At 48.0% G+C, this 137484-nt stretch overlaps 11 protein-coding genes across 13 annotated transcripts in view; 8 read left to right on the top strand and 3 right to left on the bottom strand.

The window, feature by feature from the left end:
• Positions 1 to 14143, top strand: part of TMED10 (transmembrane p24 trafficking protein 10) — a 15818-nt gene extending 1675 nt beyond the window's left edge. Inside the window, exons 2-5 of the mRNA XM_036383965.2 lie at positions 2572 to 2692; positions 7034 to 7107; positions 11326 to 11452; positions 11895 to 14143. Coding sequence (XP_036239858.1) covers positions 2572 to 2692; positions 7034 to 7107; positions 11326 to 11452; positions 11895 to 12016 — 444 coding nt within the window. The 3' untranslated portion in view covers positions 12017 to 14143. The remainder of the gene's footprint in view (positions 1 to 2571; positions 2693 to 7033; positions 7108 to 11325; positions 11453 to 11894) is intronic.
• A 4348-nt stretch (positions 14144 to 18491) lies between these two features.
• Positions 18492 to 45584, top strand: NEK9 (NIMA related kinase 9). 2 transcript variants are annotated; one of them, XM_036384168.1, is made up of 23 exons: positions 18492 to 18738; positions 19153 to 19182; positions 19978 to 20155; positions 23000 to 23055; positions 23926 to 23996; positions 27750 to 27855; positions 30824 to 30955; positions 31932 to 32042; positions 32605 to 32669; positions 33652 to 33702; positions 34357 to 34549; positions 35778 to 35922; positions 36905 to 37105; positions 37527 to 37573; positions 38441 to 38596; positions 39024 to 39132; positions 39662 to 39823; positions 40198 to 40368; positions 40581 to 40640; positions 41203 to 41393; positions 41619 to 41783; positions 42457 to 42669; positions 43069 to 45584. In XM_036384168.1, exons 1-23 carry the CDS (start codon positions 18550 to 18552, stop codon positions 43189 to 43191), a joined length of 2925 nt encoding a protein of 974 aa, XP_036240061.1. In that variant the 5' UTR covers positions 18492 to 18549; the 3' UTR covers positions 43192 to 45584. The 2 variants fall into 2 exon arrangements, with proteins under 2 accessions (XP_036240061.1, XP_036240063.1); XM_036384170.1 differs by lacking the exon at positions 19153 to 19182.
• Positions 45585 to 46396: 812 nt separating this feature from the next.
• ZC2HC1C (zinc finger C2HC-type containing 1C) lies at positions 46397 to 50505 on the bottom strand. The gene is made up of 3 exons (XM_036384171.2): positions 50434 to 50505; positions 48740 to 49979; positions 46397 to 48086 (listed from the first exon to the last, which is right to left on the bottom strand). The coding sequence occupies exons 2-3, from the start codon at positions 49970 to 49972 to the stop codon at positions 47820 to 47822; spliced, it is 1500 nt and encodes a 499-aa protein (XP_036240064.1). The 5' UTR covers positions 49973 to 49979; positions 50434 to 50505; the 3' UTR covers positions 46397 to 47819.
• Positions 50506 to 50868: 363 nt separating this feature from the next.
• On the top strand, positions 50869 to 52134 carry ACYP1 (acylphosphatase 1). Its single transcript, XM_036383191.2, has 2 exons — positions 50869 to 51141; positions 51486 to 52134. The coding sequence occupies exons 1-2, from the start codon at positions 50884 to 50886 to the stop codon at positions 51699 to 51701; spliced, it is 474 nt and encodes a 157-aa protein (XP_036239084.1). The 5' UTR covers positions 50869 to 50883; the 3' UTR covers positions 51702 to 52134.
• A 243-nt stretch (positions 52135 to 52377) lies between these two features.
• On the top strand, positions 52378 to 62100 carry MLH3 (mutL homolog 3). The gene is made up of 5 exons (XM_036383188.2): positions 52378 to 52451; positions 53232 to 56561; positions 60058 to 60156; positions 60816 to 60886; positions 61864 to 62100. The coding sequence occupies exons 2-5, from the start codon at positions 53291 to 53293 to the stop codon at positions 62098 to 62100; spliced, it is 3678 nt and encodes a 1225-aa protein (XP_036239081.1). The 5' UTR covers positions 52378 to 52451; positions 53232 to 53290.
• A 1837-nt stretch (positions 62101 to 63937) lies between these two features.
• Positions 63938 to 72308, top strand: LOC118686804 (DNA mismatch repair protein Mlh3-like). Its single transcript, XM_036383190.2, is given in 9 exon segments — positions 63938 to 64042; positions 64686 to 64757; positions 65728 to 65836; positions 68940 to 69013; positions 69016 to 69098; positions 69743 to 69766; positions 69964 to 70045; positions 71329 to 71480; positions 72207 to 72308. Coding segments are annotated over 9 exon segments (795 nt in total). The 5' UTR covers positions 63938 to 63945.
• A 734-nt stretch (positions 72309 to 73042) lies between these two features.
• Positions 73043 to 78955, bottom strand: EIF2B2 (eukaryotic translation initiation factor 2B subunit beta). Its single transcript, XM_036383189.2, has 8 exons — positions 78782 to 78955; positions 78041 to 78161; positions 77363 to 77511; positions 76486 to 76649; positions 76119 to 76214; positions 75122 to 75259; positions 74412 to 74478; positions 73043 to 73525 (listed from the first exon to the last, which is right to left on the bottom strand). The coding sequence occupies exons 1-8, from the start codon at positions 78942 to 78944 to the stop codon at positions 73368 to 73370; spliced, it is 1056 nt and encodes a 351-aa protein (XP_036239082.1). The 5' UTR covers positions 78945 to 78955; the 3' UTR covers positions 73043 to 73367.
• Positions 78956 to 88627: 9672 nt separating this feature from the next.
• PGF (placental growth factor) lies at positions 88628 to 95459 on the top strand. The gene is made up of 7 exons (XM_036383205.1): positions 88628 to 88693; positions 88845 to 88884; positions 89528 to 89724; positions 91168 to 91244; positions 92878 to 92907; positions 92998 to 93060; positions 93764 to 95459. The coding sequence occupies exons 1-7, from the start codon at positions 88628 to 88630 to the stop codon at positions 93783 to 93785; spliced, it is 495 nt and encodes a 164-aa protein (XP_036239098.1). The 3' UTR covers positions 93786 to 95459.
• Positions 95460 to 99144: 3685 nt separating this feature from the next.
• RPS6KL1 (ribosomal protein S6 kinase like 1) lies at positions 99145 to 107194 on the top strand. 2 transcript variants are annotated; one of them, XM_036383601.2, is made up of 11 exons: positions 99577 to 99648; positions 99844 to 99968; positions 100093 to 100231; positions 100812 to 100904; positions 101694 to 101741; positions 102477 to 102609; positions 103968 to 104864; positions 105688 to 105777; positions 105931 to 106013; positions 106298 to 106393; positions 106519 to 107194. In XM_036383601.2, the coding sequence occupies exons 3-11, from the start codon at positions 100106 to 100108 to the stop codon at positions 106627 to 106629; spliced, it is 1677 nt and encodes a 558-aa protein (XP_036239494.1). In that variant the 5' UTR covers positions 99577 to 99648; positions 99844 to 99968; positions 100093 to 100105; the 3' UTR covers positions 106630 to 107194. The 2 variants fall into 2 exon arrangements, with proteins under 2 accessions (XP_036239493.1, XP_036239494.1); XM_036383600.2 differs by lacking the exons at positions 99577 to 99648; positions 100093 to 100231 and adding an exon at positions 99145 to 99555.
• A 2099-nt stretch (positions 107195 to 109293) lies between these two features.
• Positions 109294 to 125582, bottom strand: DLST (dihydrolipoamide S-succinyltransferase). The gene is made up of 15 exons (XM_036383602.2): positions 125479 to 125582; positions 120960 to 120993; positions 119747 to 119795; positions 118632 to 118687; positions 118220 to 118294; positions 117779 to 117834; positions 116972 to 117083; positions 116331 to 116486; positions 115964 to 116049; positions 115200 to 115297; positions 113208 to 113338; positions 112570 to 112643; positions 111630 to 111713; positions 110940 to 111107; positions 109294 to 110481 (listed from the first exon to the last, which is right to left on the bottom strand). Exons 1-15 carry the CDS (start codon positions 125545 to 125547, stop codon positions 110347 to 110349), a joined length of 1383 nt encoding a protein of 460 aa, XP_036239495.1. The 5' UTR covers positions 125548 to 125582; the 3' UTR covers positions 109294 to 110346.
• Positions 125583 to 126106: 524 nt separating this feature from the next.
• On the top strand, positions 126107 to 133815 carry PROX2 (prospero homeobox 2). Its single transcript, XM_054515225.1, is given in 7 exon segments — positions 126107 to 126246; positions 130468 to 130627; positions 130629 to 130707; positions 130710 to 132253; positions 132782 to 132889; positions 133336 to 133530; positions 133630 to 133815. Coding segments are annotated over 7 exon segments (2412 nt in total).
• The last annotated feature ends 3669 nt before the right edge of the window (positions 133816 to 137484 follow it).

Raw genomic sequence — 137484 nt, 5'->3', positions numbered from 1 at the left:
GGTGGTACTGCTTATAGATGTTCTTTTTTGTTCAAACCATAAAATGAAATAGTTTGAAAAGCTGCAAAGGAGAAAAAATAATGAATGCAGTTCTTGCTTTCCTTCTTATTGTTCAGGTATGCTGTGTCCTCCCAATATGCTGGGCTTGTTCTAAGTGCTGAAACCTCTCTGATGGTGCCTGCTTTCTCTGTGGTTTGTGCGGGAAGGGTCAGTTCAGGGCATGATGCCTGCAGGTACTCTCTGTTCTGCACTGGATGGTCTGCTGTGGCCCCTTGGATTGGGCCAGCGGACAGAGGAGGGAGGAGGGTGGTAGGTAGCTGTGTCCCGGCTCAGTTGGGATCTGTGTGTGTGCTAGCTCAGCGCTGACAGCGGCACCCTCTGTTCTGGGGGAGCCCGCGGGCGCTGCCTGCTGCGGGGGGCGTGGGGCGCCCGAGCGCTGCCTGGCAGCCGCGTGCCTCTGCCCCATTGTGGAGCCCGACCCTATCGGGCTGTTTGTCAAGGGCAAACAATGCCCTGTCTGTAGGGGATTGCCTTACCGTAAATAACGTTAGAATAGCATGAAAAATTCCTTTCAGGTCGGCTCCCCCACAAGCGTTCTGGCTGGGCTATTAGCAGCTTCTCCCGCCCTCGCACCCCCGGCTGAATGGGCAGTGTATGTGGCTGATTTGGGTAATGCTATTCAGTTTTGATGAAAGCGGATAGCAGTGCTTTTACTGTCCAGAATGCTGTTCACGAGCTGCAAAGGGCAAAAGTGGACCAAGCTGCATAAAGATTAGCTCTGGTGCTTACAAAGGCATACGAAAATAGCGCTCAAAATAATAGGGGCATCTGAGAGCTAAGTTGTTCTAACTAGTTTTTGTGATGGAGAACCTGGTGTACAGAATGTGTGATGTCATGCTGATGAGGCTTCTTGGTTGATTATGACCCCTCCACTAAAACAGCACATGCCATGTCGTGAAACATACACAGTCCTTTACTGCAGAACGGCCTGCTCACTTGGGCCCAGTGCTTCCCAGTGCCTGGTGAATTCCAGACAGGAGGTAGCTGGTGGCTTGTGGCAAGGAGATGGCAGCACAGCTGCCTGCACCTGGCTGTGCAGGTGTGCTTTCATCTGCTTGCCACTGGAAAACAGGTACAGCTCTGAGCTGCTGTATGGGGAACAGTGCTCCTCATTGTTCTCAGACACTTGACAGCATATGGTGCAGGGGCAGCTACAACAAATCTCTTAACAGGCCATTGTGGGATAATGTGTATATAGAGGAAGCTTGTTCCTAAAGTCTTGCCTGCTATGGTTTAGACCATAAAGTGTGAGAGTTTGTGTAGTTGATTGTTTTTCCTGCCTAGTGCAGCAGCTCTCATCCATGGGTAAGTCCACACTTGTTTCAAATCCAGTGCCAGAGAGTTAATTAAGTGCTCTAATAAGAATAAAGAGTGTTTCTGTAGAATAGTTCTGGGTATATAGCCCTTTTGCATGGCCTTTGTACAGGGAAAAGGCTGGAATAAAAGAGAATGTCTGGCTTACCTTTTCCATGCCACAAATTATTTTGTGTACTTTGGTCTTATTATTAAAATTATTCCCAAGCTTTTTACTTTATTTATCTCTTAAGAGTTTCAAAGACCCCTAGTAACTTTAGTGTCCATGCTGTTTCAGACATACCTGTTAGAAATTAGCATTGAGGGAAAAAGGAAAGCACTCCAGTGGATTGCACACTGTTCGTTTTCATGCAGTGTTGTAACACCTTTGGTTTTTTTCACCCCTCTCCCCAGTCAGTGTTTCAGCTGGATGGAACTTTTAATTGAGCACAATTATTCTCAAGTTTGCGTCATGAAATTCATGTCCTTTCTTTTTATACTCTTTGTTGAAGCATTTTTGTAGACCTTCCACAGTTTTTGCCTATTCTTAGTAGTTTTATAGACTTAGTGCAAAGCAGTCATTATTCTGTCTGTGTAGTCTGAATTGTCCTCTGAAGTGGCCACTTTTATGGATCTTGGCACCCAAACCTTGTGTAATTCAGGGCCACACTCATGGTTCGTTTCTAGAGCAACAGATGTACCCTTCTCTATTTCATCTTCTGAGGAATGTGACTCTTGTCCCATAAGTCTTCTCCCTATCTCTGTTGCTATGGGAATTCATGAATTTTGCTTGCAAAATAAAGGCAATGAATGACAGTTTCGTTCAGCTCCAATTCTTACTTGTAGTATATATTTGGGATTCATAGGAGGAAGAGAAATTAGTGGGGTTCAGTTTGGGATTTTTTTGATTCTTTGGGCAATAGATTTTTGGTGGGTTTTTTTGTTGTTTTTTTTTTTGGGGGGGGGAGTGTTGTTTTTTGGTTGATTGGTGGTTTTTGGATCTAAGAGTCAATAATTACTTCTTAGTCACTCTTTGTCAGCTCCTGGTGTGTGGATAAGGAGGGGAGGAATTGATGTAGTCACAAAGAAGGAGGGAAACTGTTGAAAGGACAAAGCAGCAGATCCAAAGGGGAGGCTAGGATTACTCTTGCTGCACAGGCAGCATGAGCTCACAGCAGCAAAGTACTGTGTTTCTTACCTTCATTGTTCCTCTTACAGATAACTGACTCAGCTGGGCACATCCTGTATGCCAAGGAGGATGCCAGCAAGGGCAAGTTTGCCTTCACCACTGAAGACTATGATATGTTTGAGGCCTGCTTTGAGAGCAAGCTTCCTGTGGGTAAGTGAAATGAAATGCTGGCTGTTTCTAGCTTCTGATCAAGTTTGTGTAGCTGTGTGGATTAGGAATATGAGTAAAGTGGTCCACAGAACACTTTTTGACTTAAAGCTGATTTTCAGGAGGTTGTGGCCAGTCTCACTGCAGAACATCTGCTCTGTGTGTTGCATTTGAAGTAATCATCTATGGTTGTTGTGTAGAGCAGTTGGGTTTCCTCTGAAAGGGGAATTGGGCAATTCTCCTGCAGAGGTCACCACAGTTGCAATGAGTGGCAGTACCAGTGAGCAAACCACACTTCTTTTGCCAGTTCATGCTTCTCCCTGTCTTGCAGTTGAGACAGGGCAGAGCTGGGTGCTATCATCTCCAGGACCTCTCTTTCACCCCACTAGGCCATTTCTTCCCCATTTGTTGGAATGTGATCTATGCACAATGTGTTCTTGGTAACCAGGTTGACAACTGTTGAATGAGGTTGAATTTGTGTGTATAGGGAATGTGTCCTTGATTTGCACCCACAACTGCTCTTTAAGTGGTCAGTAAAGGGAAGGGGAAATGAACAGGGACGTCAGCTTTGCATTTGTGCTACAAGGATGGTTGCCTAACGAGGGCTGAGGCTTGTTTCCTGTGAGTGTGACGCATGTATTGCCTGAGCTCAGCTTCAGGGCAAACGTGCTGAAAGTGGCCAATGTGTGGGCAAAAGTCTCATCAATGGTGCTGTGAGTGCATGCAAGTTTGGAGGTGCTCCATATTTTCATGATTACTGTCAGAGTTCTGCTCCTTGGGCCTGGTTTTTCTTAGGTCTTACCCTAAAAGATCCCAGAATGTTTCACAGAGCTTTCACTAGCAGCATTCCTCAAATCAGTTGAAAGGCAGCTGCTGTTTTGCTATTTCTGCTCCATATATAAGATGTAAATAGTTTGCAAGTTGAAGGGAACTTTACAGAAAGAGAAGGCTGTATTCTTTGCTGGGATTGGGAGGGATCTGGCTTGTAACACTTCTTCTATGGTATTTTACAGATAAAATAGTGATTCGAAATGCTCAGGATTATGTTTTTATTTTACTCCAAAGGTAGGACTTCCAAATGTTCCCTAACACATTGAGACATGCAGGCACTAGTGACTCATCTGGGAGTCACTCACGCTATTTACTTTCCAACACCTGGGTATTTGAGAAGTCTCCAGACAGTCCTGCAGACCTTTTCATAGCTTCCATGTGATCACACACTGAAGTGGGAAAGGTTTCTTTCTTTAGTTGTGTCTAGACTCTTAGTTCAGTGCTTTTGAGTAGAGGTTTCTTGCCTAGACCAAGCCCCTTACAACTGTTTTGATTGTAGCAAATGTTTGATCCCTGACTCCCTTGTTGCAAGTTTGTTTTAAAGCTTTCAATATGGTTGAGGAGTAAGTATTTCTAAATGCAGTTACTACCTTGATAACCTGTGGGGCACTGAGCTGCCAAAATATAGAGCTCATCAACTGAGCAACTGGATCCTCTTCTCGAGGCTTTCTTTTTGGACCCAGGTGCCCCAAATTCCACCTGGAGTATTTCCAGACCTCCCATGTCTGTGCTGGAAGTCAAGGAAGTATTAAAGTAAGGGACATGACACTGTGAGGCTTGATCATCTGCAGGACTTGGTTAAGGTACTTGGAAAGAAGTGACCACGTCACAAGGAAGTACCTTGTTTCCTCTCTAAGGTCAGCATGGGAGTGGGGGAACGTACCAAGTCTCTTTAATTCCCATGTTTCTCTTTAAAGATTAGGGTCTTTTTCCCAGTCTCATCGAGTAAGTAATCAGGACTTAGGGCAGCAGCCAAGGAGGATGTTTGTGGAGTATTGAAAGAGACAAACTGTTGGTAGAGGAAACCTAGAGCAGTTGGATCTTAAGGGTCCAAGCAACTGGGATTTCTCAATCCCTAACCACAGAAATGAGGAAGAGGAAGTGAGAGAGAGATCCTATATCGAGGGTTCACCTTATCAGAGTGGAGGAGTTCTTAGGGTGCTTTTTGGAGCTGTGGGTATTTGCATGATGGGCTTTTTACCCTCTTCCAGGCAGTATAGTCCTGTCTTCCTGACCAGTGCTCTGCTCCCAGGCACATTTACTCTCCCATCTCAGGTGAACAGCCTGGCCTCACTGCGTTCTCCCTTTAGGGCTCTTCTGTGTACTAATCTTTAACTGCATCCTCCTTCTGTAATCCTTCTCTTCCCAAACTTTTAAGAGTGTTAGGACTCATTTCTTCTGGAATTCCTGTGGGAAAACTTTTTGATGTTCAGTTCAACCATCCTGCTTTTCCACTGACTGCAAATTAAGAGCTCCCCTAATTTCCCAGGAAACAGTTCAGTGCTCTTGTGAGATGACCTCTTGAAGACCTGAGGAGTGTAGGTATCAGGAATATAGGCATCAGTTTAGTTCATGATCTCTGAATCTCGACTGTTTTTCTTTTTGCTGCTGATCCAGCTTGCTCTGGTGAGCCTTAGCTGCCACAGAAGCAAGGGGTTTCTGAGGATTTGATGTCTGTGAAGGGAGCTGCCTTGAGTTTAGTGAACTTACAGGAGGGCAGCTTGAGTTTTTCCATGCCAGTTCCTGACAATGTTAACCTCTTGCAAAATGTCTGCTCTCCATCCCTTTGCACCTGGCAGCTTTAAGGTTTCTGGTTTCTTACTGCCTTTTGGCAGCTGTCCCTTCCAATCTAGCAAATTAATTCTTCTAGCTCTGTTCTTCTGTTCACTGGTCTTTTCATCTTTCACATGACTTCCTGCAAACTTCAGCTCTGAAATCAAGTTGCTATAATTTGAGCACCATTAAAAAAACCCTCTCATTGAACTGTGCTGTGAATTTTTTTCTACAGCTACAGTTGTCTGTCCTACCTGCCTGTCTCCATGCGTGCCAGTAACGTGTGTGGCATAAGCAGTCAGAACTTTTGGCTGGGGAAAGGAGTACTGGGGGTTGTATACAGCCTGTCTGTTAAAGAACAGTGCTGGGACTTCAGGGGTTTCTTACAGTAACCAGTCTTCTATAAGGAAACAACAAAATCCCATCCTAATAATAATTTATTTTTGGGCTCTTATTAGTGCATTTCCATAAAGAAACTTAGGAAGCGGTTTAGTAGTTGATAATCCATTTTATCAGTGGATTATTCATTGTCCTGCTAGCAGTAAGAGGTGATTCTACTCTGGTGTTGAAGAGCTGTTCAGTGAGTGGGTAGAAGAAAAATTGGGGATGTCGTATCAAAGGTCTGGAATATCTTCCTAGCTCCAACTGGAGTGACCCAGCATAACCTGTACATTGAATTTGTTTGTGGACTGAGGGAATGCCCACCTGGCAGCCTTCTTAGACAAAATGTGAGTATTGGACATGCTTCTGGATAGAGACTCTGAAATTCATAGTTTAAGTAAATTCAGATGTTGTGTTTTGCTGGCAGCCAGTTGAGGACAGCTGTATGTCCTAACATGCTGGGATTTGGAAATGTGTTACATACAGACGTATTTTCTTGGTGGGTGGTAGAGAATGATACTCAGATAAGCTGATGTGCTGCATTTTTGAGAGTATCTGATATGGCTATCTTATAATTTTTTTCCCCTCTTGTGAATGTTCTTAGATGTGACAGTTTGTAGCAGTTGAAAGAAGCTATAAGCCACAGGTTTCCCTAGCCTGGGGGTACCAGCCTTGAAAGATACCTGCTCTGCTGGTGACTGCAGCCTTATTGGCTGTTAATGTGGCTCCAGCTGGCAGCTCTCTGGGGCAGTGTTTTCCCAGCTTCAGAAGCCTCTTGCTCTCTCAGGGTTTGCATTAGCAGTGTGGTTCTTGGCTATCTGAGATGGTTGGTGAAGGGATTGCCTTGGCTTCTGCAGATACTCCAGTATGTAAGGCCTCATAGGCCATGTTCCTCAGTTGGAGCAGTTTATCATTTGCTCCTTTGAATGCCATTTACAGCCATTTAAAGCCATTTACAGCCCCAGTAACCTTGACAAGTTGCTTGTTCACTTCCTGTGAACGTGGGCCTCCCAGTTGAATATTTGTCCCTCCGGTGACTTGTCTTTCACTAGGCTGTCTCATAGCAGCTGGTGCTCATGTTCTAATCCTCTGCAGTTTTTACAGTGATTTGCATCTTGTCGACGCTCAGTGCTTTTGGTTACAGCTTGTTCTCATTATATTTGGGAGGCTCTCCTTCAGCCAGGATTTATTGTGGAGTCTCTGTATTTTTAGGCTGGACTGTGCTGCCTCCGCAGTTAGCTGCAGACATGGAGGGAGGGGAGGGGAGGGATTTGAGTTCTTCCTCACTGGTGGGAAGAGCTGGTGATTTCCTGGCAGGCTGACTGTTTCACACAAGGAATCCTTTCATTATGCTTCCAGGAACAGGGAGGATGCCGGACCAGCTCGTGACTCTGGATATGAAGCATGGCGTTGAAGCAAAGAACTACGAGGAGGTATGTCCCCTGGCTGCCTGCACTGCAGGCTTCCCTTTCCCAGCACTCACGTGATGCTTTTGTAGATCTGGGCTCGTGGTGGGAAGCTGTTTTCCCAGTGGTGATGAAAGCCTGTCTGCAAACTACAATTGCAGTGAAGCTTTGTGTGTTACAGGAGAAAAAAATAAAAAGACAAACATCAACTAGAATTGATTCTGTACTCTGGGAACTGGAGCCTAATGTCTGAATTTCTTCACTAGGACAGCATGAGCCAGCTTCTGGGCATAGGTATTTAGAGGCAACAAGACAGTGAGAGGTGAAGTTTCCCCAGCCCCTGAAGCAGAGGTCATCTGAATTTAATATCAGACCCTCTCTTAAAGGTCAAGTTTCTATGTTACTATTCTTACCTTCCTGCCTGTAAGATGTACTGGCTCAGCAGGCCTGAAATGGCTCTTGTGTGTTTCTAAGAACTGGCAGTGTATCAGTGTAGAGGTGTTTGGCAGAGTAGTAGCTGCTGTGAAATGGGTATTTGGTTTGAAGGCGTGACATTGGAAATAGGCATAAAAGCCTCAACATTTCCATCTTAGGAGGACATGGCTTGCTTAGGCCCAAGAGCTGGCTGTAGAGTAGCAGTTATTTTGTGGCTGAGACAGTCCTGACTGGTTTGGATGCTGAATTTTTATGGCAGCTATCATGCTTTTGGCTCACTAGAATTTGGGATCAATCATCCCCCAGTACAGAGCCTGTGCCTGAGAAAATGAGAATTATTGGTGGAGAAAGAGTCCCACAGATGATTGTTGTGTCCACTGTGCATAAGGGCATGGGAGATGCCATAGAGGGGAGAGTGGGTAGCAGAGGAGGCTGTGCATGGTTCCAGATAGAAAATTGACAAAAATCTGAGATGGTAATGCTGGTGTTTTCACCTTCCTTTCAAACTTTGGGCTGTCTGGTCTTGTGTGGTTTAAGTTGGCTGGGAGCACTTCCTATGTGGACTGTAAGGAGGTGCTTGGGGTCAGGGAAGAGCAGAGCAATCATAGCTTAAGTCAGTTGGGAGCACATCCTACATGGAGAGTAAAAAATGTGCTGGGGGTCAGGGAAGAATGGAGCACTCATAGGGCCAGCTGCTTGTCAACCTGCTACTGAGGGATTGCAAGATGTTGAAGTTTTATGGGGTGAATCCCTGAGAGCATAGCTGGGAGGATTATGTTTGCTATATTTACAAAATCCCTTTAAATACCACCCCACAGCATACTCTAGAGTTAATTTACTGTAGTGCTACCCAGAAGCACCATTGCTGTGCAGAAAGGTTCTCTTATGCCTGTGTATCTACATACTCACTGGCTGTACTGATAAAACTGTCTGGGAATAAATGCATCTCTTATGCTCATTGAGGGAAAAGGTCCATGGACAAATACAAGAAAAGAAGAATTTAGACTTGCAGTCCCACTTGATACCAAATGCAGATCTTGGCAGCCCTGGCAATCATCCTTGACTTGTGAGGACCTCTCAAAGTTGTAGACTGTATTGAGCCTTGTTGAACAGATGTCTACAAAGGACTCAAACTGACTTATTATTTGTACAGCTGCTATAGATGTTTAACCACACTGCTTTGCAATGTGGGCTTTTTTTTTTTCACCATCTCTCTTCTCAGTTTGCTGTAGTAGTTGTGAGTTTTGACTTGACAGGTTGCTGTAGGGTCTCAGAGGGCAGGAATGTTGCTTGGGTTTCTCTTGTGGAATTGCAGTCTTTTTGAGCCTTTTGCTTGTGATGTTCATGTGTTGTTGGGTAACAGTGACCTGTTGTACAGCCCTAGTCCTTCTTGTTGAATTGCTGCAAGGAGACTTGATTAAGGGAGTTTAATGAGGGTCACTGATACTGTCCAAGTCTGGCTTCATAAACTTTCATAGATCCAGACATTCTTGGAGCAAAGCAGCTGGAATAGTGAGCCAGATCAGAGAATCTAACTGCAATGTCATATCTTAATTATCTGAGTTTGGGAGGAATAATTTTATCCATTCAAGAAGTAGAAATGAAGATTTATAAAAGAATATATTTCTGGTGGCACTAAGCATGCTTGATGATCTAGGTTTTTTTCCACATTGACTACTTCTTACCAATTCTTGGCTATAGTGTATCTCTTTCTATGCTAGAAGAGAGTTAGGCTTTGACAAATCTTTTAAGTGACCACTGGGAAGCTCATTGGACTTGTTATCCTGGTGCTGGTACTCCAGATGTTCTTTCTAAGATGATGATGTTCCACTATCACTGATGCCTGGTGGGCTTTTTTACAAAATCTCTTGGAGCAGCTGTGCATATTGGGTTCATTAGGGGTAAAAGGTTCCAGGACTGCCCAGGAAGGCTGTGGTTAAGGAAAGACTGGACTTGGTACTTGGTGCCATGGCCTAGTTGTCATGGGGTGTTAGGTCTTAGGTTGGACTCGATCTAAGATGTCTTTTCCACTCTAATTGATTCCATGATGCAGGATACACATCTTAGAATAATGCAGGACTAAAAGTAGCTATTAGATTCTAGCTACACCTATTAAGAGCAGCTGAAGGGATGCAGATGGAGCTTGATTTTTCCCAGTGGAACCCTTGTAGCCTTATGTGAATGAGGAAATGAGGCCTCAAGGAAGATAATGGAGCTGGTCAGTGCAAGGCTCGCTTGTCAGTACAGCTGCCCAGGACCCTGTGTGTGTTACAGACCTGCTGCTCTAGCAGTGTCGGCAGAGTCTGGGCTGCAGGCATGCAAACTCTGGTGCTAGCTTTTCAGAAAAGGTCTCTGCTGGCAGATACGTGGCCAGGCCACAGGGTTTTTTCGTTACAATCTATTGGCTAGAAAGCAGGAGGGGGTTAACCTACTCCTTCCTACCCCTCCTCTCAAACACTCCAAACTAACACTGCTGTGCTGGCAGAGCTATAATATACAGCTTGCCTCAGCATAAAACCCTCAGATGATTGTTTGATGGCTTGCTGCTTGCCAGGATATGTGTCATGTGGAGACCCTTCAGTGGAAGGGCTGATTAGCTGGCACTGGCTTGGTCATGAGCATCTCTTCAGCTCTGGCTCTGATCCCCAGGCAGCTGCATCTGGAAGTGGCAGTTTGGGGATACCTTCGTGCTGGGTGCCCTCTTGCCTGCCTGTCAGCATGGAGCACTGAGAGATGGCCATCATGCAGCTTATATCTGAATAATCCTGTGAGGCTGAGACTGGTGGTGAGCTGCAGGTGCTTTGTGTGTTTTCTCTAACTCATTTTTCCTCTGCTGCATTACTTGGGGCACAGCATCCAGCCTTCATGGCAGGGGCCTGTCACTTCTTGGAAATAGTGACAAATTCTATTCAAGAACCGCAGTAACCCAAACCCTGGAGAAGTGTCAGGAATTGCATTTAGCTTCCTTTGAGTGTCCTTGTGTCGCACGTTTTATGTAACACGTGTGTAAGGTTATAGCCACAGCTGGGGCAGAGACACATGTCTGCACATTCAACTTGAACAGTTGCTGTTGTGTGCTGTCCTTTGTAATTGAATTTGCAGCGGATTTTTGTTTTTGGATGCCGAGCACGTGAGCCGCGAGCCGGGCGCTGTGCACAGCAGCGATGTCCCGCCTGGCCCAGCGCTCCGGGGGAGGAAGCGCGTTGTTCCCGACGAGAGCCGGGCCCCGCAGCGGCCCCGCAGCGCCACCCGGCGGCTCGGGGTCCCTGCCAGGAGCTGGAGGTTCTGTCTGAGGGATAAAAGCCCCGAGCTCTTGTGGGATAATGAAGCCGCTGCTGCTGGGAACAGGGCTGCCTGGGCTCTCTGGGGCACTAGCGAAGGGAGTCTCAGTGCTAATGGGCTGTGTGCCTACGGAACTGTATCGAATACATACGTAAGTTAGTCACCTGTATCTCAGTCTGTGACTTACACTCACTGGAGGTTTTGTCATGTGGCAAGAGCTTCTACCCACTCCTCAGAAGCCAACTGTGAATTAGCTAACATGAAGCCGAATAAGGAAGAAGTGTGCTTGCATGCATGCTGTGCTCCTCCATCGTGTAGGAGGAGTAGTAGGAAAGTGTGTTTCAGAAAACAGGTGGGAGAAGTGATAGTGTTTTATGCAATGGTAGTTTCTGGCTCATAGAGGTATTTCCCGAGGGGAAGGATGCCCCAGATCTGTAGCGCGTGGGGAGGAGTGGTTCAAACTGGCAGTAAAAACCCATGTGGGAGCTTTTGGTTTTGGTTCAGTGATTTGACTCTCCTGTTTTCTAGATTGCTAAAGTGGAGAAGTTGAAACCCCTGGAAGTAGAATTGAGACGTTTGGAAGATCTTTCAGAGTCCATCGTTAATGACTTTGCCTATATGAAGAAACGAGAAGAGGAGATGAGGGACACAAATGGTGAGAGACTGTGTGCCCCTTCAGAGGGATGGAACTCTAAAAACCCTCATTTCTGTTAAAGGTGTTATTAGGGCAGCATTTGGAGATCAAGCAATTGTGGTGGTCTCTGCCTGTTCTGTTCCTAGTAAGGGAAATCTGGGGCAGTCACTGAGTCTTGTTGTTCTGTCTCTAGAAATCATTTCTTTCTGTCTCCATTCCTAATGGGAATTACTCTGTTCCATTCAATGCTGCCCATTAACCACAACTTCACCTTGTTCCCTCTTATTATCCTTCTTGTTGTTCCCTCTGCTTTTATTCTCAAGTGCTGCTGGTTCTCAGGTGCCCTTGCCTTCATGCTATCTTGCTTTTGCATGGGGGAGGAGAAGAAATCCTGGGAATTTTGCCATCTTGGGTGCATCCTGTGATGCCAGACTCAGGTGCAATGGTTTGTTGTCTGTTTCAGAGTCGACAAACACACGGGTTCTGTACTTCAGCATCTTCTCCATGTGCTGTCTCATCGGCCTGGCCACCTGGCAAGTTTTCTACCTGCGTCGCTTCTTCAAGGCCAAGAAGCTGATTGAGTAAAGGAGCAAATCTTCTTCCTCCTCCTCTCAGACCCAGCTGGACACCGCTGGGACCTAGCCATGGCCTCCTGGAGCGATCTCACAGAGGATACCCACTGACTGGAGCTTTTCTGGAGGAACTTGGACCTTAAAGGGGGAGGGGAGCCTGAACATCGGAGGCAATGGGGGACTTGTGAAATCCTGTTGGATCTTGAGGGTGGGGGAGGTCATGCTGGGTTTGGGTATTCCTGGGGCAGCGATTAAATAAAAAAAGATGTTTCCATGACAGCTGCAGCAAGTTTTCTGCGCTGTCTATTCTCCTTCTATAATCATGGCTTGATGATGTCTCCCATCTGTCTATGACTGCAGTGTTACTCAGAACCACCTGACCCTGCTGCACTCTTTAGGTGGCATGCAGGTCACACTGGGGCAGAGCAGGGCAATTCCCTGTCCTCACCAGCTGGGATCTAAGCCTCGAGCAAATGGAGATGAGTGCAAAGCAATAGGATTCATCATTCCAGCAGGGCCTGAGAATAGAGGGTCTTCCAAGGTTTGGTCGCTGTCGTGGACCTCTGTGTTTCTCCCTGTGGGAGCTGGTGTCTTTGTGCTGACAGGTCAGGGCACTTGAGCATATGGTGATTCAGCCTGGAGGAAGGGGAACCTTCTAAGGCAGGCTTGGAAGTGTATTTGAGCTTGGAAAGAAGCCTGCTTTGCTCAAATAAGCTATCCAGCCTTGGTCCCACCCTTCCCCCACATGTTTGTCTTGGATTTGCCTCTCTTGTTTTGAAATGGTGCAGCAGCTTTCCTGAAAACCTTGGTCAGGAACAGCCTTTTGTGCAGGAGGCCTCGGTCAGATACAGTCACAGAGCAGATGGGAGCAGGTCATGCTAGGAAATTTGCTCTTACATTAAGCAGGAGACTTCTCATCTATCCAGGCAGCTGGCTGAATGTCATTTCATGAGACCTCAAAGCAGGGTGAGCTGATGCCAACATGAGGTATGAGGGCCTGTACCCTGCATTGAGGTCTGAGGGTATACAGTAGTTCTGTGCAGGGTACCAGAGGAGTTGGAAGAATGTGGATGAACTGAAAAAAGGCAGTACAGGGTGGGAATAGGGTAATTCGACATCTGAGGGGGCAGTCTATACTGTGCCCTCAACAGACCTGTTGTTTTCCTGTGCAGTACTAAATAGTAAGAGCCAGCAGCTTCTCACCATTTCTCAGCTGTCCATGTGGCACTATGTTAAAAAAGCCAGGCTGGGAAAAAGCAGGCAGGTTAACTTCCTAGACTTGTTGCAGTTTTTAGGCTGTGATTACAATTCTGTCATCGTCTCTACATTCCTTCAGAGCAGTGGTTCAGCAGCACAGCATTCTGGTGTCCTGTGTCTGGATACTTCTGGGTAGGGATGGGGTTGTCATGGCCCTGGACCCAGCCTAGCAGTTTCAAAAAAAGCATAGTTTTATAATTTCTCACCTGAGTCTGATCTATTGCTAGGAAGGAAACAGTTGTCCAGGGTGAGGCAGTGGAAAAGAGGATGTAAAGATGATCTCCTGTCATCTAAATACATTAGTTCTTTGCCATTTCCCAGTACCTGGAGTTGTTAATTCCATTGCAAATACTTTGATTGCTTTTAATTTGTTTGGTTTTTGATAAGGCCATATTAGGATCCTAAGTCTGCTCCTTTGCCCTTGTATCCATTTTATCCTTGTATGTTCTTGAAAGCTGTTACAGTGCAGAAACAGCAGCAGTGCAGTGCCACAGGACTGAATTACAGAAGTCATTTGAAGGTAGTTTTAGGTCCTACAGTTTGAAGCCTGTAGATCTGTTAAGGTTTTGCTTTTGTTTTTATATAACTTGAAAAGATAGTACAAGAAAGGGTCTTTTCCGGTCTTGTCTGTTTTGATATCCTCTCCCCATCCTTATCTGAGTACAAAGTTATCTTAAAAATGATGGTGAGGCCTTAAGTTCCCCAGGTGACTGTTACACTCTCATTGTTCTGGTGTTATGTTTTGATCTTCACTGTAGTGGAGTAGTTACTGGGGAGCAGGTGCGGGGGACTGGTGTGGATTTACCTGTAATGATTGGTTGGGAGACTTTTGTCAGCTTTCTCAAATAAAAATTTTTTGGGGAAAAACAACCCACCTCACCTTGTTGCTGTGAGTCTTGTCCTCTTTGTGCATGTTCCTACAGGCTGCTGTTCCCTGAAAGTTGACCTGTTGCAGGAAGTAGCAAGTAAACAGAGTCTCCACAAGCCTTAGGCTTCTCTAGTAACAATTAATTCTAGACTTGGGAATGGTGCACAGGCTTCTCTGTGAAGTGGGACTAACACAGCAAGTGAGGTGTCCCAATACAGGTTACCATTTTTTGCCTTTCTCCCTCCCCCCTTCCTAATTATATTGCTCTATGGGGCGGAATTTTGAGGCTGGTAGTGAAACAAGGCTGGTGCTCTGGGGTACAAGATCCAATTTTTCACCAGCAGCTCTCACATAAAATTTTGTTCATTAAGACAAACAGAAGTACTTTCAGTTTTGTACTTTAGAGGAGATTGAAAACTATTGCAAAGATGAGTTGGTATTATGTGAGTGGCAGATACTGAAGAGGGTGGTTAGGTATTTACTGAAATTCTTCAGATCTCTGCTGACCCTGCAAGCCTTTTGCTATGCAGTAGCCAAGTGAAATATGCCACATAACAAGACTGGGGACATAAAAATGCTGGATAACTAGTTAGTACTATCAGGGAGGATTTCAGGAAGGGAAATTCCCAGATCCCTCGATAAGGATTAGCCTCTGCAAGTTCTTTCCCCGGATGAATATTTTCAGTATGTGAAATCATACAGCTGCTTGCATGCGGTAGGTTGGTAGTGGGTCTTGGTGGTTTTACAGCACTGGGGGTGCAGGGCTGGTGTCTTCGTTCCATTTCACTTCTGGGAAAGCCTAAAGTTGAGCTGCTGCAGATGCTTGGGTCTGAGCCCATCTTTGTGTGTGACAGATGCATCAGTGGTAAATCCATGATTGCCTGTAGCAAACTGCATCAGACGTTTGCAGCCTCTTCCACCCACTTGTCAATGTGACTAACGATTTAATTATCACAGTACTTAACTCAGCACGTGAGCATTCCCAAGTAAGGTTTATCTTTGTGTGCTCTGCCAGCGTGGGCTGCACCCCGTAGCGGGTGCCCACTGCAGCTGCTGTTTGCCTACATGTGGGAGGGGATGAGCATTTTACACACTTGCTCATTTTCAAGAAGCTGCTCAGGTATGTGAGAAGTAACCCAAGTGTACAACATCTGTGTTATCTTCTGACTGGCAGCTGAGAGACATTTGACTCACACTGGTTTGGCAACTGGTTGTCAAGATCATGAGGGGATTCCTGCCCATACATTTTGGCGGGTCCTGAGGCAGAAGTTTGAGAAAGTAGCTTGGCCTCTCTTTACCTCTGTCAATTCATGTGGTATATTTTTGTCTCCCATATTTTTAGTTGTGTCCTTTTGCTGTACTTGTCTTTCAGGTGCCTGAAATAGCCATAATTTTAGTGAAGAAAGTCTTTGGGAAATAAACTCTTTAAGTTGAAGGTGTCTTATTGGAAAGAGAGACCACAAACCTGAAATGGATAAATCTTTCAGAGAAGAAAAAAAAAAGGTTGGGTCTGTTGAAGACTACAGGAGTTTAGTGTTGACAGGTTTTTTTCTGCTGCCCCTTATCCACCTGGAAAATTTGTCAGACTTGTGCTTGTTTTTTCTTCCCCCAAATCACTGCATGTGATGGTGTGGTAGCTCGGCAGACCAGAGCCAGGTAACCTTTCTCTGAGGAGGCTGGAAAGAGCAGAGGGTTTAGAAAAACTGTGAGTTGGCTTTTCTTGCACCTTTTTGATAACCTGAAACAACTGACCCCAAGCCTTTGCCATTGCACTAAAACATTTGTATTTGCTCAGTAATGTTTGTAGAAATCCTATTTTGCTTTGCACTAGAAGGATTGTCAGGAGCTAGAAATTCCTCTGTTCAGCTGAAGTGCCTTAAACTTTCTGCAAAACTGTAGTAACAGATTCCTGTTCTGTTCTTCTATTGCCAGAGGTCCATCACCTCAAACTCAATGCATTAGCATCTGTATTTCAGCTCGATGACACTGCCTGCCAGAGGAGCAGTGATCTCTTGGTGTCCATCCCAGTGATCTTTGCTGTGAGGATCATTGATTTAGCTCATGGTTGGAGAAAGCTGCTATCTCCTAAAGGACTAATTTGTCTAGCACTTCAGTTTCTGCAATAAAATGAACATGTTGAATAACTTCCTTTGGGGGCACATAACCCCCAAAAAAGCAATGACATGACCATGCTCACATTGCTTTCTCTCACTTCCATGGTTTCCTGTCACTTAAATTCCTTTCACAACTGGTATTTCTGAGGTAGCTTTCCCCTGAGTTTTTAAATTGATTGCATTATGTGATCTTTGCATAAACTGCACCAAGATGTTCTGTTGGAACTGTAATGGTAAGAACTTATTTTTCCTTGGTTGTTTGCTGGGTGCTGTTCCTACAGCTGCCAATAGATGAGGCAAGCAGAGGAGACAAGGTGCTTGTGTTTTCCTGCTATATCCCATGGCAGCTCTGGTCTGACCTGCTGTAGAGTTTTACCCTCTAGCATTTTCTCACCCATACCAGGCTGCTTGGGCTTTTCTTTCCCCCAGTGTACTTTGTTTGGATAATCTTCCTTCACACATAAAGTATTTGCTATAGATATGCAACAGGATTTTCATGGTGTTGTCTCCTTAACTATAATTAACTATGTAGATGCCCTATCACTTCTTTCTCAGCATGGGCTGATTTTCCTTTAATATGTGAACTGTTGTTTCCTTAGTAATATAACCAATGTACTGCCTTGACTCTGAAAACCATGAATGAGATCTTTGAAGTAAGGCAGATGCTTGCTATGATTTGGTTTAAATGACAGTTTTTCTGCCTTACCCAAATTCATCCTTCAATACTCATTTTGCAAGAGAGAAAATGACACATTGCCCCTTGATGGGGCTTGATGGTCTGATTTCTTTAAATGCTTGAGTGAAAAATACAGTGTAAAGTCAGGTAGGCATTCTTCAGTCATATTCCAATAAACCTAAGTGCACAGTGACTGCTACTTACCTTGGGGGCATTTTGCTGTGAGAATTATTGCCTGCTTCTTAAAGGGCAGTAAAGGCAATGCTGTGGGGTGGCTAAACCTGATTGTAGCTACTACTTGTAAGCATTTTGTGGAAGAATTTGTAAGATACTGTAGATAATAATGGTCAAGATGGCTCTACTTTTCAAATAGGAAAAATGAAGACTGACTTTTTCAATTAGTCTTCTGATTTTCTACAACTGTTCCAAATCCCTTAATCCCATTTTCATGAGATTTTTGTCATGTAGATTTAAAAAATACTATTACTATTTGCCAGGTGACATTTTCCCAAGTACTCTCCTTCCAATGGAGGGAGCAAATGATCTTTAGCAAGACACATCCAAGCTTTTTCATCCATTACTGCAAGCTTCTTTATCCTAAAACTGACATGCTGTCTTTGCTGCTCCTAAGGACATCATCTTTGTATGGAAATAGTTTCAATGCACAACAAATAGATGTTGATGTATAACTTACAAATAGGTGTATATAATGCCAAACAGCTCTTTAACCTTCAGCACCTTGCAAGGAGCATTGCTCATTCCTTCAAGCATCTTCCCAAGGTAGTGAAATAAGAGCTGACTGGGCTCTGTTGTGCTTGGATTTAGGGCTTTGTGCTTCATCTCCTGAGGTCTCTTGTAAGCATTGGATCACCTGTCCTGAAGTGAACGTTCTCCATCATTCAACTCCACTTTCTCACCTGTAGTTGTGACTGCAGAACCTTGAAAATAAAACATTGAAATGATGATGGTGTGCATCATTTGTGAAGAAAATGAATCTCAAAGCTAAGAGTAGGATTGCAAATACTTCATGACAGAGAAGCCATTGCAGCTTCAGGTCTACGATTTATAAGCTTTTAGTTTATTTTTTTCAGCAGAGAGAGAATCCATGAACTGTGAGTGGCACAGAAAGGGAGATGGCTATGCTTTATTAACAGTGTGAAATGTGTATCCACTGCAAGTGCTCTCACTACCCCAGCACATCTCTGTGCTTGGGGTACAGTCATAGTGTTTATCCATGTGTGTGTTCTCCCTTGTGTCAATTATTTTTCAATAATGTATATTATGCGTAGCACGGCTAAGCAAAAAGAAACATTACCAACTGTACAATAAAAAATAGCAATTACTTTTTTATATAAATCAGTTACTTCAGACAGTTTTTTATTTCTAAAAGCTTCCTAGGAAACTAACGCTGGACGCTTTTCTCCTCGGGCAGTGAACCGGCGCACAGCGGCGGCTCCGTGCGCCCCGAGCCCGGCGGCGGGCGGGGCGGGGGCCGGGCCCGGCGGGGCGGGAGCGCGGAGGTCGCGGCGGCGGCAGCGGCGGGAAGCGGTTCCGGGTCGCCGTCGGGAGCCGACATGGAGCCCGCGGGGCCGCGCTGAGGGAGCGCCGGGCCGAGCGGGGCCGCCGTCGCCATGTCGCTGGGCGAGTACGAGCGGCACTGCGACTCCATCAGCTCCGACTTCGGCAACGAGTCCTCGGGCAGGGGCGGCTCCCGCGGCGGCGGCGGCGTGCCCGGCGAGCAGGAGGAGCTGCACTACATCCCCATCCGCACCCTGGGCCGCGGCGCCTTCGGCGAGGCCACCCTGTACCGCCGCACCGAGGTAGGTGGGCGGCCCCGGCGGCGGCGGAAGGGCTCCGTGCCGCCGCCCCCGTCCAGGGGCCCCGGCGCCGCTCCGAGAGGGGCGGGGGCCGCTGCCAGGGCCGGAGGGGCGGTCGGCAGGGGCCGGTCCTCGAAGGCGCTGATGCCCGACGAGCCTCAGCTGGGCTCGGCCCCTGGGGTGACCGACAGCCCCCAGGATGGCGCTGACAGCCCCCAGGGTGACATCCCCCGGCACCGCTCTGGGAACAGCCCGGATACGAAGTGACAGCTTCAGCCCTCAGTGTCTGGGAGTGCAGGGTCTGGGCTTTGTAGCGTTTGGGCACTGCCAGTCTCTGGGTCCCCTGAAGTTTGGCAGAGAGATGTGGAGGTTCTTCCCACGCTAGTAGACTACTCATTTTTCTGTGTTTTGTTCCAGTTACAGAGGACATGGGGTCATCTCATACAGGTAACTGTCTCACATGCTCAGCATTTCAGTGTAATCAGGCGAGACTGGATGAGAAGTTGCTCCCAACTCGTTCAATACCATCCAGTTCAATTGTAGTTGTGGTTTTAGTGGCTGTCAAGGAAAAATGCTTGATTTAGTTCAAAGGACAGTTCTTCAGTTTTTTTCTGGCCACCTTGAGGTGCCATGGCTTGCACAGGTATAAGTGAACACTGTTCACTTGAGAGATCACTCATAGCATGCCTGATAACGTGTGTGGGCCTAACAAGGGCAAACTAAATCTAAATTCATTCTGGTTTCCTTATTGGCTTGTTTTGGAGAGGTGTTTTTTTTTTTTTTTTGGTTGTTGTTTTTGTTTTTGTTTTTTTGTTTTTGTTTTGTTTTGTTTTGTTTTTCTTTAGGCTTTTTCCTTTGAATATTTGTAACAGCTTATGCTCTTGTACAATATCCTACAGTTACAGCACTAAAAATACAGTGTTCTCCCTTTACTCGAGTAAGTTTAGTCTTTATTGAAATAAGACAAACCGTGTGTCTTTCCCTTGGTTTGGTGTTTGGTTTTAGTTTTTTTTTTCCCCAGAGTGAGTGTTGGCCAGCTAGCAAGATGGCTTTAGGCCATGACTATTTCTAATGACAAACTGCAAACCTCAAAACTTAAGTTGTGAGGAATATTTTTCTGAAATATGTAAGAGACAGGAAAGTCTTTTAATTTTCCTAGTATTTTAATTCCCTGGTATAAAGGCACATACTGTTCTCTTCATAAGAGTGTGTTTTTAATTGAAAGATGTTTTTGTGTTTCAGGATGACTCGCTTGTAGTGTGGAAAGAGGTGGACCTGACCCGGCTGTCAGAAAAGGAGCGTCGTGATGCTCTGAACGAAATCGTTATCCTGGCCCTGTTGCAGCATGAGAACATCATTGCATACTACAATCACTTCATGGATAACACCACGCTCCTGATTGAGCTGGAATACTGTAATGGTGAGATCCCTACTCCCATCTGTGAACAGGCAGCTGCCATGTGTCTGGGTCACTCTCCTGCAGAACCAGCAGCAAGTGTTTCTGGGCTCTGGAGAGCAAAGGAGTGGTGGTGAATTCTGCTGCATAGCTCCTGAAGAGGAGACTGAGAACCCTTCTGATTTGTGTCTCAGATGCTAAAAAAAGAAGCCCAGTAGTTAGTGGAGGCAGTCTATGCAGTTGATGATTTCTTGAGTTTTCTGAATGGCTGGTGTGCTGAAAGGAGTGGATTATTGGTGATAAACACTTCCAGTGCATCTTGCTGTGTTCTTTTAGGAGGGCAGTGGGAATAGACTGGGAGACTCTCTGGGCATCTCTAGCAGTGTAGAGTGGGGCTGTTTTTTCAGTACTGTTACTTAAAAAGGTTTATAATTTGGCATTTATAAATCAGAGCTTAAAAATGTCGTGGTACGCTGCAGTCAGGTCTTTTTCCTGATTTCTGCTTTCAGCTTTTACATTTGCTATTAAAAAACCCCAAACAATGAACCTGGTCCTTCTGGTGGTGGAGAAAGTTTTGAAATTCTGTCCAAGAGTAGCTCAGATGATGGTGTTTAGAGTTGGTAGGGAAGGCAATCCTAGCTCAGATGGAGCGAGAGCAGGATTTGCAATGAGGCTGTGACCAGCTGTTGCTCTTAGATGGCAGGAAGAGGAGCCCATAGACAGTTTACACTGCTGGAACAGGATACATGCCTAGAACTGCAGTGTGGCTTCTGTTTGGGTGAGTGGGACAGCTCCCCAGGCAGAGTATCTGGTGTTTGTATAGGGCTTGCATTAAGCCTTGGCTCATTGCTAGAAACATTTTTTGCTGGAAAAGGGTATAGTCGTGTTGTGATTACCTTATACAGCAGATTGCTTTCACTGGAACAGGTTGGAGATCACCACAGAGTTGTGCAAGGTCCTTTAGAAGGGTGTCAGATACCATGGTAGGCAGCTTGGCCAAAGCTGGTTTTTCTTCTCTGCTTTTTGTTCTTATGAAGGACGGAGTCCAGTGCAAGCATAGGGGAATGTTAGCTCTTTGAGGCGCCTTTTATTTTAGGCGTTCTCTCTCTGTGTCAATTGCTTACTTGCCGTGGAAAGACTGCATGCTTGAGGCCATGATAAATTTGTTGGAGGGCATAGAGAAAAGCTGTGTAGTCTTGATGTCTGTGCACATTTGTAAATGCCTCTGTTGGCTTTGGGATAATAACCAAGAGATGAGTGTATAGCTGGTGTTGCCTGAATGTGTCTGAATGGCAGAGAACAAGGGACATGAGAAAGAGGAAATCTTCTTTCGACTTCCACGTAGTGGTTGTGCCAATGCATAAATAGTTGTTTCTTTGGCTTTTTTTTCAGTGTACAAGCCCAAGATAATTTGTGAGTAATTTTTAAAGTAAAGCTGGACTAGTCACTTTCAGACACTTCTCAGAATCCAAAGCTTTTACTGTTTCATTGGCTTGTCTCTTCTGAAGATCTAGAAAAGAATTTCAAATTTCAGTAAATGTTGCCCCTGTTTTACAGAGGAGGAAGGCAAGTTATTGATTTATTTGCCTTTAGTTCCATGTGTACATCGTGGTACTGTAAGACTTGGATTTACCATGGGATAACATCAGTGAATACAAATGAAATACATTTGGAAAGAAATATCCTATAAAATACAGTAATTGAAAAGAGAATAACCTGCATTGGAAGGTTAGATGTGAGTAGATGAAACAAATACAAAATTAATTTGGTTTTTGTATGTGTGCATAGAAGTATTGGTTGTATGAGTCAAGAGCTAACTTGTCTCCTTGGGTAGGATTTTGGCAATGTAGTACCTATCATGCTGCTCTTTTGTTCCAAAAAGCTGCAAAAAGATGGGAGAAAAAAAAGAGAGATGAAAAACACAATTGACTAAAAACCTGCAAAGTTTGAATGGTTAGAAAAGATATTCATAAGAAGAGGCAGAAGTGAATACTTTGGTTAAATTGTGAGTGTGAAAGTGGTTTGTATCTAATTTGTAAATGTGAACATAAGGCAGAAAAAAGAAATGCTGAGAAGTTACAGCAAGGCTGAATGAGAAGAAATATATATAATATATGATAATTGGGATTTGGAATAACAGCAGGAGGTGATCAGAGTTTTGGGATTTACTGTTTGGGTGCTGATCTGACAGGGAGTTTAAATACCTGCAGCCCTCAGCATAATTTCTTTTAGCTCTCCTTGATTTTCAGTCTACTCTCTTAAAGTCATGGGGTGCACCAAAGATTTCTGCTGATTTCAGGCTTCTGTTAGTGGTACTGTTGTTGTCAGTGCTTTGTGAATTCTGCACCAGTGTATTTGGCAAGGCAGATAAAGGAGAGGCCAGTCCAGAGGGAATAGGTAGGGAAAGACAGTAAATTGTGCTTTCAGGGACTACTCTGACTTAAAAATTGTTTTCTTTCTCTTTTTTAATGTATTATTTGTATATATAATGCTGAACAGGACAATCTCATGTGTTTTGGTGTACACCTAATACATGTTTACATACTCCAAGAAAACACTTAAAAAGATAAATAAAAAAGTAGGGACTGCTGGCTGAGCTTACTGGCTTGCTTTTCAGAGAGTATTAAAGGGTGGTGTTAGAGAATTGTCTCGGCTTAGGCTTAAACACACACTGAAGTTCTTAGATGGAAGAAGAACTTAATTTTGTGAGTGCCTGATGAGTTTAAGTGAAGAATGCTGTGAGAGAGCTGTAGTGATGGATCAGATCTCTTAGGGGGGTTGAGTATTCCGAGCAGCACTTGAGCAGAGTAACTGCTGCCATTAACTAAGATGAACATCTCTGTCTTTCTCACTCACTTATAATTACAGGAGGGAACCTCTACGATAAGATTCTGCGACAGAAAGACAAGTTATTTGAAGAAGAGGTAATTTGGAGTGGTTTGAGGGAGCAGTGGGGCTGGCCTAATGTTCTGGCAAGTACACAAATAATCTGTAGGATTATTTGTGTATTTCTTCAAATTTTTTTCATTGTGATGGTGGGGAATTTCTGTGTTTATCTGGGGGCTGGTATCCTCCTTGTTCAATATTGCAAGCATTTATGGACTATCTGAAACTTATTTTCCTTTTAAACTGTCTATAAGCAGTATATCTTTCCAAGGGAGGAATAATGAAAGAGAGCTGGCTTTCTTCACCTTATCATTTTGGCAAACATTTAACTTTTAAACCTCTCTGTGTTTCTTCCTAGTAGACCCTCTGTTTCTGTCCCTTCTTAACAATTTTGTACATATTTTTTTTCAAGTAATTTCATTGAATCTATCTTACTCTTCTCATTTTCTGTCTTTATTTTATTTAAAACTTACTATTTGCCATCTGCTTTCACTGCATGCCAAGCTGATTAGTTTTAGATTACACTTACTTGTCTTATATAGTGACTTCTAAGGCTTTCTGGCTCATGGAGAGTATTTAATGGTCCCAGTTCATATTTTGGAGAGCACAACTGTAGGTGTTTCCCAAGTGGTCATTAGTTGTCATTCTGAAGTCTTTTCACTTATTGGATCTCTAATGCTTGTCAGGACAGACACTATGAATGGAAGTAGAACAATCTACCTATGGAAATATCTGTTTTAGAGATTTCCAAACTAGAAAATTCTAAAATTTTCATACTTCTGAAAGGGCATCTAAATGGTATGGCCAGGCCATCTTGCTGTGCCTCAGTGGGACAGGGACGTGTAGGGTTTTGTGGTTTTTTAATTTTTTTCAAGCCTCACATTATACTTATATTTCTCCCTGTGCAGATGGTGGTTTGGTATCTCTTTCAAATTGCCTCAGCTGTGAGCTGCATTCATCGAGCTGGAATTCTTCACAGGTAAGTGTGGCATGCTGAAACCAGTGCAGTTCATGGCGGTCAGTGAAGAACTTATTTGCTCTTTTGTTTGAAGCAAGCACCAAGCTTCTCTCCACAGTGTAATAGGATCTCCTAGATGTCAAGAATCCCTTTTTTTATTGGGCTAGAAACCATCTTGTGATAAATGTGCAGGAAATCTCGTATTTGAAGTTGGAACTGCAGCTGTGTGAACAAAGAGTTTATCCACATAGGAAGGAAGTAAATTTGCCCTTTATTGCGATAGCACATAAATGATGTTTGTTAAAGTGGGTAGGAAGAGCATTTACCACAGGCCAAAGGTACTTCTGAGCTGTTCCAGAGTTAATAGCTGCAAGCCAATGTGTACATCATTCTGTAATTCCTGGAGGCTAATGGTGATGAAGACTCTGCATTTGTCCATTGCTCTAATATAACCTGAAGATTTGTCCTGCATTTGTCTGAATCTTATTTCTGTGGCCTGTTACTTAAGAAGCTAGGACGGTCTGTTAGCTTGTAGTGGTGATTTTGACAGTTATTCTGAGATTTTAATGTGTAGCTAATTACTTTTTTTTTTGTTGCCCTTTTCTGTTTGGGAGCAGTAAATTTCACATCTTATGTGTGTTTCAAGGAGGCCATGATGTTCTGGGAGATATTGCACATGTAGACAGCCACCTCCAGCACAGTTGGATCATGTGCTGCACTAACTTATGGGATTAGCTGTGTGAGGATGTTTTCTGTAGGATAGCATCCTGGCTGCTGCCATTCTGAGTCTTTAGTAATTGGCAAGCCTTGCTAATGAGGGGCTGGTAGCCTACACTCAGCAAATAGTGCCTAAGTTTTTGGCCTGAAGCAAATGCCATGTCTCTCCTGCTTTGCAGTGATTTCCTGCTTACCACCTCTGAACATGTGTGGCCCCAAATCCTTCCATAATAACAAATTGAACAATTATTTAAACGTTTGCAGTGATTTCTTTCTGCTGCAGACATTGTCAGAGTGACCTAGGGCTTTGTGATGCCCCAAGTGGATGAATGCAAAGTGCTGCTTTACTTGATGTTTTCCTGACTTACACTGGGAAGTTGTTGATGGTACATTAGGAAAAGTGGGTGTTCAGAAGTGTTTGCCATAAAAAGCATATCATGCTGCCAGGGCTTCCTCTCTATTTCCAGCCTCTTGTGTTGATCTGTGAAACTACACACAGATTACTCTGTCTGAGAGAGTTTTCTATCAGTTTTGGCCATCAGCCTTTCGACCTCTTGGGCATAGTACGTAGAATCATGGTATCATTAGGGCTGAAAAAGACCTCCAAGATTTCAGGAGTCAAACTGAACATCACCATGTCAACTAAACCATAGCACTAAGTGCCATATCTAGTTGTTTCTTGAATGCTTCCAGAGATGGTGGTTTTACCACTTCCCTGGACAGCCCATTCAATGCTTAATGACCCTTTCAGTGAAGAAATTCTTCTGATAGCCAACCTGAACCTCTCCCAGTGTGTCCTGAGGCAATTTCCTCTTGTGAAAACTGTCATCAGTTACCTTGGAAAAGAGACTGACCCCCATCTTGCTGCAACTTCCTTTCAGGCAGTGGTAGAGAGTGGAAAGTTCTCCCCTAAGCCTCCTTTTCTCCAGGCTAAAGACCCCCAGCTCCCTCAGTTGCTTCTCATCAGACTTGTGCTCCAGACCCTTCATCAGCTGTGTTGCCCTTCTCAGGACACGCTCCAGCCCCTCAATGTCTTTCATGCAGTGAGGGGCCCAGAACTGGACTTGAAGTGTGGACTTGCCAGTGCCGAGAATAGGGGAGCAATCCTATTTGTTTTAAACAAGAAGACACGCTTCTTCTGATACTGGTCAGGATGCCACTGGCCTTCTTGGTGACCTGGGCACACACTGGCTCATGTTTAGCTGCTGTCAACCAGCATCCCCAGGTCCTTTTCTGCTGGGCAGCTTTCCAGCCATTCTGCCCCCAGCCTGTAGCACTGCAGAGGTTGTTGTGGCCCAAGTGCAGGACCTAACATTTCACCTTACTGAACCTCTACAACTGGCCTCAGCCCATGGATCTAGCCTGTCTAGATCCAACTCTAGAGCCTACCCTACCATCCACCCCATCTGCACTCCTGCTCAGCTTGGTGTTCTCTGCAAACTGACTGAGGGTGCACTTAATCCTCTTGTCCAAAATATTGATAAAGATATTAAACAGGACTGGCCCAACACTGTGCCCTGGGGAACCCCACTGGTTACTGACTGACACCTGGATGTGGCAACCATCACCACCATGCTCTGTGCCTGGCCACCCAGGCAGTTTTTAACCCAGCAAAGAGTGCACTTACACAAGCCATGGGCTGCCAGCTTCTCCAACAGCCTGCTCCTGCATCTCTAAAATTTCCTTCCTAAAATATGTCCAGCCTTCCTAGAACCCTTTGTTTTTAAGAGCAGTTTCCCAAGGGTCTGTCTGAACCAGTGTCCTGATAAGACCAAAGTCTGCCCTCCAGAACTCCCAAGATGTAGAGGTTTGGTTGACCCCCTTCCTTACTTCACCAAGAATTGAAAACTAATTTTGTGGTCACTACCAAAGACGGCCTCTGGCCACCACGTTTCCCACCAGCCCTTCTCTGTTCAGAAACAGCAGCCACTGCCCCAGTAGGCTTTCTGACCAGATGTGTCAGGAAGTTATCTCCACATCCATCTTCCAGGAAGCTCCCTGACTGCCTCCTCTCTGCTGTGCTGAGTTTCCAGCAGACATGCAGCAGGGTAAAATCTCCCACAAAAACTGGTGATCATGAAACATCAGCCAGCTGCTTGTGGAATCTCATCTGGGTCTTCATCCTGCCTGGGTGATCCTCCCCGTGATTCTCACCCCCAGGCACCAAGCCATATTGTCTCTGACCCTGGGCTCTGTGCAGTCGAAACACTCCCCAGCATTCAGAGCCACCCCACTGCCTGTACTTGCAGCCTGTCCCTTATGAAGAGCTGCACTGCAGCACTCCAGTGGTCCCCCCACCCCATTTCCATGGTGGCAGCTGTGTCACAGCTTCCCTGCTGCACAGTGACTTCCAGGACCTCCTGTTTGTTACCCATGCTGTGTGTGTTGGTGCAGATGCACTTCACCTGGGCTATGGATTTCACCCCCAACACTGGCATGCTGCCCACAGGCTCCTATTTAACCAGCCTGCTCTTACCTCCTTCCCCCTTCAAATCTAGACTAAGCCTTCTCAGTCAGCCCAGCCAACTCATGGGCTAGAATCCTGTGTCCTGTTATAAAGAGTTCTTCTTGAGGAGTAAAGACATTATGCTTAAGTTCTAGAGTGGCATCTGTTTCACACCCTCCGTGTATGTGTTTATATTTGCATACATACATATTCATACTTACACTTATTTTTTTAGTGAGCTCAGCGTCTCCTGGCTTGGGTCTATTTATAAAACTAGCAAAAATAAGACCTGCTCAATGACCTTCATATGAGAAGAAACTGAGAGGGGAGAAAGAACTATCTTTGATCTGTGGCCTTTACATAGGTGTCTGAGCCTGAGCTTCTGCAACTGTGTTGTGTTTGTGTGGGAATGTGATAAAACATGGACAACTGCAGTTACTGCCCTGGTACTTGGGGCAAAATTGCCTTTGGAGAACTCTGTGTACATATGTGTGACAGAGTGCTGGCAGAGTAGCAAGTAGCTCATTTTAGGGGGAAAATATATTAATCTGTGAAAAACTGTGAAATCTGTAAGCGTATTCAAGTGTTTGAATTTCTTTTTCTCGTTTCAGAGACATAAAGACATTAAATATCTTTCTAACCAAGGCAAACCTGATTAAATTGGGAGACTATGGGTTGGCAAAGAAGCTGAACTCTGAGTACTCTATGGCTGAGACAGTGAGTATCTGCCATCTTTGTGTGCAAACTGAGTTGTGTTTTTCTTTCATCTCTGCATGCCTTGCAGAAGACCAGGGAATGCTGTACGTTCTTGCTGCTTGTTTTCTGTTACTTTCCTTTCCCTCACCCCTCAGTGTTATGGTATCATAGAATTTCCCTCAGTGTTATGGTATCATAGAATTAAGGCTGGAAAAGACCTCTAAGATCATTTAGTCCAACTGTTAACGCAGCACTGCTGTGTTCATCACTAAACCATGTCCCCAAATGCTGCATCCACAGGTTTTTTTGAACACTTCCAGAAATGGTGACTCAACTACTTTTTGGGGCATCTTGTTCCAATGCTTGACCCTTTCAGTGAAGAAATTTTTCTTAGTATTTTATGTAAACCTCCTCTGGTGCAACTTGGGGCCATTTCTTCTTGTCCTGTCACTTATTACTTGGAGACTGGCACCCACCTTGCTACAACTTTACTTCCTAACTTTGTCTCACTAACTTTGCCATATTTGCTGATGTGTTGCAGCCTCCAGTTATCCTTGCTTCCAGGTTACCTTTTGGAGGTCTGTCTCTCTGGAAAGCAGCAGCAGACTAAAGATAGGTGCCACTATGGGAATAGAATTGTACCAGAGCTGGTGTAGCCATGCTAGAGAGCACTGCTCTTCTTTCCCCTAGGCACGGTACTTCTAAAGGTGAGTCTGTGTAACAGGAAGGCAGTGTTAGCTGAAGGACAGAGACAGCACTATAGTCACATCAGAGCAATGCTCTCCCTCTGGGCTAGTTAAGGCCAGCTTAACAAATTACAGTAATTTTGTCATGCTGCTGTGCTAACAGGTAAATTTTGCCTCAGGTGGATCTGAGATAGTTTGGATGTGTGTGCCTGACATTGCACTGTGCCACAGGCATGTCTCAAATCTCTTTAGTATTCAGGCTCTGAACTGGATTGTTGAAGAAGCAAGAAAGGCACTTGTGTTTCTTATGGTAACCAGATGTATGGCTTATTGGTAATGTTCCTGAAGGGGGACAAAGCTTTGTAGGAGAGATTAATTCTGCCAGAAGGCTGTCAAACTTGGCCTTGTTCCAGACCCTTCCAGAAAGCATTTTTGCAGCCACTTATGACACAGGGTAAGCTGTATTGCAGGCACTTACAAGGTTCAGCTTGGATTTCTCAGCTCCATTAATTTCTGTGGTGAGTGTTAGGTTTGGAAAGGGAGACATTGTCTGAGGTTCCTGTCTGCTAAAGCCTTTATTATAGTTTGGGACACAAGCCAGCTCACACTTCCTCTTACCAGCCTGTATCATTCAATTTAAGGCCAGGCATTGGTGTTCTGTTAGGGTGTGTAGTTAAATACTTGCCAGTCTCCTTCCAGAACATGAGCACTATTGTGCAGTTCCACTGTAAGTGGGAACTCAAGGCTGCTGCATAAAGCCTTCACTAGGCTGGACTGCAGTAGAGTCACTTCTGTTTTTCACACTTTCATTGCCTGACTTTCAGAGGCAGTTCAGTCTGTGCTGTGAATTTCCAGGTTTGTTTTCGCCTGTGTTGTCTGTATTCATCTATACCTACTAGACCTGCAAACATTGTTTTTTCCTTTTTCACATATGAAAAATTTTGAACTACACACCTTCAACCATATTTTGATTTTTACATGCTGGCTATCCTTTGGTCTAGTTGCTCAATCTGTAACCTAATGACCAGTGGCAGACTGGAAGCAATTTTTTGGGAAATGAGTGCAAAATATGTTATTATCAGTATTTGTAATTGTAGCAGTCAAATTGTGATTTTGTAGAATGTTCACATCTTTCTTACTAAACACTGATTTTCTTACTAAACACTAATTTATCATTTTTGACCATTTACTAAAGAAGATACAGAAAATACATCTGTCTTAGAGAAAGCTTACATTATCCTTTGCTTAAAAAAGGTTTAGGTGCAATGTCCCAGTTCTTTATGTGATACTCAGAATCTCAGGGCTCCTGAACCTTCCCATGGCAGGGATTTGTGTAGCTCTGCAGTGGTCAGGCTCTGTGACAGGAAATGGGAGGGAGATGGCACACTCTCAATGTGCCCATTAGGTATCCAGTGTACTTGCAGAGCCTCATGAAGGGCAGGCTTTGTAAAGCTCCTTGGAGCTTTGCTGAGAGAGTTGAAAAGAGGTCATCTATAAATATTTCTCCTTTTTCTAAACTCTCTCTTACTTTGTTTTGCTGTCTAGTTTCTTTCTAAGGAGTGAGCTCCATTCATCTGGAAGCTTCATTCTTACATCTTTTATCGCGTTTGTTCTGTGTCTCCTTGTTGTGACTTTGAGCTAAGCCACTGCTTCTGCAGTACCTGGGAGGCTTTTGTTTTTATGTGCAGGAGTTTGGATTTTTGTGTGGTAGGGGTGTTTGTCCTACACAAAGGAATTGTTCAGGATAGTCCACTTCTGAAGTGAAGGCCTTTTGGGTGGGACTCAAACCAGTTTTCTACGTACTGACCCAAAAGGAACCCTTCTTTTTCTTTGAGACAGAGCAGCCTTTGTCCTGGCACTATCTTGTGATCAGCGTGGCTCCATAGCCAAGGTCTGGCATCTGTATGTAGAAGCTTTGCTAGATCCTTTTTTCTTCAGCCTCATGTGATGGTTTCCATATGCCTGGTCAGTACATAAGGCCCTGAGTACCCCTAAATGATGTATATTTATAAGAGGGGAAACTCCTTGCTGTGTTTTTGTGACTATTACTTTAGTGAGAAGTCTGTACCATATCAGGTACATGAGAAGAGAGGTGTCTAGGATCTTTTAGGAAGCTCGGGGCCAGACAGGTTTGTGGGTGACAGGAGAAAAAGTGTGCTTATTGTTCCCATCCCTCCAGGACATTAGGGAGGTGTATCACCAGTGCTGTGTCTAGCTCTGTCCTGTGTGAACAGAATGGGTACAGAGTTCCTGAATTGAAAGCTGCTGGATCATTTCTGATTTTTAAATGTTTTTTTTCCTAGCTGGTGGGAACTCCATATTACATGTCCCCAGAACTCTGCCAGGGTGTGAAATACAACTTCAAATCAGATATTTGGGCTGTGGGCTGTGTCATCTTTGAGCTGCTTACCCTGAAGAGGACCTTTGATGCTACTGTAAGTCTTCAAACCAATATGGACTGAATAACCTTATTTTTTATTGTTCTAAGATTCACACTCAGCTCATAGTTTTCTTCAGTCATTTTTTTCTTTTGTTGTTGTTTAAACCTGCTAATTAAAAAAACAGTGGCCTGAGAGTAACAGCTATAACCAGAGAAAATGTCTGCATGATTCCCCTTACCCTTCATGCAGATTTCCCTCCTGCCTTCATGCAGCAGCCTCCCTGGCTTCTGCCAAACCCACCCTTGTCTGCAGCTCATGTTTGTTAGATGCAGAATAATAACTGTGCTAATTTGTATCATGGTTGTGAAGGAAGTGTCCTTTTCACTACAAGGAGGAGGTTTGTGACTGTGTAGTCTTCTTGCCCTTTTAGCATTACTAGCTGTCAATTTTCTGTGTAGCATTCTATAGGAAAAGGTTCTGGCCTTCACATTTCATAGGATTAGATCCTGTTACTCTTTCTCAAAATTTGGCTGCAAGAGAAGTCTGGTCAAGTTGGCTTAGGGGAGGGTGAAAGGAGCATTGCTGGCTGACACATGTGATTTGCTAGTTTGTGCCATATGATGGGAGAAGCTGCTAGTTGTTGTAGGCAAGATTTTGTAACCCTGAAAGAGAATATGTGAAAATACCACCCTTTCCTGACTTTCTCCAGTGATGGCTCTCAAGTCCAGGCTTTGCTGCTGTGCTGTGTTTAAGGGCAATGTACCACAGAGGAGATTTCATGCAAAGAGAAGCCTGATCTCCCTGCACTGTTAGAGAATTTGGTGAAAAGCTGGATGTTGCCAAGTCCTATCTATCAGAGGTACCATTTCTGCAGGAATTGTTATTAGATTTCTGGAGAACCTGCTAGGAAGAGAAGAAGAGGGATGTGTCCTGATCAGAGATGGAGGAAGAAAGTAGTGGTGGCATCTCTCCCCATTGGACACATTGTCCAGTTTGGTTCCATTATGACTGGTTTCTGGTTTCTGCCTAGAATCCCTTGAACCTTTGTGTGAAGATTGTACAGGGAAATCGTGCCATGGAGGTGGATTCCACTGTCTACTCTTGGGAGCTGATCCAGATGGTGAACTCCTGCCTTGATCAGGTTGGTGAAATACTTTATAACTTTCAGATGCCCATTCCCAGCTGTCTCAGCCATGGAATTCATGGGTGAAGGGGAATGACATGCCTGTTTCAGTATGTGAGCTGTTGATGCAGGGTAATTTTTGTGGGGCCTGAGGCATCACTAAGGTTGGGCTTTCTCCAGTCCTCTGAAAACTTTGTCTCAGTCCTGCAGGCTCTGGAGGTGTGCTGGGTTTACTGTGATCACAAGTATTTAATGGGCTGGCAGAAGCAATTATTTTTTAATGCAGTGCTGTGAAGGTAGGAGCATCATCTCAGTACAGTCTCTTAGGGCTCTGGCTTTCTGTAGGGAATTAATTTATTGAGAGCAAACATAGTATTAATAGCTTTGGAGCATGCAAGTCCCTCCTGCACATCTGTAGTATTTATCCCTATTCACTCTAAATGTTTGAATTGATTTCTTTCCCTTCTGAAGGGAGTCAAGGAAGGAAGTCCATGCAGGCTTGAATGAGTCTTCTGGCCCAAGATTTTTTTGTAGATGATGAGTATTTCCCAGAGAATTACTTGTTGCTTTCTTCTTTCAGGACCCAGAAAAGAGACCCACTGCAGATGAATTGCTCGAACATCCCCTCCTCAGCAAACGCAGGAGGTAATCTCAGATGGTCTTGCCTGAAAACCTGGATGGCTGACAGGGAACACAGGAGGAGTTGTGCAGACTGGTGGTGTTTATGCTTTCATAGTAACCTTCTTCAGTGAATTTAGACTGATGTGAGGCAGATATTTAAGTACTTCATTTTCTTTAGGGGAAAAGCGCAGTTTTGCAGTCTTGTCTTCTGGTCTGATGTTCTGTTGGTGCATGGGAAAGGTCTCTGCATCCTTAGAAGCTTTTGTATTGAGAACCTTGAGGTATTCCATTCTGAGACTGTTTGAGGAATGCTTCTTCTTACTCTTCAAATTTCTGTGAACAAAGAGTCACAGAGATCCTCTTGCAGTCATTGGAAAAAGCCATTTTGAATATATATATTCAAAATATATGGATCATTCAGTATAGAGAATGATATATATTCTTTCAATATACAGAGACCTCCACTTTTTCCTTTTGTTGTCTCCCTCTTTGAGAGAGACTTGCATTGAAAGTGGCCCATGTTAGCTTAGTTTAGACCATCAGCCTGCACACACTATCTTGTCATGACCAAGACAGTAATTCTGGGCTGTTTTTATTCCACATTTATTTATTTGGGGACAGCAGACTTAGTCCTTTATAGCAATACTCTTTTGCTTGGTAATCAGCAGAGTTTGAGTTTTGTCTCACTATAGGCATTGGTAAAAGCCCAAATCCTGATAATATTTAGCCTTTTAAGGTTATTCTTGTGCAATATGGGTATTGGTTGGCTGCATTTTCATGCAGACATAGTTTGTTGTCCTCAGCTCTCTAGAAGTTTGTTAGCTGTGTGCTACATTACTTCTGCCCTACTTACTGTGTATTGCTGCGAGCTGGTAAACAGCTGCCATGCTTCCTCCAAGAGGCAGCAGCATTTTATTGGAAAGGAAAACAGTCTGTGTGTGCTGCTTGTCAGTAAATTGCATAGACAATGTTGCTGTTTCCTAAAATCTTTTTTCTCCCTTGGCAGGGAGATGGAAGAGAAAGTCACGCTGCTTAATGGGCCAAATAAGCGACCAAGGTAATTATTTAGACATGTGTTTGAAAGGAAGTATGGAGAGAACAGCTCCCCAGAGAGGAACTGAGAGTGTTAGCCTGTGACAACCTTAATGGAACAGTGTAGTTTAGAGGATCCCTGAATGCTAGAAGTTTGACACAGCAGTAGCATGCTTATTGTCCTGTGCTTTACTCTGCCTTTTTATATCCTACTTACTTGTATGGCTGGAGCTGTACCTCAGCAGGTCCCATCCCGCTCTAATCTGTCCTACTGAGGATGTCATCTTTGCAGCCTACATATCTGAGTTGTAATGTAGATCTCTCCTTTCACACAGATTCCCTTCAGCAGGAGGAACATGACTGTCTGAATGATGAATATTACATTAATATAAATAAATATCTTCTATAAAACCTGATATAGCATAGCTTCAGCACAGTTCCCAGCAATCCTGTAAGCAGGGCTGCTCTGTGAAGCAGTTAGCTTCTGTGACATGTATAGCTGGTTGTCTGTTATTTATCAAATAGAATTTGGTTTTTATTTTGAATTTTATTTTTGAAAATAAAAACCATGAATGGTTGTGAAGAGGAAACTGCTGGACAACAGCAGGAAAATGGATGATGACAGGGAATGCAAACTCATGAAAGCATGTATGTTTTGTGGGGGGGGGGTCTTGTGCAGGTCAAGTACCATGAACGAGGCTCCCATTGCCGTGGTGACTTCCCGCACTAGTGAGGTGTATGTTTGGGGTGGTGGCAAGTCCACCCCCCAGAAGCTGGATGCCATCAAAAGTGGCTGCAGTGCCCGCCAGGTGTGTGCTGGTAACACTCACTTCGCTGTGGTGACGGTGGAGAAGGAGCTCTACACCTGGGTGGTAAGTGAGACAAGCTGCAGGAAGCGGGTCAGGGTGGGAAAGGGGGGTTCACATCTACTGCTAACTGTTCATGAGCTTGTTTGAATCTGATGGGCAGGGAGCTTGGAAAGGGAGAATTCCAACTACAGTGGACACTGAGGCCATCTGAGCTGGGGCCGACACAAGTCTCCCAAGGCAAGCGTTTTTCTGGGAGACGTTTTCTGTTGTGGCAGGAAGTGTCTTGGAGACTTGCTGTGCACTTGAGGTTTGTAGATGGTGGTCTTGCAGGCTCAAACACTGAGTCAAACATCTCTTCCTGAGATGTTCATTCCATTCCTGACTACTTAGACGTGCAGTGGAGACTTAGTGAGTCTCAGTTTTTGTATTTTCTAGGAGGTTTTTCAAGATCAGAATGGGTGGGATGAGTGACCTTTTTGTAGTACAGTTGTCATCTGCAAGGCAACTTCCATCTGAAAGCAGAGGGATCTCATGCTAAACAGCTCTGACTTTTATGATGAGTGGAAATTCTGGAATAGTTTAAAGTGAATAAAAAATGTTGGCATATAATGCATTTTAAGCAATTGAATTCAGTCTTCTCAGGTTGAGATGGTCTCTCACATGGAGGTCATTTCCTGGCTTCCATGGGTTTTTATATTGATTATACAGAGTCTGTTAAAACAGGTTAGAAGTCAGTAAGAAAGGAAAGAGATCCAAATAGGAGGAGACCAACTTGGAGTAATTTGCTGCATGTTCCTGCAAGAACAACCACTAAAAACTTTCAGCTGGCTTTTAGTAGTTTTTGTTTCAACAGTACTTGTTTTATATAATTTTCCTGTATAATTGCTATGTCAGGCCATGTCAATGACATTTGTTTCAGGTTGTGCATTTCTTTGCAGCCATTAGGATTTAGAAAAGTAGTTCAAAAAGCTGAAGGATGAATTTCAGTCCTGCAGCAGGGAGCAGATTCTGTAGCCTGGCAGATGAGGAAGGAGCAGGGATTCCTCACCAGGTGCTGACCTGAGACTGGATCCCTCCTCGTTAGTGCATCACTGCACTAAAGTCTGTGCTGCGACTGAGATTGTTGCCTGCTGTATGTTCAGAGATGGCAGTCTCTTCCCAAGAGCAGACAGAACATTTTCTCTTGCTCCTTGCTGTCTTCTGTTGTTTGCTTCTGTTGTTTACTGTTAACTATTGACACCATCTGTGGGATTCTGGGAATGTAACCTCACCAGGGGTTTCTGTCTTGCAGAATATGCAGGGGGGCACCAAGCTGCACGGGCAGCTGGGACATGGAGACAGAGCTTCCTACCGGCAGCCAAAGCACGTTGAGAAGCTTCAGGGCAAAGCCATTCGCCAGGTGTCCTGTGGAGATGATTTCACAGTGTGCATCACAGGTGAGAGCTGCAACTCCTTTGGCTCAGACTATTAAGGATATGTAGGCATTGACAAATCCTGTCACTTTGCTGAGCTGTTGGAGGTGTTTGCCTTCGCCATGAGATTAGCAAAGCAGCTTCATGCACAAAGGAGAAAGCCCTGTATGTTACTCATCCCTCAATTTGGAGGATAGTACCAACATTATTACATTTGGGATAGATTGTATCTCAACATTTGAGATAGGTCAACATTATTACACAGAGGAAGATATAGACTCCCAAGAAGGATGGGGTTTTGCTAAGGATGTGCTACTTTTTGGTGATAAAGCTGGGTGTTGACCACAAATCTACGTGTCTGTACAGAGTTTCTGCTTTTACCTGTGCATGTGTTGCCTCCATTCATGCTCACATTAAAGACAGTGAAGCCTGAAATCAAGAATGCAGATATATTTGAAACTCTCTTTGGACTGTGTGGGGAAAGAATCACCCAGTGATGAAAAAGAATGTGTATTTAGGATTTACTGTTTAATTTGGAATGCTTGACATCTGGTAGCTGTCTCTAGTTCTAACCCTGCTCCTTCTTTAAAGGATGTGTTAGGTGTGGTGTTGTCTATTATAGAAGAATCTGACTCTGCTTTACTCATGGAAATTATTCTCAAAAAGCTTATTTTTCCAGTGCTGAAAAGGCAGAAATTTGACAGAGATAAGCTCATTCATTTTGAGGAAGGAGTGACTTAGATGGCCACAGAATCAATTTGTGCGTTACTGTTAAAGAAATTGGCAGGTTCAGACAAAGGTTTTTTGGCATAGAGGTAGCTACAGGTTGTCATGTAAGATCCATCTTAACATGAACAAGAAAGGACTCCATAGTCTCCTGATGACATTCTTCTGCACTAAGGAAGAATATTGCAGAAAAGAAGTTTCTCTGACCATGTCCTAAGAAGTTAATATGCAGCCTAACAGGAGCCCCGTGTGCTGACCAAGCTTCCCTTCTGTCCTTCAGATGAGGGCCAGGTGTATGCCTTTGGCTCAGACTATTATGGATGCATTGGCGTTGACAAGGCTTATGGCTCTGAAGTGCTTGAGCCCCTGCAGCTGGATTTCTTTCTTACCAATGCTGTGGAGCAGGTCTCATGTGGAGATAACCATGTGGCAGTGCTGACCAGGAACAGAGAAGTCTACACGTGGGGCTGTGGAGAGTACGGTAGGTGGGGTCTCCCTGATCCCTAAAGGCACTGGGACGTGCCTGCTGGAAAGTGGCCTGCTGCAGGTGTGCAATGCAGGGCCTGGGTGAGGGCTGCCTATATATATATATATATATATATATATATATATATATATATATATATACCCTGGGGGCAAAAAACATTGTTTATTTGGGACTTTCTTTCCTTTAAAAATGGGGAACTGGAGACTGAAGCCTTAGAACTTTGGAAAGCTCTAAGGTGCCACTTGGCTTCCCAATGGTTCTGTGAGTGGGGTTGGTGGTCGATGATGGATGTAGGGGAGCAGGGAGATTCTAGTTCTGTAGGGAGATTATTTTGAGACTGTGGAGAGGCAACACCAGTTCTTAGATATGGGCACTTGGGAAGGCCATTTTAACTGCAGTCTTTTCATTGATGCAGGACGCTTGGGCTTGGATTCAGAAGAAGATCACTACACCCCTCAGAAGGTAGGGCTGTGACTACTTCTTAAAATCTGCTAGGGCATAAATCCAAATTAGTAACTTAGTATTAGTAAATTACTAATTAGTAAATTAGTATTTTGGAAATACTATCTCTCTGAGGCTCAGGTGTTTTTTCTGAGACATTATAGAATTTTCAAGGGTTTTAACTTTGCTTCTTCCCTTCATTTTGCTTCATTTCTCTCCTAGCAATCATACCTAGCAGTCATACCACTCACAAACCAGACAGCATCATAGCTTAGAGCTTCATTGCACTGATTTCCATGATGGAACTGGAAATGCCATATGTTGTAGAAATCATAGTGAGAAATACCAAATGGCTTACCTTGGGTCTGTAGAGGAAACTCACAGCAGTGCAACTACTGCGAGTCTTTGAATCTAATATAATGAGTTAAAGATTAGTTGAAAGTAGAAACCTCTTGAAATACAGTGCTGAGGTAACTGCAGTATTCCAACCCACTGTGGGTTAGAAACAAATAAGGATGTGCCAGGAAGCCAAGTATCTGTGATCACACAGTATCACACCCACATGGCACAGACACAAACCCAGTCCTGCTCACCTAACTGTGTTTGCTGTTTGTAGAGCCCATCTGGCCAGGTTGCCTATGCATCATATTTCAGGTTCCTGTGCTGGTCACTGGTGTCTGCCTTGAGTATCTGCATTGTGACTAGAGTTTCCATATGCTACAGACTTCATGGTATTCTTACAGCTTCATTCAAAGTAACTGTGTTGGCTATTGATAATGTCCAGACTAGCTGTGCCAATGCTCTACCCTCATATGTTTTCCATGTGCCAGCTTCCATGTAATAGGTGTTGGGATTTTTATTTTCTTAGGATGTATTTCTTCCACCTAGGTGGATGTTCCGAAGACCTTAAACATTGTGTCCGTTCACTGTGGCTGTGATGGAACTTTCCTGCTTACCCAGACAGGCAAAGTCTTGGCATGTGGACTCAACGAGTTCAACAAACTGGGCCTGAATCAGTGCACAGCAGGGATAATCAATCATGATGTGAGTGTGTTTCGATGCCTGGCTCCAGCTCCCAGCAATCAGTAGTATATGGGGAAATGGAAGTTCTCTGACAAAGTGCTCATTAGCTTCCTGCCAATGTTTTAATTCCAGTCAAGACAATGGATACTGGGATTGTGGGAAGGGGCAATTTGTTCCTCAGTTTTCTGTCTGCCCTGTGGGCTTATGTCAGATCTGAGGTGGTGAAACAGAGTGAGCTGCTCTGGTGGCTTATCCAGTGATACAGATTCTGGCAGTTTTTTATCATACTTGTTTTAGGACTGTCTTTAGGTCCTAAAACGTAGACTTTATGTCCATTAAACCTAAACTTTAAGTTTAATATTGTGGTCAGCTATGAGCTCGCTTGAGTAGGTCTTAGCTGATGAATGTGTGATTTTTTCACTCTGTGCTTACCCACATCTTTTGTCAGACATACTGTGAGGTGCCATACGCCACTTCCCTTACTTTGGCCAAGCAGCTATCCTTCTACAAGATCCGTACCATTTCTCCAGGGAAGACACACACAGCTTCTATCGATGGTGAGAGCCTAGTGCAGTAAGAACTGAATTCTGGTTGCTGAATTACATTACATCAACTTTGCCCTTTCAGCCTGGCCCTTGACACTGGGGATTTTGCTCTTGGTAGCAAGGTTCATGCCTGCTCCAGGAACTCAGGATTCCTGTTTCTCAGCAGTCTTGTTTCCTGGCCAGCTGAAGCAGCAATGTCAGCCTTCCTGTTTTTTTAAAGGGGAGAAAAAAAGTTTTGGGAAGTATAATACTCTGGGCTAGCAGAGGGATCATTTGTGATCAACTTAGGCTTTGCCCAAGCCACATCAGTCAGAGAACTGTGAGGAGTCCCAGCCCCCAGCATCAGAAAAGGGAAGCAATGGGAAAAGGAACTGGGCAGGTGTTTCCAGGCTAAACCCATTCCTTTTGGTTGGCACTGTCCCCTTCCAGCCTGGCTGGCCGCTCAGCAGAGCTGTTCCTGTTGTTGCCTGTGCTCTGTCTCATGGCTGCTTGCAGAGCTGGGCCCTCACTGTGACTGTCTCCTCCTCCTTCCTCCTCGCAGAGCGAGGCCGCCTGCTGACCTTCGGCTCCAACAAGTGTGGACAGCTTGGTGTTGGGGACTATAAGAAGCACCTGGGAATAAACCTGCTGGGAGGCCCCTTGGGGGGTAAGCAGGTGATCAGGGTTTCATGTGGAGATGAATTCACCATAGCTGCTACTGACGGTGAGTGGCTCTTTGCCAAGTTGCAGTGGGTTACTTTAAACTTAATCTGCAGAGGGGTTAACTGGCTCCTACTGATTGTTTCTTTTACCAGCCCCGCAGCACAGCCCTGAAATAAAGAAATCCTCCTGGCCTGGGGCTGTCTTGCCCTGTTAATCGCCCCTGTGCAGCCCAAGATATTGCTGTCCCTAAGGCTGCAGAGTACTGACTTGGTGGCTGCCTGTTAGGTTTGTTATTGGTTTGTTCTCCCACTGTCAAAATGGAGCTGGTGGATTAGATACTTTGGGATAGCAGCTACAGCAGAAAGACTGATCCTTACAGCAACTCAGGCTGAGAAGGAGGGAGGGAATTGAGCCCCTGAATTTCTCTCTCCTCAGACAACCACATCTTTGCTTGGGGTAATGGCGGGAACGGGCGTCTGGCAATGACCTCAACTGAGAGAACTCACGGCTCAGATATTTGTACCTCGTGGCCTCGGCCAATATTTGGATCATTGCATCATGTTCCAGACCTGTCATGCCGTGGCTGGCACACCATCATCATTGTTGGTAAGTGTAAATTTAGGATGTAGTTTTGGGATCTTGTTTATGATGATATATTCTTTTGCCAGGAGAGCATAAATCTTGCCTGAGAACAGGCCAAATTTCTGGGGGAAATGTGGCAAGCTGCTCTGAGCCATAGGCCTGCAACACTGGCTTTGTAGGAGTTATCCTGCTTTCTGTGTGGCACTCTGACTGAAAGCACGCTTCTCTCCTTGCAGAAAAGGTGTTGAACTCCAAAACAATACGATCCAACAGCAGTGGTCTGTCCATTGGTACTGGTAAGTAACATGCCCTGAGGAGCTCTGGTTTAAGTCCACTCAGTGGTTAGTTTGAGTGAAGGAAGTTTGGTCCTGCAGCATGGTTTCTCTGTGTTTGAAAGGCCTCACAGAAGAGCTCAAAGGGAAGAAATCTGGTTGGTGCCATGCACAGGAAGGGATGGCCTAAACCCGAGGAAGCAACAAGTGAAACAGGATAAACAACATGGGTGCAGAGAGGCCTTTGTTGTGGAGGAACTTCAATTTGACAAGGAAAAGCTGAGAGGAATTCACTGAAGGGAACTGATATGAGAAGGGGCTATAGTTGCTGGAGAGGTGGAGTCCAGTTTCTTGGACCTGTGGGAGGGCTGGGGCCAAGAAACTGCAAAAGACTGCTGCACACAAGCCCTTGTGGAGAGGCCTGCAGGCAGTGTTAGGAGCTAAACTGCTGAGGGGGATAATGCTAGCATGTGCTCTCACCATGGGCATACAGTACACATTTATGCATCTTCTCTGCTCCATCTGGGGTTTGCAACAGGAATAGCAGAGGTGGGAAAAGTATAAAGTTTTCCTTTTTGTTTGCTAGTGCCTCAGAGCTGCACAACTGGGGGAGGAGAGGAAGAGGATCATGAACAGGAAGCAGAAACTCCCAATCCCAGTGGAGGCTTTCGGGGAACCATGGAAGCAGATCGTGAGCTGGGGGGCTGGATCAGCACCACGGAAGCTACAGGAGGCAACAGTGCTGACAGCAGCTCCTGCCCTGGCTGGCTGCGGAAGGTAACGTGGCTTCTCAGAAATGCCTTAAAGGGGATCTAGGCTGGGAAAGCTGGGTGGCCCCTTCCACCTTTGAGGGATACTCTGATAGGTTCTTAGAGCCGTGTTGCACAGAGCCCTTAAGGCCTCGCTGCCATTTTAACCACAAGAGGGTGTTGGTGCATCGATTGAGATGAAATGACCTGTAGGAAGTTGGCAGGCCTGAGAGAGCTTCTTTTGTGTATCCAGGAGCTGGAGAATGCTGAATTCATCCCCATGCCTGACAGCCCCTTTCCTCTGAGCATGGCATCTTCAGAGCCTGAGAAGGAGACTCTTCCTTACCAGAAACTTCAAGGACTCAAAGTGGCCTCTGAGGAACCCGTTGGATTAAACAAGCCCAAAACAGAGCCCTGGGTAATGTTATCAAAGTGAATGCTTGGCTAAAAGCTCTTGGGGACCATAAATGGCAATGTTTGAATTATGGGGAGAGCTGAGAAGAGACTGTTGGATAGGCCTAATTCATCTGGATGAGGAAGAGAGGGCTGGTAATAATCAGAGATGATGCTGCAAAGAGAAAAATTCTCAAGGATTTTTTGGGAGTACAAAGCTGATTCTTGGTCAGATTTAAAGTAATGAGATCAGTTCTGTGGGAAAATGTGTATAATGCAATTGGAAAAAAAGAGAAGCTGAGGGCTCAGAAGCCTAGCAGAAAACAGAAATTTAGAAAGCAGAGATAGAAGAAGAATTGATACAGAAAATCAATGAGAAATTACAACCTGTGAGACTACCTAACTTCAGGAGTTTTCTGTCCCAAGGGAGGCATGGATCCTACACTTAGGGAAAGGGGGGTAAACTGTATGGATTTTGGTGCTAGGAGGATAGGAATGGCCTTCCCAGGAAAAGAAGGAAGCTAGTGACTTTGTACAGAGGACAGAAGGAGAAGCATCTTGTTGACCCTGCCTGCTAGAAAGTTGGCAAGTCAGGGAACAAGCTGGATAACACTCTGGGCGTGTTTTTTTTCTTGTGGCATATACAGCTCCTGGCCTTGCACTCAAACCTGGCCTGACTTCCTTCTATGTCTCTGCAGCCTACTTGCCTGAGTCCAGCCTTACCATGTGGTGAAGGGAAGGATGCATCTCCTGGTGCAGGCTGCATGTGCAGTGCTCTGCAAGTGGAGGTGACACACCTGCGAGGCCTGGTTTTACAGTGTCTGGATGATCAGAAGAAGCTGCAGCAGGAAACCATTCATCTGAGTGCCCAACTCCAGCGGTTCTGCAGGAGAATGGAGGAAATGCAGCAGGTGAGAATCCGTCATTTGGGTGCACATCCGTGCTCAGGGCTCACCATGCTCCTGCAGATTGTGGAGGCTGTGCAGAAGAGAGCAACTCTTAACAGCCATCTCTATCAGAACAGAATTTGGTGGGACTAAGAAAGATGCCTGTTTCTTTTATAAGCTGCTGATGCAGGCTCTGATAGTAGCAAAACAGGAATGAAGCCAAAAGAGTTTCCTCTGAGGACAGCCCACTCTTTTGAGGACCTGGGATTTCCCTTTATTTCTCTTGATGAGAAGTGATGGTCAGTCATACGTTGCAAAGAGTAACTAATGGCTGTGGAGAACACAAACTGGGCCTTGTGCAGCTTCTAGCTTTTGTGCAGCTTGTCCTGGCACTGTTTGGGTAACTGCTGTGTGTTTTGGCAGGTGAAGGTTCATTCCAAAGGAACACAGACAACCAAAGAGGAGATGGAAGTGGATCCAAAACCTGATGTGGATTCAGATTCCTGGTGTCTCCTGGGAACGGACTCGTGCCGCTCCAACCTCTAGTCTCCTGAGCCCACTGGGATCCATCTAACTTCACAGCACACTAACCGAATGCAGAGAGCGGCTTTTCTGGCGTCAGGTCACTCGCGGACAAGGAGCGAGGCCGGAGGCTCCAGAGCAGCACCCATGTACGTTTGATATGAACTAGGAGTGAGTTTGAGAGGGGGAGGGCCCTTGAGCTCTAGGCCAGCTCAGTGATTGAAGCAGCAGCAGCTCCTCTTTGTACCTTACCTGTCAGTTCTGCATGTGAGGCAGAACGGCCCCATTATGGCGATGGCTCCAGTAGCAGCTTGTGGCCCTTTCATTGTTTCACTGTTTCCTGGGAGCTGCCTTTGGGACCCCAGTATTCATCACTGCATCTCTAGATGAGAGGAGGAAACATGTTCTGTACTGAAGCTGGCTGAGCCCTAAGACTTGCCACCTTCACTTCAGAGGGGTGAAGGACTAGGATCCTCTCCTTACCACGTGGTAAGGCCCCAGCAGTGAGGCTGCTTCCCTCTGCTCAGGCGCAGAGGGACCAGCGAATGTGTCATTCTGGAGGCAGTGGAGTTGTTCCTCTTAGGGAGATCATGATGGTAGACAGCATGTCCCTGGCCTCGAAGCATAGCTTATGGCCATATGGCTGAGTCCACTGGTCTGTATAGACAGAGTTTGAAGGCTTTATTCTGGGTGCTGAGGGCTTTCCAACTTCCAGGCGATGCACCAAGATGAGTGAATCGGGTGTTTCCCATAGCAGTAGTGGGGACTGTCTGAGATTGGATCTGTATTTCTTGGTTTCAGACCACATGTCTCCCAACCAGATGCCAAGCATCTGGGCCTCAGACTAAGTTACCTGTTTCTTGCTCCAGCTGCTTAACTTGGTTTGGGTGCCAGAGTTTCTGGTTTCTTGGCATAAGCCTGTAGCTGCTCCCTGCTTGGCTTCTCTTCTGCTCAGTCCCTGTGCCTACACTCTGTGTGGGTGTGGGAAAAATCCGTGTTTTTCCACTCAGTGTTCTGATGAAGCTGGAATGCCATTTCCTACCCAGAATAGGTCACTACTGCTGTGGTCTCAGGATGCAGCCTTCTCCAAAGACCATGAATGATCAAATCTTAGTCCGGAATTCACCTTCTTTCAAGAAGTGAGACGTTTTCCCAAGAAAATTGGAGATGGGAAGAGGCATGGTCTGATGCTCAAGATTTATTCATTTTCTGTTAGAGAACAAGGTTAATTTTATTCCCCTTAAATTTATTAGCAAACTGACTTTGAAGTAAAGCTTGTGGGATTGGTAGGATCCCCGGGAGCAGCTAGCCTCCCCTGCCTTGGTGCCTCCAAGGAGTCCTAAGTTCCTCTCACCTTTGCTGTGAGAGTGGGATTATGATTTCATCCGGTTTAAATGATCCCCATTGATGGCATGTTACTAGAATTGCCTTAGGTCTACTGGAGGTGAATATCATATCACCTCTGACAGGCTTCTTTTGAGAGTCTATTCTGGGGAATCCAGCATTCCCCATTTGTCTCTAGAGGTGGATGCCAAACCATTTGCTCGTAACATAATGCTCCTTAAATACTTCTTTGGTGCCTATTGCTAGTATCTGGGAGCTGAATCAAGTGCTGTCTTCCCAATGCAGTGTCCAGGGCAAGAATCGTTCCAGAGTGCCTGTCCACTGCTACCAGAAGCAGGGCAGGAGGAGAGCCCTCCTGGGAGGCAGTGAGAATCAGGTGCCCTGGTACAGCCAGGCTTGTTTGCCCTTGTGGCTCTGCTCTCCTTTCCCCCCCCCGTGCATTGGAGCCAGTTCTCAGGTTAGGGTCCCGGCTTGAGGGTCGTTGTTCAAGTGCAACAGTGCCTTTGAGGACTGAAACGTTGAGCCTGAGCCATGTCCAATAAGCAAGCACCAAGCTGATGAGAGTCGCTCTCCTGCAGTGCACTGCTATCCTCATTTCTCAATGCTCTGCAGTTGGGAAGCTAGGTGCACAGACTGGATTCCCCTTGGATCTAGTGGAGGATTAGGGCTCCTGACAGAGGATGCCCTGTGCTCCACAATCTCATATGTGCCTTAGAGGATTCACGCTATCCAGGTTGTGCCTGTTACAGAACACAGATTTCACACCAGCCAGCTATGCAACAAAAAAAAAGCAGTTTAAAGGTAGCACCTTTGTCTTGGGCTGAAAATGGAAAGGCAGGCAGGCAGAAGTGCCTTTGAGCAGTTTCAAACCCTTTTTACTTCTCCCCTTCTTGCAGTGCTAGCTCCATATGTGTTGGTCTCCTGCTAGTATTGCTACTGAGTTGTTGTAGTGGAACACAACTTATGCCTGCTCTGACACTCTGGCTGAAAACTAGTTTGTCATTGTCTTTCTTTGAAAGGTTAAAGGGTGGAGTGGTTTGGAATTTCTGTTTAAATAAATGTTTAAACTCATAGTCCTGTGTTTGAACTCCTTTTCTTGTCTTTTTTTTTTTTCCCAAGAAAGAAAGGGAAATATTCATACAGTCATCTGTTTTTTTGGCGTTCTGGTTTTGGTTATTTTCTTTTGCTTATAGAAAGAGGGTGAAAGGGCTTTTAGATTCTTTGCTCTGGTTAAAAAAAAAAGTCAGTTTCTGTGTCCCTTCATTAAAAGAAACCAACAACAACCAAACAAAAAACCCATTCTTTTCTCATACTGCTACATCTCCTCCTAGTGACGTCAGGAGCTTGTGTGTGTGTGTTTATTTCTACAGTTTGAATGCCAAGTGGGGAAATGAGTAATGGGAAGAGAGGCTTAAAGGGAAAAGAAGTACCTGTTTTTCTCAGAATATCTTCACTGATCATTAAGGCCTAGAGAAGGGAAAACCTGCCTGACACCTGCTCAGCCAACTGTTCCTGCACACTGTCACTTTCATCAGAAATGGTATTAAATTGTGAAGTATCTTGACAGGCAGAGCAGAGTTAAAGATTTAAAATCCACTAGAGATTTGGATGCTGAAAATGCAGCATGTCTCTGAGAGGGGGATTGTACTGCAGGAGCAAAAGAGGAAGCTGAGCTGTCATGAGTAACACAGCTTGAGTAGTGTCAGGGTAACTAACCATGATAGCAAAGCAGCACCCTAAATCTCTGTGCTGACCCTGATACTTGGTCTGACATGTTACTAAGTTTTAAACCAGTTATCAGAGACTTTCTGGATACTGAAACAATAGCAAGGAGGGGTGAACTGCCTATCTTAGCTCCAAAACATGTAACAATGAAGCCTGGTGATTTAATTTTAATAACTTTTATTTAATCTACAGTGTCAATCTTTTCAATCTCAGCCATTTGCCTGTCAGTTATGAGGAGTCCCCAAAACATGGGTTTATTTTACAGCATCGATGCTTTTTAGTGTGTATCCACATGTCACCATTTACACTGCTGACCTTTAGGGTCCACTAAATATAGTCAATAAAACACAGTGCAAGGGAAACAGAGTTAATATTAGAAGACAGGCAGTGGTGCTGAATTTTTTAACTAGTGTGTTCAAATCACTTGTTCCTTTCATGAATTCAAGGAGGCTGGCATAAAGGTTTCAATTTACCCCTTTCCTACCTCTTGCTATCCTGTTTTTCAAAACTCTCAAGTTAAAGCATTGGTCTTGCTTCTCCAATCAGTTTGGATACAGTAAATTATTTTCCCTTCTTTTGAGTCTGCTTTTTCTCTCAGGTTTGTACACGGGTTGTTGGCTAGCACAGTGCTGCAATGATCCTTTCTGGGACTTTCATGCTTTTCCAGGGTGTGCCAAGGGACTGAGATTTTTGCTCACATATCCATAGGACAGAAGCTCTCCAACCTCTTTCAGGAGTCAGGTTCAGTCATTGTGGCTGGATCACTCATTGAAAGCTGGAGTATTTCTTCATATTCAACTTCTGACTATTCCAGCTTAATCTAGTTGCTTTAGATCTTTCCCTAGGCTCCCATGAGCTGCTGCTGTTGCTACCAGAGGACTTGCAAAAGGAGTTTCTGGAGCTTTTTTATTCCTTGTTCGCTTCTTGTTGCAACTTTCTCGTACAAAGTAGTCATTCTTACTGTGAGAACACAGACCACTCTGTGACCATTTAAAATAACTTTTACACAAGAGAACTAGTTTAATATATTTAATAATCAGAATCTAGAAAAACAGCATCTCGAGAAGAAAACAAGGGATATATTTTTGTCATAATTCCCTCCCATTGCAGCAACCAAGATGAAATAAGCAGATGACTTCAGGAAGGGTGAAAGCTTTGCTTTTAGAGGTTCCTAGCAACTTGGCCTGCAGGAAGAAAACTCCATTTTTTAAAATCTGTTTGTTATGGTTGTTCTGTTGCCTCAAGGGCCTGGCTGATTCACAGTATCCTTGTTCTATGCACATGAATTGACATAAGGATTTAAACAGCAAGTGCCTGCTATTGCTAGCTTTTCTAACCCCTGGAATTTCTGATCCTGAGCTTCTTATGCTGAGGAAAGGGGCATCTTTTGTGGGGCAACCTAGGGTGCAGGTCAAAGTATACAATTTCTGTTTTTCAGCTGATTCATCCTGAGCTGTTCACTGGCTGTGCATAGAAGCTTGCAGCCAGTGTTGAGACTACAGCAAACACAAATGTGCATAACTGTGAATCTGGCAAAAACCAGGCAGGGAATCACAGCAGCAGATACAGCTGGCACTGCCTCATCAGCGCCTCCTCTGCGGTGGAGGTGGGGGCCTATTTCTTATGTTTTCGCATTTGGGAATGTGCCTCTCAGCTACTCGGGGAGCAAACTTTCGTCCGCAGTAGGTGCAGGCAACATAGTCTGGATTGTCGATGGGAGGCAGTGGGGGCAGGCCAGAGACCTTCCTCCCCTTAGCGAGGGTTTGCTCCACCTGGCAGGCCTGTGACATGATGTGGATGAGGGCCTCGTGCTTCTGTTTCCAGTTGTTCTTTCTGGGTGGTGTTTTACTCTGTGGAAGGGAAAGGCAGTCAGGGCAACTGGGACCACCATCAGCCTCCATCCTCAAACTTACACTCAGAGCCCAACCCATGTCGCCTGTCCTGTGCATTCCCTGTTGACATAAAACCCAGCCTGAGAGGGAGTCAGAAAGACCAGCACAAAGGAGGATGTAAAGGAAATACTGATGGAAACATCAGTATATAGAAAGAGCTTCAGGATAACCAGAAAAGCAAGCAGTAGGGCCAAGGAACTAAAGAGGGTTGCTACATCTCCTTTGCAGGAACAGAGCTGCCTGTTTCCACTGCCTTCATTAACAGACTGTGCTATTATCTGGATTTTCAGTCAGCTCCCTGCAGCCCCTGGTGTCACTGAGCTTTACTGCAGCAGAACCACTCTGCATCCTAACTACAGCAAGGAAGTGAGCCTTCTCCAGTAGTACACCCTTAACATGTTATAAAGCCAAGTCAGGAGTCCTGCCTCCACCTATGAGATTTTAAATGGATCTATTTATCCATTTGGCAAGAACCTTTCAGAGACAATAGCTGCATTGTATCCCTTGGCCCCATGCACATGGGAGGGTGCTTGCACCTCAGTCAGAGGTTGAAGTGGAAGGAGTGGGAACAGTAGATGTGGATCCAGGGAGGCAAAGGGACTGCACTTTACCTGAGGACTCCTTGAGCTCTTCTGCTGCTGATACTGTTCCAGTTCTGTTCCCCTAGCTCTGGCCTTGCTAGAGTCAAACACTTTCCTCTTGGAGTCTTGGTTCTTGCCACAGATACTCATGTGTTTCTCAAGCCTTGTGCAGAGAAACTTACGTTTGCAGAAGCTGCACTGTCCAAAGCCCTCTTGCTCCACAGCACTGGCAGCCTGCATGTGAAGCATCTCTGCAGATGGGTGGTCGTCAGAATCTTGGTCTGAGAGGGCAGAGACAGAAGGGCTCTGTTTGGGGACCAGTTTTGAACAAGAAGCTAAATGCTCCATGGGGATGTTGTCTTGTATTTTGCTGTTGTTTGTTTTGTTGTGTTTTGCAGCCCCCAGCCACTCCTTGAGGTTCCCCACAGCCAGCTCTTGGGGGTGGGGAGCAGTGCCAGACTTGGGGATGGAGTCCTCTGCAGACTGTGTCCCGCTGAAGATCCCAACACCTGGCATGTCTGCAGCTCTGAAAGTTTTCTCTTCAGGGTGCCTCGTGGCCTTTTGCTCATGGGTCCTCTCCACTTCACTTTCTCTTCTCTCCTCTACCTTGATAAGCTCCTTCTCTCTTTGAATCCTCCTAAGTGTCTCCTCTGTCCTCTTTAGCTTCTCTCCAAGAAGGGCCTTTTTCTTTTGAATTGCCTCTTCTAGGTCCCTTCTATCTTCCTCCAGCTTTAGGATGTAGGCCAGCTCTCTCCTGTAGCGATAGAGAGCTGATGGTTCAGGCTCTCGTGTCCAAGGGCAGAGCACTGCAGCTAACTGAGATCTCCCAGCTGGAACCATCTTTTTGCTTATTGAGCTTGATTTACTATTTGGAGCTTCCTGCACGTGGGGGGAACTTCCAGTGCTGAGCAGTGGATCGCTTGCACTCTTGTGGTGAGAAATTGGTTGCAGGGGATATGCACGGTCCACTCCTTCTTTATTTCTGCCTAAGGATTTAGCTGACAGAGTACAGGTCTGGTTGATGAGATACTTGCTCTCTAGTCCACCTGACTGAAAGCCTCCATGCCTGGGCTTGTCCTGAGTGCTTTCTGCAGACATAGAGTAGGAATATCTTTGGTTCTTTTGTGCATAGAGATCTTTTAAACTTTCCTCTTTGTCAAGTATGAATCCACGCTGAAAGTTGTCCTTCTGGTATTTCAGTTGGGAACCAGGAGAAAACTTAGTAGCTGCCACCACAGGAGCCACCGGAGGAAAAAATTCCATTCAGTGCCTGAGAAAGAGCCTGAGGTTAGAAGCAAAGCCATTACAAACAATTTTATCCAAAACTGGACAAATCTTGTCCTAACAGTTTATGCATGGACACTGCAGACAGAGGTTATAAGTATTAGTAAAGGTTTTGTAACTTTCCTGCTTTCTATAAATCTTTACATTCCTTCCATCTAGGGAGTTTCCATGCTGCCTCTTCTAGTCTCAACCGTTTATGCAGGCAGAAATAAGACACACTTTTATTTCTCTTTCTGTCTGAGCCCTTCCTTACCATGGTAGCAGCAGAAATATACTGCAATGACAGAGGAATTGTTATAGTACCCAGCCTGTTTCCCATAACGTGTCCCTTCACTCTGTCACACACATCGGACACGCAGGAGTCCGACCAAGCTCGGCACGATCTTCCTGTGGCTCGTTCCACCACATCCCCCGAGGCGCGGCGGGGCGAGCGGGGTTACCTGCGGGGCTGCGGCCGGCGCTCCGCCGGCCGCCCTCCTCGGCAAGCTGCGCGCCGCACGCTGCGCTCACGGCCCGAGAGACCCGACCCCTTCTGCCGCTGCCGCTGCCCGCGGCTCCCGGGGCCCCGGCGCGGAGCTGTGCCCGCCGCGAGGCCGTGCCCGCCGCGCCGCCCTCGCGCTGCCGGCGGCTGTTGCCGGGAGACCGGTGCCGCCCCGGCCGGCGCGCGCCCCTGGATCGCTCCCGGCCGCGCGGCCGTTCCACCGCTGCACGAGCGCGGCGCCTGTGGGCGGCCCTGATGCATTATTCATGAGGTGGTCCGAGATGCATTATTCGTGAGGCGACCCGATATGCATTATTCATGAGGCGGTCCTATATGTATTATTCGTGAGGGGATCCGATACACATTATTCGTGAGGCGATCCGATATGCATTATTCGTGAGGCGGTCGGATGCGCATTATTCATGAGGCGGCGAATGAGGAACCGGCCCGACCCCTCTACGGCTCTTCATTGGCCGAGGGAGGGAGGCCACGCCCCCGGCGGCCGGCGCGCGGCGCAGGCGCAGCGGGGCGCGCGGCGGCTGCGGTAGCCGGAGAAGCGGGAGGCGGCGGCGGTGCTGCCGCCATGGCGGACGGCGAGGGCTTGGTGTCCGTGGACTACGAGGTGCACGGCAAGGTGCAAGGCGTGTTCTTCCGCAAGTACACCCAGGTGCGTGCCGCGGTCCCGGGGGCGTGCCCCTTAGAGGGGCCGAGCCCGCGGCCGAGGGCTGCGCTCCGGCTGCTGCTGAAGGGGGCCGGCGTCGCGGGGCTGCTGGCAGCCCGGCCGGGTTATGTAAGCATGACTGAAGAGAGAGTTTCAGCCCCAGTTTTTCGCGTGAAAGAATATATTGAGTAGTGGAGTGAGTCCTCTGCTGCTTTCCTGTTGCCTGAGCCACAGGAGCTTCCTTGGAGGTCTGTATCTTGCCAACAAAATTGCCTCCTGTATGCGAATGCTGTTCTATTGCTCTCTTACAGTTTGGATTAACCTCATTTTGCTCTGCATTGTCTTCTCAGGGAGAGGCTAAAAGGCTGGGGCTTGTTGGCTGGGTCCAGAATACCAGCCACGGCACTGTTCAAGGACAAATCCAGGGTCCAACTGCCAGGGTGCGGGAGCTGCAGGAATGGCTCAAGAAGATAGGAAGTCCCCAGTCCCGTATCAGCCGAGCAGAGTTCAGCAATGAGAAGAAGATCCAGGCGCTGGAGCACAAGGAATTCCAGATTTTGAAGTGACTTTGTCCAGGAAGAAGCAAATTCTGGAGCTTGAGCTGTGCTCACGGAACACTGCCCCTCTTCCTCACTCGTTCAGTCAGCCAATGTTCAGCTCTAGAGAACTTTATTTTATTAAATTTCTAATTTATTGTTTTGTTAGTTTGATGCTCAGCTTTTCGCAGAATTCCTGTGGATAGAGGAAGAGCTATGTTGTCTCTGTTAAAAGGGCTGTTCAGGGCCAGAACCTCTGTTTCCAAGTGTATGTGGTTTCGGGAGCTGTATATGAGATAAAACTGAAACTTGTAGTGTGGTGCTCATGTGAAGAAAATCACAGGGTCAGTGCCGCTAGAAAACATCACTAAAAACATTATTTCTGTGTGCTAAATGTCTCAGAAACAATTTATTTTATCCCAGAACTTCATATTTGCTGTAGAATAAAATTGCTTGGATTTCACCTTCTCTGTGGAATGGATGTCGGATGGAGGGGCTGAGTGGATGACGGCCCTCGGAGCGGGATCTGGTTGCCAAATCTGCCCCTCTGTCTCCCCGCTCGGTGCCGCTGTGCGGGAATAGCCAGGGGGAAGCCGCGCCGAGCTCCCGCCTTCCCCGGCCTCCTTGGGCCCAGTCGGGGGGGAACTACAACTCCCGGCGTGCTCTTAGCCGGGCCCCGCCCGCTCGCGGCTGCGCACGCGCCGTCGGCCCGCGCGAGGAGCTCGGGGGTCCGGCCCCGGCGGTCTCGCGCCGCGGCCGTTGCGGGCCCGCCCCGGTCCGGTGGGTGCTGAGGGGCCAGGGCGGGAGGCGGGAACGGGGCCCGGGGCGGCCGGGGAGAGGAAGTAGAGGGCGCTCCGCCCGTGAGGGGAGGGCACGAACAGCGTGTGCTGGCGAGCTGAGCCGCGGGTCCGCGCTGCCCTCCTCAGCCCCCGCGGCCAGGGAGCATCGGCAGACCTGTCCCAGTGGCCGCACCGGGTCCCCAGGCACGGCTAGCAGGCCCCTTGAATGCCACTAGGAAACCACTAGGCGCCAAGGGCTTGAAAACAGTGGGTTCCCTTTCGCATAAACAGCTTTCTCTTTGTGCCTGACACCCATTGCTAAGCTTGCTTTACTCCTTTCCTGCGTAAGTAGCAGCAGATGCTATTTGACCAGGACTGTCAATTTTTGTGGGGATGTAAAAACAGGATAAAAGCATCTTTCTGCCCAGGTCTTGGTGATATTTACTCTATAATTCTGATGAAAATTGCAGTAGAAGCCTTTTGCTTGCAGGTTCTTTGAGTTTTGTATCACACGGTAGGAGTGTGATTTGGATATGTTAAGTTTGAGAACACAGCATGTTGTTAGTAAGGAGCTTAGGCTCAGGCTCTGGCCGTCTACCCTGAAGGCGCTGACAATGTGTAGTCAGAGCACGAGCATGAAAGTAATCACAGAAAAGCCTCTGAATGCCAAGAAAACTAAGAAAAGTGTATCTATGAGGGTGAATGAAATAAATCAAAGCCTTTTCAGGTCTTTAATTTGTATTTATTTAATTTTCCCCCCTTTATCTCTCCGTGTTTTAAGGAATATGGAGCAGTGAGCTCCCTGCAGTTTCTTGTGGCTCTCATCTATCAGATTTTGACATGATCAAACGTTTGGTGGAAGATGTGCGAGCCAGGCTGCGTTCTGGAGTCACTGTCAACTCACTCGGACACTGTGTTGAGGAGCTTGTCCTCAATAGCATCGATGCCAAAGCAACATGTGTAGCTATCAGGGTGGATTTAGAAGCTTTCAAGATCCAGGTGGTGGACAATGGCTCCGGGATGGGGAAGGAGGACCTAAAAGCTGTTGGAAAGCGCTACTTCACCAGCAAGTGCAGCTCAGTAAGAGACTTGGAGAACCTGACTTTCTATGGCTTCAGAGGAGAGGCTTTGGCAAGTATAGCCAACATGGCCAGTGTAGTGGAAATTTCATCTAAGACCAGCAGGACAGCAAAAACATTTATGAAACTGTTTCACAATGGGCAAGCACTGGAAGTATGTGAAGCTGAGTTGAACAGACCAAGTGGCGGAACTACAGTCACCGTGTGCAATCTGTTCCATCAGTTACCAGTGAGGAGAAAGTGTATGGATCCTGTACTGGAAATTGAGAGAGTGAGACAGAAGGTAGAGGCTGTTTCGCTAATGCATCCTTCTGTTTCTCTTTCTTTAAGAAACGATGTTTCTTGTTCCATGGTGCTTCAGCTCCCTAAGACAAGAGATGTGTACTCTCGGTTTTGTCAAATTTATGGACTGGGCAGATCCCAGAAGTTGCGAGAAATAAATCACAAGTCTGGGGGATTTGAGATAAGTGGTTTTATCAGTACTGAGGGACATTACAATAAGAATATGCAGTTCTTGTATGTGAATAGAAGGCTTGTTTTAAAGACAAGACTACATAAACTAATTGATTTTTTATTAAGAAAAGAAAGTGTAATTTGCAAGGCAAAGAGTGTCCCTGCAAGCCGACAGGCTAATTCAAGTCCCGGTCGCCATCGCTGTGGGCCAGAGTTGTATGGGATCTTTATTCTCAATGTAACCTGTGCATACAGTGACTACGATGTGTGCCTGGAACCTGCAAAGACTCTGATTGAGTTCCAGAACTGGGATGTTCTTCTAACTTGCATAGAGGAAGGAGTGAAAATATTTTTGAAACGAGAGCATTTATTTATTGAACCATGTAGTGAGGACATCAGAGAATTTAATGAACACAATGACTTTCGTTTACATAATGCTCCAGTTCTGAAGCCTTCAATTCTTGATGAGACGAGCATCCAGGAAAACTTTAAGAAAGCATGTAATGAAATTGTGGATTCTTATGAAATATGTAGCTTGCAATCAAAAGATGTCAAGAGGAAATCCATTACTGGGAAAAAAAGTTCAAGTCTTACGGAGTCAAGTAAAAATGTACAGGAAACTAAAAATGCCCCAGTTCAAAACACTGCTGAATCATCTGATCCATGTAGAAACAATAAAGCAGATATTCCATTGTCAAGCAAAGATGACACAGTTTCTGATTTAATTAAATCAAATACCTCAGAACAGAAGTCAAAATACACTAAGAGTTCCCAAAAAGTATCTGATACTCATCTGAAACCTTCAGAACATCTTTGTTCCTCTTTCAGTGGAGGAGCCAGATCAGAAATAAGGGAAATAGATGGTTGTGGTGACCTAGGGGATTGTGCAGAGAATAATATAAAAGATGGGGGCAGCCATCAAGGTCAAGTAATGCAGGAAAGTGGTAAGGTTCTTGTCTTAAATAAGGATGTTATTCAGTCACTGCTTGAGAGAGAAGACCCCACTGAAACAGCAGTGGGACCTGAAACTGTCTCTGGAAGTTCATTAATAAGACTGTGTAATGCAAGAAGAAACAGGGGAACAGCTGAAGTGATAGATGATGCCAGAGGAGGGGCTGTTAGTTCAATACCATTAAAGTTGTGCCTTACAAGCCTCATAAAAAGTGTTATGCAAAATGAGTCCCCACATGACTGTGAACAGACAGAAACAAATCTTGCATCAAACACACAGTGTAGGCCAGGCCCTGTCAGTGCCAAGGATATTTTTGACCATAAAGTGAATGTTGTGATTCAGTCTTCAAGTGCTAAGGGTATTTCCAGTAATGCTAATAAAGAATATACAACTTCTCTTACCAGAGAAGTATGCAAGACTGATGGTGATGAGAACAAAGCTTTATCACATCGGGTGAGGGATGAGAGAGCTTTGCCTGCTGCTACCAATAAACGACCTTATGAAATATCAAACAGTGCAGAATTGCCACTGGCAACTTCTTCAGGTATTCCTCACAAGAAAATTGTTATCAAAAACACTAGAAGGCAGATAGCTGTGCCAAGATCACAGCCCTCTAAGAAACTGAGCTTGTCCACACAGCTGGGATCATTAGAAAAGTTCAGGAGGTATTATGGGAGAGTTAAGTCTACACTGCCAACACCCACATCAGAGCAAAATGAATGTGGTCTCCCAGTTCTTAATTCAGAAACTAACTGTGACTTTTCAAAGGATGGGAATGGCAATCATAACTTTGGCAGTTATGAAACTCCACCTGCAGAAGATGATTCTAATAATATTAGCCAAGGTTTTGGTTCCTTGGAAAAGACTTTATTTTGCAGCGGAGAAATGTCACAGGACAAACGAGCCCTTTGTCAGAGTCCTTTGACATTGTCTGATTACTCTCTGGTCAGTAACAAAACTACAAGTTGTAGAAGATCTCCAGGATCATTATCATCCAAACTGTCCAGAATGAAAACTGATCACAAAGAAGTAGAACAACTTGGTGAACAGTTCCAAACAGACTCAAATAGAAGAAATGTCCAATCTTTTGACTGTGAATCCTCAAATAATAATTTTTTGTATAATGTTTGTCAAACATATAAATCCTCAGTGGAAAAAATGGAGTGTAAGTCCAGCATTTCTAAGGAGGCTGTGTGCTCGCAATCAGATGGTGTGATAGCAGAGGCTGTGAAGAGTCCTGTCAGCTCCTCACCACTCAGCAGTATAGAAGGAGAGTACACAGTCTCTTCAGTTTTAGCATTACCTGCTAAAAATGATTGTACTGACATCATCTGTAAAGACAAAAGTACGTTAGGTGAATCCTCAGAACAAAATATGAAAGATACTGAAGTTCCCCATGTGACCTTACAAAGGAACTTGGAATTCTCTGATGACAACACAAGCACAGGCAATCCCAGGAATGATTCATGTTCTGTCTGGCTCCAAGATTTTGATGCTTTAACCGGTAAGACAGTGTACATCAATAAAGCAACTGGACTCAGCACCTACGGCACTCCTCGTGAAGGATTTCAGACTGCCTGCGTTCAAGATATAACAACAATGGCTGTGAATGTTGTTTCAGAGAATGGTAAGAGGGGTGGTGGTTGTAAAAATGGGATGAGGAAAACTGTTCTTCTAGGTGCATAAAATAATCTTGCTAGCAGTACCTGAGAGCTTTTACTGCATTAGTCACTACCTTATAGCTAATAGCTGCATGGAAAACAAGAAAGTGTTGGGAACTATGGAGACAGTAAAACATTAACAGTAAAGATATTAAAAGATCTTTTTAAATAAAATGATAAAAAGAAATGTCAGCAGCATGACAATTAACTGATAGCTGCCTACTTTTCATGGGCATCATGACATTATCTGTGATAACAGTTGCATATAACTGTTGTCACATATAAAATGAGGAACATACTTCAAAGGAAGTGTACCAGAAAAATACCGTGTTTTTTACCATTTTGTCCTAAACAGTTATGTTTCTAAGAATGTGTAGTCAAAGAGAACCTTATATTAAAATGATCTTTTTTTAAACTGCATACAAAATTTAAAGCAACCCTTGAAAGATGAATAAAAAATCTAACTTCATTGAGAATGTGTAGTCTCCGGTCCATGGATTTTAGAAGGCAGGCTGTTCTTTCACACTTCATAGCAGATGTTGTACAGCATTGTTGCTGTTTTGATGATGGACCTTTTCCACTAGTGAAAGAATCCTGCATTGTATTATTTTTTCAGGGGCACAGTGTTCATGAGTCTTTGCAGATCTGTCTGTTTGGTTTTGACTCTATATTCCTGATCTAGTTTATCTGTCTGGTACTGTCTTTGATAATTTTCCCTTCTAGGGATATATCTGTGTTCTCGTTGTTGCTCATTCTGTATGTAGGTAGATTTTATGAGTGAAGATGCAGCCATTCTTGGTGTAGACTTTATTTTCTACTACATAAATTATTTTGAAAAAGTAGTTTGGACTTCCTTCTAGTTATCATGTTAAAAGTTTGTGTAATCAGTTGTCATGGCTTTTGGTTTGTTCCATTTTTGTCTGTTACTTCCTCGTTTGTCACTGGTGCAGTAGGTGTTTCAGCTGTTGAGCTATTCCCCCTTATGTACAATAATTGATGCCAGAAGCTTTTAATATCTATCTAATTATCTGAAGAAAATTTGATTCAAGTTTTTATTAAGCGAAACTACTTGCAAGCACAAATATACGCTTTTTGACTAACATTTTAGTTTCTGTGGTATACTAATTTTGTTGCTCACAGTACTCTTTAGTAACCAGCCAAAGCCCTGAGATGCAGAACTTGACCTTCTATCCAAAATGTTGGATAGTGCATTCATGGTTATAGACATAATACCTCATGTACTCTTATGCTTTCAGATGATGTACTGTCTGTAGGCTTTGAAGACATGTATTGTATTGCATCTTTTTACCTCCCTTGGCATGGTTCTTAGCCTTAGCATTGGTGTTACTCTCCGTTGTATCAGTGGTGCCAGTCTTTCTAACTCTGCCAGGTCTTTGGCAACATGTCTGATTTTATTCTTTACTTAGGTTAAGAGCTGGACCTCCCAAATCTTCACAAGGTATTTGAACTGTGGCTAGATCCTGTAGGTCTTAGGTTTTCAAAGTTCAACAAACACATTCTTTCATATGTTTTTGAAGCAAAGGATGTTTGCTCCTTTCAGCCATAGGAATAAACATAACTGTGTCCTAACACAGCATTCATGTCTCTTAATGTTGAGCACTGTTTTGGACTGCTGTTACGACCCGGGAGCAAAATAATTTCCTCACTTGTATGCTTTCATTTTGGTTTTTAGAGTAGTGTCAGTAACCCCATGGTGTTGACTTAGAATTTCATAGCCTCTAAAAATAGCATCTTGTACACAATTCTAGGGAAGTTACACTGCTTAGCAATAGGTGGAAGTAGGTAAGAATAATCCATACCCTCTTTTTCATGACAGCAGTGGCTGTCTGACATCTTTTCCAGCCACAAGCCACATGCTCAACAGAGATGTTGGATTTTGTAGGCCAGACCCAGGCATCTTCATACTGATTAAACTGATTGCTACAGGAAAATTCATCAAACTTAATTTCACCATTGGATACCTTTTTTAACAATGCATTTGTAGTAGGAAACTATCCTAGCTCAACCTGGTCTTTGTTGTTATGCCAGCTATATTTGCAATTTTTGTTCCTTACATTATGCTGTGTCATTACACTGGAATATCTTCATGATCTAACTGAGGCAAGTGAAAATGAATGCTCAAGTGTGGTAATTGTATGGGGTTTGCCTACATGAAGTGTATACCTTACTATCCTCACCACCTTTTTTGATGTTACTTGCCAGAAGAATCAATATTAATAATATCTCTGCCAAGTCTGAAGTCTCACCAGCCTTGGAGCAAGTAAATCCTAACTTTCTGAGCAATATGTATCTTGAACAAGGATTTTTCTTTCAAGAAAAAACAGGGAGATGGCTCTTTGTCTATTACATGTATAAAGTACTGGACTTGGGTTGTTACAGATGGTAGATTCTTCTGTGAACTTGAGAGATATTGTTTTTTCATGACAATAGTTATAAAAGTTCTGCCAAAGTCTGAAATAGGCAGCATTCTTCAATTTGCCACAGTTTAGCAGGAGCTACACCAGGCCATTTTGTCCTTTCCTCTGGGTTTTGTGACAATGGGATGCTGAGGTACTCTCCAGTGCTGGACTGCCCATTTGGATTCTTGAAAGGATTCTCAGTCCCCAGGGTCACTAGTCCTCACTGGAATGGAGCCAACAGTCAGGAGTCTATGGACTGGCCTAAGATTTTATAGAGCCTTTTCACACTGAGCTTATCAGCACACAGCTCGTTTTCTTTGGCATTATCACTCTGCCTCTTTTCCTGAATGCACACCCTTAATTTCTTGGTAGAAAGGAACTTTATTAATTCATTATTATTTCTCAAAGAATGGAAGACTGAGTTGTACCAAAGGAAGGGTGAAATGTTTACCAATGTGCTGGAAATCTGAGCCACTTTTCTTAATATTCTTGATAACAATACAAGTTTGTAATATTAAATCATTTCTGGGTGGGTGAGAACATATTGTTGGACTAACTCTGTTACCTCATGTGGGCTCACTGACTTGTAGTTTGCAGTTTTAAAAATTCCTGATAACTGTATTAAGTGTTGCTAGGAATGGTGATAGACTGACAGTTTTGCTGCTCCTTAACAGAGGGAATTCAACAATGTTTTGATCTCTGATAGACTACTATATGCATCCTTTCTCTTTGGGGAAAACACTTCTGGTTGCACTAATTCTGGAAATAATTATTACAAGTTTAAGGCAGCAGCCAATTTTTAAATACAGTCCTGCAGAAACCATGGTAATATGTTTACATTTCCCAAGGTGTGTATGTCTGATACTTCTCAGCTTTTTACATATGTGTTGTTATTTCTCAATATTAGGTTGCAAAATCTGCATGATACCAAAATTTTCCAGGGCAAAGCACATGCTCCTTTATAAGAATATAATAGATGTATAGCTTTTACTAATTTTGCATGCTGCTTATTATGCAGCAGTAAATTTATTTCTTTGTTTAGGGTTTCAGTTCAGATGCCATCCCTTTAGAAGTGAGATTGTGCTTCCCTTCCTTCCTAGACCTCAAAAAGAGAAGACACAGACAAGCCAGAATCTGAGAGGTAGGGCCAGCTTTCCAGGACACAGTGTTCTGTGGTAAAAACAAATCAAAAAATTCTCCCAGATGTCCCAACAGGAACCAGAATTACTCAAGGTCTGTTAACAATGGGACTGTGTGAGTCATCTCAGATCTAGAACTGGAAAAAAAATTTTTGGGTTGAAGGCAGGTTAAAGAATACTTATTTACAGGATGAAATACCCAGTTCTTTGTTGAATTATGTCATGAGTTTAAAGAATAATTACCTACTCCCTTCTTTGTACTTATTCCAGCCTTGGAATGTGAAAAATAGCTTCAATCCTCACACTTTTTTTTTTTTTTTTTGCGGTGGAAAGGATGAAATAATCTTTTTGGTATGTAACTTTGTCCAGAGGGAATGGGTAGCTAAACAAGTCTTTCTTTCCCTACCATCCCTCCACCCCTTAGACAGGCCTATTGAATAGTGCTGCAGCATTTTTAGGAGTCAGAAGGATGCACACTGCCCTACCTGGTTAAAGTAAACAGTACAGAAGCCTAGTGCCATGTTCCATTATTTATTTGTACACTCTCCCCTTTTTGTGAAGGAAAAAAAAGAAATAATACTTGTGTGAGGTTGAGGTCCCCAGTGAACAGTCTATTGACAGATGGTGGTAGTTCCTCTATTATCTATGTGTTTGTTCCTAGATGCTGAAGGGGAGTCCCTCCAGTCTTTGCTTTTGGAATGGGATAATCCTGTTTTTGTTCCCTGCCCAGAGGTAAGTATTACCTTGCATCTCATGCTGAAGTAGGAATAATTTTAGATTTTTGTTATTTTCTGACATTGGGTCCAAAATTGCAAATATAATGATTGTTGCATATAAGTTATCCAAGGGTATATTACACTATGGACCTGGAAGTTTTGGTTTTTACAGACTGTTTAGATGCAAGTCATTGTTGTGGTTTTATTCAAAGAGAGGCAGGTATCAGGCTAATCTTTCATTTTACATAATTCCAAAACCAAAACATTGTAAACTGTCTTTCCCTCTACAGAGATAGTCATCTCAAAATTAAAAGTTATCAAATGGCAAAATTGTAATATAGTGTCTGTCTGCTTTGTGGACAGAGATAAAATAACCCAGCTTTGAACAGGTCTTAAAAATGTATTTTACCATAGCTGTTTTTAAAGCCTGGCAGGATTACAGCATGCAAGAGGGAAACAATGTTGGAGCTTTTAGAAAAACTTCCTTTGCTGTCATGAGGCAGCATTATCTTTAATCCTCATGTTGTGTGTGTGTAAACATATGTATGTAACCATTTCCACCTGCAAACAATAGGCATGGAGCTGCAAACCACCTGCTGGTGAGTTTCTGGAAGGGAACACTTCTGTTCAGCCTTGCAGTGACGTGTGCTCTGACTCATCCTGGGGTCATGCATCCTTTGTAATACCATCCCCTGAGAGCTCACGTAGGCTGATCATTAACTTCAGCTTTTGATAGGTACTTGGAATTAGCTGGATGCATTGAAATTAGCAGGTAATAGCCAGATGGGAAAGATACGCGGGGGTAAAAGCACAGGTATTGCCAGATGGTTTTTGAGTTGCTGTTATTCTTGTATGGAAAGCTGCATTTGTGAAATGCAGAGTTATTTCTAGTTTTTTGTTAAAACTGGTTCATTGGGAGTATTTGCTCTGTGTGTTTGGGGTTTTTTGCTGCATTGTTGAGCCTTTCCTTGACATGGAATCCTGTTTTTACAGATTGCAGTTGATGTGACCAGTGGTCAGGCTGACAGTCTGGCTGTGAAAATTCACAATATCTTGTATCCTTATCGTTTCACCAAAGACATGGTTCATTCAATGCAGGTACAATATAATCTATTACTTGCTTTCATCCCTGAAATCCTACGCAGCAGATGGGATTTGCTGATGTTTCTACCTGGTAGGAAAGAAATATCCAGGAAAACAGTTCACATTCCTAATTTTCACAAGCACTAACAGAATTCTTGGTCACGTGTGATACCAGCAGACATGTGTGTCATCCATATCCTAGTATCATCTCATGGTAAACCAGCTATCTGCAAGTGACTCTAAAATTACTTGACTAGTATGATTAGATCAAAATCAAGAGATAGCCCTGTTACTGCTGCTTAGAAACATTATTAACTAAATGATAGTTCAAAGTACAGTTTTTATATTTGTTGTTTAGCATTTTCTTAGTTCATATTTCTATTAAATCTGTGCCCTTATCTTAATTTTTTATTTACCTTAGAAATTCAATTCCTTAGTAGAGAGATTTCAAAATCAAATCCAAGATTTAATGGAAAACTTGAAATTTCACCCTAAAATTTATGTCTGCACTTAAAAGTGATTTTTAATAGTGGCATAATAACATCAAGTTTTATTATTTCACTGGTTTTTTTTCAATCAAATGTTTTTGAGTGTTAGCTTAAAAGCTAATGTAAATATAAGTCTTCAGCTTACATATATGATAGTTTGCTTGGGTAGAAATGCCAGAGTGGATTATCTTCCTCTCCTGCATCCCAGTGACAAAAGGCCTACAGGTCCAGCTGGCACTACTCTTATGCAGTCAGGTTGCTCACTTTGAGATTGCAGGTTCTGGCTGTGTGAGGCATGGTAATGTTCATCTCCAGAGTGGACAAGGATTCAAATGATTCCCTTACTTATGTTGTGAGTGCATAAATAATAGGAGTAAATAAAGTTACTGTTGTGAACAGGTTATGTTTCACAAAGCCAAGAGAGGAAAGATGGAGAATGGAAGGTACCATTTGTCTGTTTTCTCATAATAAGAACTGTTCATTAAAACTTACTGAATGTTTCTGTGATTACCTGTATCATGTTTTCCTTTCTATGTTTTTAAGAAGGCAATACTAGAGGAAATTACTACTTCCTATCTCTGAAAAAACGAAATACTGCCTTCAGTACCCTATAGCAATTTTGAGAATCTCTACAAAAGATTAAAAGCAGAAAATGTTGTATCATGCAACAGGAAAAGAATAAAAAGGATCATTAGTCTTGTATCCCTGCAAAGAAATAGAGTCATCCATTAATTTTTACCTACCAGGTGAACAATGCACATGTTGTGAAACAGAGAATTGAGGGTGAGCTGTCTATGTAACATTGGGAGAAATTCCTCCATAACACCATATCTGTATATTTGAAATCTAACAATAAGATACTGAAAGCATTGTGCACCTCATCTCAGTATTGCATGTTGCTCTGGTTGATTTCTGATGCTTGAGGGGAAAGTGGAATCAAGTCACAGAGGCAAATTCTACATCAAAAAATGAAGGGAAAAACTGCTTCCTTTCTTCTGCAGATGATTAGCAAGTTAAACAAAAGTTGTTTACATTCTCTTTTGCTGATAGCAACAGATCAATTACTCAGAGTCACTGTGCACAACTTTCATTCCTAACTCAAGGAGGTTTCTACATGGCCATTTCATTCACCTTAGAACAGTTAGTACTCATGCCCTTATTATTATCTTTGAAAAAGTTTATCCAGATTTTTAAAAATATATTTTGAAACTTTCTCTTAGATCCAGACAAAACTGTTTCATGACCATTTAATGGTCATTTGACCTTCTGCCAATATTATCTTTTAGCTTAAATAATGTCTGCTTTTTCCATATTTAGTTCCCCACTGTATTGATAAAGAATAACTATCTAGCTTCTCAGTCCAGTTTTGCTAGGCCTTTTGGGTTAGGAAAGATGTGGCTTCCAGTCCTCTAGTCATCATACTAGCTATTTGTTGGTCTTGATCCATTTTGATTGTTGTTTCTTTTGTTTGCCTTCATTTTAAAAATAATCGTACTGCCCTATAATGAGTTTTATGAGTATCTTACAGGTTCTTCAGCAAGTGGACAATAAATTTATCGCTTGTTTAATTAACACTAGGAATGGAATGGAAAAAAAGGCAGGTAAGACTGGTTAATAGCATGAAGTTGAGGTGGCTGTCAAGTGGACTGCAGAGGGAGCACTGTCCTATTTGTAATCTCTTCTTGCCTTGGGCTGATATTGTTAGTAGAGGAAAACCTTAGTCTTTGCTTGAAATTTCTTGGATCTTCTTTATCTTTATTTTGGACATTGTTGAGTGTTCCTACTGCCTTCAGATTAATGTTATAAAAATAGATGTACTCAAATTGCTAATATCTTTCAGTCTCTGTTCACAGTGTCTGGACATATTCATTGTTGAAGCTTTCTGAAGCTGTACAAAAAAGGCATTCAAAATCAGTAGGTTTTGTAACATTTTAAAAGACAGTGTCAAGCAGAACAGTTTATAGGTGATCTCAGCTCTATTATGAAGTTAGATGAAGATGTCAATAGACAAGAGTTTCTGACTCAATTTAGTTACCTAATTTAACCACCATTTTGGACCACTGAATTTCTGTTCTGTGGTAACTTTATGTTCTGCCAACACAGCCTCCTCCTCACTTTGTTTCTGTGAAACAAGCTGATACTTATCTTCTAAATGTGGCCTCTGGGAAGTGGTTATTCTTTCTGACCCCTGCAGTTGTCTGGTACAAAGTTGCCTATTTCTCATCTGTTGTGGTACATTTTTAGATGGAAACCTCTTGATTTTGGTGGACCAACATGCAGCTCATGAACGGATCCGCTTGGAGCAGCTGATTGCAGGTGAGGATTCAGGTGGTCTAAGAAACAGATCATCACTGCACAGAAAAGTACAAATGAGCTCTCTGGGATGTACAGAACCAATAGGATATCTATCCATTTAACATCTTTATCCTGATCCCTAGAAGAGTGCAGACATTCAGTATCTGTAGCAATCATAATATTGGCAGCTGAAAATTCTTGCAGCCTTTCCAAAAATAAAAGATATGCTCCCTACCCACAGAACTATTGAACTAAAATAGTCCTGACATAATGAAAGAGCAGGAAGACTGATAGGAAAAACAATGAAGAGGAAATAAAACAACATCAATAAGTTTGTGTGGTTATACTGTGAAGAATAAGACATAGGATGCTGAATAAAGACTCTAGTTCATTTGGTTCATTTTTAGCTAAATACTGTGCTTAAAGCCTAAAATTTCCACAGTCTGACTATTTGCAAAGGGATAATAGTCTTCTGTGTAAGCTCATTAGCCATTGGTTTCAGTGTTAAAAAGCACAATAACCATCCATCAAGCACTTAAAAATCATTGACCTTCTCTTACATCAACAAACACTGCTCAGTTCCTGCCGAGTGTTCCAGGAACTCTGCTCCTTTTGGTCAGGTACTGAAAAAAGGTAAAGACTGAAGGAAGAAATGCTTAATGAATAGTATTTTAACTCCATTTATATCTGACTTTCTGTGGAAAAATTGTTCTCTCTGAGTTGAACCAAATATATCAGTAGGTTGTTTTGCTATTTAGGGTGACTCTTTTTTGGAACTGGTGGGAAAAAACAAAGTGGCATTAACCAACCCTTCCCCAGAGACTGGATGTCTGGTTTGTGACATTCCCAGTCCTCCACAAGTTTCAAGAGAAGGCATTCTGTGGTCATTTTTTAATCCAAGCAGGGGATTACATGCCAAACCAGAGGGTCATTAAGGGTAATGCCTCCGTAAATATTTTAAGAGGGTTACTTCTAAATGTTTCATTCACAGATTCCTATGAGAAGGAAGCTGCAGCATGTGGCAAGAAGAAAATACTGTCATCCTCCATCTCTCCCCCTTTGGAGATTGAAGTTACTGAAGAACAAAGAAGATTTCTACGGTTAGTAGTGACAAATAGCTCTCAATTTTGGGGGATGGCTCTGTTGATCAGGAAGATACCTATATATTGTGACCATGAAACTCAGGAGAAAAATTGTTGATTCTTTCCTGAGCAGAGCCCAGTTGGCTCTGTCTGTACTGAGGGAAACAGATACACTTCTTAGGCACGTTCTTACAACATCTCAAGACAAAACCCTGGGGTGTGCCATTTTAGTGCCTTTGCAATGTGCTCTGATTTCCCTGGGAAAGTAAACCTTCATGTGTGGGCCAGAAGACTGCCAAAGCAGCTTCCAACAGTTCCTCCTGTCTGGGGCTCAGGACCTGGGAGTGCACAAAAGACTGCAGTGCCCAGACTGTCAACCTAGGTACTGACTTTACAGACACTTTTGAGAAGAGGAGGATGGGGTATGGAAAGTCTGTATTGTGAATCCTTCAAAAACACATTCCTTTTTCCTAGGTGACTGCCAAGAGTAACTAATGAACACTGTTTCCCAAATGTTTCAGAATGGTGACCTAGCTACAATTAGGATATTTAACTTTTGTTCTTCAAGAGTTTAGATACAGATTTCTTGTTGGACTATTGCAGACCTATTGGACACTCATCAAACTTTCTTTCCCCCCACATCCCTGTCTGTCGCCTGCCACATTAATTTTTGAGGTTTTTTTAGTGCATTGTTCTGAATTTTTAGATGAAGTTCTGTCAGTATTACTTCATTACTGTTCTTTTTTCTTTTTTGTGATTCCTGTGGCAAGCTCAACAGCTGCTGATTCAGTCCTTATTAAGATTGTTGCCTAGTACAGGGATACACTTGCTCAGTATTGTTCATATTTCAGTAATATTTGGATTTTTTTTTGTTCCCACCTCTCAACGATGTTGTTGCTAACATCACAATATTTGTAATGCCTCTTGTTCAACTTTGATTTATTTTTGCTCTCATCTATGAATGTCTCTCATTTCTAATAGATCTACTTTAGAGAATGGACGGCTAAAATTGAATACAATATTCCAAGTGGGAGGATCCCATTGATTTGTACAGTAGATTTGCAGCTGTGCCCATGTTTTCTGTTTATTATATCCACACCTGATATTTTGTCTCCTTATTTGTCTGCTGCTGCTTGCATAAGCTGCTTCTATGTGGATGGTCAAGGCAAAGAAACAGAGTAATGGAGGTTAATTTTTGAATTTCTGTTGTTTATGTAGAAGCCAGCCAAAAGTAGAAATAGATTAAATTACTTCTGATAATTTGTATTTATTTGTCTTTAGGTGGAGTAAATTCTGGTTTTCTGCCCATTTTTCATTCATCCTACTGATTTCAAATCTATTTTTCTTCTATTTTTCTACTTGTTTTAAATTCTGATTGAGTTCAACTTTGTCTCTATCTAATCTCAGCTGACCGAAATAATTTTGTGCTTTCTACAAATTTGCTTGCTTGACCATGCTTCTTCTTTTCCACATCATTAATAAACAATCACAAAGATACAGATCAGGACTCGTGTTGAACACTGACCATCTGTTGCCAGCACACCTTGCTTCCGTAGTCTCTAAATCATAATAGATGTTCCTTCTCTATCCATAACAACCTTTTGCATTTCCTCTTTTATCTACTTTTAAGTGGTGACATGACTTTTTGAAAGAGCTAATAAATTATGAGAGCTACTATTTTCATCAGGTAAATCACAAACATTCTACAAAACTGAGTAAGGAAGTAACTCAAAAAGGCATATGTTTCTTCTAAGGACACTGGTTGAATATTCAGCACAGAGGGATGCCAGTTGTGATTTTCAGGCAAGAAGCTCACTAGTGCTAGCTTACTAGTACTTTTATTGTGTGACTTAATAATTTTTCAGTATGTATTAGCAGTTCATCCCTTGGCCATTGCTCTGTGAGACTATCATTACTAAAAAGTTAGGATTAAAAGTATTTTGTGGAAATCTAAATTCTATTGTTATTGTTACTCTCAGACTGCGACTGTATTCTGTGGTAAGGTTTGGTGTAATACAATAAAATAACTTGTCTAAAAGACCTTTCACTTCAGCTATGCTTGCAGTTTAATTGTTCAGCTGGACTTCTGGTTCACCTGCAGCTTTGGTTCTGTTATTTATCTACTAGGCATTGTAGTAATGCATTGTTCTGTTGACTCTCTTGAACTTCCTTCTTTATTTTTTCTTTTAATAATAATTAAAAAAAATAGAAAAGGCCAGTTGATTTCAATAGCTGCTTGGATTTTGTAATTTCATTCACAATAGGCTTTTTGTCTTTCTTTCTGTATAGCCTGCTGAAGGCTATACATGTCTTCTTTTTTTTTAAAATAGAATTTCATAAGCCATGTTCATATGGAGGCTAATAATTGTACTATTCTCCTTATTGATTTAGGAAGTTTAGATTTGCTTCTTTCTATTTTTTGCTCAAAGAATTTCTTTTCTAGAACTAACCTTTACCACCTTTGTTTTAAGTGAATACTCCCTGAATTAATAAAGTATATATTGTTACAGTTGTTTTCATTTTGGAGATAAGCTCTCATCTGTCTGTGAAGTCTCATTTTTGTGTGTATTTTTCCATCCACAAGCTGACATATGTCATAATTAACTAGAGGTTGTTCTTTCCTGTATTCTCTTTGCTTAACAGGATATAAAGTTCATTAAACCATCCTAAATTTCTTAAAATATTTTTTCCACTTTAAGAATTTGCTAATATGTGTTAATTGAAATCACAGTTCTTTTAGATTAGACTTAAAATAGTCTTAATGCTGTGTAATTTCAATATTTGGAATGTTTGTATGTTGAACCAGACATCTTCAGAAAAGGCAGATTTATAGATTTAGAAATAAAGCCTCTCATCACATAACACAGGAACTCTTAGATCTTGTAGTTGTGGACCATGAAAAATGCATGGTTATTGGAGTGAAAAAACCATGTCTGAATGTAAGCTGAAAAGGCAAAATTACTTGGAATCTCATGAGGCATGGATTTTGAGATGGGAAACTGTTACAGGAAGTGATATGAGAAACCATGTATGTGGACAGAAATACAGAAATGTTTACATGTACTGTGGAGTCATAGATACAGTGGTTGATGTCTTATTTCTGTTGGGTTTTTTTCCTCAGATGCTGCTACAAAAATTTGGAGGACTTGGGTCTTGAATTATCATTTCCTGAGACAAACAACTCCTTGATTCTCGTGAGAAAGTGCCAATGTGTTTTATAGAAAGAGAAGCCAACGAATTACGGCGGAAAAGACAACCTATCACTAAAAGTATTGTGGAGGTCAGCTGTGCATATGGTGAAGTTATGATAGTGGGTCTTGTTCTGTATTCATGGCCCAAGGTATGACAAGTTCTCTGTTATGAAGGAGACACATGTGGCAAATGTGAATGCCATCCCTTTTAGTAGCTAAATAGTCCCCAAACTGAAATCACTGAACTATAACTGAAATGATAGAAGACTGTTTCAGATTCGGACTAGAGGAGAAGCTAAGAAAAACTGTATATAGCAAAGATATTTTAACAGTTTAGTGCACATGGATGCTTGAATAAACAGTAAATGCTTGAAGGAACAGAAAAAATATTAAATGAAGGAACAGTAAAATGAATAAGTCATAACAAATAATATTTATGTATCAGTAACATTAAAGTTGCTTCCATGAAATCTCTACATGGTCAGTAGGGCTTTCTAAAAACCACTGTTTCAGATGTTCTGCAGTTTGAGGGAGAAATTTCTGAAGTGATTACTTGCAGTGGGAGGTCAGGACTTCCACCTAGATCTTCCACACTGTGGTCAGTGTACTACAAACCATATGACTTTTTCTTATTCAGGCAGTCCACAGTAAATTACACACAGATGTAAACAAAGTAGGGTAGGAGGATGGAAGGGAAAAATAGCAACTGATGACATTACCTTTTTTCTTCTAGGAGCTTATTCAAGAACAAGTTGAGGTGAGTTGCTGTCTACTTCTAGAGTTGACTGGAACATCCAATGCTTACTGTGTGAATCAAAGGGAGCCTGCTGAGCTTCAAATGAGAGTGGACTAAATAATCCCCTAGCTTTTCCTCATTTTTAGTTTCGTTTGTGTTACAGTTCTTTTTTCTCATATTAAATGGAAAGTAACATGACGTTCCTTTACTGCCTTTAGCTATTGCAGACCACAAGAGGAGGAGCGCGAGGGACACTGCCTCTGACGTTTCTGAAGGTGTTAGCTTCCCAGGCCTGTCATGGTAGGGAAACTGTACTTTTCTTTCATTCTGTCTCTTTTTGGCTTTTTTTCCTCCCCCAAACCTTTGTATATACGCATCATCCTCCCTGGGGCAGTGTTTGGATGTGTTTGCAGCTATTGTAGGGTTAAAGATTATTTCTTAGGGATGAGGAGGTAATGCTCATGGACAGCACTAAGGGATAAGCAATACTCCCCCAGTTTATTCATGTATGGGCCTAACATACTTCCCAGCCTTCAAGTGAAACACACAGTTCTGAGATGCATTCATCTGTGTGTGCTCTAAACCATTCAAATAACAGCTCTATGATGGGCCAAGGGGGAAGGTGCTAGAATCTGCTTGAAAGCATGCAGGAAAGAACATTTAGCCACTGTTTCCAAATTTTTAATTTCTTTTAAGTATCCCAAGTGGTAGTTTAAGTGTGCCTGCAACATTTCAAGTACTTTTGGAAGGAGTGTGGTAAAAATTTCCATCTCAGGGAACTGTTGCTTTCCAGCACCTGGCAATGAGCAGGCCTTCTTGGTCTTGACTGCAGTAGCTCCAGCATCTTGTTGCAATTCCTGTGTCATATACAGTATCAACAAGATCACACTGAAAGGGCAAATGTGAACCAGAAGTATCTGTTTTCTCAACAGTGTCTCAGTTTTCAATTGGCAGTCAATAGGTTTTGGGTTTTTGTGTCTAAAAAAGTCTCAAGGCTGAAAGCATATTGCAGATGGTCTTTTGCATCTGTGAAGGCTGAAGTTTGCAAACACCTCTGGAATAACTCCCTAATATTCTGCTTGAATTTCCTCTGGACGCCTTTAAGTGCTCACTTGTGAGAATGGACTCAGTGGCAGGGCTAGCACTTGGTTTCAGAAGTGATACCTGTCCCTCGCAGCCACGGAGAGCCACTCAAGCCTGTGAAACTGTTATTAACTGTTGTCTTGGTTTAATATTTCTTGATTTGTGAACTGTTTCCAATTTCAGCTGTTTCCAATTTCAGTAACACACACACACACAAAGCCCATTTGCCTCTTGCAACATTACCTGGAATGCCAAAATGTAATAATCTTACCGTCCATCAGACTTGGACTATGTTAAAGTTTAAGCCATGAAAAGCTGATCTCCTTATACAGCAGACTCTTTAACTGAGCCAAGCCTCAAGTCTGCCACACTGCAGGCTCTGGGTTGCCTTTGCAGCCTCTCAGCTAATCTCAGGCAAAGTTTTCACTGAAAACCACAGCTGTTGAAGGAAGTGGAGTCCTCTTTGGCAGCAGGGGCAAGAATGTGTCTCTCTTTTTCAGGAGCTATTAAGTTTAATGAGCATTTGACTTTGGAGGAGAGCTGCAGGCTTATTGAAGCTTTATCATCTTGTAAGCTACCCTTCCAGTGTGCTCATGGAAGACCTTCAATGCTGCCTCTTGCAGACATAGACCATCTACAGCAGGAAAAACAGGTACTGTGTGGGACACACCTCTGCTAATCCGTGCTCTAGGTTATCAGAGGCGCATCACGTATGTGTGCTAGAACTAAGATCATCCCATTTGAAACCACCACCACTGGCCTTCTATTACTTGTTACATATTGTTAGCAATAAAATGAAACTTCAGGACAAAAGCCATCTGTCCTGTAAATACTTTAGCAAGGATCGTACCATATAGTATTTGAATAGTCACACTGACTTGAATAGTGTCCTTAAGGTTAAGCATACATTTAAAGTGCTTGCAGTTTTTTTGAAGCGTAAAATTTTGAAAACATGGAAATTCTGAAATTCTGCTAGTGGCAAAGATGCTAATTAAACTAATGCTTACTTTTCCAAAGTTTAAGGTGCTATAAAATGGGGATAAAGCACAGGAATAGCAACGTTTATTAGAAAAATCATAGAATGGTTTGGGTTGAAAGGGACCTCAAAGATCATCTTGTTGCCATGACTACAAACACCTTCCATTAAATAAGGTTACATTCAAATTATATTTAAATCAGGTTACATTTAAAACAAAATCATTATTCCTCCCTTTTGCTATTACTGTACTTTATTGTTATTAAATTGGATTCTGTTGAAAGTCAGGTGGGACTTTGAATTAGATATTAACTTAGGAATGACTGTATTAAGGCAAAGAGTGTGAAAACACTGAAACTTATTTACTTAGTTATGACTTGTGCTTAATTTTTCTCCCTCCAGCCTAAACCTAATTTGACTAGACTTAGGAAGATGGCAAGAGCATGGCAGCTATTTGGAAAAAAAAAAGAACGTATTTAAAAAAATTTAAAGTGCAACCACTAGAAGCATTGGTATGATCCATGATCCTGTGGTTAGACTACCCTGTGTGGAGCCAAGTTCTGAGCCACTGCAGTCACCAAAGCTCTCCTCTGACTACTGACCGAAGAAGCAGAGACCAGCCAGGAGAACATGGCAGGATGAGCCCACCCTTGGAGCCTGGAGAAGCATCTTCAACATTAAGGAATAGCACTGGAAGTCTGGGCGCTATGTCAGTGCTGCACTGCTGGGTATAAGGAGTTGCAGCCACTTGCAGCTACTGAAGCAAAGCACTTCTTTTCTGCAAGCACACCATAATTCTGCATAATAGAGATGAGAATTTTAACTAGTGTATTTTATAGTACTTTGAAAACTTAATAAAGTTCACACTCAACTCACTCCTTGGGCTCATGGCAGTGGTTGGAATGAGGATCGACCAGCTTCATAGTATATATATGCCAACTTAGACTCAAGAAACACTTAACTTGGCAATGAATGACACACACAGCTGCCTTCTCCAACTCCTTGCAGTTTGTGTTCTTGAGTGAGAGATTCTAAATCCCCACCTAGCCCCACAGAAATAACTGAATAGCTAAATATCCATTTTGAAGACAACTGTTGATGGGTTTCTACTCCTACCACATTTACATGTGAAAGCACACTGTAAAGCCAGCTACTGCATCATGCAGTGAGTGCAGGCAACTGACTACACTGGTAAAACTCCTGCTAGTTAAATAAACAAAACAACTGCATATGGAAAATGTGCTTAACAGTGAGATCACTGTAAACAGCCTTTATTGCAGCATACTTTGAAGTAACAGCTTAGCTGCCCCAGAGTTACACATATGCCTTGCTATTTCAAAATCAAAGTGTGTTAGCAGCTCCACATGGTCTCTGACACAGCATGTGATATAAACCTGTACAAGAACTCGGCCTTCTTATGCTTTTGGGCAGAAAAGACATTGCTGAGCAAATTCCCACTGGCTCCCCACAGCAACTTATCTTTGCAACATATACTTTAATTAGCTGTTGTATCTCTCTAAAGAGACAGATAAAAGAGTCTGAACAGTGATGTGCTTCACAGTATTAGAGTTCATAGTCATCGGGATGGTAGAGCTCGCTCATCAGGCGGTAGATGTAGGAAGGTGCGTTACCCCCAATGTTAGAAATGAAGAGAGTAATGAGCTCTGGAGGGACGTAGTCAAACACTGGGCAGTGAACATTGATCTTTGCCAGGATCTCCCCTGTGAAGTGAATAGCAGCAATATCAGTCAAAGCAACTCAAAGTACAGTTAGTCTTTTGCACACCTTCTGGAGTACCTAAACAAACTGGATATGCACATGCCACCCTGAAATCAGTACCTGAACATCCTGAATACTTTCCAACTTCTTCACTGATGTCATCAAACTACAGCTATACAGCAATCTTCAATGAATGGCAATACTCTGTTTCTGGTCATTTTTGCTGGTAGAAACCCCAGATCCCCTCTGATGTAGACTGTAGTAGACTGACTAACTGCCAAAAAACCCTACCAATATGTAAGACAAGAATCCTGATACTGCCAAAGTTATTATTTAAAGAAATGCTCAGAAGGACAAAACTAAAATCTGCTGCCACGCGTGCTGTCTTGCTTCTTTGTCACATAGAAATGGGGCTTTGAAAGAGACTTTGCTAACTGAAAATGGGCTTGGGCACTGATGCCTTTCTAAAGATGGTGCTTGTGGGAAGCCCATGGCAGAGACACTGATGTTTCAATGGCTGTATCATGTTACAAAGTTTCAAGGAGTTACAGGAAAGAATGGAAGCTGCCCTCGGTGTTGGGCATCTGCCCTGTCCCACAGGAAACTGCTGCCTACCTGGCATCATTATCACCATCCTATAATAAAACAGTTTCAAAGCAGAAGCAAAACTGCCAAGACAGTGTTCAAAATAAATACTTTTTCTCTACTTAACATAATATACAGTTATAAAACTGAATGGTTCACAGCACTCTTTTCTGTCAAAGACAGTAAAAAAGGATTTTCTGTCTTGGGTTATAACATGGTCTGATGTTTAATTTTTTGTATGAGTTACAAAAAAAAAAAAAAGTCTGAACCAGCTTGACCAGATGTATAAAGAATAACCAGTACCTTCTGTGAATGGCAGCACTTCCTGTGGTGACACAAACTTGTGGAATGAATCTTCTTCATTAGGGAACTAAATGAGAAAGAGGACAGGAAGATCAGGAAAAAAGCCCTACCTGTTTATCCTTGTGAAAACAGATCCTGGCACTGGAAGGAATTAATGCAGAGGAAGATGACTTGCCAGGTGATATTAACTCCTTTTACAAAAACTACATAGTGCTTGTGTCTACAACCTCTCTAACATTTATGGGTAGAAGGTCTTCCTCAAAGCTTTCAGAGCCTTCTATGATGTGGCTGCCCTTACCAAAGCCTAGTGAACTGGAGGAGTGACTTCCTCAGTCTGCAACTTCACGCTGACAATATTGAAAAAGTACTGAGTGTAAGAGAGTCTCATTCTGCATTCTCTGCCTTTCAACACTAATGGTATAAACTGAGATCTGTCCTGGTTGAAGAAAAATAAGTGTGGCAATGCCAGTCTCATCAGTCTAGGCAGTGGTCTACATCCTGATATCCAATGTACTGCTTTGCAGAGGTGCTTCACGGAGATCCTGAGGTGTGCCAGATTTGGGTAAGGATCTCCTCTCTGAAGTAACAGTGCTAGATGGGGGAGATGGCTCATTTACTGACCTTGCCTTGGGACAGATGGTGTTCTCCACCCTAAGCTCCTACAAGCAAAAGCCCCTGCAGGTGTAGTCCTGAAGAGCTGCTGTACTTACCTGTGGTGAAAGCTTGAACATGGGGGCACACACGATGAGTGGAGTGGAGTGGTGTTTAGCTGCCAGTGCCAGAGTGTGAGTCCCACTCACAGCAATCAGGGCGCCATTGGCCAGGATTGTCTTTGTACCAATGATGACCTTAAAAGGGCAAATCAGAATTGGATAGCATGTTCCACAGCAAACTAGGGAAGAAACACTTCCTGGCTCAGACCCTGACAGATGAGCTGGAGGAAGACTGTGTCAGTAGAGCCAGCCAGCAGCTGGAGTTCTAGGGCAGCTGAATGCCTGATCTGTTTCATCTGGCACTGGCTCTGCACTGAGACGTTCCTCACTAACAAGAGCATGACTCCAGCCCGGAGAACTTCAGAAGAAATGTATGTTCTACTGCAAGGAACACCAAGCAGAAACTGGGCTGTGGTCCCTTTTCTACAAACCTACAAAGTGAGCTTTGTACAAGTAACTTGACTACTCACTGCAAAAATTCCCTTGCGTTATGCTTGAGGGAGTAACATAAAGCAGCTCAAAATATATAGATAAGAACTAATGTGGCTGCATTTTAATATGTTACAAGTACTTTTTTTTCTCCCCATTTTGGGGTGCCAAGTTTTCATCTCTAAAAATACAGAACACGTCTGTTTAACAAGACAAATCTTAATTATTCCCTTCAACAGTCATCTTCTGTTTCAGGCAAAGGGGTGTTTCTTCCCTTTAGAAATGCTGCTTTTTATTCCATCTCCTTTGAAAACTGAGGCTAATCCTTTGAGGCTCTCTTGTAAGTGTAGCCACTAAGCCAGAAAAACCTGTCACCATTCAGTCAGTCATCATACTGACTTGGAGCTCCTACTGAATCCCCACCCCAGCAGTGAACAGGGACAATTACAATTCTGAGTCTTCAGTGAAGAGACACATCCATCACTGCTGGGACTTGCAGCTGATTTGAGAGGCCTAAGCACCCAATCTGCCATGAAATCCCTCCCCCCAATGGAGCCCTCCTTACCTTGTTGACTCGAGACATGACAGCAAAAATAGCTGCATCACTCATGACAGTAGTTTCAATACCCTCTTTAGACAGTCGGACAGCCATTTCATGACCCTAAAAAGAGGAAGAATCCAATTGGTTCCTGTGACATAGCTCCTGCAGTATAACTGTAAAGGTATCAGCACTCAATTCTTGTCTGAACTGCAAAAATACCAAGTGATGAAACCTGAACACGGCCCTTCAACTCAAGGATGCTGGGGTAGGAAAATGAGCTATCTCCAATCTCTCAACTGCAGAGGAATTTCCATAATGTTCACCTTGATTCCAGACACAAGACTTCAGTAAGAACATGTGGGACATAGGGTCCAGCCAGCCTGGGGCTTACCTGGCAGAAGGGCGCACACTCTGCCACGATGACCTGGAACTTGCGCTTGCGAGCAGCTTCCTTCAGGAAGGCCTCGACTGTGCGCGAGTAGCCAATGGTCATGATCACCTCATTGGAGTGGATGTGCTCCAGGGCCTGCATTGCTATGTTATCAGTCGTGCCCTCTGGAACACAAGCAACATGTGGGTGTAGAGGCAGCCAGCAAAAGCAACACTTGTGCTGCTAGGACTGTCCTACAAGAGATTTTTCACTAAAGCAATGTTATTAGCACTGGTAGAGCAGGAGCAGTGTTTCTATCCATTCTTTTTGCCAGTGGAGTGGAACCAAGAAGCTGGCCCTTGAATGCCCCATGCTCCCTAGCTATACCCTCATTATATATAACAACAGCTGTACTGAAAACTCCATTGTGAGGGGAGTGGATTGTGTCAGCACTGCTCCAGATAACCACGAGACCCACAAAACTTCAACATTTTTGTAGTTCAATAGTGGGGCAACTTGGGCCTCAGAAGGTGGGCCGGGTGCCTGATTTGTCACAAGAATCACAGAAAAAGAAAATTGTATCACGGTTCTTTGTGACAAGGGTCAGGTTATATGTGCACAGGGATTTTACACTCTTCTTCACAGGACTCAAGACTTCCCAGAAGACCAAGAGCATAGCCTACAGCCCCCCATATTGCTCCTTCCACAATCTACCCATCTCCCCATAAGCCAAAGAGGACTTAAAACTAATTCATGGGAGCAGCAGGGCTTCAGTCCCTTGGTTCCTTCAGATTAAGCCTCCCAGATCCTTATTGTTTTATTTCACATAGAGAAGGGGGAAGCATCAGTCCCATCCCATAAGAATTTTCACTCAGGTGCAATTCAGACCCATCTGTACCTAGCTCAATTAGCATCTCATTAATAGCTTCAATAACATTAGCTCTGAGGGAGGGATAAGGGGTTCTGAAATCTTCGCTCAGTCCTCCAGAAGTCAGGAGTTTGTGCAGGGATTCTTGCTGGTCACTTTCCTCACTGCGCCCGTGAAGCCTGTGGAGAGAAGTGGCCTCTTTAGCCTCAGGAAAGAGCACAGGGCCACAGCCAGGCTGAGCTGGCACACCTGGATGTGAAGAGACAGGAAGGAAAACCACCCACAGGAGGCACACCATGCCACACCAAAGGGTCTCCATAGCTGTCTTGGCAGAAAAACCTCCAAATCTCTGCCAGAAAGTGCCTTCTTAAGACAAATGCAAACACTGCTGTCCACAGACAAGGAGCAGGCTCGAGTCTACTGCTCCAGTGGGATGGATCCCCCTAGGTACAGAGAGAGAGAACAACCCAAGGCCAGGGCACAGACTTGTCATGCACTCACAACACATACACCAAGGGGTTTCTAAAGAAGAAATGTGACCACCTACAGTGGAAACAACAGGGTTTCCTTTGGCGTTAAACTCCCTGAATCCCTCTCTAGGAGAAGTGGAAAAAGGGGGTGATGGAAGCTTAAGGAGTTTTACAGAAGCAGCTTAAAAGAGCAGTTCTGGGTTTTCAGAGAGATACAGGGAGCAAGCGGGCGCTTTACCGGCCATATTCCTCACGAATGACCTTCAATACCCGTCGCACCATGTTGCCCACTGTTGTCTCCGACGGCTCAGCTGCTATCATCCTCTGGCCCTCTGTCCGGATCAGATCCATGAGCTCCCCTAAAAGAGGGGAGGGCCTTGGTTAGCGCTGCCCAGAGCAAGCCCATGTGAGCATCAAACCAGTGCACCCCCTCAATATCCCAGGGCCAGCAGCTGCTCCAGCACAAGGACCACAGCACCAAGAAACACCAGGAAGGGGCGAGCAGAGAGCCCTCACGAAGCACCCGGTTCCACTGGTGGGTTTTGTAGTCTGAAACGCTTGGACACAACACAGAGCTAAGAGAAGGCCATCAGCAGTGCATTTGGCCTTTCCTTTGAAAGAGGAAACGGCGTGCTGCTGGAAAGGCCCGTGCGCGGACTGCCGCCGCGGAGGGGAGAGCACGGCTGGAGCAGGGCAGCTCCGCAGGTACCGCGGCCGTGCGCACGGCAGGCCCGGGAAGGGCTCCGCCGCGCCAGGGCAGCCACTGCGAACGCGCTGGGCGCTGACAGCGAGGCCCCAGCGCCAACGGCGCCGCCTCGGGCCCGCCCCGGCTCTGCGGATCCCTCCGCGCCCGACAGCTGCGACCGGGGCGCAGCTGCCCTCCCGCGGCTCACCCCGCCGCCGCCTCGCTCCCGGAGCTGGGGGAGCCGCAATCGCCCGGGGAAAGCCCTGCGTCCGCCCGCCGCCGCCCGGCCCTCACCGGCCCGGCTCCATCGCCCGTGCCCGACGATCTTCCGCAGTAGCGAGAGCGTCTGCCGCGCCGTATCCTCGGAGCGCGGCCGCTCCCCACCGCGCCGCAGCCGCGCCGCGAAGGCCTCAATCTGCTCGGAGAGCTCCGAGCCGCGCTCGGCGGCGCCCGGCATGGCGGCAGTACTTCCGCTTCCTCCGCCCTCCCGCCGTTCCATTGGCGGAGATCGCGGAGCTGTGCCCGCCCCCCGGTGGCGGCTCGGCCAATGAGAGGCGCGTCCGGCGGTGGGCGGTGCCGCGGCCGGGGACGGGCGGTGCCTGGGGTGGCGGGAGCGCGCACGGGCGGCTCTGCTCTGCGGCGCGCACGGGCGGGTTCGCTTTGGAGCGCGCACGGAAGAGTTTGGTTTGGAGCGCGCCGTGCCGGCCTCTGAAGGGCCAAATCAAACGGGCTGGGAAAGGCGCAGTTCCTGGCAGCCCAATTGTTCTTGCTGGCAGAGCCAGAACCGGCCCTGGATAAGGCAGGAATGTAGCTCCTTTGTGTCTAGTTCCTGGAGCCATGGAATAATTCTCATTGCTGTACTGCTTTACTCTATCGCTCTGGTCTGTGTCCTGTTGTTTGAGATTAGGAAATAAAAGCAAACAGGTTTATGCTGGAAGCTTTCAGTGATTGCTTCATGGCGAGGCCGGTAGGGCCTTGGATGTTCATGACATCTTCTTTGCATTCGTCTGGTTAGCTTAGGACTCACCCTACAGCCAGCTCCTGTTCAAGGGCTGCTGGGTCCCCAGCAAAACACCAACAGCTGGTGTGCTGGCTCCAAGACCTTAATGCAGGTGATTTGTCACCCAAAGCCTGTAGGGGACTGAGAGTCCTTCCATGCCTCTCTTTTCCTCCTGCTTCTTCAAGTGCCCTTGTGTGCCTGGAAGCCAGAGAGACCAGCAGCCTGGGGCAGGGAGCTCGCTGCATGCCTCCAATGCCTGGCAAAAGGCCTGCGCATCTGAGTTTGGCTGGATGTGCTTGGGGGAGTGCAGCCCTGGGTAGAAGTCAGAGCTTCACTCCATGATGAGCTTGTGCCATTCTTTGCCTCTGGAGAAAGTCAGTAGAGGGTGACAGGGTTTGCCCAGCTATTGGCTCCACTGTGCTGGGCCCCACTGTCCCAGATGGACACATCCTGGTTCCCACTGCATTGTCTCCTCCTTCTCCCCAGATTTAGGTGTATGTTTTCTTCCACAGTGTGTAAATCAGAGGCTCGCAAGGTCTGCCCAGCTCTGCATTTGTGCAGGGAAACCCCGTTCCCCCTTTGCCCCTCTGCACAGCCACTTACTGGCATGCACTGTGCCCATCAGCTGCCTGCTGCTGGTCCTGCAGGGCTGTGTGCCAGCTGCCTTGGTGTGCAGAAACAGCTCCCACATGTGCACCCAGGGACTGGGACCTGTGGATTGGCCAGAAAAATAAAAATCACTGTGTTGGAACTTTCTTTTGTTTGTTTACTTATCTTGCTAGTAAACAGAGCAGCTCTTGGAGATTAGGCAGGATGAAGAAGAGGAAGGGAAACAGGGCTCTGAGGTTATGACCTCCTTGTGGATGCTGGGCTGTTTACATTCCCTGCTTTGGTCCCAGTAACTACTGCAGGACAGTTTTTTCCCAGTGCTTTGCCAGGCTGAAGAGTTTTTCCCATTTGTGCTGTTTCTGTTCTTTCCCCTGTAGCACTTTCTGCTGGGCACTGCTGCCACAGCCAGTTTAGGCAGCTGGCAGTCTGGTGTCCCTTGAGGGACAGAGTCCTGTGCTTGGTCTGCTGCCCTGTGTTTCATGAATGAAAGCCTCTGAATGGGGATTTCAGAGCCATTAGCTCTGCAGAGTTGAGCTGAGCCAAAGCCTGGGGCTCTCTGGAGAGCTGCAGGCAAATCTCAGGCTGCTCACAGGGACCATGGCTACGAGACATCCAACTGTCAGCAGCCAGCTGCTGCTGCCAGGACCCAAGGAGTCAGACAGGGACTGCCCAGCAGGACTGAAAAGGAGGCATTGAGGAGGAGGATGGGCAGCAAAGACAGCACAGGGACTGTAGGGCAAGTGGGGAAGGAAAGATGCATGTTGGTGCCCTGGTGCAGTCTGCTAAAATCCCACTGCCTTGAGGCTGTGGCAGGGTGCAGAAGGGATGGGGGTGGGGAGGTGCAGCCCTGTACAGCTGGAAGGAGACTCACCTGCTGCTCCACAGCTGCTGGGTGTTATGGAACAGGACCCCCTCTGCTGCCACAGCCACAGAGAGCTGTCTCCTGCACAGCCCACCCTCCTTCCCTTCCCTTCCCTTCCCTTCCCTTCCCTTCCCTTCCCTTCCCTTCCCTTCCCTTCCCTTCCCTTCCCTTCCTTTCCCTTCCCTTCCCTTCCCTTCCCTTCCCTTCCCTTCCCTGGGCAGAGCTGGTGGCTGCAGCTCCCCAGCTGGTGCACAAGCAAGCGAGGAGGCTGGCACAGTGCAGACAGTGCTGGTCATGTGCACAAAAGAGCTGAGCAGGGAATGAGCTGGCCAGCCGAACATGGCAGCACGTTTTATGGGCCTGCAGGGGAGCTGAAAACTGTCTCACCTCCTTGGAGAGCTGCCAGCCTAGCCAGGATGGCATCCTGCTCTCTGCCATCAGGGCTGACTGCTGGAGACACTGCTTCCCTCTGCCCAGGGAATTCTGCATCCCTGGGGGCTGAATGTCATCCCCCAAGTGCTCATGTGAGAGAGGACAAGGCAGGACAGAGGCTGGGTAGAGCCTGGGAGGACTGGAACATCGTGTGCTGGGAGGCTGTTTGGATTAGAAACTCTTAGTGGATAAGTGGGCTGGATAAAATGCCAGGGAGGAGAATCAGTTTGCTGAACTCCAGTAATTGGACTCATCTGCAAAGTGAGCTGCTCACGCTCAGCACAGGCAAAGAGAAGGAGCCAGCAGGGGAGAGCCAGCTGAGCCATGGCCCAGCAGGAGCAGCAGGGCAGGCTGTCAGCTCAGCATGGACTGTGAAGGCTGGGTGGGTGACATGGGCAGAAGCAGCATTACTGCTGGGTGCCTAAGCCACTTGCTGAGCACAAGTGACTGAATTAAGGAGGTCAGAGTGCATGGGTGTGGGGAGAACACAAAGCACAGTCTAAAGGGAAGGATGCACTAAGGTATCTTTGGTGTGATTTGATTGCTCTTTAGAAAACCTGTACTCAAAGACCTGGGACAAAAACAAGGCAAGACCAAAGCTTTTGTAGTCACAGATGGAGAGGCAGGAATGAATCTGCTGAAGGGAGCCCAAACCAGTGTTTTCTGTGTGCTACAGAGGAGAAAGCAGGCCACTTAGTAAGTGAAGGGGATGGAAATGGTGAGCTGAACTGAGTGCAGAATGCATGTTTAAAACTCAAGCTTCCAGGGAAAGAAGACAAAAAGCCCAAACAAACAGCTGCTGATCCAATGCAGGTACGTGAGTAGCTGGAAGGCTGAGCTCTGTGGCTGTTCAGGCGCACGCACATTGTCTGAGTCATCGGCAGCTTTGGCATGCTTGAAATTCAGTCTGACACTGCAGGTACCAGGGCATGTGTTCTGCAGGTCCTCGCTGATCACTCTGTCTCCAAACTGGTCATCCTCAGAAAAGCCTGGCTGCCATGACTGCCTGGGTGGCCAAGGGGAAACAGGCAGGGATTGCTAAGGGGAATGACAGGATGGATTCAGTACCTCAGGTTAGCAAAGGATTTGGGGCAGCTCCTGGCTTGGCCGCCTGCATGTACGTGCGCTTGTCCCTGCCTGGAAAATGGCTGCTGTCTCATCCTCACGTCAGCACAGCACACACTGGCAGGCCAAGTCCATAGCCAGACCCTTGTGGTACCAATGGAGTCCACAATCCCTATGGAAAATGAGTAGGCGGTTCTGAATCCAGCCCAGGGACCGTCTCTCCTGCCAGCAAGTTTGTAATTTGCGCCCCCCTCCTTTTAGGAGCCTTAAAAATAGAGACCAAGGCTGGGAAGCATGAAGGTTTTTCTAGGGCTTGTTGTGGAACCAGAGCAGGCTGGGCTGCCTCTTGCTCTTCCCAGCCCCTGGGAGAGGCATGGGAAGCTGGCGTCCAAATGCCTGCCCTGGATGTGGAGCCTCACTCATCGGCTCATTCATCTATGGCAGTAGCCCAGGTCTCCCCTCGTGATACAGGCAGCTGGAGGCAGTTGGTTCAAAGGCCAGGCTGGTCAGGAAGAGGTGAGGGAAGTGTGGGAAGTCACGGCATGTCATGTAGGAAAACAAGCTCTAGCAAGGGATGAGAGAGCTGGCTGGGAGCTGTTGTCCTCAGCATTGCTATTAGTGTCCTGGACCTTCACACCCTGAAAAGGCATTGGCTTTTTTCGCTGCCACCAAAGGCACAAGTGCTCAAAAAACCCAGTGGCACCATGCAGGTGTTGGCTGTGGCCCTGCCACTACTTTGAGGGTGCATGGCACATGGCACTCTGCCTGGGCCACAGAGGAGATGCTGCTGGGGGCTCATCCCTCTGGGCTGGCTTCAGAGAAGCCCTGGAGCAAACCTGGTGTGGCTGCAGGAAGCCAGGCCCTTGGAGCGAGACAAAGTGCAGCCCGGACGCCGTGTGGTCACCAAGGGGTCTGTAACACCAGCAGTCTGGGCTGCTTCCTGGTCACCAGCCAGCTCCCCGCAGTTCCTCTGCTCCCGCGCTGCCGGCGCTGCAGCTGGCCCCGGGCTCCCTCTGCTCATTGTCTGCTGCGGGTGATGGCAGCTATTCAGCAGCTGCCAGGTTTCGGGGAAAGGGAGAGATGAGCCACTCCTCCACCCACATTCTAGGAAAGCCTCTGAGATGAAGCCCTGCCGATACACACGTCCACTCTCCTCAGCAGGGAGGGTGTGCTGTGGAGCTTATATTCCCCCTCCGCCCGCATCCCACATCCCCTCTTATCAGCAGGAGTGATGCTGAGGAGCAGAGCTGGGAAGCAGCCCTGGCTGCTGCCCTGTCCCACACAATAGCGGAGTCTGCTACTCCCCGTCTCCTTGCCTGTTTGCCTTCCAGAGCCAGGCAGAGTCTCGCCATCACTATTATTTTGCTTTGTGTCAATATTATGACAACTAAAAGCAGGAGAACTGCATCCACATGATAAGCGGCCAGAGGCTCTGGGCTGGGTGTGGGTTGGGTTCCAGTTTGGCAGGGGAGAAAAGCGCCTGGCAGCCCCTGCCCACCGACAGGCTGGGCTGGGAAAGCTGGAGAGCAGGGGCAGCAGCAGCAGAGCAGCAGTCGGTTTGTGCCTGTGTGCCTCTCCCCTTGTTCAGTGTTCACTGCCTTTTCCCCAGGGTAGATGAAATGTGATTAATGTGCAGAATATGCTTGGTTCTCTGGTGGAAAAGTAACCTCTGTGTCTTTCCTGAGGAGAGGGCTGCTCAGCTCCTGCTGGGAGAATCTCACCCCTCCCACGGTTGCCATTCCCTGTGCCTCCGGCCGGTGCGAGCCCAGGGTGTTCTGTCTCTGCCGGTGGCAGAAGGTCATGCACACTGCTGCACTAGTCTGTCCTGCTCTCAGCCTTGTTTTTCCCAAGCACAGCACTCTACAGCTGCTGGAGAGAAATTCCTGCAGGCTTTCTGGGACTTGAAGCTGCACCCAGGGCTTCAGGAGAGGAGCTTGGGCAGAGCAGGGTGAGCTGTGCTGTGATTACTGTCTCTGCTTCCTACTCTGGTCTCTCAGGCACTTGGTGTGCATGGGGCTGCTGTTTTGGCACGGTGACTGTGCTCGCTGTCAGGGCTGCTGACTGAACGCTTACCTGTAGGTGCCCACGTATGCTTGGGGCTGTGGTGTGGCTCTCCAGTGCCTCATCCTGCTCCAGGGCTGTGCTTTTCTGCAAACACCCGTGGCCTGGCCAGTCCCCACAGCATGGGGCTGCCCAGCCACTGCCACTGAGCACTGAGCCGAGTGGCACTAGGTCTGCCAACGCTGATCTGTTCCTGGAATGCTGGCTGGACGAGGGCCGCACACACCCAACCCAGGGCTTGGGTCTGGCAGTCTCAGGGACACCCTTCTTGGTAGCATCGTCCCCACAAGGGATTAGTGTCTGAAAGCAGGACCCAGGCTTGCCAAGGATTCCCCTTGCCTGGGTTCTTTGCCTGGAGTGCTCTCAGGCAGTCCTGGTGCTCATCCCATGTCCCTCCAAAACTCACGTCTGACCTAGGCCAGCCTGCAGTGCCCGTGACCCGTGGGGAACAGACCCTGCTGTCCCCAGGCATGGAGCTGGACTGTCAGGTGCCTGCAGGTTTGGTTGTGGGTCCCCAGGGAGGCTGAGCTCCCCTCCCCAGGAACCAAAACAAACAGCAGAGTTCCTGCCACGTGCGGCCGGCACTGACTAAGGCCGGACGCTTCCGCGGGCCGCGGGCCGGGGCTGGGGGCCGCCACCATCGGGGTGCACAGCCCGGCCCATTTCCCCCTATTGTCAGTCTCCCCCTCGGCAAACACATCCCCCTGCACACCTGGGCTGGGACAGGCGCTGACGCCACCGCAGCAGCCGCCAGGGACAGGGGATGTGCTGCCGAGGGCATCTCGGAGTTGGAGCGGCTGCAGCACAGCTCTGAGGAGTCCTTCGGGGCCCAGGTGCCCAGGCAGGTTGTTTGCAAGCTGTTTCCTTGAGGAGCAGCCCTGATTGTTCAGGGGTCATTGGTGCAGCTCTGCTTGCCTGCAAGGGCATTGGAGATCCCTGCATTTCTCAGAAGTCAGCAGCAGTCGGCTGAGAGAGAGGCCTGGGTTACCTGTGCCAAGAGGCTGGAGCTGGGGATGCCCCAGCCAGCCCATTCCCATCCTCATTCTCACTGCGGAGATACAAACTGCGGATGATTGACCTGGTTTATCTCAGCGCTAGCATGGACTGACTCTGTGCTAGTGGAGCTTAGGAGACTCTCAGAGAAGAGATCACAGAAGCAGAGAAAGCAATCAAACAGCGAGGGTGAGATCTGGGGGCTCTGGGATGATGGGCAGGTGTGAGGAGCCCAGTGCCCTACATCCTCCTGCTGCTTTGACCTCAGGAGTCCTGTCACAATGCAGGATATAGGGAGCTAATGGTGGGGTTCTTGCCTACTGGGGTCAAACACAAGAGTGTGACTGTGCTGGGCACTGGATCATGGATGGACTGGCCCTTCCCTTGGTAGAAGCCTATAGCTTTGACGAGACTGAGTTATCTGTCCTAAATAGCAGCAGAACAAAAATAATGCCCTGAGGATTTCAGAGGTGTTCTCCGAGGGCTTCAGGGGTGACACAGGAGGTCCTGGCTGCAGTCAGTTTAAGAATGATGCAGGGACAAGTTTTTATTGGGTTCTTTCCATGTGAGATGCCAAAGGTGGGATTTTGCAGAGCATAAGATGCCCGTGAGAGAACTCTGATGCTGACATGGGGCTGTTTTATGGAAAAGATTACTTAGGAGGGACCTTCCAGCAATGAGCAGGGTGGGGTTTGCAGGGAAGAGCAGCTGCTTGCTCTGGGCTCCTTCAATGCCCCTGGGCAGCCAGGGCCCCTGCTCTTGCCCCTCACCCTGAAGGTGTAGGAGGCATGGAGGTGACCCTGTTCCCTGGCAGGGCTGTGCCATGGCATGCTTGCAGCTGAGTGCCAGGGCTGGCCTTCCCCACCTGACAGCCAGGGCTCACCCACAGCAAGGACACTCCATCATTCCCCACCCACCTCCTTCCTCAGCTCGGTGAGCAGGGCAGGGGAGGTGGCACCAACAGTGCCATATTCGAGGTGATGCTCCCAGTCAGCAGCCACTGCGTGGGGCTCACTGCAGGGAGGCATTTGCTCTTTAAGGAAATGTCTCTGTTTGCCTCATGTCCCTGGCTGGTTCCCTGAGCTTCCTCTGTCCCTTGCTCCCAAATGCGTAACTCTGCTCCCCAGAGCCGAGTGGGAGGCGGCGTAAGGGACATGCTCGTGCATTTATAGCATCGACCTCCAGCCCTGTCCTGCAGCTGGGGAAGGGCACATTTGGCCCCCCAGGGAGGAGCATGGCAGAGGGGAAAGCCAGCAGCTGTGACCCCAGCCAGCTTGATGTTTCTCCCATATGCAGGAGGATGTTGCTGATCACAGGTTACCGGTGTCCAAATATTATTCCTCTTCTCCTGTCTCTGTTCCACATTGCCTAGAAAGTGGATGCTCATCCCAGGAATGTAAACTCTGCCCAAGGCCTCTGAGGAAATAGCTTCAGACTAGGAACAGGACTGCACTCAGCAATTAAGGGCTGGTCTCCCCAGCCACACAGCTCCTGGGGGAGAGCCCTTTGCTCCAGCGCCAGAGGCTGGCCTTGTGTCTGAGAGGTGGCCCCAAGGGACCTTCCTGCAAGGACAGGCATGAGGCCCCGTGTGGTCACAGTCTTTGCAATAACAGGATTCTGTCTGTCCAGTGAGTTGGCAGCAGCTGCTGCTCAGGGTGGCCTCTGCTCTCGGGTGGGAGGAAATGCTCTCTTCACCCCATCTCACAACCATCCCTGGGGAAGTGGGAAGGGGGTCCCCTTGGCCCAGGAGGGTCTGTAGGGTGGCAGAGGGAGACCACAGGCACGCTCCAGTGACCACTTTGAGGATGTTACCTGCTTTTTGCTGCCCGGCCAGGAGAAGGAGCATGAACAGGCACTGACACTGCCACAGCAGCCCCAGCAGCTGCTGAGTTGGTGCTGAGTGATGAACTGCAGCACACCCTCCCCGCGGTGGGGCTGGGAATTCTCTGTGCTTATCTCTGCAGCATCTCCATGCTAATTTGCCAGGCCTTGCTCCAGCAGCTTTGTGACACACTCAGTGGTACCAATGCCTAGAAGCTCCTGACTGAGCCCAGCTCCTGCTGATGCCTGAGTCACCGCCACTTGCATGGCCCAGTGGGGCTGAGGACAGGCAGCTGGCATGTCCTGCATCCCCTGGGGACAGATCCCACAGGGTTGGGAGCAGATCGCTGGCATCCTCATGCTGCAGGGACAGACCTCACATGGTGTTGGGTAGGGAAGCCCTGAAGCAGCCTCCCCACTCTCCCAGGAGGACGTGAATCCTGGCACGGACACAGAGCTCGTTATTTCCCTGGGACCTGCAGCCGTTGGGGATCGTGTTGCCTGTCGGCATCTCATCACACCTCCCATAGTTCCAGCTTCCCTGGCCTCTGGGGCTTAAAAATAGAACAGAAAAGGCCAACAGAGCTCCTTTGGGTTGGCAGAAGGGTTTGACCCAAGACCTGCTGTGCCCCCTTCCCTTCCAAGCTGTAGACCAGAACCAGGATGCTGTCCCTGAGGCTGGGGAGGCTGGAAACCCTTTGGCAGGGGTCCAACGGCAGGGGCTGATGGAACAGGCACAGGGCAGCTTAAGGGGGAAGAGGGTGGGTGGACAGGCATGGGAAGTTTGGGTGGGAACAGAGCATCAGTAGAGGAATGAAGAGGATGGTGGGATAGGGGCTGTTGTATGGGGGCAGGAGCCAGGTGGGCACACGGGTGGATGGGCATGGGGCAGCGAAAACAGCAAGCCGAGAAGCCCAGCACAGCCCCGGTGGTTCCCGCCGGCCGGGGATTCATCGGGCACGGGACGGTGAATGGAAGCGCCGGGAGAGCCCGATGGAGCGGTGACCGGAGGCGGTGCGGGGGCGCTGGAGGAGAGGGCTCCGCCGCGTCCGGGAGCACCGGCCGTGCCCGCGGCCGCCGGGGCCGGGCACCTGCTCCCGCCCCGCGGCGGGGCCGGGGCGGGGCGGCGGCGGGGCGGTGGCGGTGAAATACGGCGGCGGAGCGGGGCGCGCTCCCATGGCCCGGCGGCGGCGGAGGCGGCACGGCGGGGCCGGCGGCCCGGCGGCGGGGGCGGCATGCCGGGGGCGGCAGGGCGGTAGTGGCGGCGCCGAGTCTGTACCGGGCGGCGGGAGCGGCGATGCGGCTGCTCGGCGCCTTCCTGCGGCTGCTGGTGGCCGGGACGCTGGGGGCACCGCCCGCCCCGGTGAGAGCCGAGGGGCGGGAGGGGGGTCGGAGCACGGGGCGGCCGCCCGGGGCGGCCGCGAAGGCCGGGACGGCTCCTCCCGGCGCTGGGCGGGGGGCGGCAGCGGATCACCCCGTGCTGCCCCCCCAGAGCTCGCCTTTCCCTCCTGCAGGCCCCGGAGGAACGGGGGACCGTCAGCACGGAGTCTCCCGGTGAGTTGGTAATGGGCGGCCGCCGGTGCCCCGGCTGGGAGGGGGCAGCAACCCAGGGAAGGCTTCGCGCAGGGCCGGGGCGCGTTGGGTACTACCCGGGTCTGTGTTACCTCTGGAGCCCCGTGGTGACAGCCGGGAAGGTAGCCGGGAGCTGTGCCGAGGCTCGGAGCAACCTGACGCCCCCAGCCGTCCTCGGGCACCGGGTACCGCCGCGGGCCGGAGCGGAGCGCAGCCCAGTCCCTAAAGTGCAGCCCCTCCGGTGCCGGCATGCGGGGTGCCGGGCGAGAGAGCTCCACTTCAGCTCTCCCTGCTGGAAAGCCCCAGGGGACGGCTGTCCGGCCGGGCGAGGTGCGGGGGAGCCCCTTCGCGGCGGAGATCGGGGGTGAGCAGAGAGCCTGGGCAGGAGACGGAGCTGGCGGATAGAGGGAGAAAGAGCCTGTCGGGACGGCTGTGTGAGCCCCCGCACAGTGATGTGCACAGTACAGTGACGGACTTACTGGGAGCACAAAGTGGTCCTTTGCTTCCCTGTGCTCCGTGGTGGCTGCAGGACCCCCCCGCGGCTGCTGCACCTGCCCGGCAGCGGCCCGGCTGGGCTCTGCCTCCCTGGGCGCCTCCTGACAGTCCCTGTCCCTGTCCCTTGCAGTCCTTACCTTTCGGGAGATCTGGAATCGTAGTTTCTGCCGGCCTCTGGAGCAGCTGGTGGACGTCATTACTGAATTCCCCAACGAGGTGGAGTACATTTTCAGACCCTCCTGCGTCTCCCTGCAGCGCTGCGGAGGCTGTTGTGGGGACGAGGGTCTTCGCTGCGTGCCCGTGGAGACGAGCACGGTCACCATGCAGGTACGAGCTGCTGCTGCTGCTGCGGGGCCGGGCCACACGGCTGGAGGGGGGCTCACTGAGCGCCGGGAAGTGAACTTGCAGCTTTGCATCCTCTAGGCATTGTAGCAGTGTGGCTAGCAAGGGAGAGGGCTTACAACTGCTGAAATGCAAGCCAAGCCAGTAGGGTCCCTCTGCCTGCTCTTTGGGCTTGGCCCAGAGGTCAGGTGTCACCCCTGGTGGTACTGGCCTCACTCCCTCCTCCCCTGACTTCTCTCTGTGTGGTCTGTCTGACTCATTGCTGTCATTTTTCCAGACCTTTCCTGTCCTGTGGTGGGGCTGGGGGGGTGTTTCAGTTAGCTGTGGCTGCCTGTTGGGACAAAGCAGGTACTACCCTTGAATCAAGGGAGGAGTGAGGCTCTCCTCTGTCAGGTGATGCTCGGGGTGGTGCTGACATGGATGCCCCCACACTGGGGCATGGTGAGCATGAAGGGCTGAGCCAACCGAGTTTTCAGTCACCCCTGTGTGAGCTGTGAGATGCGGGGTGGGAGGTCCTGGGATGTTCAACTCTTCCCCATGTACCAGGCAGCAGCTGTCCTCACACTGCAGCCCCTGCACTGAGCTGCCAGAGATCAACCTGCTGATGCTGCAGGGACCAGGGAAATGCTCTGCTTTGCCATGGATTATGGACTAGGGAATGCCTGCAATAAACCACCAGTGATTTTGGTCTCTGAGGCTGAAAGTGTGTTGGAAGGCAAGATGGCAAAAAGCTCTTGGCTGGGGTGGATCAAAAGCCTGGTGTGAACAGGAGGCAGCTCCCCAAGCACAGGTCTCCCTCTGTGGGAGGGATCCTGCTGCTGTGTGCAGAGTGGAAATGCCAGACACTTCCGCAGGGGCTAGTGTGGATCACAGCAATGATGAATGTATCCTGTAAGGCCCTTGGATGTCCAACCTAAACTTCAGGCTGGGCTGTGACATGTAACGGTGCAAATCCTGTACCCCTGGGCTGGGGAGGCACTGTGGTACTGACTCCAGTCAATTCCAACTCAGTGCTGTAGGAAAAGTGTCCAGGAGGAGGCAGCAGCAGTGGGATTGGCCTGAAAAACACAACTGGAAGGATATTTCTGTCAGAGAAGGGAGGTGTGCAAAGGGGTCAGATATGTGAAAATTATCCAGAAAGGTAGAGACTGAAAAATCTTTTCTAAGTCTGGGAACTCCCAGGACCATGGGACTTAAATTAAAGCCCTGAAGACAAGGGGTGGCACTGGCAGAGCCTCCCAAGCTGCCGGGGCAGCTGGGCCTGGCCAGTGCTGCCTACGTGTAGAGGTGGACTCTGTTGTTGGAGGTCTCGAGGAACAGGTTAGACATGCATCTTCCCAAGAACCTAGGGTGGCAAGGCAGTGGCTCAGGAGTCTTTCCAGCCCCCTCCTGCCACTGCCTGAGAAGTAACCTTTGCTCTTCTTTCAGCTCCTGAAGATAAAGCCAAACGGGGAGGCACCCTATGTGGAGATGGCGTTCACCGAGCACAAGCAGTGCGAGTGCAGGTAGGGACTCCTGGGTTCCAGCACGAGCAAGCCTGCCAGCTCACCCTGTGTGTGGAGCAGGGGCACTCTCTGGGCACCCTGGCTGGGCTGGCACCCCTCTTGCTGTCTTTGCACTAGGGCTTGCTGGTGCTTGTGGCCCTTGTCCAGCTGCAGGCTGCAGCACATCTCTGCACCTGCTCCCTGCAGACAACAGGGCGTGTGCCATTGTGAACACAGGTCAGGCTCCATGCACTGTCTGCAGGGCTGTGCTCCCCAAGCCTGCAGCTACCTTGGCATGCCTGGTCTATGCTCCTTTAGCCAGAGGATCTGCCTGTGGGTAATGGAGCAAGGCTGGTGGCTCTGTGGCAGCAGTTTGGTGTGTGATAGCATGTCCAAGGTGGTGGCTCTGCAGGGAGCTCCATGGCTTGGCATGCCTGGATGTGACTGTGGCCCAAAGAGAAAGCTCAATAGCTGAGTCTTGGGGCCACCATTTAAGGGAGACTACCCCATACAGACCTGGGGATACAGCAAAGGTTTACATCCAAGCCAACAAATGAAAGCTTAAAACACACAGTGCCAGCCTGGCCTGGATATGCAGTGCTGGCCTGGAATGGATGCACAGCACCTGCCTGCCGCAGGCTTCTGGCACCTGTCAACCCCCTGGGGTGCTCACTGTGTCCCAAAAGTGGTGAAAGCCTGGGCAGGATGGGGCCTCTGCAGTGCTGTGGGAGCAGCTCTGGTGCTGCCTGCAGCTGGTCCTTGCTGTAGAGACTCCAGCACTGCCTGCATGGGGGGCCCTGGTCATCACTCTTCATCGTGATCCAAGGGTGATTTAGTATTGTGAAAACTGGGGGATGAGTGTCCTGCTGGGCAGCCATTAGACATGATCCTTTCCTGGAAGAAGATCCTGAGGATTCCCAGATTGGTATTCCCCTGCAGCTTTATGAGCAGCTGTACTGGAGCAAACCCAGCTTCACATGGTCTCTGTCAGTAGATGCAGAAGGGAGAATGGGAAGAAGCAGATATATTAATTGCCTCCTTCTCTGCTTCCAGCTATTTCCCATGCAGGGAATTTCCTAAGCCTTTTGTGCTTTTCCTCCCTAGGGTAACTTTCAGGGGATCTCCTATGAGCACTTGTGCAGGCTGCCCTCTGAAGCAGTTTTTGGCTTCTTCCTAATCTGCTTTCCACACCTGTACATCACTGGCTTTTGTAGTTAGTGTAGGTGTGGCAGATGTCCTGGCTGTGACCCCCACAGGGGAGGTAGGTCATGGCTGAGAACCCGCTACCAGAACTTTGCAGCAAATCCCCCATGTTTGTCACTCAGGATGCTCCACCTTGTTTCACTATGGGATGTGAAACCTGCCACTGGGAGCAGCTAAGGCTGAGCTTGCCCTCCCCAGACTCACTGGCAAAATGTCACATCCCAAGCCAACCAGCCCCTTTGCTGTCTCTGCCTGCTCTCTGCCTGCTGCAACCAGCTCCTGACTGAGGGCTTGATAAGGTCAAGAGAAGAGATATTTTGTCTGTTTTAAACATGAATGATGACAGGTAGATTGTGCAGTGTATTGGGGCATGTCCTGGGGCCAGCTCATGCAGCTCAACATGCAGCACTGCCCAATAACCACTTCTCTCTGTCATTTTCCCACTCTGCAGGCCCCGGCAGGACCTGATGAGGCTGGGAAGGTAAGTGACACCAGGGGCTTTGTTACTGGCTGGGATTGTGGGTCTCATCTCCCACTCATCAGCTCTTCTTGTGGTACTTTCCTTCTGAAGGAGGAGGTCCAAGGGCCGAGGTAAGAGAAGACAAGACAAGAAGGGACGGAAAGACTGTGAACTGTAAGTGAGCAGGGGCAGGTATGAGTGGTGTCTTCTGGGTTAATTTTCTTGGGATGTGTCTTCATTAAGCATTTAGATCTTTACTGACACTGTGAGCAGTGAAGGGTTTGTGCAGAGCAGACACAGAAGTAAGCAGGAGGGGACAGTGGCTGTGGGGAAACAGGCCTCCTGCCGAAGACTCAGGAGGTACCTGGTAGTCTCCAGGCTCAGCAGCTCGAAGCTGGGCAGAATGGGGATGGATGGGCTTGGTGACTTGATGGTGTTTTGCTCTATTGCCATCACAGACCGTGCTGGATTTCATGGATCCATGAATTTCCAGTTTCAGCCTCATCTTGCTGCCAGTTGTGTCCTTACTGCTGTCCTTGACTGATTGTTGTTTGGGTTACTCTACTCTTTCCATCCTTTATCTCACTTTCTCAAACTCCTTGCTGTAACAGCACAGGCTGGACTCATTGTGGGCACTTTTGAGGTGTGACACCTGTGGCCAGCAGTTTGCTCTAGCATTTCCCCCTTTTGTCTGAAGGCTGCTGTTGGGGGCTCAGCAGTGCCAGCCCCACCATCCTCACTGCTCCCCACGAAGAGGCTGCCTGCAGGCCCTACCCCTGCAGTTGTGTGTCCCAGGCACAAAGAGGGGGGGCCCAGGGCAGAGCAGGTGAGGCTCCCGTGCTGGCAGTGCTCACCCCGTGCCCTGCTCTCTTTGCAGATGTGGCACACCCCGCAGGTAGCCCCTGCCCTGCCCCAGCCCCGCTCCCACCACTGGGCTGAGCCAGCTGCCCTTGTCCCCAGCGCGGGCACCTGTGGAGTCGTGTCCCTCCAAGCTGCAGCGGGAGCAGGACTCCAGCACGGAAGAGCTGACTGTTACTCTGCTTGGCCCTGGTGGGAGCACAGCCTGGCACCAAGGACTCCCTTGCCCCATCTGCCCCACTGGCAGCAAGAGAAAAGGACTTGTGACCTGGGGCTGAAGATGAGGAGCTCAAGCAGTGTGCTGGTGTTTGAGGACATTCTAGGGACAATGAGGAGCTAAGCTGGTGCATGTGCTGCTGGAACTGGCTGGGGAGGACAGCATGATGTGGCAGTGAGTGGAGATGGCTCACAAGGCTGCACCTGCAAAACCTCTCTGTCCTGCCAGCACTCTGCAGCTGGGGAGGAAGGAAACCTGGGGCAGGCAAGGCTGTAGGGCTGCATCCGTCCCAGTTTTGGCACAGGGCAGCCCGGGCAGGTGCCAGGGATCTTGCCTGGGAAGCTGTTCTGCTTGGGAACAGGAGGGAACTGGGCTCGTCGTGTATTCACAGCTGCATCTCAGCTTTGCCCTGCTCAATAAAAGCTGGTCAGACATGGGAGCTGGCAGCTCCTGTCTGCTTTCCAACAAGGCAGGGGAACTTCCACATGGGCACCCACTCAGGCTGGAATAGGGCAGTGACCCAGGGTTTGTCCCCATCACCAATCCTGCAGCACCAAGGGACTGCCCTTGGTGTGCTGCTGGAGATGAGCAACCAGCAGGTTGCTCCCTGGGCTGGGGGCTGTTCTTGTACTGGAGTTCAGCTGGGTACTGGGAGACCCTTGGGTGAGCTGCTCTTCCCCTCCACACCACAGTGTGGGACTGGTACCTCTCCCTGTTCACCCTGCCCATCCTGTTCTCACCCCTTCTCTTTTTTTGTTTGAAAGCTTCAAACAAAAGACTGGAGGGCAAGATCTGCAAAGGTTTCAAGGTTACCCTTAAATGATGGGACCTGTGGTTTATCCTACTCTGAGGAACAAGAGTGGAGCCTAACACAGCAAGAATTGGGGTCCAGGGTGGCTCCTAGCCACACCTGACAGGGCTGCCTATGATAGGGGTTACATTATGACTCTCCATAATGCTGGTGTTGCCTGAGGCTGGGGACATGGGGACAGGGCAGAAACCTGCCAGGGAAAGCTGGAGGTGGGTGTTGAGGTTAGTGAACCTGCATACTGCCATCATATAGCAGGGAATTGACTGTGTGAGTTGTAATTGTGCAGCTAGGCATATTGTTCAGGAGCTTGCTGGATCCTTTTGGATCCCATTTCCAGGCATCTATAGTGTCCCGGAGCACAGCCAACATGGCCTTTGCCTCAAAAATAGCTCATGAAGTTCCTCCTTCACTACCTCACAGATGAGGGGAACTCGCTGCTCCCCTTCCCATATCACTCAAAGTCTGTGTGGACCATGTGCTGGCCTGGTCCACACAGGCTTTCCCTATCACTGTGTGTCATTTCTGCCTGGCTGGCTCTACTCTGAGGCCAAGGAGGACCAAGTGCAGCACTTGAGGATGTATGTGATGGTTTCTGTATTGTCTTTAATACCCCGGTAGTATTACATGTTTAAAAAAGGAAGCTACATAAATCAAGTATGTTAATTAATAAAAATAAGTTTATCAAGACTCATGCTTAGGATTAAAACAAATTCAAACACACTAACACACAGTGGCTTTTCCTGTACACAGTTCCTGGTGTCTCTTTGGCCACTGTCTGGCACTGAGATATTCCAGGCAGTTCTGCCCATCAGACGTGGCAGGGCCAGACCTCTGCCTTGCACAGACCCCTGTGTTGCTTCTCTCCCTCCATCACTCGGGTGCTGTTTGTGGCCTTGTCCCCTGCTCCTCCCGTGGCATGGGGTGCTGGATAGCAAGAATGTGAGTGCTGGGAGGGATATGGCTGTCCCACTGCAGCCATGATGAGCGGAATAGCTGGGGCAGGTCTGGAGCAAGGGGAAACATCACTTACACAAGAGGTTTGGGAGCTGCAGCTCCAGCTGTCAGGGCTCCCTCCAGCTCCATGGAGGTAACAGGAACCTAATGAGCCCTAGCCCATGAAGTTCCTGTGATTGCTGCAGGCATCACATGCCCAGGGGAGTGCTAGCTCCTTTCCCTGTCCCTGCCAGAGGGGAGAGTCCTCAGACCCTCCTCACTCCAGGGTGGCAGGGACTGCCAGCAGGAACTCCCACCCAATGGAAGGATGAGGATCAGGGTGGGGGACTGCTGCTCTGAGGGGCAGAGGGGTTCCTGGCTTCAGGGCTTGCGTCCAATGCCCATGTTTCCTCTCAAGGGGACCCACCACTGTCTGCCTGTCCCTCTGTGTGGTCCCACTTGTAGCTTTTTTTATACCACTAGCTCCTGGGAGCTCTCCTTGGCCACAGCAGATGTGTGAGCACTCTGACAAGATCAGCTACATCTACAGAACCCCATGTCCCCAGGTACTACAGTGCAAGGGCTGTAGGTGCCCTTGTGAAGGGACCCTGACATACCCCAGCCCCAAAGACAGCAGCATCCACCATGGACAGGCAGTAAACATGTTCCAGCCCCAGTGCTCCCAAATCCCTCATCCTTTCCCTGCCTGAGAACCCCTTGCAGCTGTCCCACAGAGCCCAGGAACAACACACCACTGGGTTATCAGTGTCCCTGGGCTCCCTGTGTCTTCCAGCCTTACAGGGCAAAGGTTTGTTTAATAAGGCTTTAGGAGCTGCAGCAAGATGGTTTAGGAGGATAGTTATAGGGAGACAAAACATAAAGCAGCCTCATGAACCAGGAAAAAAAATTTACATTTTTTGGGAAGTAACTGTAAAGGTGATGTGGGCATTGGCCCAGAGATGTAGCATTGTAGCTGATGAAGCCCTGATGTTGAAGCTTCCCTGTCACCTCTTGTGTCCCTGAGCACAAGCTGCCATCAGAGCACTGCCACCCAGCAGTGTCTTCCAGCCATGCCCAGGCAGGTCTCCTGCATGTCTCCATGCAAATAAAGAAACACTGAGGTCCTAACTTCTTGATTGTGACTTACAAGTCTTTTGCACCCTCACAAAATTTGGCATAATCCTGCCTGTTGAAGCCAATGATGTTTGCAGTCTCAGCATATTTTAAGCTTTTACCAGCTCTCATGTGTCAATTTTAGCTTGTGAGAAAAAAGGCAGCTCTCACTCCTCTCCCTGCTCTTTGTCTGTGCTGGTTCTGCTTTGGCAGTTCCCACTTCCCAACAAGGAGCACAAGCTCTTCAACAGGTTAATCTAAAAGTAATCCCCCAAATTTAAGGTACTCTGTCCAGCACTGACATGGAAACCTGGAAGCCCACAGGTAAAGGCAGTTGTGCCTCAGGGCTGGTACAAGTCTTCTTCCCTTGCAAGGCTTTTCCTCACAGGAGCATCCTTGAAGCACTCCCCACTGATGCCTTTGGCTCACTCTCTTCTGGCTGCTCCGGACATGTTCAATTAAGAACTTAACTGAGTTTTATACCCTCCTGGTGACTCCTCTTCCCACATCTCCCTGCCACCATCACCTCAATATCCAAACCACTCTACAGATAGATTGTGCTGGATTTTGTGGTTTTCCTGTGCTCTGTCCTCTCCAGGCCCACACAGATCTGCTGAAGCCAGGCAGGTGAGTTGTGCCAGCAGCACCCCTGCTCTCATCCCTGGCTCTCCTTCACTTCTTGCCTGCTCAGACTTTTCACTTCAAGGAGAAGCCTCCAGTCTCTGGTGGGAATTAAAAGACCACAAAGACTGTGGGGTGTAAATAGGGCAGAAAAAATTGGTCTCTGTTAGGCAGAGGCTGGAAAAGGAACCTGGAAGTGTTTTGAGAAGAAACCAAAGAACCAAGTACATCAATTGTGTTTGGGCAGGAAGTTGTCTTACAAAGCAGATGGCTTTGCATCCTCCTAGACCTGGCCTCTGAGGAACAGTCAATACTTTCATACTCCCAAAGAAATGGTCTTTGTAAGAGAGACAGTGTTTGGTGCTGGATGCTGAGCTGAGCTGTGGGCACGGGCTTTACTGCCCTGTGCTGTTGTTAACAGGCTGGGCTGTGCACAAGAGCTGCCCAGGGCACCTGAGCCCAGGGAGGTCCCCTACAAGTGTGTGCAAGGTAACCACAGGTCTGGCACAAAGGGGTGCCCCCTCTGCCAGTCTCACAGCAAGTACCAGGTCCAGCAGGAGCTGACACAGTGACTGACCAGGCTGGTGTGGCTGTGATGGCACAGCACAGGGCCAGCTCCTGACAGAATGAAAACCCCCATCTTAGGATCTTTTCCTGTTGTAGTGGGACATACACATAGGTTAGCAAGGGATGGACAAAGATGCAGGGGCCTCCCTCTTCCCAGGCAATCTTAGAACAGTTTTTCCAAGGGTATCCCTTAGCTTTCATTCCAGCCCTTCTCCCTTTGCAGGTCCCCTGCCATGCTAGTGGTAAGGCAGTTATTTAATCTGGGACCAACCATCCCACAGACACAGCAAACCAGCTGGCCAGTTGGCAGTAACCACTTGAGCACTCCTGGTTCAGCAAATCTCCTTCACTAAGAAGTGCAATGATCTAGCAGGCCCTGCAAGGCCTTCTGGCCTTCCAAAAAGCCAGGCCAGGAGGGCAGGAATACATGTTTCTAGAGTAAGCCAAAGACCGGTATTTTTCACACACAAAGCATTTGTTAACCACCAGCTGGGATATTGATTACGCTGTCATTTTGCTGCACCTTAATGCACTTGTGCTGATCTCCCTGTGCTGTAGATTTAGAATAAGTTGGTAAAACCCGAAGAGTCTGCAAGAGCTGGTAGGTCTGGCTGAGAGCTCAGTGTCAGGGCCAATGGCACTCACTTGAAAGAGGAAATCGGGAAGAGCCAGGGGTACCCTGGGCTGGCCGCGGTGAAGTGGCAAGACACTCACCATTGTAACTGTGGCAGTGGGGAGCTGCTGGTATGGGTGCACCTGTCGGCTGGATGGCAGCAACAAAGGCTAATTAAAACACAGCTAATTAAGCGTTATGGGAGGAAGGAAACACGGCTGCGAAGGCACAATTTAATGAACGGGAGCTTGGTTAATTAAGGGCAATTAATGGTGAATAAGGATGATAATAAAGCTAGTGGAGCGACGCCTACCGCGCGTTAACAGGGAGGTGGAGTGCCTGCCTCGGGCGGGGGCGGGACCCCGGCGGGGGGACCCGGGCACGGATCCCGCGGGGGGCGATGATGATGATGATGATGATGATGATGATGATGATGATGATGATGATGATGATGATGATGATGATGATGATGATGATCTCATCCGCGGCCAATCAGCACCGCCCGCCCCTGCCGCGCCCCTGCCGCCCCGCCCGGCGGCGCCGGGGGATGCTGGCGGCGGCGCTGCCCGGGCGCGGTACGGCGGGGCTGGGGGACCGGGGCCCGTGCCGGGGGGGCACCGCGGGTAAGCGGAGGGGCCGGGGCGGGCGTCGCTCCCCGGCGGAGCGCGCAGCCCCGCTGCCGGTGTCCCGGCGGGGCCATGAGCCGCGCGGAGGCCGAGCCGTGCTCCCGGGCGCTGGCGCAGGCCCGCGTCTACCTGGGGCAGCTGCGGGGCCGCGTGGCGCCCGCGGGGCCCGAGGGCGGCGGGCGCCGGGATTACCTGGTGGAGGCGGCGCGGCAGCTGCGGCTGGCGCTGGAGCGCGACGTCAGCGAGGACTACGAGGAGGCCTTCAACCACTACCAGAACGGCGTGGACGTGCTGCTCCGCGGCGTGCAGGGTGTGTGCGGCCTCCCGGGGGCAGCGGACCGGGGCATCCCTCCGGGGACGCCAGCAGGGGCACTGGGGCATTCATACCTGTGAGAGGGCCAAGGTATCCCTGCAGGGAGAATGACGAGGGGACGGGAAAATCCCGCTAGGGGGTGTGTTGAGGGCACTGGGGCATCTGTCCAGGGTGTGCATCCCTACCGGGAGAAGGGCGAGAGGGCTGGGACATCCCCTGGGGACTGTGGCCAGTCCTTCGGGGCCGAGCCAGGCCCCTCACAGCCACCCTTTGCACCGGCCGCAGTTGACCCCAACAAGGAGCGGCGGGAGGCCGTGAAGCGGAAGATCACCCAGTACCTGCGGCGCGCCGAGGAAATCTTCAATTGCCACCTGCAGCGGGCGGCGGGGGGCGGCAGCACCGCTGCCACGGTGAGGGGCTGGCGTGGGGCCGCGCGGGGGGACGGCAGCGGTGCCGTGACACCGGGAAACGGGGTGGGGATGGGGACACGCAGATAAAGCAGCCCCAGTGGTCCTCCACGTCTGCCTCTGCCAGATACCACGCTAAGATGTGTGGAGAAAACAGCAGGCACACGGAGCTGCCGAGGGTCCTGACCTGCCAGTGGCTGCAAGGGAGCTGGCAGCTCTTCGCCCTGCCTGGATCAAGGAGCCGAGGTGGGCCCAGGCTCCCCAAGGTGCTTCCAGGACCCCACCCTCCAAAGTGTGTATGCTTAGCTTGCTGCCACCATAGTGGGTATGGACATTTTTGTGGAGACTGAAGCCACTGCAGGGAACCATCCTGTCAAATGTTAGAAATGTCCTCTTCCCATCTGTCATTGTTTCCATCTGCATGGAAACCAAAGACAGTGGCTGCTTTCTGCATTGTGGGAAGGAGGTGGTTAAAGAAGGGAGAGGGGAGTGAGGCAGGGCAAGGTCAGAGCCTAGTGGGAAGAATGCAGGGAGAAAGACAACTACCTTCCACACAGATCTCCTTAATGTTGAAACAGTCCAGGTCTAGCTTCAAATTTTGGTGTGATTTTTAAATCTGCTGCAAGTGCAAGCTTTCCCTAGAAAATAGATAAATCCAGGGGTTGGCCAAGAAAATAGTTCACCTGATGTTAGAAATGAATCATGGCCATTGGAGTGTTTTCTTTGCACGTTGACCAGCTGGGCAATATTTCTGTGTACTCTGGAAAATGCAGGGGCTTTTTTCAGCCACTGTAAAGAACAACAGCATTTCTAGGTCCTACCTCCTCTTCCCTTACCACCCTGCAGGGCTACAGCAGCCTGCGCTTCCGGCCCATCAGGACACTGAGCTCAGCAGTGGAGAACCTGAGACGGTGCAAGGTTGTGGGAGTGATTGATAAGGTAATGACTTCACCTGGAGAGGGGGGGGTGAGGCTGGGGCTGGACCAGAGGGAGCATAAGCTGGAGGGTCCTAGCAGCTGGAATGGGGGTGCCAGCCCTAGCACGTCCATCAAGCGATGTTGGGGTATCCATCCACACCATTCCCACCCAGAAAAATTCATAGAAGAGGACTCAAGACCTCTTAAGGAGTTGATTGGGAAATCTGTTAATGTTCCTATCACTTTTGCTTACCATACCTCCCAAGATATTGACAGGAAGGTTTATGCACCTCGTTCTTTCCCACATATGGAATTGTGTTTTGTGCCCAGGTGTCACAATGGTGGCCTCCTGTGGATAATCTAGACTTCAGCAAAAGCTGAACTGTCTGGAAATAAACTAATTAGAAGTTCATTATCTTGGAGTGAAGGTGCCAGACTTACTCTATCCACACACACGGCACATTGCTCTCCACTACTGTTCACACATCTCAGTTTGTCAGGACTGACGGGATCCTCCTGTCCTGCCAAGGCCCAGTTTCAGCCCAGAAAGAGCACTGTGAAACCCTTCAGCGTGAAGGAAATAAAACTGGCATGGAAGCCTCCTCTTGGTTTAATTCCTGCTTCTTGGCTGCATGGCTATCTCCTTGCCAATAACCTGTGTTTTGCCTTTCAAAAACAGGGGTCTGAGCCTCACAAAACTCTTCCAGTTGGGTGGGAGTTTGTTACAGTTCCAGAGATGAGACCCTTGGGTCATTCCTGTAGGCTGTGTGTTGGGTCACCACTTCTGACCGTTCTGTATGTACTGTCCCAGGTGCAGATTGTCCAGGATCCAGCCACTGGTGAGACCTTTATACTCAAGGTGAGTGTTTACAGTTCCATCTGCCTGCTTCTCCCTCTCAGGCTGGGGCCACCTTGTCCAAGCTGATGGCTGGGGCAGATGAGAGGATGACAAATAGCAGCTCTCAGAGGCTGGATGAGTTCATGGTTCAAAAATCTTCTTTTGGCTGCCTCAACCACCCTCTGTGATCAAAAGGGAAGTAGTTCTCCTTGGCCATCCATTTCTCTGACTTTTAACACTTCAAGCCTGTGTGAAACTGAGTCACCCCCTGAAACAGGTTGTGAGAGGTGCTCATTACAAGTCCTAGAGTATTTTTCAGTGTCCTTGGAACTAACAGTGAAGTACTTCATTAACTGTACAAGGAGGATCTGGCACAAGAGGGAGAAGCATCATTTCCAGGGCAGGAGGAGAAAGGGTTGGATGGCAGGTTCCTCCCTGAAGGGAGCAGGGTGGTTGCAGAGGAGTCAGTGCTTTGGAGCAGCTGTGCCCTCTGGGTCCCACAGTGCAGATGGGGAGTGCCCTACCTTGGCAGAGCTTTACAGAGCCCTGCCTTCTCACAGCTGGGTGCTGGGGACTGACAGAGCTGTAGGAGCCACAAGTTTGTGCAGATGGGGGAGCTCCATCAGGGGTGACCTGGGAGCAGCCATGGGGCTTGGCAGAAGGCACATTCTGCCTGGCCTCCAGCCCTGCCAGGTGCTAGGCTGCACAGAGTCCAAGTCCCTGCCATGCTATACCCATCTGCCTGTCCCTCCTCAGAGCCTCCCCAAATCCCATGTTGAGACCCGTGTGCGACAGACCATCATCCCTCATGGGGTCCCCTTCATGGTCAAGCTGTTGTGCTACTATGTGAGCGAGGACTCCATCTTCCTCCATCTGGAGCACGTGCAGGGTGAGTGAGGACAGCCTTGCCTTCCATCTGTGAAACATCCTGGTTTATCCCAAACTGTCCTTTCTTTAAAGCCCAAAGTATGTTTCTCCTCCTGTTTTGGGACTGTTTTTTATGGTGATAATTTAAGCTGTCTTCTCCACAGAAGGGTGGTGGGTACCAGGGCTTGGAGACTTAGTGAACAGAGAAGTTCAGCTGTGAATTGCAGAGGTTTGATAAGAACTGGCTGGGGATGTAACCTAGAAATGGGCCTGTGGAGACCCACAAGAAGAAAGAAATTGTGTGTGGATGTGTTATACAGAAACCAGCCTCAGTCTTTAGAGAGATGAGCCACTGTGCCTCATGGGAGGAGCAGTCATGCCTTTGGGTAATGAAGTTATGTGATTCAGCATCTTGGAAAGAAAAACCTCTCCGTTTTACTGGCATTGTCTGACCATAACAGGAAGGTGATGGAGAAGGAAAACGAAGTGAGGTAGTTCACCTGACTTGTAGAACAAAACCATCTTTTGACAAGACCTTTATGAAACTTTTTTTTTTTTTTTTTGGTTACAAAAGGTGAGACTGGATTTTGAGATCATACCAAAGAGAGGAAATGGAAAATTAGGGCTTAAAGGGCAGTGAGCATACTGGGGTTTGGTAGATTGAGGAGGCTTACTTGAGGCTGTCCCAGATCCTGGTGAAGAAGTGTATGACAAGGTGGAGGCTTGTCCATGGAACTTATTTACTCTGCTGGTTGAATGGATGTGTAGGGAGCAGCAGCTGGAGTCCAGTAACAACAAATGGAGGCTGATGTGGAGAACAGGCTCAACTCCTTGTGCACTGCTATAGGCTGAGTTTGCAGAAAGAAGCCAGCACTGAATGTAGTGAGGCTGGGAAGCCCTGGCAACATGCTGTGGGTACCAGGGTCTGCTGCTCTGGCTCCTTGCTGATCCATGGCCTTGTGCCATGCTGTGGGAGCTCTCTGGCATTTCTGTCACACAGGAAGGAAAGGCTTTCAGGGGGAAGTGGGGATGGCAGTGGGGTCAGGAGCATTTGTGAATATGCTGCTTGTCTGTGACATGCAAGTGGCAGAGGTGGGATCAAAGAGACTCTGTAGAATGGGGAGAGGGCTGCTAAAGGAGGAGGGAATGGGACTTAGGTGTGCCAGGTCCCAGGGAAGCTGTGGCATTGGGCATGGTGTGCTTGTAGGGCAGGGGTGCATTCTGCATAGACTTGAGCTTTGCTGCTGGGGAGATTTTATGATGCTCCATCATGACCCCACTATGTGGACTTTGGCCTGGGCCCCTGATTGGGCCATGTCAGCAGTGGGGGAACCAGAGATAATTTCTGCCTCATCACTTGTTCTCCTTTCTGCTTTCCAGGGGGGACACTGTGGTCTCACCTCCGCTCCAAGTACTGTGTCCAGCAGGACTGTGCCGGTTCAAACACCATTCAAGCCCTCCAGCACCACGGCACTGAGGATGGTGTGGGAAACTCCCAGGGTGGCAGCCAAGTATCCATCCTCCCTGTTTGGACAGGCAGTGGCCTCCCAGGCTCTGTGAACTACCAAGTATTGGGAAACACTGATGCCTCACTCCCTCAGGAGCAGTCCCCTGGCCCCACAGACTCTGGCTCAGGGAACCACTGCCAGCTTCTCCTGGCTCCTGCTGGTGGCAGTGGGGCTGCACCTGGAGGACAGGATCTGAGTGTGACACAGACTGTGTCTGGTGGTGTGGACCATTTTCCAGCAGCGTCAGCCAAATGCCCTGGCCAGGGCCTGGTTGTCTACCGATGGAATGATCTCACCAGCAGCACAGGCTGCATATCTGAGAGAACAGCCTCCCAACAAGGCCCCAGGCTTCCCCAGGGGCTTGTCCCTGTACCAAAGACTGTGAGAGGGGGCCAGCCAGGGGCAGGGCAGCTGCCAACTAAGGAAGTGTCTGAGGCCTCCCAGGCTCAGCCCCTCCTGACCCTGGGTGAGAGGCAGCTTCCTGCAGGAGTTGCCCTGTCCAGCTCTGGCAAACACAGTGTGCCTGACCCAGCCGTGTGGGAGCCCTCTTGGGGAGCAAGCCTGACCTGTGGCTGCCTCAGCAAACAGCCACCATCAGGACAATGCAGGGCTTTGGCTTCCCATGGGCACAGCCGGAGAGCGTGGGCTGTGAAGGAAGAGCAGGTGCAGCTGTGGGCAGCAGAAATCCTCCTGGCCTTGGAGGGACTTCACCAACAGGGTGTATTGTGCCGGGACCTCAACCCCAGGAACCTGCTGCTTGATTCAGCTGGTAGGTAATGCCCCATGCTGCTGCCCCAAGGAGGAGGAAATTGGTCTCCCAGCTGGGAGACTGCTGCTTCACCCATTTCCAGAAGATGTGGACTTTCTTGTGTTTGCTTTGGAGGAGGGTGGGAGTCTGGGAAGGTTTAGTATTTCTGAAATTGGAAGTTTGATCTCACTTAGGTTTTCCAAGTAATTATTACAAAAGATGGCTCTGCAGCAGGAGAGTCAAGGGCCATAGCCACAGAAATGCATTGCCCCTGCTCCCACGTGGGGGTTGGCTGCCTGGGAAATCCCAGTCTGGGGAAGCTGAGACCAGCTGAACAGTGTCTGAGGTTAGTGGGACTAGTGGGTTATTTTCCCCTGCTTATAGTAACTGCCTGCTGGGGATGTTCTGGAGCTGTCCCATCCCTCTGAGCCATCTTGCTGTCAGTGCAAGTCCCTGCTCAGCTGGCAGCATCTGGAACAAATTGGAGAGCTATAAATTGCTTAAGAAAAGAAAAATGCAGAGAGTTGTGCAAGGAGAAAGCTAACCTTCTCCCCCCCTTCCCCTTTAAAGCCTTCTTCTTCCCTCACCACAGCCTGCAGTGAGATCTGGGAGCTTGGAGCCTGCCCAAGCAGTCTTACCTGTTGTGCACCTGGGGCAAGCACTGGGAGGCCAGTAAAGGGTGTGTGGTGCCAGGGGATGCTCAGTTCCTCTGTGCTCAGGGCATGACAGGCCCCCAGTGCCCTGGCTGCTCCCAGGGGCAGGGATATGGCTTGGCTTTGTGCTATGACCAGAGTCCCCAGTCTTTCCTAATACTCCTGCTTTTGACTCTGGTGCTGCTCTGCAGGTCATGTCCGTCTCACCTTCTTTGGCCAGTGGACAGAGGTGGAGCCCCAGTACTGCAGCCAGGCACGGGAAGAGCTGTACAGTGCTCCAGGTAAGGGATGTGTCCCCTGGCTTCTCCAGCTCGCTGCACAGTGCCTCAAATTAGACAGAGGGGGCTTCTGCAGGCAGTGAGATGTGTCCAGCACAGTGTGGTCACTGGTGCTCCCTGTCTCCAGCTCTAACCCCTCTCTGTCTCTTTCTGCAGAAGTGGGGGGGATCGTGGACCCCACTGAAGCAGCTGACTGCTGGAGCTTTGGCTCTCTCCTGTATGAGTTGCTGACAGGAGTGGTAAGAGGCTGAGGAGCTCTGTAAGGAGGACAGGGGAGGAGGAGGCTTAAGGGCTGCCAGCTGTGTGGGGCTGGGAGGGTGCCTTGCCCTGCTGGCACCTCAGTTCTTGGCCAGGTTCCTTTAGACATGCGATTCCCAGTGCCTGTGCATGGTCTCTGGGTGTTAAGGGCCCTGGCTCTTAAATGCTACTGTGTAGAACTGGGGTTGTGTGGCAATGAAGATTCAACAGGGTGCTCCAACTCTCCTTGGTGCCTCTGCTTACCATCACCCTCTGCCTCCTGCAGCCACTCTCCCAAAATCATCCATCAGGGATTCAGCCTCACACCCAGCTGTATCTGCCAGAGGGCCTCAGCCTGGCTGCTACATCGCTGCTCACTGAGGTGAGGGGCTCAGGTGGATGGGGGGGAGAATGGGAATAGAGGTTGGGGAAAGGCAGGGTCCAGCCTGGAACCATTTCCAGTGTCCTCCTCTCCCCATCCTCCTGTCCCATTGCTTTTCTCTGCAGCTCCTGCAGTACAATCCCAAACGACGCTTGGGCTCTGGAAGAGGCGGCATAACAAAGCTGAAGTCTCACTCCTTCTTCAGCACAGTCCCCTGGAACAAGCTGGTGGGCTAGGCAGGCTCTCCTTCCCCCAGGGAGCTGGGCCCTGGGCTACTTCCCTGGCACTTGTGGCACTGGCAGCACTGCCTGCTGGGGAAGGCTTGCCTCAAGGGCTGCCCTGAGCTGGGGGACACGAGATTCTGCAGCCTTACATGTCCTTCTGTCTCTGCTTCTGTTTGCTCCATCTCCAAAGAGGAGGCGTCAGGCTGGACCTGTCTTCTCCAGGTCCTCCCTGGGGGGAACAGGACCCTGGGTGCACTTCCAGGAAGTGGTGGTGTTCCCCTTCTTGGGGCATCTCTTCTTCAGCTCAGCACCCTGCCCTGGAACTCCCTCCCTGTGTTTTTTATCTCTGCTGCTACCACAGTGACCCCCCTGCTCTGTTACGTTTTGTGGCTTTCAAATGCAGCCCCCCTGGGCCCTGCTGGCTGGAGCCCAAGCCTGCGGTCTCTGCCCCTCCCTGACTGCATGTGTGTGTGTGTGTGTGGGGGTCATCCCTGCTGCAGGGGTGACACAAGGAGCCCTCTGCTCTTCTCTCCCTGGCCCTCTGAAAAAAATAAACTACTCAGTATCACTTAGAGAATTGTCCTTTTCTTTCTGAGCTGCATCAGCCAGATGTAGGCCAAGTCTGCTGAGTGACAGAGAGCCCCAGATGTGTTTCTGAAACCTGCCTGGGCGCCCTGGGTTGGTGTCACCCCCAGCCATGCGCACCCTGCAGCCAAACCCCAGAAGGTGGCAGCAAGTGTCTGGCCTTCTGTCCTTGTGCTGCTGCCTGCCTCACAGCCTCCCAGGTCTGCACAGCTGTTTGGCTGCAGCTCAGACGTGGGAGAAATGCCTGGGTTGTCTTCCAGCCCTTTGTCATTGTTAGGTGTTGTGGCTCCAGCCTTCCATCCTTCAGCCTGCCAGAATCTTTGTACATGTGGCCTCCTTTCACCTGGCAGGACAGCAGCCCTGCCAACCATGCTTTGAGCACCCTCACTGCTGGTGGACCACACAGTGAGGGTTTAAAGGGGGGAACTCTGAGAGCCAGCACAGAGGGAAGGAGGCTACATGTATAAAGATTCTGGATTAAAGAAAAAGCACAAACACATGTGTCTGCTGACAGCCCAAGGTGGAGGCTGCTGTGCTCAGTGGTGCAAGTAAAAGCTACAGGCTCAAGGATGAGGTGGCAATGGCAGCAGTTCGGTTCTGGCCCTCCTCTCCCAGCACCCCTCACACTGCTCACTTATCTCCCATAGCAAGGAATGACTGGTACCACAGACATGTCTCTGTGGCTGCTGGTTCCAGCTCCTGCCTGCCCACAACAGCAGACACCCTCCCAGGCAGCAGCAGGAGTGCTCATCCACCAGAGGGAAGCAAAGCTCTGGAGAAACTCATCTACACCAGCAAAGGTGGACACCTCAATTGCTGTGCAGAAACTGGAGGACTGAGCAGGAGCAGCTGAGCCTGGGGCTTTTCCTCGCCATGGCAGCCCGCACTGGCTGAACCCTCTAGCTGCACCCTTGCACCCCTGTCCACCAGCTTCCTAGTCCTGTGATTCAGGGGAGGTTCAGGAGGAAGGACCCTGTGTCCAAAGCCACAGCATGGCATCTTGCAACTCAGTGCCATGGGTGTCACCCAAAGAGTCAAAAGAAGTTTCAAGCACTACTCTCTTACAGCAAGCCTTGACAGGGCAGATTAAATAAAGCAGTTTGCATAATTTTAAGAGTTTGACTGTATGTTCCCTTCCTGATTGGTTCGAAGGCTTCATTTATTGCAGCTCCAGACAAAATAAAGGCTTCCCCAGGCTCATGTACAAAGTCAAGGCAGACCCTCTGTATCCTAAACCAGCAGAGAGGCTGAGTGCAAGCAGCATTTTTTAATCAAAACCTTCCCTTTCACTCAACTTATTTGTGCAAGAATTAGACTCTCTACCCTTCCCAGAACAAGGAAGGGATTTTTCCTCTCCCCCTAACCTACCTTAGCCAGGGCCAAGCAAAAAAGCTGACTCTGCACTCTGTTTTTGTCCCTAGCTGCCAGGAAAATGAAGGCATCAGTACCAGGAACTGCCCTCCCTTTCATCTGCTTTGCAGCTGTGAGTGCAATCATTTTCTGTTAGAAGGGGTTGCCCTCTTCAGCTGTAGCTGGGAAGGGTAAACCATCTCTGAAGTTGATGTCAGAGCTGGGAAAACCCTGCCATGATTCAGAAATGATTTTGTGTTGTCCCAACGAGGACATCTTGCTAGGGAAACACCCAGCACCACAGACAGGTTACACTGTCCCTTGTTCTTGTTTCCTTTCTCCCTCTGCAACAGCCTTTCCACACTTGCATGAATTCCAACTCTTCCATTGCAGCAGTAAAAATTCAACTTCTTAAAAACATTATGAGCCTGTCTCAGGTCTCTCTCTTGGCCATCATGCCCTTTAGCTAATACTGGGAATTCCTCACCATCTATTACAGTTCTGCTGCTAAAAAAGGATGACTTCCAACCCTAAAAACCTCTTTGCTGGGAAAAGCTAATTCTTTGGCAGAGAGTTTGAGGCCACCAGTGTTCACAGGCAGAGAAGACTCAATTTAATACCACCAGCAATGGGCTCAGCTCCCATTGCCTCTTTTCTCTCACCACCAGATAACAGGACTCTTGCACTACACTCAGGATGCTGCTGATGCCAGAGTCCTCACCCACTCAAACACACCCCACCTTGCAGTCGTTGCACAGTTTTATTTCATTTAAAATCCGCTGTGTTAAATATTTTTGTTACAAGTTCTGTGTAGGGGGTAAGAGTAATAGACTCTGCAGGCACTAGCAACCCCCTCACCCCTCAATTCACGTGTGCGCTATCGGATTCAGAACTGCCCCCCTCCCCCCAAACCAGCACCCGTGGGCTGGGATGTACATTTCAGTGAAAGGCCTGGCCCCCCAGCTGGGTGTGGGCTGGGAGCACGCAGGAAGCCAGCAGTCACACCCAGTGAGCTGTGTGCCAAGGACAGCAGCTGGGGGCTGGTTCTCACCCCCCTGTCGGGCATGTAATGGTGAAAGGGCTGTCCCCAGGAACAGTGCTGCCTCCACAGAGGTCACGGGCTCTGCCCACCCCAACAAGAACATTCACACCACCGTGACTGGGCTGGTGAGAGACAATCGCCAAGGGAAAGTAGGGGAGTTGCCACCCTGTGTTACTGTCTGTGGAGGGAGTGTAACCAGGGCACTGCCAGAAGCATGACACCTACCTCAAGCCCTGCTCTGACCAAAACTTTTCCTGCAAGTGGCCTCGGGGTCAGACCCTTGCAAGGCTGATGAGTGTGAAATATTTTCAAGCAAAACATGGACAGGACAGTAGCCTTTCCTGTCCTCTCCCTCCCAGGAACCTCAGTGCTAGGCAGTAAAGCTGAACCTGCCATGGAGGGGCAGGGAAGGGTACCCTAGCACAGCAGCAGCAAGCAGTTTCCAGTGGTATAGGACAAGCTAGAGGTGAGAGTTTGGTGCTGTGAGGGAGAGGATGCCACACAGATGGCTCTGGAAAGGCAATGCCATTCAGTGGTTGGCCCACTGCACGGCAAGTTCTCGTGAGATAGTAAACCTTCATTAAACAAAATAGGAAAGGAGGTAGGAGCTATTCCCGTAATTCCCTTTGGAACAGCTCCAATCACAGCGGAGGGAGAAAGACTGGAATGACCCCTGCCAGTTCCTGAATGCCCTGCATCGTCCCTGCTGGTGCTGCCCTGTCCTGGGTGGGTTGTGTGGGGGTGTGGCTGCCCTACAGGTCGAGCAGCAGCACGCGGGGATCCTCCACCGCTGCCTTGATCTTGCGCAGGAAGGTGACGGCCTCTCTGCCGTCGATGAGCCGGTGATCGTAGGTCAGCGCCACGTACATCATCGGCCGCACCTCGATCTGGGCAGGGACAGGGTTAGTGAGCTCAGTGCTCCTGCCTGCATGCTCCCCTCCTGTGAACTCAGGGAAGACCTGGCTTTTTCCCACCCCAGATCCTGTGTTCAGGCCCTCCTGGATTTGTCCTGCATGGCAAAATTATCTACCCACCCACCCAGGATGGGTCCATGCCACATATGAGATAAGGGCTCTTCCTGGAACCGCTCCCTATCACAAAGGCTACAAGCTCCTCCTTCCCACACCTAAGATTATAACCAGTTTGCCCACTCACAGATAGGACAAAGTCCCCTGCACAGCTCAGGCATGTACCAGGGCCAGCAAAGGTGCCCTATACCCATTAGTCTCTGCTCCTTCTTCACACTGAAGTGTTTCAGAAGTGACACCAACCCCTTAGAAAAAGGTCCTCAGTCTGCTGAGCCCTGTCCTTTGTTCCCTAAAACCTCCTGTGCAGGTCCACCTACCTTGCCTCCCACAGCCACAGGCCTGTCAAAGATGGCATGCATGCCTAAGATGGCAGACTGGGGTGGGTTAATGATAGGTGTTCCAAAGAGTGACCCAAAAACCCCACCATTGCTGATTGTGAAAGTGCCACCATCCATGTCTTCAATGGCCAGTTCATTCTTCCGTGCCTAGAAGTAAAAATAAGGTCTTAGAAAGCCACACAGACCACACAGAGCAAACAACGAGGGTTTGGACATCCACTCTTTCCAGGAATACTGATTGCAAGAGCTTTGCTTATTGATTTGTTCAGCTGAAAACCAACACAAATTGCTCAAAAATGCATCCTGTCTTTAGAGTGAGCATCTAGTGGCTTTGGGGAAGGATTCTCTCGCCTTTGCTTCCAACTCCTGCTTTTGCAGGAGACAGACACAGGGACTTCTACCCCAGGGCAGTTCAGCCTTGGCCTCTGAAGACAAAGGTGAAGATACACCATGTCCCTAATGTAGACTGCAGTCTTCTGGATGGGCAACAAGTAGAGCTGTCCTAGAAGGCAAAGGCACAGCCAGCCATGTAACTGGATCACTCCCCACAGCACAACTCAGTGTGTTAGAGGTCAGAGATGATGACACAGAGACCAAATCAATACATGCCAATCCAGCATTTCCAGTTCCTTCCATTCCTCCCAACCCTCTTCAGAAAAATTTCCTTACCTTTTCCCCCAACTCGTAGATAGCACGCTCTATGTCAGCAAAGTTCATGTTTTCTACATTCCTAACCACAGGGACCACCAGACCCTGGGGAGAAGCAAAGTCCATGAATAGCAAATTCAGTGCAGCAACACACAGATAGCTGTCATGCAGCAGGAATCTGGACACAGCCCCAGAGAGCTCCTGCCTCCTCCTTGGCCCACAGCAGCTGGTTGGCAGAGCTGCCTCACACCCTGGTAGCCTGACAGGAAACCTGGCATGACACACATCAAAGGCTGACACCTTAAATTGAGCAATCATCTTTGCCTTTGCTAGCCTATCTCATAAATCAACCAGGTCTGTCTGGAGCCAGCTCCACATTGATAAATTCCCAGGTAAGGCACTGGTAGATTTCAGCTGGCACCTCTTTCTCTCACCTCTTTTTGCTGGGCCTCCCCTAGACTTCGGGAGAAGACAGTGACAGAACTTCAGTCCTTGTCAAACCTCTGCTTCATAGCAGAACCTTCTAATCAAGAAGGTAATTGACTAATTCAACATCTGTAACTCCATCCCATACTCTCCCTGGACAGAAACATCTCTGTGGAACAGCACAGCAAAGTTAGCCAGAGGACAGGACGTTCAGAGCTTTTACTGCCTATGTCATGGATTCATGACAACAAAGGGGTTCCCTAACCTGGCCCTACTCATTAACAACTGAGATCTACATTGACCCAGTTACCAGATCTCTTATTAAGATGAATGTAGTGGTAGAATATTCTCGGTCCTCCACCTTCCCTCAAAACCCATCTCAGCAGTCCATAATGCAGCAGGTGTCTCATTTACAGAATCAGTCTTATCAGTTAATTTCTGCTGCAGCAGAGCACAAAGCTGAGCTGACTCAAAGTATATGATCATCCCATATGAAAGGCTGCAGGAAGCATGGACAAAGCTCCAAGGTACCTACCCGGGGAGTTGCTACAGCAACACTGATGTCCACATAGTCCCTGTACACAATCTCTTTGGTCGTGTCATCAATCACTAGAAAGAGAAAAATCTTGTGTTACATATGCAGAAACTAAGATCAAAGGTTTGACTAGCTAAAAAATCATAACAACTTGCTCACATCTAGCTTAAACATAACTCCAGAGAAGAATGATTCCTTGCTGTACCTGTGGGAGAGGCACCAGGACAGACAGAAAGAAAACAGTCCACACTGCTCAGTCCTCCTCAGTTATTTTCCCCTTGGTTATTCTGTTCTTCTGTTTCAGCAAGCACCTCTGACATGCCCAGGAACTGCACTGCGCCTACAGGAGTCACCTGTACACAACCAGCAGGCTCTGCCCTCTGCAGGCTGCATATGCACGGCCCCAGCCTCACCCCTGGTCACCCCTTCTTAATCGAGCCCCTCTTGGCAAGCTGACCTCTACCTATGTAAGTGGCTTTAGCAAAATCAGCAGCAGCATGCAGGACTGTCCCCATGCTTTCTGTGCATTTGACTTGCTTCTCCAAGCTACTACTCCTGCCATGGACTTGGCCATTGCCTTTACCCCATTTTGCAATGGTCCCTAGATATGCAAGTCACCAGCAAGGGTCACCACTCACCTGCATTCACAACAGGCTGGTCCTGCAGAGCAAAGGCTGCAGCTTTCACAAAAGCTGACATGAAACCTAGCTTCAGGTTGTGCTTTTTCAGAAAGGTATCCTTGTGTACAGCTCTCATCTCCCGGATGTTGCTGTGAAACACACAGTAACGCTGGTAAACCGGGAGTCCAAGAAAACACCATTCCCTCTGAGTAACAGATTTCAGGGCCAGCCCCAAGGATGCAAATCTGCACCACCAAATAGGAGACCTCCAGTCTGCTGCAAAAGCCTTCACATGTGACATAAACATGGATCTAAGGTTCCTGCCAAAGGATCAAACAGAAACTGGTCCTGGACCACGAGCTCCACAGCCAGGGTAAACCTGCAAGGCCCACACTGCCAAGAACAGAAGTAAGGTGTGGCATGGTATATTTCCTGCTTAGGCCTGATGCTGCCACCTATTCTCTGGAGACAACAGTGCTCATACCAGTGTGGCACCACAGACAGCAAATGCAGGTGTGGCTGGACTGGCACAGAAGGGTGAAAAACCAGAATTTGGCAAAAGCAGTAAACATGCAGGAAGTAAAATCAAAGTGATCAAAGGAAAAGACCTCAACCACTCTGCAAATTCAGCACCAGACAGCACAACACCACTTTTGTACTCAACTCTCTGGCTTTAGGAGTTGACCGAACATTAAAGGAATTTTCCCAGGAGCTTATGGTAGTGGGTGCCAGTCCACCCATAGCTCTTGACCAGACAAATCACGTTTTCCCACTGTTTCTATTAATCAAAATTGAGGCCATTTACAAAACATCAACCAAGCTGTGGCAAAAAGCTCTGCCTATTCTAGCCTAACATCAGATGCTGTGGAATTGCATAGTTCATCCCTTCCCCCTTCAGAAACCTTCAGTCTTTGAAGAGACATTTTCACCAAGGAGCAGGATTTTCCATGGTTTAGAGTGTTTGTTTTCCTGTGTCTAACCTTGTTTAGAGTTAGGATTACGACCCAAAGACATTAGTGCCTCCCAAGACACAAGGGCTGCAGCCATGAGAATACAACCTGCTATGGAACTGCCTCATTAAGGCCTCCTCCTTTCAGACACTGACCCCCGTGGGAAGCAAGAGGCCCCAGCATAGGTCTTCACAAATCAACTTCACAGTAATCAATCCAAACCACATTACCAGATGCAATGAGAGCCCCAGGCTGGCGTAAAGCGACACCTCAATGAGCCTCTGAGAGGAGATAAAGCTGCAGCACTTCCCTCCAATCAAGATTATTTTGCCAGCCTTATTGTTCTGAGACCCAAATATTTACATGTTTTCTCTTAAGGAGTAGCATAGGATTTCACAAGGCAATTTGATTTGAGCACAATTTCCCCTTAATGCACTGTAACATAAGCTGCCCACCCTCCAAAGACATTAGTGTGCTCACTCCATGCAAGCACTTGAGTCAGGAGCCCCCCACCTGCTTGAGAGGATGGGGAAGGGTGCTGGTCTGTCTCTAGAAAGCTGTACCATCTGACAGCAAAGGCCTTAGGCCTAAGCAATGCCCACCTGAAAGGCTGATGAGCCCTGGAGAACCAACTCACTGCAAGTTAAACACCTCCAAAAGCAGTAACCTAGTGGAGTGGCAGAAAGCAGATGCTATATCTTGCTGTCTTCTAACAGCCACTATATGCAAGTGATACTAGCCCCTTCTGGTCTTCTGCTCAACATTTACCTGTCTTCTAACAAAAAGCCCACAGAAGAGGAATCAGAAACTACCCCTATTACAAGTAGCAGGTGACTCCCAAGGAACAGGCCATTAGGAAGCTCTGTAGCCCCTCATACCACAACACCAATGTGGTTCTGAAGAAGCTGCACAGACTGTGTGGTACATACCTAAGAAAGAGGGCCCAAAAGACTTGCTGCCAATCTCTCCAAAGAAAACCTGCAAGGTTTTGACTGCTATTTAAAGATTACTGCCTTAATCTGTTTCTACTCATAAAGGGAAAAAGAGGTTTACTCCTCACCTCATATCAATCTCATTGAAAGTGGTCAGCATGGCACAAGTATTCTGAGCCTCTTTCAGCCGCTGAGCAATACGCTGACGCATCCTATTCATTTTCACCTGCAAATTAAAAAGGTATAAGCAGAAGTTGCCTAAAGCTCATCTAAGGGCAAAATGCACAAGAAACTCAAAAGGCTCTCCTCCTCTTGCCATCTGATTGACTAGATGCCAAGGGCCAAGGTTTTCACTCTAAGTCAGGAGACAATAGGCTGAGGAGTTTATTTCACTGCTCAGCTCAACACACAGTTCACTTGAAAAGCAGTGCTGAAATGCATCACAGTACAGCTACTTCTGATCTCTGCATTCCTCAACACCTCCAAGCATGCATAGGTGTCCATGTGGCTAACGTGAGAAGGGCAAGACTGCTAAGAAAGCAGGTTGCTCAACCATGCTCTCTTAAGAATGCACAAGGCAGTTTCAGCAGCCTCAACCCTTTGCTGAGGGCTTGTGGACAAACCAAGCAGATCACACTGAGTCCTTCTGTCCCGAGTCAGCAGAGCTCAAGACAAAACTTTTGCCTAGAAAAGACCCATGCCAGATAGGTCCAGGCTCTTTCTCCACACCACCTGTAAGCAGTTCCTGCATGTAGAGAATTTTCCCACCTGTCACAGCCCTACTGAGCTGGGTGTGTACAGGTGGATATGGACACATCCGGCAAGCTCCAGCCAGAATAGATTATCACCTAGCAACAGAAGTGCTGGCAAGGTCCCTGCTCCCACAGCTTACCCTATGCTCTGATCTGGCACCTTTGGTGGGCACTGCCTCCCCAGGAGGGGCTGCCGCTGGGGCTGCAGCCGGCTTCACAGCAGACACTGAGGGGAAAAAACACATCAGTCAAAAACAGAAGCCAGGTAGAAAAAGCCCTGAGATAGAAAGTGTATTTGAGCTCCTTGCTTAAGTGACACAGCATGGAAGCAGCCTTGAATTAGGCTGGGAAGGTGCTAGGCATAGTTGAGCAGTCCAGTCTGGAGCAAGCAGGGTCGTACTGCAGGAGGCCTTCACCACAAATGCCTCTGTTTGATGTCTTTAACCTTATACACTGTCCCCCAAAGCAGAGAGACTCGAGAACAGGAACAAATGGCTGTTGCCTCACCTGGTTTGCTGTCGATGGGCTGAGTTGACACAGGCGGCACTGGTGGCATTGTAGTGGGAATCGGTGCTGCAGCAGGGGGAGGAGCAGGTGCAGCTGCAGGTTCAGGGGCTGCAGGAGGAGGAGGGGCTGCTGCTGGTTTAGCCTTGGCAGGAGCAGCTGAAAGACAAGGAAGAACCATGGTAAGGGCACCAGCTTCCACTGGCAGAGATCTGTGAGTCCAACCAACCTAACAAAAGTAAACCCTCAGGCAGAGTGCCTTCATGTTCTCAGCACTACTGAGCTGACAGAAATCACCAAAAGAGAAAGCGATTGTGAAAGTGTTTTACTCATCAACATCCTTGACCTCCTCGCTGGAGGAGGCTGGATGCTACAGAGAAGAGGGCACAGAAGGGAGTTAGGGGAATTCTCAACTATTTATAGCTAACAGTTTAGTCTCCTCCAGAGGGAACAAAAGATAAGATCCCCCTCAGAAGGACTAAAATTATGCTTTTCTAATGGACAACAGAATAGGAGTATTTTCTCAGGATCCCTCTACAATGCTTTGCTAAATGCTAAAAGGCATTTTATTCTAAATGCTTAAATCTTCAGAAAAAACCTGGTGGAAGCACAAGGCCTATGCAAGTTACACATGCCTGACTTACCTCCAGTTTTCCTGAGTTTGAATAGAGGTGTCCCCCCTTCCACTTTGCCACCATCGGGTACCAGAAGGGCTTCAATCACACCAGCTGCTGGGGCTGGAACTTGCACTGATGTCTGAAAAAAAAGAAAGTCAGTGAAATTCTCCCAAACATCAGTTGGAGACCAAGTGCCCAAGAGAAGATGCCAGTATGTGCAGATACACATTGCAATTTGGCACAGACAGCAGCTGTGTCTCACATTATTTGCACCAGTTTTCACACCCTCCACCAGGATTTTGTGCCAATAGTTAGAAGCTTTAGGAGATGCTGGCAGTGTAATGTATAGCCTGATTTCCAGGGTACAGTCAAGAACTGACCCACTGCCAGCATCTTCCTGACGGCAAAGCTGAAAACAGAACTCAGCAGAGAATTCAGCAAGAACTTCAAGGCTTAACAGTCCTTTCAGGAGTGGATGAATGTAAAGCCTAAATTTTAAACTATCTGAAGACAACCTATGGCTGGCAGATTTCTCCTTTGTTTAAGCACAAACCGGTTTCAAAACTCAAAGCACTCAAATCAGAGGAGAAGTAAAATTACAGCTCCAATAAACAACACCACCAGTGATGATTAATCAAATGGATGAATAAGGGTTATCAAGAATTCTCACTTAAGGCACAGCAAGTTTTATACTAGGTGAGAAAAGCTTTTCTCCATGAAGAGAGCAGGAGACACAGTCAGGGCCCTGCAGGCTCTAGGAGCTCTTAGCAGGAGAGAAGCCATACAGGGTACCTGCTACAGAACTAGAAAAAGTTTTGGTCCAGGAACTCCTACCTTGTCTGTTTCAATCTCACACACCACTTCATCTTCCGCCACTGTGTCTCCAACAGCTGAATGACAGATATGAAGACCACTGTGAGGAGGGAGGTGTGCTCTGGCCTCCCCTCTTTACCCACAGCAGTTTCCCACACTAACCCATAACTTCTTCATCCCACTTCTCCACAACTTCTAAAGAAAAGACTAGCTCAAGCAATCTACTGCACAGTTAAGAGTCTGATTCCAGCTTAGACATCTCCCTTCATCCAACATTACCCCGACAGAGAGGTGATGAGGCAGTAACTGCAATTCTTAACCCCTTAGGAGAGCTGCAATTAAATGCCTCATTTGTCACAGACTGAAAGGCACAGAGCAGGATGTCAGCCAGTGAACTGTAATGCATCCCCAAGATGTCCAACACAGCAGTAACAGCGATGAGAATTTCAGGCAATTGCTTACCTTTCTCCCACCTGACATCTCCTTCTGTGACTGACTCTGCAAAGGCTGGTGTGTTCACCGTAACCACGTCATCCCCTGTGAGAGAGACAAACAGACTTGACTGCTTTCAGAGCTAAAAATTTATGGTACTGCTTCATTCTTGTCATCACGACTCTGCTAAAGGGGGTAGGCTGTCCGTCTCCTTTCTTCAACATTGATCAACATTTAATCACCCGAGAAATTCATATCTGACCGAAAGCCACATTGTGACTGGAATCCAGACAAAATCTTTAGGGCCCTGGGGATATAAACCCTGAGTCATCCATGCAGGCAGGACAGCAGTGAGCCTTGACCAAGGATGGAAGGTAGCTGCTGGCAGGACAGCAAGAGGTAGCAAAAGAAGCATCACGCTGATTCCTGCCTTCTTACTTACTATGTACCGCAGTGGTTCTGAAGTAGCGGACAGTGAAGACACTGGAGCTATTTACTCTGCAGAAAGAGAGAAAAGTATGAACACAGCAGAACATTCCTCTGCAGGCTGCCAGCACCAAGCTCAAGTACAGAATTTACACTTGCTTAACTGATGTGAAAGGCTGCTCAGCTGTTCTGATGTATTTGGTGCAAAGGACTCCTATTTACTATTCAAGCTGCAACAATCCAGCCAGAAAGGAAGCATTACATCCTACCATCACTTCTGCTCTCAGAAACTCAGTGAGAACTGACACTTATGGAATTTCCATTTAGACAGACAACCCAACAGAACCCTCATAGTTTAAATACTGATTAAAGGGTGACCTGGCCAGCCCATACAATGCCCAAGACTAGTGCAGCAACAATTTTTTTGTTAAACCTCCAGATTAGGACTGTCATCTCTACAGAAGTTGTTAGATTGCTCCAAAATAAAAGAAAAGCACCATAAATTGCCTATGGCAATGCATCCAAAAACTAGCTATTTCTCTCCACCATGTTTCTTCACAGGGAGCTGGCAATCCCAATCCTAAGGATGATTTTTATATCTACTGACATCATATTTTCAAAACTGAAAAGAACGTGCTTTAGCATTTCCTCTAGCAAGGGCTACTTTGAACAAACAAAGGATTTCAAAGTATTTCAGGCTTTTATGCATGTACTCTTAAGGTTATTTCCCCAAATACATTTTTATAAGACCACCTCATTAGTGCAAACCCTGACATATGAACAACAGTGCTGTGAATGACCCCACTTCTCCCAAGAGAAGATCTACCAGGAGACCATCATAGAGCAAACAACACCTCTAGTCAGATAATCAGAGTAGAAATCCATTTATCGCTGGTTTCCTCACTCCTGTCCCTTCCCTGTCCCAGTACCTGGTTGCAGACAGAGCTTGTTTTCAGTTCCCAACCTGCAAAACCTAGATTTTTTTTTAGGGCTAACTCCATACTGCTACAATGTGCACAACGATTTCATGACAGCCAACCATATTCTGTTCCTCAGACCTCAAATCTTATCATGGCTAGAGCAAGAGCAACCCCAGTCTCCCCACATGACAGTTTTCCTGTGGATACTTACATAAGCTTCCTGCTGTTTGTGTAAGCCAGTCCTTGGCTCCCAGACACACCTGTGAATGAGAAAGGAGTTATATTATCCAGTTGTCCAACCCTCAAGTATCCTCATCAGATAAAAGAAAGCAGAGGACACTGTTGCCCACCCTGAAAGAAGTTTGGGACCAAATGGGGAATATATCCATGCTGAGACACGTCAGTGCCATCAAACCTGCCCAGAGCTTGCCAAGAACAGTGGTTTTGTCTTCATCTAGATTTATAGGGATGGGGAAAACAGTTATAGCTTGACAACAAAGATAATAATGATAACATTGAAATGGGAAAACGAAGCAGAGCATTCAGAGCAAAATCAGGAAAGAGCTATGAGGAACCACCTCCAGAACTGCTGAGTATCCACACCCATATGAAGTATGGAGCAAGGTATCAGCTCTGCAAGAGGCACCCCAGAAAGTCTCGCAGCCCCAGAGACAGCTAAGGAGGAAAAAAAGACTGAAAAGAGAGTGTGGGGCAGAGAATTGAGCTACCATCATCCCTCTTCTCTGCTCACTCCCTGTCCAGAGAAAATTAGTTTCCAAAACTCACAATAGGGAAATATTTGCACAGCTTCCCAGTTTCACATACCCCACTGTCCCCTTCCCACACTGCTTGTATGCCCTGACACTGCATTTTTTATTATGAGCTGGACTCCTGTCCTTTGTCACAGGGCACTGGGCAGTCTTCCAGACTGATCTTAAAGAGAGTCAGCGTAGTAACTGGAGGACATAATTATCTCAAATTACACAATGCCAGAGGGAAGAACCATTTCCTCACTTGATTTTTTAAAAAAGCAGCACAATCTCTACAGCACAGCTAGAAAAAAACAGAGCTCTAAGGAAAAACAGTTTAAGCATCGAAGTGGAGTTCACAGGCACACCAGATCTGACATGTCACTTAATATTCATCCATTATTTTCAAGGGAGCTTTTTAGAGAGCTAGGGCTCTGCAACAGCATGTGCTTTGAGCACTGCAATGCCTGAAATACACTGTGCTGCTGCTGTGAAACCTTCACCAGAGCCAAATGGATCAGGCAGCATGTACCTCAGGCAAGGGAGGCACTCCCATGGAAACTTAGCTCATTCCATTGCTTCTTCACTACAGACTGACAGAAACAAACCCCAATCAGACCTATCACCAACCTCCATCATCAGCTCTGTTCTTTCTAGGTAAAGTGTAAGACTCACCAGACAGAGGGGATCTTGCCAGAGTACAGTTCCCCTGTCAGAGAGAAAAGGATGTATCAGTATTGCAAGAAGACAAACCCATCCTAGAAGGACTTTGTTTTTTCCCTGAGATCTGAATCAGACACAGGATCCACCATTCCCATGCTCCAGTCTGCAGGCATGCCACTTTCCCACAGTGTGCTAGAGCAGGAGAATACCTATGCCCTTCTTTATCCTTTGTCTCCTCCCAGGGTGCTTTATAATGCAGTGATGTTAAATTTGGTGCTTGCATCTTCCAGTTCTTGGTCCAGAAGTTTTGACCTTCTCATGCACTTTCCTCTTTAAGAAGGAACAGATTTCCAATAGAATTTGCTATGAATGAGAAGATAAAGGATACCTACTGGATATGATGATAAAACATCCCATGATGTTTACTCCTACAGTCATGAATGCAGCATCTAGGGGTTTTAAAATTTTTTTCTAAAGCTACGGAGCCTTTGAACTCCCGAAGACCAGAAGACCAGAATTCCTCTCGGTGGCAAAATTTCTACTGCTGTCAGTTAGTCAGGAATTCCACATTCTTTGATGTTTCACTTCATACCTGTGTTGATGTTTCACTTCATACCTGTGTAATCATTGACTGCATTCCTAGCTCAGCTTAACAGAGCTCAAAAGTAGAACACATTTCAAAATATTCAATTTCAAAAAATTCAATTACTTCCCTCTACTGTTATTACATATTTCTCTCACATCAAACCTGCAGGATTGGAGAAGATAAGAACTCTTTAAAAGCAATTGGAAAATAGCACTGTAGCCATGATGGAAATGCACTTTACTGACTTAGAATGACCAGCAACTCAAGGGCTCAAAGCACCCTTATCCAACAGCTAAGTTAAAAGTTAGATTTCCTTCACACCTTCAGGATCTGAAGTTTGCATACAAGCCCTGATTTCAGCTTCAGCAAAGCAAGCAGGATGGGATATAACTGACCTTAAATATCAAAATAATTTGAGGAGCTGTGTGGCAAGACAACAGAGACCAAAGACCAGCAATATACTTAAGCTTGGCACACCATCTACAGGACTGACTGCTGCAGCATACAAAAACAGATTCAATGAACACTTTGTATCAAAACTAAGAGGCCTGGAATCAAGCCCTTGGTAGTTTAATTATCCAAGTTTATAAATGGATTTTACTTGTTGGATATTAACGCAGAGACAACTCAATGATCAATGGGCAATTCAACAGGGTTATAATTAGCTGTGCTGAGGATGCAGGCAGCCAGTCTGACTTACTGCTAAGCTCCAGCACAACACCATGCAGCCACCCTGCTTGCCACTTCACTGCAGGGATCAGTGATCCTGAACCAACAGTGCTGCAAAACCAGCTTGTGGCAGGGCCTGCTGAGCCCCTGCCCCAAGTCAGGCTGGGTAAGGGAAAGCAGGAAGCACTGTGCAGACTTGGTAGAGTCATCTTGAATGCTACAATGCCTAATCTTGGTGCAGCACTGACCCTGCTAATTCAGATCTGGTTTGTGTAAAGCCAGCTCTAAGCCGGGATCAGCAAGACAAACTCCAGTTTAACTCCACTGGGTCAGCTCTCTAGAGCACCACAATCCTCAGCACTATGTATTGATCATATTTTTCCCACTTTCTGTAGTGTCCCAGATAGCATGGAGTCAATCACAAATTGAGTATCAAGCAACCTGAGTTCCCCTTTATCCATTAATGTTTCCCTGGGTGCTTTAAGTGGTTAAAGTCATTCCTTGCATGCCAGACAATAAATTGTTAAGAAAGGAACAGCCTCAGACTGATGCAAAACCAGACAATTCTATTTGCTCAGGACCAGCAAACGTGGAGTGAAAACAAAAATAAAAGTTTAGAAGGTCTGTCCTAAAAGTAATCACTGTGAGAAAACATCTGCAGCTCTCTTCCACCAGTGGTGTCAAGTCTGTGTTCTACAACTGCAGCAAAATTAAGGAAAAAAAATGGTATCACTCTACCCTTTGCCTTTAAGATTAAGAAATTAGGGTAAGAGTTTAATGCGATGAGGAAACCAGTAATAAAAGATACTGTGATTTCTCTGGCTTACATTCTGCAGAACTGCTGTGTGTCTGTATCTTAACCACAGTACCTCAGATGAACACGCAGCTTCAGGAGACACTGGACAGGGCTGCTTCCTGTTCCCTTTTGCCCCTGAAGGAATCCTTCTGATTGCACCTCTTCCTGGATCACTTGGCTAAATTTGCCCTCTGCCTTCTATTAGAGCTTTTTCAGCGAGAATGGAAATGTTTCAGTTTTGCCACGTGGCATTAGCACTTTGGGTCAGTTTAAAAAGACAGCCTTCATTTGGGGAAAAAAAGTCTTGGTCTAATTAGCCAGTGACTCATGTACCAAGTGATTAATATTTCCCTCTCATTTCACATGACTTCTCAGAATTGTTTTTATAACCGTTATTATGTCAAAGTGACCCTGGCATGCGCTGCCCAGGCCACACACCTTTCAAGGAGCCATCACCTTCCAGCAGGTCACTACACACTGAAATAAAGGATGGAATACATCAGCTACAGCAACAGCCTGTATACCAACAGTAGGGACCAGGTCAGGCAAGGAATCTGATGAACTTGACAGTACAGCTCATTTCAACAGAGGCACACCAGAAGGCCAGTGCTGTGCAGCTCCAACAACAGGCACAGCAGCAATTGGTTCTCCAGCCATGGCTTCTTGAGAGCAAAGCAGCTGCTGCTTCGACAAGGATGAGCACAAAGCCCTGCTACACACAAAAACCCCACTGCATGGCTTTCATGGGTATCAAAACATTATATACAGCACCGGAGGGCAGATGCTGAGATGGGATGGAGATAACAATGCTGAGTGGTGGATACTGTTACTAACAGGCTCAGAACTCTTCCAGCATGAGGGGAGGATCAAACAGGGAAGAAGAAGTTCTTTACCAACTCCTGCCCAGATAAACAGAAGAATTTGATTCTCAAAGCATTTTACACAGCTCCTGATCAAATCTATCTTTTCCAGACTAGCTTTTCTCTGGACTTTTTCACGTAGCCTTCAAGGTCTGCCTACCCCTGCCCTGACTCTTACGTGCTACAGGCTATTGATGCACATTCATGGTTTCTACTTGATATGAATTCAGGACCTCTTCTTTTACAGTCAGTCAAAACCCAGTCAACCTTTCCTCATCCTCAGTGACTCCACTCTTCTCCAATTCAATCCTCCACTTCTGATTTTGTACATGTCTACTGTGCTCACATCTGCCATCAGAGGTTTGCCAAGTCCTGGAATTTCTTTCCATCTCTCCAAAAAGCCTGCATTACATCATAATCAGAATTTACTTCCTATATCACTGTTCAAATGGAGATCAAACTACTACTATAACTCTTCTAGTACATCTAACAGGTTAACTAGCATTCATCCTAAAACCTCCTGATTTTCAGACTAGTTTTGTAAAAGGCTTGAATATTCCACCTGACTTCTTTCTGTTCTTTATAATTACACAGCACCACTGAGAGCTGACAAAGGTCAAATATCACTAAAATGCCACTTTAATAAGCTTGTGTAAACTGCATTATAATCAATTTGTCTCTACATTTCAAACTGTATCTTATACAGGTATCAACAACAGGTAAGTTGTTCATAACACAGTTTTACGTGTATACGCACACATTTATAACACAAAGGTGTCTTTATATTACGATCGGTTGTCAACACTTGCTCGCCTACATTTGCAGGATGTCTAAAATCAAGACTCATGCTCAAAGGCTCCAGCTGGTCAGGGGAAGAGAAGCGATCCTTCCCATCCCGAGGGTATGCACACATATGTGTGTGCACATGGAGCTGGGCATGTTTGCTGTTCAAACGGAAGATGTGTGCGGCAGGACACAGGACCCAGCTGGCCAAGGGCAGCCCCAGGGTTAAGCAGCTCCCGGCTCTGTCAGCCCCCGCTGCAGCCAGCAGAGGTTACCACCCTTTCCAGCGGTTCAATGACTGCCCTGAGAACCGAGCACAGAATTTACACAACAAACCGCACACCGGTTTGTGGCCGATCCTGCACCGGGCGCACCCCGGCCGGGGGGGTCTCTGCCAGCGCAGGCCGGTGGCTGCCAGCAGCGAGGGCCCCGAACGCGACAGCCACTGACAGGCGGGGACGGCAGAGCCCGAGAGCGGCGGCGCTCGGAAGCCCTTCCCGCGGGTCAGCCCTGCCCGGTGCCGGGCGCCGCCGCCCTTCCCGCGGGTCAGCCCGGCCCGGTGCCGGGCGCCACCGCCCTTCCCGCGGGGCCGGGCCTGGCAGCGGGGCAGCGGCAGCCGCGGGGAAGGGGCAGCGCCGCGCTCACCGCGGCCCCTGCTGCGGAACAGCCTCGCCGCCCCTTCCCGTGCCCGGCCCCGCCGTGTCCCCGGGGCGGCGGTGCCCAGCGCCAGGCAGCAGGGGACGCGTCCCGGTGCCCTTGGCGCCGCCGACCTCGCCCGCCCGGCCGCCGCCCTCCCTCGCTGCCCCGCTCCCCGCGGCCGGTGCCCGCGGGCCGTACCTGTCGGAGGGCGCGCAGCGAGCGGCCCAGCGCGCGGCCGAGGCAGCGGGACCGCCACAGCGGCACCATCGCGGCGGCGGCGGCGGCGGCGGCGGGAGGGGCCGCAGGGCGGACACCGGAACCAGGCCCGGCGCGAGGCGGAAGCGCGGGGGGCTGGACCAAGCGCCCAGAGCGGGGGGAGCAGCCGGGGCGGGACCATCGCGGCGGGGCCGGGCTGTGGGGCCGGGCCGGGCCGGGCCGGGCCGGGCTGCGGGGCTGTGGGGCTGTGGGGCTGCGGGGCAGGGCCGGGCTGCGGGGCCGGGCCGGGCCGGGCCGGGCCGGGCTGCGGGGCCGGGCTGTGGAACAGGGCCGGACTGTGGGGCACGGCCGGGCTGCGGGGCAGGGCCAGGCGGGACGGGGCCTGCTCATAATATTGCTGTGTGTTACCATATACGTAATAATATAGGTATTAACACATCCTTTATAATATATGTGATATTGAATACTATTACTTATAGATGACATACATATATCTCTGTATTACATATACTTATATAAACACGTATGCGTACATATAGATGTTATTATACGTAATGGCATATATATATGTGTAATAAATAACCCCGTGCATTACGAAGAGTGCCGTTTCATGACGCTGTGCTCTGAAGCAGCCCTGGGTCGCTGCAGGGCAGCTGTGGCCGTGTTTTCCCTGCTCACCTTGGCAAACCGCGGCGCTGAGCCGGTGTGTGGTGACATTGCCGCAGGCATCACCCCGTGGGATGCTGCATGGTTAGAATGACCTCATTAGGTCATTCATCATGGCAAACAGGAAAATGAGCCCACAAGTAAGCCCTGTTCTTCAGCTGCACTCTGTATGTTGAAAACATTTGAGAATTCCCCAGCTAGCTTCTGTTTTCTGACTGCTTCCAGGCAGGGAACCACAGGTGGAGGAAAACCCAAGGAACCTATTTACAGATTCTGAGAATCAGCTCAGGATAGTTACAAAGGGCTGTCTGGCAGCCAGGCATCTCTCAAGGAGCCAAGTCTGGATTATGCACATGCGCTTAATTTAGCCACTGCTTAATAATACATGAATGGTTAACTGCAAGCTTCAAAATATGAGATCATTTTCAAAGGAAAGAGGTTGAATAAAAATCAACAGGGGATAGTCTCCGAGGCTTTGAGGATGAGCTGACTGCTCTAATAAAAGGTAACTGAGCCAGAAAGGCTCTCTGCCAGGGATTTCTCTGTGATCTGTCTTTCGAAGACAGATCTTGTTGTTGTTCTTGCCTTGAACAGTATTGACCACCTGATGTCAACTGCCTTTAACCACAGCCTCCTGCCTCCCCAGTGAATACACCAGGCATTGCCATGCTCAGTTAGCCTGTGGAAGCACAGTAGATGAAGCCCCAGGAGTGGCATGCATGGCTAGGCTTTGCCCACCCACCCACAGCTCCTGCATGAGGAGAAGTGTCTGAAAACCACTGGTGTGCTGCTGGGGCAGGTGGGTTTGTCCTGGAGCTGGGGCGAGGATGTGCTCAACTGGGAGCGATGCCAGCTCTGCTGATGCTGTCTGTAAAGCACCCTGTGACAAACAAGGGACTCTGTGCTGCTGCTTCTCCTGTGTTGTCCCATTTTTTGCCCATGTCCTATGCTGTAGACCTCCAGGACAGCCAAATTGCCTCCGTGCCTGCATGGTGTGGGATGTGGGAAATACCTGGCCACCTTCCATGGAAGATGGGTAGCTGGTGGGATCTGGGCCAGCTCCTTCCTTGCCTGTGGCACGGCTTGTCAGCCTGCTGTATTTGCATTGTCTCACCAACATTTCACTATCCTGGGTCCTGAATGGGGCTTCCGGCCAAATTCCAGGCCAAAATTGCTCCTCTGGGCCTCTGCCCACCTGGGCAGCCAGCAGCTCGGCACCTGATAGCCCTTGCCTGTCTGGTTCCAGGGGCTACGACTGCGGCACACAGCAGGGAAGGTGGCCGGACGCTGGTGTTGGACCTGACCTCCTGGCTGTCCATCTGCATATTCAGAAGTCGTTTCCAGCTGGTTGGCTGCCTCCGGCCTCCCCACTCCCTCTTTAAAGGCCCTGAGCGCGGCGGGAGGACGCGCCGGCACTGCCTCTGTGGCTCCCGGCGCTCCCGGGGCTGCCCTCGGGCACCGCGCTCCCCGCGCTCCCGGGGCTCCCGGAGCTGCCCTCGGGCACCGCGCCTCCCGCGCTCCCGGGGCTGCCTTTGGGCACCGCGCTCCCCGCGCTCCGGGGCTCCCGGAGCTGCCTTCGGGCACCGCGCTCCCCGCGCTCCCGGGGCTGCCCTCGGGCACCGCGCTCCCCGCGCTCCCGGGGCTGCCCTCGGGCACCGCGCTCCCGGGGCTGCCCGCGGCTCGGCTCGGGCACCGGTGCCCCCGGCCAGAGCCATGCGGTGGCCGGGGAAGGCTCTGCGGGGAATTGCCGTCAGGAGGGACAGCCCGCCGCTCCGTGCACGGCTGTCCCACCGAGGAGCACCCAGGGAGCCCACGAGGGGCGGCTTCAATTTTGGAGAAGGCACACTGCCCTCGTCTTCTGAGCATCTTCGTTCCGTTCCCTTTTCTTCAGGTAGGAGGAGTCTCGGCTGCTTTTTAGTGTTCTGGAGGGTGGCACTAGTGAAAGCTGCCAGTAAGAGTGGGAACCAAAGCACGCACCCGCTAACTTCGTGGGGAAAGAGCTGCATCAGCAGGAGGAGTTTGCTTAGGGCAGCACCTGCTGGTCCGGCGGTGCCGGGGATGCTGCGAGGGGGAGCCAGGGCCACCCACACCAGGCTGCCGTGGCCTGGGACAGGAGGCTCTGCTCCCTCCCTCCAAATCTCCAGAAGAAAGACCGTGATGCTGAAAATCTCAAGCAGGTGGAGGTCACCTTGCCAGCTCTGAGTTGATCTGTTTAAAAGGGATGTATCACAGGTTCCAGGGGACTGGGAAACCTGAGCCCAGGGGACAGGCAAGCTCCTGACTGACCCTGCTGTTGAGCACAGCAGATGAGAGAAATTGTGAGCAAGTGTCAAAGTAAGGTGTTTCTGTAGAAAAACAGTGAGGTTACAGGACCACACCACTGAGGAAGGATTAAGGCTGGATGGAATCTGTGACTGCAGTGTGTTTGCTGTGTGACTGTGCTGGGTGCAGAGGGCAGGCTGAGAGGCAGCTGCAGGCAATGGTCAAGCTTGTAACACAAGGGCAAGGCAGGATGGTGAGAGCTGCTGGCACCCCACCCTTGTGCTGGCTGAGGATAAACTGAGCAGTTTGAAAGGCCCTACACCAGACTCTTAGGAAAATGAAACCCTAATGGTGTGGATGGGTGGGGAGGCAACACAGATCAACATGTGGTGTCAGATAACCCAGAAAATACTTGGTTTGTCAAGACTATGGCTCTGCAAAAGGTAGAGTCTCCCAGGCACCTGCCTAGAATTCAGGGTGTTTGAAGAAAGGCAACCTGCTAAAAACCCCTGAGAAGAAACCCATTTTCTACACTGCCTGGAGGACTTGAGCTGGAGCAGCTACAGGGACAGGAGACTGATGGTGTTGAAAATGATCAGGTATTTCTGGGAACAGCAAAAGAATCTCAGACTTTAAAAGGTGTCCGGAAAAGACAAGAGCTGTCCTAATTTAGCTGTGCAAAGCTGCTGCTAATTAATGTGGATAAGGAAGAAACATCCCTCAGGGATGGTTACTGTGTAATCGCCTAGGATACAATGTTTTACACTTTTGCAAAGCTGTGCAAGGGGGGAATGAGCGGAGGGGGTGAATCCCTGCTTGGAGCCAGCATGACAATTTTAAGCCTGAGGCTGCTGGCTCAGTATTTTTTCTCTTCCCTGATAATCCCCATCCTCATTTATTTTATTCAGTGTTTTGCCAAGCCCTTAGGAACCCCATGTTGCATTAGCCTGAACATCTCGATGCATCTTGCTCACAGCAGGTCACACTGCACTTTTACCCTCTCTGTGCCCTCCTCCACCAGGCTCTTTGTGCTGGCCCAGCCCCAGGTGCTGCCACCCTTCCCCGAGCCCTGGGGGCTCTGTGGGGGTGTTGGGGCCAGCAGAGCTGGCAGCACCCATGGCCTAGCTGGCTGTGTCAATACCTTCACCAGGGACGCAGCTGCTCCTCTGCACTCTGCCAGCACCCAGGAGCACCAAACCCACCCTTTGCCCAGGTGTACGTGGCAAAGGGCTCTGCCTGCTGCTCCCTGCCCTCACAGCAGAGTCCACAAGCCCAGAGGGCAGTCTCCCCAAATGCCTCTGGTGCAGATGCAGCTGGTGATGTGGGAAGTTTGTGCTGCCAGGCACTGCCGGGCCCAAAGCAGGTTGTGAAAAATGCCAATCACTTGTTTTTAAAATTTTAAAAGTTTAATAGTAATAAAATGGTTATAAAAATAGTAATACAATTAGAGTAATAATAATTTGGACAATTTGGATTAGGACAATATGAGACAATAGAAACAAAGAGTTCTGGACATCCAGGTACCTTTTTCTGGGCAGCATAAGCCCAAAAAAGGACCCTCGTTAACAAAGGATTAACCCTTAAAAACAATAACCTGTTGCATATTCATACACTTCATACATGATGCATAAATTCCATTCAAATACAGGATTCTGTCTGGTCATTGTAAATTTCTTCCTCTGAATCCTAACAGTGCCTTCGAGGTGGGAAGAAGATCATTTCTTCTGATAAGAGGGCAATAAATTCTTCTTCTCTGAAAGATTCAGGTGTCTTGTGGCTGCTATCGTGCTGCGAGTCCTTTCTTTAAAAAAAGTATCCTACATAGCATAATTTCTATTCTAACATTTTTTTCATAACCTAAAACTATATTTAACACACTACTTAAAAGAATTAATACAGCATTACTTTCTAACACAACACATATAATATTAATTTTAATATTTGTGAAAAGCCATTAATAAAATATGCATTTTTCACAAGGTGAAATGTACTCTGGGCACGATGAATGCCTGGCTGGTAGGTGGGTGGTGGGGTGGTGCCCAGGGCATTGCTGCTGTCGTGTGACATCTGGCAGTCTGCTCACAGGTTTTGCAGTGCCTGGAGGTTTCTGTCTGAGTCATTCCCTGGTGAAATAGCTTTTGCAGGGGAGCAGGGATGCCATAGATATCTGGGAGAAAAAAAAAATCTCTGGCCCTGTGCTTGGAAAACTGCTCTGTATGAGGTCTTCTTTCTTGCTCTTTCTCCAGTTCCACAGCACTAGCAGGCTGAAACATCAAACATCTGGAAGCCTGCCAGTCTGTCCAGGCAGGAAGAAGATACGATGGACAGCAGGACTGGCTTTGAGCGGGATAGAGACCGTGCCACTTCAGGGCATGGCCAGGGGCTGAAATTGGAGCCCTGTTTCCAGACTAACTCTCTCTTGCCTTCCCCCAGTGCATCCCTGATTCCACAGCTCCTCAGCCACACAATGGTTGGCAGGAACATGGATCCCACCATTCTTTTCCCTTCCTCTCAGGCAGTGGCCCTGCCTCATGACTACAAATGTGGTGCATGTCCTGGAGAAGAAGCACAAGCCCTGGCTTTCCCCAGGACCCGTGTCCCAGCTCCCCTGCCCTGTGCTGGTGGTGGGGATGAGCTCTCCAACCAGCACCCACGGGAGCAGCTCTGTGACCAGCACCTACGAGCCAAGCGGGCCAGGGTGGAGAGCATCATCCAGGGCATGAGCCTCCCACCAACCCCGCAGGCATCTGACACGAGCCTGGAGGCAGCTTTTGGCCATGAGAGGGAAAGGGGTGGGGAAATGCCCCAGGAGAGCAGGAGGAAGCCAAGAGTGCCCCAGCAGGGCATGGGGGCAGCTGGAAGAGTGGCTCCCACAGGGGGCAGCTCCCATGCCAAGGGCTGCCAGCAGCTGAAAGAGCAGCTCTGCTTCTTAGAGCAGCAGCTGAGGTGGCTTCAGGAGAAGTTCTACCAAGTCTGTGACTCTGAGGATGCTGCCCAAACACAGGAAGATTCAGAGAAAGTGCAGCCACTGCCTGGAAAGCCTGAAGACAGACTGAACAAGGACAGTGCCACTGCCACCAGCAACCCATGCCGAGTGCCTCTCAGGAGGAGTGTCCTGGAGGCGTGTGGGCTGGAGGAGGCTGAGGACAGAGGTGACACAGGTGGCCTGCCCTCGTCAGTGAGGGTACTCTCACAGGCACTGAAGCACGAGCTGTCTGTGGTGACATGCCAGGTAGTGGACTCTGTCCTGAAGACTCTCTGGCCAAAGGCAGACAGCCACATCCAGAAGCAGCTCCACAGCCTTCCAATGCTGGGGTCAGATGCCAGGAGAGAGTATTCTGCTGGTAGGAAATGCAGAAAGCCACTTGCTAAGCCATCTGCCATGAATGCACCAGGCTCCCTGGGCTCACCCCAGGCTGAGGCCCTGACAGGAGCTTTGGGGAAGAGCCTGGGTTCTTATGCTGCCTCCTTCAGCTCAAAGGGGGTCAGAAAATCCTCTCGGGTACCCAGCATGGGTTATTCCCTGGGCTCAGCCACGCCTGTCCAGCACAGCCAGCTGCTGAGCCAGCTGTTGGGCTATGGCCAGCACAGCCCCTGGGGCAGCGACTCTTGTGAGAGCCCATCTGCTCTGGAGAGGGGTTGTCCAGAGCCCCTCAAGCTGTCCTGGGGATCTGTTAAACTGAGGTCATCGATTGCGAGACAGCAGCAGCACCATCCCCTGCCCCTGAGCCCTGCCAGCATGGAGAGCCTGGCACTGCTGCCAGCTGGCAGGGATGGCCATGGTGAGCTGCCAGCTGCAAATGATGGAACACCCTTTGCCTCGACCCACATATCCTTTGGGGGCAGCTAGAGGTCCCTGGGGAATGTGGTCCCCTTGTCCTCTGGAGCCCTGTCCTCAGCTTGGCACTGCCCCTGCTGGTCGCCACAGGGCCAAGGTCCCTGCTGCTCCATAGGGGCTAAACAGGTGTGGGCAGGAAAGGAGCCCTAAGCCACGGAGGGGCACTGCCACTCCTCAGGGTTGGCTAGATGCTGTAGCATAGCTGTGGGTACAAGCCAGGAGCTACCAAGCCTCCTCTTGGGCTGTACTGGGGGTCCTGTCATCTTAAACCATGAGCAGGAGTCTCATAGAAATTCTGGCTCTCACAAGACTGTGAAGTGCTGTGGGGAGCATTAGCTTCCTCAGGGATTCTCAAGGAAAAAACCAGAGGCTGTCCAGCCAAGGATGAACCCCCTCTGCCCCCCTTACAGGCCATGAGTGGCTATTGAGGGCACTGGGCATGGTGTGTCAGGGGTGGTGCTCAGGGACATGCCGAGCTCGGGATTGGCTACGTGCAGGCTTTCCTTGACCCCAGGGCAGATACAGGAGGCGCTGACCCCCGGGCACCTGAAGAAGGCCAAGCTGATGTTTTTCTTCACCCGCTACCCCAGCTCCACTCTGCTGAAGACCTACTTCCTTGACGTGCAGGTAAAAGAGCAGCAGCCAGAACTGCTGCTGGGCAGGGCTCCCATGTGGTGTGGCACCTAGCCTGCCTCCCTGGGAACCATGAGGAAAGGGCTGCTCTTGTGTCCCCCTATCCTGCTGGCAGGAGATGGGGGACAGCACCCATTTATTTCAGCATGGGCTGCCCAGGAGCAGGTGCACAGGGTGGTGGCAGACATGGGCTCTGTCTCACTCTGTGCAATCGAGTTATTCAGATTAAAGCACCCCATGAATGTGCCTTCGCACTGCAGGGCAGCTGGGATCCGAATCTCAGTGCGGAGAACACCTGGGACACGCAGATGTCATTGCCCCAACTTGGGGCAGGGCTGGGTTTGGGCCAGTCCAGCAGCGCCTGGCTGGGTGTGCAGGGGCTCGTGGGGAGGGAGGATCCAAGCTGGCCTAACACCATCCTCTGGCTGTCCTCCCACCAGTTCAGCCGCTGCATCACCTCCCAGCTCATCAAGTGGTTCAGCAACTTCCGTGAGTTTTACTACATCCAGGTGGAGAAGTTTGCCCGGCAGGCCCTGCTGGAGGGTGTTGTGGATGCTTGCACTCTCCAGGTCTCCCGGGACTCAGAGCTCTTCCGTGCCCTCAACATGCACTACAACAAGGGGAATGATTTTGAGGTGAGGAGGGGGATGGGGGAAAGGGGGTGGTGGTGTTTGTGGGGGTCAGGAGGCACCATGACATGGTGGTGTCACTGGCTGATGCCTGTCTTGCTGCAGGTGCCAGGGCGCTTCCTGGAGGTGGCCAGCCTGACACTACAGGAGTTCTTCAGTGCCGTCAGGGCAGGCAAGGATGCTGACCCCTCCTGGAAGAAACCCATTTACAAAATCATTTCCAAACTGGACAGTGACATCCCAGAAGGGTTCAAAGCTGCTGGCTGCTCTCAGGAACTGCTCCACAGCTGAGTCTCTGTGAAAGCAGCCCTGGGTTGTGTGTGCAGCCACCATGTGCACCTCATGGGCACTCTGTACAGTACCTGTTTTTTGGGGTATTCTCTCTCTGAGAGCCATGCACTCTCTGTAAGACAGCTCCTTAGGCGAGGCCTATCACTTGCCTCATGTGCTGGGATTTTATGCTGCATTGCATATGCTGCATTATGTGCATTTTATTCTGCTGCTCAGAACTGGTGAGGACCACCAGAAGGGAGGGACAGAGATGAAGCCATCAGGTTGGAGCCTGAGAAGTTGCCCTGTCCCAGCTCTCCCTATGATCCTGACTGAGCTGCCTTCATTCTCTCTTCCAGAGGGTCAAAAACCAGGGCAAACAGCCTTGCTGTTTATAAAACAGGAAGAGGTCCTAGTAGTGGGCAAAGTTTCCTTGGCACAGCAGACTAGCGGATGTACTGAGTCCAAAAGCATGACTCAGATTCTGTCCAGATACAACACACCAGTGTCCAAAGAAAACAGCTGGTGAATTCCAGCGCTTCAAGCACTCCATGGGGATAGCTGTTCCTGTCTGGGATATGTAAAAACTATGTTTGTTGTAGCCAACAAGAATAACAGTCTCCTCCACCTCCCCTGTGCTGTTAGACCAGACCCCCCCGTGCAGCTGTGTGCTGTGGCCAAGCAGTGTGTGCTCTCCAGCAGTGTTCTCTGGCATGCTGGAGCAGAGCAGGGTGCACAGCCAGTTCTGCTTGGCACTCCAAAGAGCCTCCATCAGCTCATCACCTGGGAGAACAGCTCCATGTTAAACACCCATCCACGTTCCCTCACATCGTGCTCCTGCTTGCAAAACTGCCCCAAGCATCTCTGTTCTGTACTCTGCTCCTGGTGAAAGAGGAGAATGTGATTTGAGATCCATTAGTCCCTGTGGGTTTAACACAAGCTGGGGAAGAACTGGGCCTTGACATCTACAACCACATTGCTGTAAGGGCTGTAAACTCAAGGAAGTTTCTTTACCCTGTGGCCAAGACTTAGAGACCACTTTTCTACCTGATGGAGAAGTGTTTTGTGTTAAGAGCTCTCTAATCCTGACAGTGGTGGCAGTGGAGAGGAAAAGGCTGTGAAGAGGAGGGAGTCCTGACAGAGGCATGGCATGAGGGCACTGGGCGGGCAGTGGTGAGCCACAAGATACTCACACAAAACCCTCAGGGAGAAGAAGACTGGGAAAAGGCCAAGTTAATTTTGGGTGTGCTGTAAGATGTCAGCTGGTACTAGAGTGCAGCAAGTGACTCTTGAGAGGAGAATCACAGCTCCAGCATCAGACAAGTGCATGGGGTGATCCACAGGCAATGCATCTGCAGGAGTAAAGAAGTGGAAACATCAGGACATAATGGGGAGCTCCGAAATAGGGGCAGCTTGATAATGGTTCCCCCCATTACAAGTGTGGCCACGCAGATTTCCTGCTTCTTTTTGTATATTTATTTCTCCAAGTTTGTATATTTTACAACACCAACACCAAATTTACATTATTCCTTTTAAAATAAACACATTGTTTAAGCTACCCCTTTACATCCCTGAAGACCTATTTGATGATGTCTGTTCTAAAGAGTTATCCTAGAAATTTCTGGCTTTTTGTTGGGAAAAATAACACTGCAGAAAAAGGGCAGTCTTTCTGCCAGCACCTCTGTGGGGTCAAGCAGGCCCCACTAACCAACACCAGCTCCTTTAAACCTGCCCCCTCATCCCAGTGCCTCATGGTTAGTCTGCTCTGAAGTGCAACTTGTGAGGATCAGGAAGGGGGGCTGGAGGCACACAGAGCCATATCCCAAAGGTTAAGGTTCTGGACTCAAATGTACAACATCAGATAAATGCTGCTGGTAGTACCATGAATGTGCCATTCCTGCAGGCAATAATGACCCCAGAGCCTAAACAATGCTTTGGATAAGCAAAACCAAAGCTGCTGGAAAGGGGAATGATGGCTGGCTCAGGGAAGGGTCAGCAAATTCATCTGTTCGAGCTAAATAATTAGGGAACATAAGGTACAGGTTTACTGGAGGCATCCTGCTGAAACAAAGCCTTTCACACAGAGTTCCTGGTGGGGGTAGCAGTCTCTTGCTTCCTGTGGTAACATGCAAGTCCATGAGTGTCAGTAAAACAGCAGATGGGGGACTGAGGACAAGACAGTGCCCCAAATCGCAGTCACGCAGTGGCTGAGGTTGTAGGAGATGTCTGGAGGTCATCTTGTCAAACCCCCTGCTCCAGCAGGGCCACTGAGATGGCTGCCCAGGACCATGTCAGAGGGGTTTTAAGTGTCTCTAAGGAGGGAATGTTCGTGAAAGGGTCCTTCCCTCAAACACACATTAATGAAGACATTTAACAGGACTGGACTATTTGCAGCAGTATTTTTGCTCCAGTGGTTGCCCTATAATTACAAGTGGGAACTAAAGAGCTGTGTATTACACTGTTTTTTGGGAAATGTGGGCCAGTATGACCACGACAAACAGCATCTGGCACTAGTTATCCTTTGCCTGTGATGAGGTCTCCCTACTTGTATCCATGGGTTCAATTCTACCCATGTAGATTTCCCATCCAACAAAGATGATAAAAAAACCCCAAGAAACCCCAAAATAGACAAACAAAAAACCCCCACAACATCCCCCCCAAAACAACAACAAAACCAAAACAAACCCCCAGAAAACAAAACAAAAAGGCCCCCAGCACAGGCTAGAGAGACTGCAAAGGACTCAAGATTACAGGCCACTTGAACCATTGGCTGGCATCTTCTTTGGCAGCTTTTTAACCTCTGTCTACCTTCAGCCAAGTGCGACAGAGACCACAGAAGTGTCAGAGGTGCAGAGGTAGAATCTGCCCATCTTTTTGTCACCCTGTGGTCCTCCTGCAAGCAGAGATCCTGCCTGGGGAGCCTGGAGTGCAGCTGTCTCCTCCAGGGCCACTTGTCTGTTTGGAAGCAAGGGGGTTGCACTCAGACAGGCACAACTCTGCTGCTGAAGCCGAGTGAGCTGAATCAAAGAGCCTTGTGCTCCTATGAGAGCCTTGGAGAGCAGCAGCCAGCTGAGAAAGAAGGAACTCACACTGCCTTCCCTCCTACCTAAGTCACAAAGTACTGATATGGAGAAGGCAGTACATCTGCTGGGAGGTGGGGAAAGCTGGAATTACTCCAGGGGCAATGGAGCCTGAAGAGCGAGGGAAATAGGGCGTGAATTCCAACACTGTCCAGTTACTTGTGGGGTTCTGCAGGGCTAGTCTCTTCAACATCTCAATGACTTAGACTCAGGATCAAAAGAATACTCAGAATACTAAGTTTGCCAATGTTAACTCCCTTGAGGGCAGAGAGGTCCTGCATAGAGACCTCAACAAATCAGACAGATGGGCACCAGTTGTATGAAGCTGAACAAGGGCAAGAGGTGGACTCTGCACCTGGGATGGGGTAAGCCTGGTTGTGTGTCTCCACCATCCTCAGAAGGTGAAGCAGAGGGGCAAGCACTGATTTCTTCTCTGGTGACCAGTGACAGGACTTGAGGAAATGGCATGAGGCTGAGTCAGTTTCGGTTAGATATCAGGAAAAGGTGTTTTACCCCGGGGGTGGTTGGAAACTGACACAGACTCCCAAGGGAAGTGGTCACAGCCCCAGGCTTAACAGCATTCAAGAATTATTTGAACAATCTCTCAGAC

This window comes from Molothrus ater, chromosome 6 (assembly GCF_012460135.2).
Source record: "Molothrus ater isolate BHLD 08-10-18 breed brown headed cowbird chromosome 6, BPBGC_Mater_1.1, whole genome shotgun sequence".
NCBI classification, from domain to species: domain Eukaryota; kingdom Metazoa; phylum Chordata; class Aves; order Passeriformes; family Icteridae; genus Molothrus; species Molothrus ater.
Note: the sequence above shows the minus strand (reverse complement) of the source record. Positions and strands in the feature narration are given on the sequence as shown.

Coding starts and splice junctions, on each gene's coding strand:
- NEK9 (XM_036384168.1), top strand. CDS start 18,550: ATGTCGCTGGGCGAGTACGAGCGGCACTGCGACTCCATCAGCTCCGAC. Junction 37,574..38,440: donor ATCACTACACCCCTCAGAAG/GTAGGGCTGTGA, acceptor TCTTCCACCTAG/GTGGATGTTCCGAAGACCTT. Junction 38,597..39,023: donor CAGGGATAATCAATCATGAT/GTGAGTGTGTTT, acceptor ATCTTTTGTCAG/ACATACTGTGAGGTGCCATA.
- ZC2HC1C (XM_036384171.2), bottom strand. CDS start 49,972: ATGGAATTTTTTCCTCCGGTGGCTCCTGTGGTGGCAGCTACTAAGTTT. Junction 48,087..48,739: donor AGAGCTCAAGGAGTCCTCAG/GTAAAGTGCAGT, acceptor TCCCTTCCACAG/AGTAAAACACCACCCAGAAA.
- ACYP1 (XM_036383191.2), top strand. CDS start 50,884: ATGCGCATTATTCATGAGGCGGCGAATGAGGAACCGGCCCGACCCCTC. Junction 51,142..51,485: donor TCTTCCGCAAGTACACCCAG/GTGCGTGCCGCG, acceptor TTGTCTTCTCAG/GGAGAGGCTAAAAGGCTGGG.
- MLH3 (XM_036383188.2), top strand. CDS start 53,291: ATGATCAAACGTTTGGTGGAAGATGTGCGAGCCAGGCTGCGTTCTGGA. Junction 56,562..60,057: donor GAATGTTGTTTCAGAGAATG/GTAAGAGGGGTG, acceptor TTCTTTGTTTAG/GGTTTCAGTTCAGATGCCAT. Junction 60,157..60,815: donor GACAAGCCAGAATCTGAGAG/GTAGGGCCAGCT, acceptor GTTTGTTCCTAG/ATGCTGAAGGGGAGTCCCTC.
- EIF2B2 (XM_036383189.2), bottom strand. CDS start 78,944: ATGCCGGGCGCCGCCGAGCGCGGCTCGGAGCTCTCCGAGCAGATTGAG. Junction 76,215..76,485: donor AGTGTGCGCCCTTCTGCCAG/GTAAGCCCCAGG, acceptor TCCTCTTTTTAG/GGTCATGAAATGGCTGTCCG. Junction 73,526..74,411: donor AGTGCTGCCATTCACAGAAG/GTACTGGTTATT, acceptor TTCACTTCACAG/GGGAGATCCTGGCAAAGATC.
- PGF (XM_036383205.1), top strand. CDS start 88,628: ATGCGGCTGCTCGGCGCCTTCCTGCGGCTGCTGGTGGCCGGGACGCTG. Junction 88,885..89,527: donor CGTCAGCACGGAGTCTCCCG/GTGAGTTGGTAA, acceptor TGTCCCTTGCAG/TCCTTACCTTTCGGGAGATC. Junction 91,245..92,877: donor CACAAGCAGTGCGAGTGCAG/GTAGGGACTCCT, acceptor CCCACTCTGCAG/GCCCCGGCAGGACCTGATGA.
- RPS6KL1 (XM_036383600.2), top strand. CDS start 99,318: ATGAGCCGCGCGGAGGCCGAGCCGTGCTCCCGGGCGCTGGCGCAGGCC. Junction 104,865..105,687: donor CCTGCTGCTTGATTCAGCTG/GTAGGTAATGCC, acceptor GCTGCTCTGCAG/GTCATGTCCGTCTCACCTTC. Junction 106,014..106,297: donor ATGAGTTGCTGACAGGAGTG/GTAAGAGGCTGA, acceptor TGCCTCCTGCAG/CCACTCTCCCAAAATCATCC.
- DLST (XM_036383602.2), bottom strand. CDS start 125,547: ATGGTGCCGCTGTGGCGGTCCCGCTGCCTCGGCCGCGCGCTGGGCCGC. Junction 120,994..125,478: donor CGCTGCGCGCCCTCCGACAG/GTACGGCCCGCG, acceptor TCTCTCTGACAG/GGGAACTGTACTCTGGCAAG. Junction 119,796..120,959: donor GGCAAGATCCCCTCTGTCTG/GTGAGTCTTACA, acceptor TCTCATTCACAG/GTGTGTCTGGGAGCCAAGGA.